The 144,179-nt window shown below is 37.2% G+C and overlaps 2 long non-coding RNA genes across 3 annotated transcripts; one reads left to right on the plus strand and one right to left on the minus strand.

The window, feature by feature from the left end:
* Nucleotides 1–3,912: 3,912 nt before the first annotated feature.
* Nucleotides 3,913–68,461, minus strand: LOC118354420 (uncharacterized). 2 transcript variants are annotated; one of them, XR_004814846.1, is made up of 3 exons: nucleotides 68,166–68,461; nucleotides 4,428–4,483; nucleotides 3,913–4,034 (listed from the first exon to the last, which is right to left on the minus strand). It is a non-coding gene; the product is annotated as an uncharacterized LOC118354420 (long non-coding RNA). The 2 variants fall into 2 exon arrangements; XR_007410371.1 differs by lacking the exon at nucleotides 68,166–68,461 and adding an exon at nucleotides 53,008–53,312.
* Nucleotides 10,459–30,913, plus strand: LOC112652799 (uncharacterized). The gene is made up of 3 exons (XR_003131728.3): nucleotides 10,459–11,514; nucleotides 21,227–21,283; nucleotides 30,770–30,913. It is a non-coding gene; the product is annotated as an uncharacterized LOC112652799 (long non-coding RNA).
* Nucleotides 68,462–144,179: the final 75,718 nt, after the last annotated feature.

Below are 144,179 nucleotides of genomic sequence, written 5' to 3' on the forward strand. Positions count from 1 at the left end.
AATATTGATTATGATTTATCCTCTTCCCTATGTCATCAGTTTTTCTTTCTAAGCTGGATCATTTCCTAAATTGGAAATATGCACTGATATATTCATCATAAAAACAAGCAAAGCCTCTTTTTAAAAAGATTTATTTATTTGAGAGAGAAGAGGGATCAGAGGGAGAGAAACTTTAAGTAGACTCACCACTGAGTGTAGGGCTCAATCCCATTACCCATAAGATCATAACCTGAGCTGAAACCAAGAGTTGGATGCTCAACTGACTGAGCCATCTCAATCACCTGAACAACCCAGGCACACCCAAATAGCCTTTTTTTTTTTTTTTTTTTTTAATCCTATCTGAGCTTTCAGCCATAGCTGTGTGTCTTGGATCTCCTTCACATAAAATTCTTCCTAAGACTTGTCTACACCTATTGTTTCCACTTGCTTACATCACATATTCTTCTCAATCCACTACTGTTGAGCAACAGTCCTCGCAATTTTATTAAACTGACTTTTTTCAGAGTCACCAATAACCCGAATCTTGTCAAAGCCAATGGCCATTTGTCTGTCCTCATCTTACTATGATTCTTCTCTCCACAATTGAGAGTTGGCCTTGTCTCCTTTTTTCAGCAATTTATTATTCAATTCTGTGACTGCAGTCTTATTTTTCTTCACACTTTACTTGAAACTTCACTCTGTCTGCCTGTCTCTCTCCTTCTCTCACTCCTTCTCTCCCTTCCTCTTTTTCTCCCTCTCTTTTTATCTGCCATTCCTAGCTTCTTCTCCCCCATATGATCTCTATGTTGATGTCTCAAAGCTGATGTCTATATCTTGAGCCTTCATCTTTCTATGGCATTAAAAATAGCTATATACTAAAGATTTCCACATTTATATGTTGATACTCAATCTCTTTTTTAAACTCTAGACTTGAATATATAACTGTTCAGTTCATATGTGCAATGGATATTCAATGAACATTGGCATAGCTTACTCTTTTATGATCTTTAGGTCTTTCTACAAACATTACCTCCCTGCCGAGGCCTCCCTAAAAATCCTAGGAAAAAACAAACCCACTTTAGGATTTCAATTTTCTTTGCAAAGTTAAATTCTTCTTCATAACACTTTTCACCATCTGTCACATATTATTTATTTATTGTGTCTCTCCCCCATGACCCAGGAAATCTAGCTTCATAAAGACAAAGATTAATTCTGTTGCCTTCACAGCTATATTTCCAGGGCTAAGTATAATCATAGACTGATAAAATGTATTCAATAAATATTTATTGAATTAATATTCCTTACAATACACCTCTCCCAATTCAGAAAATGGCACCACTGTATACCCATTTGCTCAAAACAAAAGCCTCCTGAATTTTTTTTTTATTTAAAAAAAATTTTTTTTTAATTTATTTATGATAGTCACAGAGAGAGAGAGAGAGAGGCAGAGACACAGGCAGAGGGAGAAGCAGGCTCCATGCACCGGGAGCCCGACGTGGGATTCGATCCCGGGTCTCCAGGATCGCGCCCTGGACCAAAGGCAGGCGCCAAACCGCTGCGCCACCCAGGGATCCCAAAAGCCTCCTGAATTATACATGATTCTTCTCCTTCTCTTACCCTCCACATCCCATCCTGTCAATCTAATTCAAAATGCATACCACATCCTAACATTCCTCACTGCCTTAATTATTACTTTCTTCCAGTCAAGGCACCATCCTATCTCACTGGGCTATTTCTGGAGCCTCCTAACCATTTTCTGTGTACCCTCAATTTTGCCTCCTGCTCTAAGATATCTTCCCACACACAGTACAGCTGACTGACCTTTCTAAATAGTAAATTTTATCCCACCACACCTGTCCTGAAAATTCTCTAATAGTTTCCCACTAAGTCTCTAAAATATTCCAAACTATTCAACACAATACATGAGATCCTTTACAATCCCCTCCTTGCTCATATCATCATTCTTATCTCTTCACCCTACACCTCATCATTTCCTTTGAACACACCATGAGCAGTTCCATCTCAGGTCCCTCTCTTTGGAACATTTTCTCAGTCTTTACCTAGTTGATTTCTGCTTTTAACTTGAGTCTTAAATGATACCTCTTCAGGCCTTCTGTACTCATCCTTTCCAAAGCAATTAGTTTTACCTGGCCTCCAAGCACAGATGTATTATCTTGGGTTTTCTACACATAAGTACTTTCTGAAATTCATTTCTAATATGTCTGTTTGTTTGCTTTTGTTTAATGTCTTTATCCATCTTTACCCAGAAGACTGTAAACTTGTGGGCAAGACCATCACCTTTGCTACTCTATGTCTAATACCTAGAACAGTATCTGACACATGGTAGATGCTCAAGAAATGTTTGTTTTCTGACTGACTACTTTTAAGTTGTGTCATCAGCCAGACCCCAAGACTGACCTTTAGTGTCCTGTTTATACTCACTAATTTGTCTTATATCCTTAAGCTCTTCTTTCCAGCTTAACTCATTTTTGTTAAATTCAATTTAATTAGCATAGTGTCTTACTAGTTTCAGAGGTAGAATTCAGTGATTCATCTGTTGCATATAACACCCAGTGCTCATTACATCAAGTGCCCTCCTTAATGCTCATCACCCATTTAGCCCATTCACTCACCAACCTCCCCTCCAGCAACCCTGTTTGTTTCTTAGAGTTAAGAGTCTCTTATGATTTGTCGCCCTGTTTTTGTCTTTTCTTTCCCTTACTTCTTAACTCAGATACATGAAACCTGAATCCACCCCCCTGATGATAGCAACTGCCTTGACCTTCCACTGGCCTAGACCATCCAGACCACCACTGGATGGTTTATTCTTTTTTTTTTTTTTAATTTTTATTTATTTATTTGTGATAGTGAGAGAGAGAAAGAGAGAGAGGCAGAGACATAGGCAGAGGGAGAAGCAGGCTCCATGCACTGGGAGCCCGACGTGTGACTCGATCCCTGGTCTCCAGGATCGCGCCCTGGGCCAAAGGCAGGCGCCAAACCGCTGCGCCACCCAGGGATCCCCCACTGGATGGTTTAGTTGAGATTAACCCCTGACTCATCTCGAGCCTGTGGAGATAGAACACGGAGTGACCCCTGAAATAACATGCAATTACCTTTAACTCATTTAATACTAAAATCTCTGCCCAAGGAGGAGCCTCAGTCTCATTTACATAACATACAATGTATGTATAGGCATATTTCCTTATGGCACATGCATAACCTTGTGCCCACCTCTATGCAGATTGACAAGGCTTCCCTATCTAAATATTCACTCTAACCCTAAACAAAAGTATCCATTCACCCTCTACTGGGGAGTCACAGCTTTGGAAGCTGTTGCCTCCCCCGACCATGATCTTTTTATTTGCTACAAATAAAGTTTTCTTTGTGTGATAATGCACCTGGTATACTTTCTGTGATTCACCAAGAAGCAAACTCAAGTTGGTTCAGTTATAGTTGGATAACATGGTTAAATCTCAGATTACACTGTTAACTCATTGTGTGGCTGAATAAAGAATTTAACATCACAAAATGTTAATTTCATAATATAACAATAATAGACCTATAAATTGAGGACTATAATAAATCTCAACTGAGATCACACAATGGAAAGTTCTAAGTAAACCATAAAATACTATAATTATACTCTAATCACCACCTATACAGATTGCCTATATTATTAAAATCCTGTAAAGATTAGTTGGAGTTTTATCCCAAGCATAGGTCAAAAAATAAGTGAAAATGACAATTTCTACTATAGAAATATAGCTTTTGTGTAATAATACTTGATCCTTGAAAGATTATGTTAATGTGTTACTCTTTATTTCGATGATAAGAAAATAATATCCAAGATTGGTTGTCATACAATTTATTGTAATTAAGGGGAAAACATCCATAGAGAACTTTGTTCAACATTTTAAGTTAAATTTTAATATCCTAGGCATGATACTTACAAAAAAATCTACCAGTATGCCTTACCAACCACCATGGACCTTCCTGATTCTGTCATTTTGCCGTCTGCTTGAACAAAACACCTCGTGTTCAGTGATGGGGAAACCCTTGAGACAAAAAAGGAAATAAAGGCTACACTTCAGTGAAATTGCAAATGTTAAATATAAATTGCAACTCCATCACACTACTAATAAGAGATAAAAGTGACTAACAATTAACCAATTAAAATGACAAGTATGTGAATCTGAAAATACACAGATTAAACTTTGACCAGAGTCAAAGATTTACTGGAAAGATCTACTGGAAAATTAGACCAGAATTATTCTGTTGAGTTGAAAATAGAGCAGTGATCTCAAAACAAAAAGTGAAAATTCTATTCCTGGATTAAGAATTTATTAACTCTGATGGAATCTTCCATTTCTCTGGGGATCAATTTCTTTTTCTGTAAAAAAAAAAAAAAAGGTGTAGGACATGACCTAGATGATCGCAAGGTCTTTTACCTGCAATTGGAATTCCAGGAGTATCTTCTGAGAGACCAGCTCCAGGATGGGAGAAGCTACAGAACAAAAAGAGGCAGTGACACAAAGCTGGAAGGAACTACCAAGGCCCAGACACGCACAGCATTTAGGTAAAAGGAAATCCAGGTGGGCCCAGATTCAATTGCTAGCTTTACTATAAACTCTCTGAATGACCGCTGGGAATTTTTGCTTTATTTTCGTCCCTGAACTCCAGAGTGTTTTGAAAATTATATGAGATAAGGGTGGGAAAGCACCTTTCTCTCTTAGGAAAATTCCAAAGAATAATTATAAAAGCCTTCTATAGCTCATAATCTCAGTGTTGCTCATGGGTATTTATTTAAATATTTGCCCAGACTCCTGCTATTATAGATGATATCAGAGATGACAGATTGCTTCTCTATTTATCAGGCTCTAAAAGGAATGTACACACTTTGACACAGCATGTTGGGAAAATCAGAACTCCCTAACTGAAAAGAAAACAACTCTGAACTTTGTGATATTAAAGATATATAGCTCTAACAAGACATGGATTTAAAGACATTTGTATTCAATAGATGTAGATTTTGCCAGGTTAGGTGAATTAAAATTGTATTGGAAAATTTCTCTGGAGATTTTGAACTTTTTTATTTTCCCACAAATTCACTTGAGTAACTTTGAGTAATTATGACTTTTTTTTACACTTTGTTTTTCCACAAATTCTCCTATCCCAAACTAAGCAATTTAATTAATTACATTTTTAGGTTCATTGGTAAACATAGGCAATCCAAAGTAAGTATAATTGTCAGTGAGAAAAATGTTTGAGTTCCAGGTTTAGTCTAGCCTTGCCATGTGGTATTGGCTAAAAAGTCCAATTAATCAAAAGGTTATGCTCTGAATCTGGAAGTTTGGTGGTCAGAATGTTCTAACCAAGAAAAAGGTCATATTCTATTTAAAAAGCATTAAAAAATTCAACCAAGGTTTTTTATTTAATTATCCTTTTTTTTCTCCACATATATACATATATGTACACAATTATTTTAATATGAACATATAATTTTGGATTATCATTTTCCTACTGATATGGAATGCATGTATTTTTCATAGGATTTAGATAATGATCAAGTTTCTAATTTATCTCATACTCATATTTTTAGTCAAACTCAAAATAGTTGAGATAAAAACTAACCTAAATATGAGACATCATGTGCAAAACAGAGGTAAAAAGTATAGTGCAGATTAAAGTGGACTACCTGGCCACCATGGATTCGAATTCACTTAAAAATATCATTAATTAAAAATAATGTAAAAATCCTCCAAAATGAGTGTTATGAACACATGTACCCATGGTACCGATAGCTTGCTTCTGTCTTCAACTTCCTGGAAACACAAGAGGGAAATGGGAGACACAGGCAAAAAGAAAAGATGGCAGAACGAATAAAATCAAGGGAGGAGGTTTGGGAAATCAGGAGGAGAAAAACGTGGAATAACTAAGGGAAGAAAAATGAGGCAGTAGGATGAGTGGCAATTAAGTGTCCTGCTGATTTTTCTTTCCATGCCTTCCTGCTTGATACCTTGTGTCTGGTTAAAAAAAAAAAAAAAAAAAAAAAGTTAGTGCTTTTGGATGATCCTGCCTCATAGGAACAGGGTTTCTTTTTCTACTCAATTCACAGTCAAGCAAGTGGTGGTGGAGATGAATTTTCATATTGTTGCCTCTTCCCCAAGTCTGGTAGATCTTTACAGAGAAGCATTGTGCCTCAACTACACACTCATGATCTTTTCTATAGGTTCTGAGACTTTGATATTATTACTCAGACTCATAGATCCAATGGTGAAATGAGCTTGGTAATCTTCGTATTAGCAAACACTATGATATATGCACTCTTCACATATTCTTGATGAAAACATACAGAGGAATGAACAGTGTAGGCATAACAAAATGATGAGACTATTTCATTTTTATTGTTAATATTTTAGTTTATTTGGCTTGATTTTTATTTTAAGGGCTGGGATTGGCTTGTGGAAAGCATGGTGGGATATGCACATATATATTTTATATGATATATATATGTATATAAACAAACTTGGGTACCAGGGTCGACTCAGCCCTTAACTAGCTTTGAGAATCTAGATATTCCTAGATATTCCTCAATGAACAGTTTGTTTTCAATAGATAAATTCAAATGTAGTATTCAAAATGTAGTATTTCCATACTGGTTCTTTGGAGATATATATATATATATATACCATAAAATGATTACAAAAAATGTTAGTTATTATTACTACTTTTTGTAGTAATGTTACCAAACCACATTGTGCTATAATAATCTATTTCCAATTAAACCTGTTTCTTCTGTACTGATTTGTCACATTTATGGCAGTGTTTTGGTATAATTGACTCCCTTAGGACTCATACTTCCTCATTTGTAATTTTTTTCTCTCATTGGCAATTGATCCTCAATTCCCTTTGTTATAATGCATTTAGCTTTTGGAATCTTTATCCACACATGTAGCTCTGCCTGCACAGGCCATGAACTGTTCTTCACATTTGGGGGGAACAAGAGAGTTAAACTAATCTATTTATAATAACCTTGTGTTGCTATGAGATGTGCCACAGCAAAACTGAAAATCATTATCTTTGTCTTGTGAGCAGAAGGTATAAATAAGGTGACCAGAGGAGTTTTATTGCTCTTAGCAACAGATACAGAAGAGCAAAACAGCTATTCCAATAATATTGCCCATATGCTGGTGTGAACAAAAGAAAGATCTAGTAGTCCCAGGCTAAGTGAATTAGTGCTCCTCAGTGATGCCATTGCCCAGGGCTGGGTTTTGTTCTTTTTCTATGATGTCTTTTCAGTGCCAAATATCTTGTCAGTTCCCATTAACAGAGTCAGGCTGCCTAGAGTCTGGTTAGACATATTCCAAGGATGGCAATTGCCTTATTCACAGGTTGTTAATGTGATATATCCTTAGGCCTTGGATGCCCTTTGGGGTTCAAACAGTGCAAAGAGGTTTTGTTTTGCTTTCCACTTTAGTTTTCAAAGCCACCACGTTTGTTCCTGCTACCATTTCTAGCTAGAATTTTGTCGCTTTCTCTTTATCATTTCTTCTTCTTCCCCAAAATATGAAATGTAAAAGACTGACCCTGTCCATGAGTGAACTAAGTAGCTACATTTAGCTGAAATCTGAGGGAAGAAGTTGCATTTTAACTCACAAACTTGTGATTGTAGGATTTGTACTTTTTTTCTAGCACAGCTGATGTGGTTGAGGAACAAATCTCCTTTTCAAACACAGCCTCACCCCACCCCCCACCGCTGTCCTGGGGTTTCCTGCTTATTATTCATTTAAGTATTAAGAATAGTCTTTAAATAAAATAGAAACCCTGGTCGGGTCAATGTGGAGTCACAAAGGAGGAGAAATATTTGCTCACTTTTGCCTTGGTATTAGTGATACAATATGGCTTGCCTACTGTCAGAATTTTTTTAAAAAACAGCTTTTTTTTACTCTGGTTTCTCCAATAACCTCAGCCTATTTTGTGGTGCTGCAGATAAGATTTTGATAGCCCACATTTACCCACTCATAAATCAAATACTAATTTGAGACTAACAGTATATGCAATATATTATAGTAAATACTGTGGGGAGTACAAAGATGAATTAATATAATTATCAAATGGATCAGAGTCTGATAGAAGAGAGTAACACTTACACATAAACAACTTTTATACACGCTTTATTCTCTTCCATGGAGAATGCAGTTACCATTGATTTAGGTCAAGTCAGAAATCTTTACATCATCCTTAACCTTCTCTTTTCCTTCATATCATACAACATTGGTTATAAGGTATGCATAATTTATTTTTTAAATGTTTGTGAATGTTTCACTTCTTTTCACTACCAGCGTATTAATTCATTAGCTTTCTCATTTGATTAGGTTAGTGAATTGTTTGATTTTTCTGGAGGCTGTACAGAGCTATTGAAAGATTCAGAACAAAGGAACTATGTAATTATGCCTACTTATTAAAAATATAGTATTGTTGATCATAAATAGTTTTACAAAGAGTGACAAAGACCACTTCAATCCCATTAACGAAGAAAAGGAAGAAAGAAGTTAAATCAGAAATCAATAGTACATGGATTACTAGAAACTTAGTTCATCCTCTTTATTAGGGCCATAGTAAGTGTGTGATAAAATATAATTCCTTAACAAATTAAAATATAGTTATAATTACAAATTAAAATATAATTCCTCAACACAATATCCATTAAATCCAGAACATTATACTACTTATGTGTGATGGACATAGAAATGTGCCATGTGGATTCCCTTTTAAGTACTGGGTGATAATTGCCACAGACATACTTGAGAGTTGAAAGAACTCCCACTTTCTGGCCTAGTTCTGTGAGGCAAGATGTAACATGGCAGGAAAAGCCAAGAGAAAGCCTAGAAAACTATCCCACCTACTCCTGACCTAGGTACCAAATTAAAAATTATCATTTCCAAGAAAAAGACTCATGGGCATTATCGTGATTTAGTCAGCTAGTCAAAGTTTTGGAAGATTGGAAGATCCAGGAAAAAGATAACTAGGATTGAGGTATGTGGCTAGGTCTAGCCTATCAGAGGAGGCTAAATATGAATATGTTTGTGTCATATGTTAACATGCACAAGAAATCAACTATTACTATAAAGATACCAAACCACCAAGTACAGAAGATGATTTGGCACACTAATGTTAGTCATTGTCATTGGCCACCACAATACTGGTATAATAGACACATGAAGAAAGTGGCCATAGTGGCAAAAATAGACCAAAGCTGATATAACTACTGCCCCCACTGAATGTTCAAACTGCCAAAAAGAATAGAGAACCAATAGTGTTCTCAAAAGAGAATAACACTGAATCCCAATATGGTGCCATTCCTGTAACCACTGTGGAAAACAGTATGGTGGTTTTAAAGATAGAACTACCATATGATCCAGTTATCTCACTATCCACTTTGGATATATATCCAAAGAATTGAGATATTGAGATCAGGATCTGAAAGAGATATTATCACTCCCATATCACAATAGCCAAGATGTGGAAACAACCTAAATGTTCATCAACAGATGAATGGATAAAGAAAATATGACACACGCACATACACACAGCACCCAATAGGATATTCTTCAGCCTTAAAAAAGGAAAGTCTGCAGTATGAGACAACAGGGTTGAAGCCTGAAGACATTATACTAAGTGAAATAAGCCAGACACAGAAAGACAAGTATTGCATTATTCAAAATATAGGAGATATCTAAAGTAGTCCAATTCATTAAACCAAAGACTGGTATGGTGGTTACCAGGTGTTGGGAGTGAGGGAAATGGGGAATTGTTTATCAACAGGCATAAAGTTTCAGTTAAGTAAGCTGCGTAAGTTCGAGAAATTTGCTATACAACATTCTACCTATAGTCAACCATAAGGTACTGTACACTTAACATTTGTTAAGAGGATATATTTTAAGTTTCTTATCACAATAAAATAAATTGGAAGGAAACACACACACAATATGGCATCATTTCTTAAAGAGACCAACTGGCCACATGATGCATCATTAATCACTAGTGCACAGGCTAGCTATCTGCTTTGATGGAAATAGATGCGTATTTCTTTCCTGCCTACAGAGTTGCAAACAGCATCACTATCCAAGGGCTTAAAAAATGTTTTATCTATTGATATAGAAACTCATGTACCAGGATGCCTGGGTGGCTCAGCAGTTGGGTCTGGGATTAAGTCCCACATTAGGCTCCTTACAGGGAGCCTGCTTCTCCCTCTGTCTATGTCTCTGCCTCTCTTTCTCTCCCTCTCTCTGTTTCTCATGAATAAATAAATAAATAAAATCTTTCAAAAAAGAAAAGAAAGAAGGAACTCATGTACCATCACAACAGACCAGGTAGCACACTTTACCATGAAAAATCTGGGAGTGGGAGTGGGCCTACACCATGGAATCTACTAATCATGTCACATAGCAACCACTCAGAAGCTTCTGGCTTCATGGATGCCGGAACAGCCTTCTGAAGGTATAGCTGAAGCATCAGCTCTGATATTCTTTCTGAGAATGGTGTCTACATACTCTAAAGTATAGTATGTACTTTGAATCAAATAACTTTATATAGTTCTGTGACCCCAAGAGGAAGAATATGAGTCTAAGAACCAAATGGTACAAGCAGGACCAGGGCTACCTATCCTCATTTCCAATAATCCACTTGACGAATTTGTTTTTCTCATACCCACAGCCCTAGGTTCAACAGCATTAAGAATTCATGGTCTCTAAAGAGAGGATACTTCTTTCAGAGAATTAAGAAAGAGCCCCGTTCATTTATAAATTATGGCTGCTCTCTGAGCACTTGGACAGGAACCAGCAGTAAGAAGTCAGCCTAGCACTGACCAGCACTGAACCCTGACTCCTGGGAGAAAGTAGGGCTACTATGACACAATAGAAGCAGAGAGGAATATATTCGATCTCAGACTAAGGAACACCTTGCTATTCCCCTGCCCTATTGTGATGTTAAATGGACAAGTGCAGCTATCACAGTCTGAGAAGCTGCGATGATCACAGTCTCAGACCCCCCTCAGGGATGTGATCTTGATACCTACACCTGAGAAACCAGTAAGGCCAGTAAAGGTATTGACTGAAGTGAGGAGAAATCTAGGAAGGATGGTGGAGGAGGTAGACTACGGCAATTTGTGACGCCCAAGTTAGCTACAATGGAACTATAGTTTGGCCAGTCATCTTCTCTTACATTTGTCTCAGGAAGAGAGATCCAACCAGATGCCTAGTGGACTTCTTCCTACACATAAGAAATGAATCCAGGCAGTGCTGACATGGATATACAACATTGGGATGGACATGGATATATAACATTGGGATGGACATGGATATATAACAACATTCACATGGCCTTCAAGAAAGGATGTGCTGCTCAGTTTCAAGAAGGTTGTCAGCAGACAGTCTTCAGGTATCAGCTACTTCAGGCACTGCTTCATCTGAAGAGAGTCAGCTTACTTATGGACATGTCCTTTCCGAGGGGGTCCATGTCCAATGACTGACAAAGGTGAGGGTGATCCATTCCTGTCAAGCACACCATGGGCCACTTTGACTTCAGAGCACCCTGGAGGATGCAGTTAGCAGGCTGTTAGTTACTCCAACTTGACTTTTCTTTGTGCTTCTATACTCTGCTTCTATACTCTGCTTCAGAGTAGGATCCCCAGGAAACCCAAAATTTAGGAATAGCTATACCGTGATAGGGTTTGTTAAATTGTCCTTTAAATGATTTGTAAAGTTCATGTAACAATACCAAGAAAAGGAAAACAAGTTACAAAGTCCTTCAGGGTGGGAGCATGTTTTACTCATCTGTATATTTTTATACCTGGTATGATAGCACATTAAACTGTACTTGGAAAATTATTTAAGGACTGATCTGTGAAGTCCTGGATGCTTGCAAATGAAGTCTGCCTCCAAATAAAATTGAAAATAAAATAAAATAAAATAAACTGAACTGGGATGCTGGAATAATATATAATATTCAGTAATGTCATCAATAATTTTCCCTTTTATAATTAGTCACCCTTACTTGTTTCTACTTACTAATTTGCTTTCAGAGAGCAAAGTGTGAGAAAATTATCCATGATGTCACTGAGGTACATCACTCCTCCTATTGAAGGAATTCTGTCCCCAATCCTCATATTTCCTTTTGGAAATATCCATTAAATCTACACTTACTGCCACTCTTTTCACCTCCTTCTTTGACTTATGAGGTTGGGCAAGTTGCATGTGTAGTGTAACCCCTTTTCTATTTTGGAACAATTGGCCAACAGCAAGCACACTTCTTTCAGCCTATTTTATAAGTGATCTGCCCCTGTTGTAAGGGCTGTGAGATATAGGTCTTTTTGGGCAATTATTCCAATTTGAGGGAATATGAAAAAAATTTAGGAAGTCTATCTGGCTTTTAATTCAAGTCATATTCTCTAAAACCACTCTACCAATCATAGCAGTGATATTTTAATGTACATCAGTTGAAATTTTATGGGCAAATATCTCATATGGGGAGAGGAGTGTGATTAAATCCCAAACTTGAGCTGATTCCCCAACTGGTGATAACTTCTTTTCCTGTTTATGAGAGCCCACTCTCCCTTTCCACTCATTTCATCCCCTGACCCCCTTCCTCAACTCATCCTCATAGCCCATAAGGCAAAGAGTCTGCTTGAGTGTTTGTCACTGGTGTATAGAAATTTAGGCCTGAGGTATATAGACAGATTCAGGAAGCCCTATCCTCCCTAATTCACTGTTCTTCCTTCTACCCATAAACTGGAGGGCAGGCAGCCAACCCTGCAGGCAACTCTTCCTCATTAAGGTGAAGAAAGCCTCTGTGAGGACAACCAGTCATTACCACCCACTTAACTGTCATTTTAAGATTTACATTGAGAATTGTTTATTCAGCATAAACAAGATTGTTAGCACAATAACTATAATGAAAAGCCTATTTTCTTACAATTTTATTCTTTTATTGGGGAGTGCAAAACTTGGCTTCATAATGCTTTGTCTTGTACAACAAAAATAATCTCTTTGAAAAATATTAAACAGGTATATTAAATTAATTCTCAGATCACAGTGTGCAGCTTCCCACAGACTGTGAATATCATGCAGAACGAAGAAGTAAATGGTAACTTCAAATTTAAAAACATATTTTTGAGTCTATAATGACAGTATGGTCCTGAAGTATTTTTTTTGAAATATAGAAGGATTTTTTTTCCATATTACAAAAGCTTTCCTTTACATTTTAAGAGTACATCTTAGATGTCTGAACTTAGAGGTTTACCATAGTTATTTATAGAAGATGGTGAATATTTGGTTTCATATTTGTTGTATTTGTTATTTATTTTAATAATAAAATAGGAAAAAGTCTTTGCTTTTATTTAACATTATAGCACATGTATTTTTAATGCATCATTATTAAAGGACTACGTGCCATTATATTGTGTGGGTTTATCTCCATTCCTTAACTGATAAAGAATCTGCCAATTTACAACTTTTTACCACTCTAACCAGTGCTGCAATAAACATCCTTTAACATTTAGCTTATGCATTAGGAACATTGTTTCTATGTATGTTTTTCATACAAAATTATCAGATGAAAGTGTATGCATATTTTACCATTTACTGCCAGTCATGCCATCATCCCCTTTTTCTTCAAGTTTTACAAATGTGAATCACATCTACTTTCAGCATGTAGGCACATAGCCAGTGAGACTTTTGAAACTCATTTAATATGCTTAGATTTTCATGGACATTTAGATGATAGGTTTGGCTGATATTACTGCAAGTACTGCTATAAGTACTGTGGTCTCAAGGGATGAAAATGATTAACAGACTAATATATAAAAAACTGTACCCATGTACTATTATTTTAATATTGCAACTTTTTTTCAAAAGTGTTTTCTAAAAGTTTCTTTGGGTTGCTTATTCCTTGCAGGATTATTCCATATGTTTCCTACTAAATCATCTAGACAGCTATCCCAATCCAACATTCAAGCTCAGTAGAACTGATCTAATCCCGCATTTTATATTGTGTACCCCATTATACTCATACCACTTCTCATGTATCTGGGACTGTTATATAAGGAAATACTGTAAAGTCATCTAGTCTATATGAAATAAACTCCCAAGGCACCTGGGTGGCTCAGTCAGTTGAGCATCTGCCTTTGGCTCAGGTCATGATCCCAGAGTCCTGGGATTGAGGTTCACATCGGGCTCCCTGCTCAACAGGGGGGTCTGCTTCTCCCTCTCTCTCTGCTTCCTCCCTTCTGCTCATGCTCTGTCTCTGTCTCTCTCTCTCTCAAATAAATAAACAAAATCTTAAAATAGATAGATAGATAGATAGATAGATAGATAGATAGATAGATAAATAAAATTCCATGTACCTAGGATGCACATAGTCAACAGTATGCCCGTAGCAGTAGTAATTTGCTGGTTTCTTGACTATATATTTGTTGACAAAGAACACATGTATGTGTGGAATGGGGACGCAATTGAGTTAAATCACAGTTTTTGAGTGTGTATATTTGTGGGCAAGGAAATCTAGATATGAGCCATTTTAACAACCAAATTTTATTTTATTTTATTTTTTTTAATTTTTTTTTAAATTTTTATTTATTTATGATAGGCACACAGTGAGAGAGAGAGAGGCAGAGACACAGGCAGAGGGAGAAGCAGGCTCCATGCACCGGGAGCCTGACGTGGGATTTGATCCTGGGTCTCCAGGATCGCGCCCTGGGCCAAAGGCAGGCGCTAAACTGCTGCGCCACACAGGGATCCCTTATTTTATTTTTTAAAGATTTTATTTATTTGTTCATGAGAGACACAGAGAGAGAGAGAGAGAGAGTCAGAGACACAGGCAGAGGAAAAAACAGGCTCCCCACAAGGAGCCCGATATGGGACTTGATCTGGAACCTCGGGATCACACCCTGAGCTTCGGCAGACACTCAACCACTGAGCCACCAAGGCATCCCAACAACAAAATTTTAAATGAAAGAAACTCAGTTTCAGAGAGGCAAAGGGGAGTGCTTCAGATCACCCAGTCAATTACTGATAGTATCAAGACTAAATGTCTTCTTAAATGGCAGCTCCAGCCTTTTTTCACTATGTCATACTTCATCCATCTGGTATTTAGAATTGACTCTGTGTGAATTCAGCTATCCCACCTCCTTCCCCAGTTTATTCACTTGGAAAAATAACAAGAACCTCTGCCTTTCTTCAACCTTGCTTTATTAATTATTTAAAAGAATATTTCATTCAAATTATAATAGCTAAATTTTGTAACACCATGAGCCTGATGTTATGGTTGTGATTTTTTAAATTTTATTTTATTTTTTATAATTTTTAAAGTGATAATGGTTTTTAAAAATTTTTAATTACCTGAAATTTACAACCTAAACCATATATTTAAAAGATTTATTTATTTTAGAGATAGAGGGAGATAGGAGGGGAAGAGGCAGAGGGAGAAAGAAACCCAAGCAGACTGTGCTCAGCATGGAGCTCGAGGTGGGGGCTCGATCTTATAACCCTGAGATCACAACCTGAGCTGAAACCAAGTCTGATGCTCAACCGACTGTGCCACCCAGGCACCCCCAATCTGTTAGGTGTATAGTTCAGTAGTGTTAAATACATTTACATGTGGTGCAACTGATCTCCAGAGCATTTTTTATCTTAAAAAATTAAAATTTCATATCCACTAAATAACTCCTCATTCCTCACTCCTTGTCAGCTCCTGGCAACTACCAGCCTACTTCTGTCTCTGTGATTTTGATTACTCTAGGTATCTAGAGTATTATAAGTATTATAATTATTATATTATATAAGTATTATAAGTATATAAGTATTATAAGTATTATAAGGAGAATTACTGTATCTTTTTGTGGCAAGATTATTTCACTTATCATAATGTCCTCAAAGTTAATCAATATTGCAATGTGTGCCAGAATTTTCTTTCTTTTTTTAGGCTCAGTGATATTCCTTTATAAATATATATACTGCATTTTGTTTGTTCATTCATCCACCAACGGGTAGTTTGGCTACTTATACTTTTTAGCTATTACAAATAATGTTTCTGTGAATATAGGTATATAAGTATCTCTTCTAGATCTTGACTTCAATTCTTTTGGGTATACACCCAGAAGTGAAATTGTTGGATCATAAGGCAATTTTATTTTCAATTTTTGAGGAACCACTAAAGGCTAAAATGTGAGCATTTTAATCTCTCTCTTTCTGTCTGACCTCAGTAGACATGAATAATTGTAGTAATAAATCTTTGGGCAAAAATCTCAAGAAAATATTTATATAAGCAGGGAGTTTATAAATAGAAAACTGATAGCAACAAAAATTTTGTGAAAGACTGTATATCAACTGTTTTGTCCCTTGGAGACTTTGTTGCCAATAAAATCACTTGCTGAATAGATTGAGTGGGATCCCCTGCTGCAAATGTAATCTTTTTAGGAAACAATGGGCAGATTAACAACTCTTTACCATACAGACACCAGTGTTGATAAATTTAATTTCAAAACATCTAGCTTTCCTATCTGTTATCTAAATAATTCAGGGAAACAAGACTTGTATATTGTTTCCTTTTGAGCATCTATATTGTGAAAACCTGAACAGAAATGATAAAATTTTAAGTTTTCTGGGGAGATATTCCCTGAAGTTAAGTCCCACCAGTTTTCAAGGGTCAAGTCTGTAGCCAGTAAGAACAGAAAGGGAATGGCTATGGTGGGTGAGGACAAAGCCAGTATATATATGTTTGTCTTCTTGTCTGTTCAGTACCAACAGTCTTAAGTGGACCACTGTCTAAGGCTGCAATGAATAATGTGGGAGCCGGGGAAATCTGGGTCTGGCTGGATCCCCTTAGTCCCATTTTTCTCACAAAGCTGTATTTAGTAATCTGGGGCCTTTATGCTTGGACAGAACTCTGTAAGTGGTTCTAATGTTTATTATCTGGATAACTTTGGGAAAATTAACTTCTTTCTGCCTCAGTTTCCTTTCCGAAAAATAAAGATGACCATACTGCAAATCTGATGATGGTTTTGTAAAGATTTTAAAAGGTAATACATGTAAAGCCACATACATGGAATTCAGTAGATGTTTACCTATTGTAAGAAGTAGTAGTAGTATATAGCTCATAGATTCTTCTGGAAAAAGAGAATCTAGACTTTTTAAACATTTGAACTTTGGCCAACAGCTAACCACTGTTAATGACATTATGACTTCCTATTTCTACTCTCAACTCCCCAAACTATCACCAGAAAAAAACTGATAATCAAATAGGCTTGAGTTAATCAGACTCAATTACAGATATAACAACTAGAGAAAATAATAACTGGATAGAGTCTGAACTGTGTCTTAGAATGGAAAAGTTTAAGGGAGAATATTTATAGGGTTTGAAGATTTGGGCTCCAGTGATATAAGGCAGATCTTTTAAGGTGAGGAATAAATTGGGATTTAGTAAATTTGTGGCTAAAAATCTCATGCTGAAAAATTAAGCTAAAAGATTTTGGATTATGTTAGTCCTTTCTCTTGTATATGTTCCATAATTACCATGATATTTGAATAATAATAACAAGCACATAATGATGAAAATTTAAAAACGTTTTCCTGTTCATTACCTGAGTAAGTCAGGGTAACAAACTTTGCCTGTTGTTTCCCCTTGAGTATGTATTTAATGAAAACTTGGACAGAAATAATAAAATTTTAAGTGTTTTTCACTTTGAATTAATAGAGGCTACTATGAAACAGAAGATACTGAGAAAATAAGTAGGGGGGCCAAATGAGAATTACGATTCCTAAGCTCATTGTTCTATTGCAACGTGCAATATAGGAAATATTTTTTTGTCATGTACCTGGTGATAGATTATAATAAGGGAATAAGAATTAAATGTGATTTTGGTAGTGACCCTTGCTTGGGTCCATTGTGAAGAAAAAGTGAATACATTGTTAAAATCCTCCAATGAAATGTGTTTTTTTTATTACAAAGATATTTTCATGTATAGTATAAAATATACAAGAAGGGACACCTGGGTGGCTCAGTCAGTTAAGCTTCTGATATTGACTCAGGTCATGATCCTGGGGTCCTGGGATCTAGCCCTGGGCTCACGCTTTTGCTCAGTGGGGAGTCCACTTCTCTGTCTCTCTCTGCCCCTCTCCTCCTGCTACACTCTCTACCAAATAAATATATAAAATCTTTAAAAAATACAAAAAAATATAATATATAAGAAATACAACAGTGAATTAAGAACAGAAAGCCTTAATCTTGTAAGAGTGTTCTGTACAGAACATAGAAGTTTAGACTTCCAACAGGAAATGCAGAAGATTAGATTGCGAAGCTATTTCTACTAATTTATTTTATCAGGCTTTATTTAGTTATACAATAGTATATAAACTAAATGTCCCTTAATTTTTTAGTAGTTACGCTCTTCTTCAGATATATTGTGACCTTTCTTGGGTTGCCTTGTTCTCATTCCATTCCACAGACTTGCACATTAGTCCTTGTTGAGAATATGTGTGCTTCTCTGATACCTGGATTATCTTCTTGGAACTAATTATAATTCAAATCTTATTAGAATTAATTTCTACAGCTGATCCTGTCATTGCTATTCACATAGTATGTCATTGCTCAATATTTTAATGTTTGTTATTGAAGTTTGAGATAACTATTTGAAGTGAAAATGTTATCTCTTTTATCAGAATCCTTCCCAAATATTTGATAATCATCACTAAAAAGTCTGGTAACCAAAAGAATGTATAACTTGAAACACACCAAAGACCTGACAGATGAAGATTCTTACCTTTAATTAGGGAAATGCTCAGTCAAGAAGGAAATGAAGGAGCTCTAAATTAAACCAGCTATAGCAAAGAATGGTCCATATAATTGTATTATAATAGCAAATATATATATATATATTTGGACAATTGCAAGCCAAAAATGTGCCAGGTGCTTTCATAAATGTTATCATTTTATCATTTTAAAATGCTAATAAATAGCCTTATGAAGGTGAAATAACTTGCCCAAGATTACACTGTTATCATATGATACAACAAGGCTTTAGTTATATTCTAATCCCTCAAAACCATTTTGTTCCCTATTATGTCACCCCATTGTTTCAAAACCCTATTCTACGACTTCTAAAACATGCTCTAAGGGCAAAGGATGTATCCCATGATGCAGATATAAGCCGTTCAGGTAAGACAGCCAGCTCGAGCTGATTTCAAGTCTGCGCAAAAGGGCTTCCTGGAGGAATGGAATCTCGGTAGGAAACAAACACGTAAACAAAAAAACTAAGGATCCTACTAAATGCAGAGATGCAGTTGCTCCGGACAAGGATGAACCTACAAGTAACAGATTCCCAGGAATGAGACTGAAGGTTAATGGTCTTCAAAGAATTCATGGAAACTTTCCAAAAGAGAAAATCAGTTTTAAACACATACCAAATGCAGAGAACACCAGCGCTAGATAACTTACAAAATATAAATAAGATTTTCCCCTCTGTGGCAGACAGAATCATATCCCCTTTCCCCCAGAGATGTTCCTATCCTGATCCCCCAAACCTGTGAAATGTTACCTTATGTGGCAAAAAGGACTTTGCTGATGGGATTACGTTAAGGATCTCGACATAGAAAGATTATGCTAGATTATCCAAGTGGACCCAGTACAATCACAAGGGTCCTTATACGAGGGAGGCAAGAGACTCAAAGGCAGAAGAAGGAGATGGGAACAAGGGAAGCAGAGGTTGGGATGCCACATTTTGAAGATGGAGGAGGAGCTGTGAGCCAGTGAATGGAGGTGACCACCGAAGCTGGAAATGACAAGGAAACACCTTCCCCTGAAGCCTCCAGAAGGAACAGAGCCCTGATGACACCTTGATTTTAGACTCTGTCCTCTAGAACTTCAAGAAAACAAATGTGTGAAATACTTGTTGTCTTAACTAACTTTGTAGTATTTTGTTACAGCAGCAGTAGGAAACCAGCATTACTTTCCCTGCCTTTCGTTCTTCAATTCTGAAGGGTCCAGTGGGGAAATTTAGAGGAGGAAGAGGAATGTAATTCTAGTTTGGGAATAAAGGCAGAACAACAGAGTTGAAGTAGTCTACGGCCCCTCTTCCAGCTGGGGTGTCCAACCCAAACAAGTGCTAGGCTCACCTGGATAGGTTAATTGCTGAACTGAGGACTGACTGAAGAGATGATATTTGTCCCCCACTTCATCCAAGGGTCAGGGATAGGCAAGATTACATGAGAAGTGGAGAAAAGACTTTTCTAATTATATCCTATGAGTCCCACCTTTCCAAAATTATAGCACCACATAGGAACAAGACTGACTTTGAATTATGTGACTCTCTGTTGCCCTTTCACTCTGTAAGTCTTAGACTTCCTCCAAACACTCTTGTTTCCCAGATTCCTGCTAAATGTCTTTGCCATTGTGTCCTTTCTCCATTACTCTGTTCTACTGAGGTTCTCAGTGCTGACATTCTCAGATTCCCCATATTCACATTCAGTCCTACCTACCTGATGTGTTATTAGCCTTTGGAAACTCCTCTTGTTCATAAAGATAATAATAGTCTTGTGGTGATTGTCGAAGCATAATTTTCAAAATCTTAAAAACATAACTGTCATACACATAGATAGTGAACATACACAAAATTTTTAACTCATTGATGAGGGAATCAGTAGAATGAAAAATAGAAATTTTTTATGGGCAGCAAGGAATGGTGCTGAGATCAGATCGCTGAATTCAATGCAGGTTAGATTATGTTCTATTGAACAATAAAACAGTGACTATGCAAATCATCAACTCTGACAGAAGAAAACCAAGTCCTTGTCCCTTATCAGTTTCCTACAACTTAAATTCTATATTTCAGAGCTATAAAATACCTGGGTACTAACCAATTTTGATCACCACAATGAAAGTTCCATTTTCCTAGGGAGTCAAGGTTCTTTGGATAATACTTTGGCATAATGTTAAAATGTTACACAGTCATCTTGCTTATTTATTTCCAAGTTGAGAACAATTCTCCTAATATCTTTAACAAATACTAAAGTATCTAAAAAGTCAAAATTCCTAAATAAATCTTGACCTGAAGGAGAACAAATTTTGCCACATAATGTGTCCTTCTAGTTTAAAACAAAGTTTTTATTTATTTAATCCCTGTGCTGGATTTAGGTACATCTGCTTGGGTAAGACAGCGTTTATATTTTCCTGAGTCTCCTTCCCTGTGTGGTTCTAGATGTGACTTGGAAGAGGAAAGCTAATTAGTGGCTGCAATTCACTGAAGGACGCTGGGGTAAGTATTGTGCTGTTTGAGTGCCCAGATGCCTGCCAGATCCCGGGTCGTCCCTCCTCCTCCCTGTTCTCTGAGCAGTTGCCTTCCCAACCCAGGGCTGGGCTGCACACCACTGTTCCAGGCCCACAGACAGACACTTGGCAATGGCCACACAGAGGCTGAGTGCTTCTTGTAGACATCTCCGTGGCATCCCCCTCTGCACCTATTGCATAGTCAGGGTATGCTTAGCTTCTATATTCACTCTCAAGCTCTGGCTTTTGCATTCTTGCCAGTGTTTTTGACAGATGACCTTAGCAACTCTGTGCCTCATTCTCACTCTCTGTTCCAGACCTTCACTTCGCCAACTCCTCCCACATTTCTGTAAGATCTATGTCTATAATAAATCTCTTATTTCCCAAGTGCTCAGAGTGGCTCTGGTTTCCTGACTTAACCCTGACAGATTCATCTATTGTTTTAGAGCCTTGATCTCTGATTTCAACGCTCTCAGATGAGATGTTTCCAAGCACATTCTGACATAGAATCTCTCCACTAAATTTATGATGATGATAATAATAACAACAATAATAATGGTAACATCTAACATTAATACTTGCAAGGGACTAACATTATTATCAATGATCTACTACTAAATGCTTCGATGTTTCTCATCCTCCTTAAGACTGCTTCCTGTGTCTTTGAAAAAATAGCCGTGTTTTAGAATGTGAAAAATATTCTTCCTATTGCTGAGGTCATATTGATATGAAGGGATCACAGGAAATCTAGGGGTGTAGTCAGAAGTATGGTGTGGGAAGCTAGGCTAGTCTGGAGCCTATTTTATTTATGTGGCAGAGAAGTTCTTAGTTAACTATCCTTACTGACTCTCTGAGATGTAAAGAGCCATTGCTAAGAAGACCCCAAAATGCTGTATCTTGCAGTAACAAAACTTGTTGTGAATTTGTCAGATATCATATACTTTGCAAAGCTGTTTACATATATTATCTCGTACAATCCTGCCTATGACTCCAAAAGGTAGGAACTATCAGCCTCTTTATATAACTGAGAAAACTGAGACTGGGAAAAGTAACTTGCCCAAAGTCACACATTAAATATGTAATTGAGACTTCCAATTGTCTTCCTATATCCATTCTCTCCTGCTACTAAACCCCAAGTTTTCGCTGAAGAGATACTCACAATGACTCCATTCCTATCTTCTCTTGCAACTAGGTACGTCCATTTGGCTATATTGTGACCACTGATGTAAAAGCAGAAGTGGTAGAAAGTTACCCTATAAGTAAAGTACAGTCTTTCTTGTCTTCTTTTCCAAGTGATGTAATGCAGGTGTAATGGTTGGATCTTCTGCTAAGACACACAGCTTGGCCCTCAAGGTGACATTGGGAATGGCAGCCAGACCCAATTTGCCATAAGAATCTTGAGTCCTTGATACCGGAACACCTTAGAACCTGCCTCTGAATTTTACTTGAATGAAAAAATACATTTCCATTCTATTTAAGCTATTTGGGTTTTCTATAACTTGCAATTGAACTTAATCTCCATTAATGTAATAATATAAACTTTCTATGTACACACACAGAAATAAAACTGAGTAAGCCCACTATTAGTACCACTGATACCACTATTCATTCTTACAATTCTTCTCCCCTTGTGATAGATGGAAAATTAGAAATATTCCTCTCTTGTTATAGATTTCCAGCGAGTCTGAGAACTTACATTTATCAGGAGTCCCTGAAAATGCCAATTTTATATCAACATGACCTCTCATCAGAGTGCTAATAATAGAGAGCTATTGCTAAACTGTAACTGTTTTTTTTTTCCTGTAATAGCACATTGGTGGGAAAATGCATTACTCAGGATCATGAAAATTAAAATGACTTCAATCCTAAGTGACATTCAATTGTAAAATTGGACTGGATTGCTTGTTGCAAACTTTAAAAGCACAGCCCTGATTCACTTCAAGTTATGACTGCCTGGGAGTTTTTTTCTGTTCCTTTATACCTATGAGAGATCTGAACTGGCTTGCCTTTAGCTTGCTAACAGGAGTATATAGGTTATATCATAAGAACATTTTTTCTTAGAGTAATGAAAATTAGACTTCAGTTGTAAGACAAGTACCAGGGATGTAAAGTACAGCATGATGACTAGAGTTAATATAGCTGTAGGATACACAGGAAGGCTAAGAGAATAGACCCTATGAGTTCTCATCACAGAGAGAAAATTCTTATTTCTACATTTTTCTTTTCATTATATCATAGCTGTATGAGCGGAGGGATGCTAGCTGAACCTATTGCGATAATCATTTCACAATTTATGTAAATCAAATCATCATGCCATTAGGTTTTAAACTTCTACAGTGATGCATGTTAATTATTTTTCAATAAAACTCAAAAAAATGGTTATGAAAGTCAAAGGAGAATGCTAGGAAAACAAAACCCTTGTAAATGTGACATATAAATGTGCAGACAGCAGGGCTAATACATGACCTACCCAAGCTCAGAATAGTTTTTGTAGTTCTTGTTGTTCTTGGGGCCAAAAACCAAGATCATTGACTTTTGTTGCCAAATGCAATTTGGAAGGCAGTGGGTCTTTAATTCACCAATTACACTGATTTCTGCAGGGCTTTAATAAGCCTTGCAAGTTTACACACATAACTTATGACTAAGCACTCAGATCTGGATGAGAGGAGATAAATAAACTCTGTAAAGGATCCATTTGGGTATTGTCCTGTGATGACCTTGTAGAAGGTATAGAAAACCACCTATGTTTGGTATTTTAAGGTTCAATGAGACAATTCCTCTATAAATTGGTTCTTCTTAGATTTCTAGGTGCCCACATTTCACCATTAGAGCATCATTTGGTTATACGATTAATATGTCTCTTAACTTTAAACATTCCTGAAGTACATCAATTTCTTTCTAGGTATGTACATTAAATGTAGACTGTCAAAGAATAAGGGGCATTAGACTAACACAGGGCCTCAGCACTCTTATAGGCAGGCATGTTTGGGTTCACTGGAAGCATTAGGGAAGTATTTTGTACCTTTGGATGGAGGTGAGGAAAAAACAAAACGGTGAGCTGACTGTGAAAAAGAGAAGGTGATAGGATCAGAGATTTGTTTCTCCTACTGACCTCCATGTTGCTTTCAGGTCACAAAGCTAGCACTTGGAATCAAATTAATTTACTTCTCAGTAATACTCTATCCATGTGAAGAAACACACTTTTGAACCGACTTGAAAACTGAAACATAAACTACTCCATAAACAGAATATCTAATTATATATCAAAATTGTTTTGGTAATATGTTTCCCTGAGTTTACCAAATTGAGCAACTTTTTTGGCATCACTGGAACTAAGCCAGAAAAAGAAGACATAAAGTTGATTGTGTATTTCTTTGGATGGGTAGAAGGAGCATGAAGGGTGAAGAAGACAATGGTCAACTGAGTAATTCATCCCAGAAGGAACCCTGTACCAGTTTTTTGTCCCCGTTACTACATAGCAACGCCTCATTTTCTTGTGGCAATCCCCGCTCCTTTTCTAGAAGAAACCAAGTTTTCCAAAATCTCAGAATTCATTTCCATTTCATCAGAGACAAATGAAAAGATACATTTCTACTGTGACTTTCCAGGACTCCTTTCAATGAGTTGAGTTTGCAATAGGGAAGAAAAACAATCCAATGCCCATTTTCCCACTTCTAATTTATAATACTGGGAGCTATTTGGAACTGAAAAATAGAGAGGAAGCATAAAAATAATCTTATTAGAACTTGATCAAACACTGGCCCCACTGAGAGTTCTCTAGCCAAATCCTGAATCCCTTCCCTGTACTGGAAGGATTCAGGAAAAGACCCAATGGAGCCAGAATTCTGTGTCCGTTAGGATCTAGGTTGTTCAAGTGGGAAGTAGGTTTGCTTGCTAGTAATACCCCTTTGGTTCTCACTATTTTTTTTTCATTCTTGGATAAAATAAAGATCAAATGGTTTGTTCTTTAGAGGTATAGGATCATTTCCTACAGCCCCTTCCCTGTGAAAGCAGATAACTTTGTTATTGCACATTTGACTTAATAGAGTTACTGCTTTTAATGTAGTAGTAATCCTTGCAAATGAAAATTGAGTTAAGGCAGACTGTCTGAAATGGAGACTGTAAAATAATGAAAAACAAATGCGTAATAGATAATAGGACCCAACAATCCAAGTAGTGTGCACTTGTCTTCATTTGGAAAATTCTGTTTCTGTTCACATATAACTGGGGAGCCCAACCAGGGCTACCACAAAAAATTAGCTGCCAGGAACTGTCTTCATGTTCATGAGCTTGAGATCACAGCTCAGCTTCCTGTGTCTTCATTAGTAGAGTGTAATATGGCCTATTACTCCATTTGGAAAATTCTGTTTCTGTTCACATGTAACTGGGGAGCCCAACCAGGGCTACCACAAAAAATTAGCTGCCAGGAACTGTCTTCACGTTCATGAGCTTGAGATCACAGCTCAGCTTCCTGTGTCTTCATTAGTAGAGTGTAATATGGCCTATTTTCCAGCAAACACATTTAAGATCATGAGAAAAGTTGCCCATATCGCAAAGGCTTTAAGCCAAATTACACTGAGGGATATAATATAAGAATTTCTGAGAGGTTATTTTATTTTATTTTATTTTATTTATTTTATTATGCATAGTAATTATCTTGTTTTAAAGTTTCTGCTATTACAGCAGGTGACAGTGTGCTGGATTCAGCTCTAACTTTTAAGAAAGAAAATTACTTTCTGACTTCAACTAGCATAAATTTATTCACAAAAAATGGTTTCACAAATATCTTTTAAGTTATGTTTGTAGGCTCAGCCATCACATTTTAGAAAACATATATTCCTGGTCACAGAGTAAAAAAAAAATATGTTCCTACATTCTCTTAACTTAAATTTGTGAAAAGTTTTCTCTGTTCTTTAATATGAAGAGATAAGGCATTTGGAAAAGACAGTTATTTGACCATAAGGTTGACAAGGGCTTTGGACTTTGGAAGACTGGCTCACCGAATAAATAATAAACAAGTACTTCTTGATAGAACTTCAAAAGTTTAACCATATTACCACGTTTAGACTTCATCTACTCATAATGGAAAAAACAATTTTCTCACAAGAACGTCATGCTCAAGAATGTCTTCCTGTTATAGATGATGCCATAAAATACAGCAACGAGGCTGTTCATGTTAGAGAATCAGCAACTTCAAAGACATGCTAGAGTTTTCATTTCTTTGGAAGACCAGAGTTCGGACAGACATCTGCTTTGTTGCTGCTGTTGTGGCTTTAGTTTTGTTGTGTCATCTGGACTTCCATAAGAATGCAAAGTGACTGTCCTCTCCATTTATCTCAAGTGAGGTTTCCATCCACACAGCCACAAAGCAAGATATCCTTGCTTTCACAGTCTGATACACTCAAAACCTTCACATTCATCTTTCTGATGAATACCTACTATTTACATCAAAGTAGATAGAACTGGAGGGTATTATGCTAAGTGAAATAAGTCAATTAGAGAAAGACAATTATCATATGATTTCACTCATATGTGGAATATAAGAAATGGTGCAGAGACCATAAGGGAAAGGCAGGACATTGAATGGGAAGAAATCAGAGAGGGGACAAAGCATGAGAGACTCTGAACTCTGGGAAATAAACTGAGGGTTGCTGGAGGGGAAGAGTTGGGGGGAATGTGGTAACTGGGTGATGGGAATTAAGGAGGGTACATGATCTGATGAGCACTGGGTGTTATAAGCAACTGATGAATTATTAAAAACTTCTGAAACTAATGATGTACTTATATGTTGGCTAATTGAATTGAAATTTAAAAACCCTTTTACATTATCATTTTGAGAAATTAATGAAGAGAGGAGGAAAGAGAATGGTGTGAGGAACACAATCAAGGAAATGGAGCAACAAACAACTGGCCCAAGTGCTATGACATTTCAGTGCCATTTGAAATATACAGAATTCCAGAGATTTGGGAGAGGTGGACACATCTCACAAAGTGTAGGCTTTTTGTGTGGATGTTAATAAAGAGAAATCCCACTGGGGGATTTATATACATTAGGTATCCTACTATGACTTCCCAAAGTGGCATGCTCTTAATATAAATGAATACACTCAGCATTTTAGAGAAAAAGGAAAGTCCATATATATTTGTTCCATTGTAGTTAAAATAGATGCTTTAGTACCACACTTCTGAAGATAATTTCTCAAGCCAAAGGAGCTTTTGCATATTTTATCAAACCAAAGACAAGAGGGCATTTTTGGAAAGGGAAGAGAAGGGTTTTATTGTCCTTCATATTACTCTACATTAAAAAAATCAATTTTATAAATTCAAAGCTGTTTTATAGCTAAAAAAAAGAAGAAGAAAGCCAAATCTATTTTTAGAGGAATTGTCCTAATGTACATAGGGGTGCTTTCCTCTTTATGACTTTTCAAGTTACCACTCAGGGATAGGGTATTTTCCATCTCTTTAAGTAGAATTGACCATTTCTTCTCTTGTACATGATACTGACATGGTTTCAGTTCATGGAGAAGGGGAGCAGGACAAGGTATATCAGACCAGCTAGCATAATGTCTTGCTGCTTAATCAGACAGCTCTCAGTGGCTTAACACAATCCACCAGACATCCATATGGGATACATTATAGTCCAATGGGTTGTTTACTGGGTCATCTCCTACTGGATGACTCAGAAACACAGGCTCCTTCCATCTTATGACTATGCTGCACCCAAAGCCTCTGAGACATATATATTTAATAATTTGGTATAAAATAATTTTTGTTGGGGCACCTGGGTGGCTCAGTCAATTAAACATCTGCCTTCCACTCAGGTCATGATCCCAGGATCACTGAGGCCTCCATCCCACTCAGCGGGGAGTCTGCTTCTCCCTCTCCCTTTCCCTCTGTGTGTGCTCACAGGCTCTCTCTCTCTCTCTCTCTCTCTCTCAAATAAATAAATAAATAAATAAATAAATAAATCTTAAAAAAATAATTTCAATTTCCAGAATCAAAGACAGGCTGTAGTCAAGTCCAAGAACTAAATGCTGTACCACCAACTACACTGTCACTGCTGCTGTTTTGAATGCTCCCCACCCCTGCTCACCTCTTTTAATGCTAATTGCACTCAGAATGTGAAATACGTATTTAATAAGAGGACATCTGGCTTGTTTTAATGTCTAAATTATAGAAATTTTATGTGTCCATGTCAGCCCCCGGTGTGTTTACTTTGAAACAGGTTCAACCAAAGTTCACATTGACAGGAAGCTGTGATGACTTTCTGTGTTAATTAGCCTGGTCTAATGGTCAGAGCATTAAGGGAAGTCAGCAGTCCTATTGCTTAGCGCCTTTTGGACACTATCTTGCTGTAAGTACTTTTGAAAAGTCAGGGTTCATTTTCTCTAGCTGTCTCACAGAGATGATCTTAGGGTAAAAGAGGTCATTAAAACACTCTGGGCTCTGAGGTATGACAAACTCCAATGCTGCCAAAGCTCCTGTGGTGACTCAAAAGGATAGCAGTGTGGGAGGCATAACATGTTGCCCTGGGACCTGGTGTTTCATAAGCCCAAGACTCATCCCTTAATTGGAGTGGCGTTCCAACCCTTGAATAATCCAATTTGGGAGACTTCCACATTTGAAATGCTTGATAGTCAATTGCAATGTCTCACCTCATCCACATTTGCTCCACAGCGGACTGGGTGCATGTACTGATACACATGGTCATCCACTAGATGGAAACCACAGAAGGAAGTTTGGGAACAACAATGTATATTTAATTGTTATGTGAAAAAAAAAAGAAAAGAAGAAAATCAAGCTCAGCTAATATTAATGTAAAGCATCTTGCTGTCAGCTTTGCTCAGACTTCTGTAACATAAGGGGGAGAATTATCTTGATGGAAAAATGGAAGTCCAAGAGCAATTAGGGAAGTCAGTTAAGTGGATTATACTGTGTGGTTTTAATTCACGTAATCCTTATTTTAAAAATGGGAAAAGTATATAAAATATCCTTCTCAGAAACTGGGAATTGAACATAATCTTGCACATATAAGCCCAAATGATCAATCCCCAAGTGGCAGAGCTGACTTCTCCTGTCTTTGTTAGCCACAATGGGAGGGAGAGGGTAAAGAGTAATGATCTCATGAGCTGATGTCATTGAGGTTGTATCCAGGAAAAAGAATTAAAAGATATTCTTTGATTTCTTTATTATAAAGAAGAAAATTTTTAAATGACTGAAGAAGTAACACTTTTCTAAAGAAATCTCTGCTGTGGAAAGAATATTTTGAAAACAGATGTTTGGAAAAGTTTTCATTATTATATGATTTTGATGCAGAAAGCAATTACGTACACAATGCATAAAAACTGGGGGAAAAATCACCTGGATATAAAATTTTCTGACTTATTTAAGATATTTTCAAATGAAGTGTTTCAGTGGATTTTGAATTCATTTATTAAAATTGTACAAAACCCAGTTGTTTTGTATGACTAACCAGTTGACCTTGAGGACTATATAAATTTACTAATGAAATTACCAAACAAACCTTGTATTTAATTAGTGACTGAGATTTAAAAATAGCATCTTGAGTTAGTAATCAGCAAATAATGCATTTGTTTTATTTCGGTTTGCATACATTTGCGGGGATGGTCTGCCACCATAATAGCCAGTGGTAGTAAATGTCACAAGGAATTACATAGAAATCAAGGGAAAAAATATGGGCATACATTTAATCACATTCCTAGCCTCTCCCGCCACCAAAAAAAAAAAAAAAAAAAAATTCAGTACACCAGCTTGTGCGGATTCAGTTTTGTTTCTGTTTGTATTTTTAATTTGGTAAAGGAGAAGGTGTGACCACAAATAGCTAAAATTAGAAATTAATTTTAAATCATTTCCTCATATTGTTTTTAGTTTCCATTTCATTTTTATTTAAATTTTACAGTGTATTGGGATAAAAATATGCAAATTACAAATTAATTAAATATTTATGTTGATTATAAGAACATGCTCAATAGGTACATTTTCAAGTATTTTTTACTGATTAAGGATCATCATAAAAATTTTAAAGATACAATATAAGGCTACAAAGAAGGATATACCGGCCTATTTATGAAATGAGCTTAGAGTCTAAATATCATTGGTCTCTGCATCTCACCTTTACTCCCTAAAAATCTTGCTTCAACTGGTTCTATCTTGTAAATTTATCCAGTATACCTTCCTTATAGAGATGATGAAATAGTATGCAAATGAAATTCCTGTAGTGTTCCCATCCAACCAATTGATTCTTTCAAAGAAACCCTAAACAAGTTCCATGATAATCAAATATGGTGCCTAATTACATCATTTACAAGTTTATACAAATATTTGTAACATAGTTATTGCAATCCTTTCAGTCCTCAAATTGTAGCCTCTGTCCACGGTGTGAAAACCAATTGCTGCATTATAAACGACAATAATAGTAATGAACATAATGATTGTATGTCATATCATTTCACAGATTAAAAGTAATCTGATTCTCTGAGAAGACTATCATTTCCAAGACATGAGCCCTGGATTTAGAATAAAAGGACCTGCTTTTTGTACTGATTCCACTTATTATTATCTAACTGTAAACAACTCATTTACCTTTTCTCTGCTTCAGTTTTTCCACATGCAAATTGAAGCTATCTGCTCTATCTCAAGGAGCTGGTAAAAGTATCAGATATCATTTACATGCTCTACATAAGCTATAATAATTTATATTTGATATAATTTGATAATAAGATTATGCTGTTATTTTATCTTATAATCTACATACTAAGTTCAGACATGAGGTCGTATAAATAGACACATAAAGAACAGGAATATTAAGATTAGAATGCCCATTCAAAAAAGAAAAGCATAGGTTGGAAAGACAGGAAGATGATTTTTGATGTTAAAATTAAGCCCAAATCAGGTACAAACCTATGAAATTTATATTCTGCAATTGTAGCACAATTATTATTTTTTCTACTTGAGTCCTAGATGAAGTTGATATTTGCAAGTAATCAGGTCATTTGTTATATAAACATTTACCTAGAAAATCAATCAGAATTCAAGGCAAATGTACTTTATGGGGCTGCTGTTTTTAAAATAGATTGCTGCCGTAGGCTATAATCATTATATCTAGCTGAGTTTATGAAAGAAGTTGCAAAGGTATTTCTCTGAATTATTTAGCGTCATAATGAGCAACGTATTTTCTCTGAATTTTGTATTTTTACAAACATTTGGCTCCCAGGATCTGGGTTCCAAGAATTTTGCAAAGTTCAGCTGAGGTCATATATCATATAACTCACTGCTGGTAGTAAAAAGCAATATAACTCATGATCAACTTATAAGTCCGATTCTATTGCTTAATTTCATATAATTCTGAAGGGTTTCTATTGAACCATTGTTTTGGAATAACAGAAGTTGGCCTAATGATGACTATAAAAGGAGAACTAGAGTAAATTTTTTTAGAGTTGGCTTTTTTCTATAAAGTATCAGATAGTAAATATTTCCAAATTTGTGTGTCGTTTACTCTTTGCTGAAACTACTAAAACTCTTATATTTTAATGTAAAAGAAGTTGTAGACAATATACGTATAAAAACGGCAAGGCTAGGGATCCCTGGGTGACTCAGCAGTTAAACACTGCCTTCAGGTCAGGGCGTGATCAGGATGGAGTCCCACATCAGGCTCCTTGTATGGAGCCTACTTCTCCCTCTACCTGTGTCTCTGTCTCTCTCTCTTTCTGTGTCTCTCATGAATAAATAAATAAAATCTTTAATTACTCAGCTATTAGAAATGACAAATACCTACCATTTGCTTCAACGTGGATGGAACTAGAGGGTATTATGCTGAGTGAAGTAAGTCAGTCAGAGAAGGACAAACATTATATGGTCTCATTCATTTGGGGAATATAAATAATAGTGAAAGGGAATATAAGGGAAGGGAGAAGAAATGTGTGGGAAATATCAGAAAGGGAGACAGAACGTAAAGACTGCTAACTCTGGGAAACGAACTAGGGGTGGTAGAAGGGGAGGAGGGCGGGGGGTGGGAGTGATTGGGTGACGGGCACTGGGGGTTATTCTGTATGTTGGTAAATTGAACACCAATAAAAAATAAATTAAAAAAAATAAAATCTTTAAAAACAAAACAACAAAAAAACACAAATGGCAAGGCTATATACTAATAAAACTTTATTTACAAAGAAATGCTGTGAGCCAGATCTGACCTGTAGGACAGTTTGCCAACCCTGATCTAAAGATTGCTTGAGGTCTACACCAGGCATTAAATTAATTAGTTTTATGGATTGTTTTATTTGGTTTATTCTAAAATAAAAATTAGCACCTTCCTATTCTGAAACTTACTTCTTCATATTTTAACTAGTGCTTCACACATATGGACTTCCTGTACTTATTAAATATTTTTTAAAAGGAGGTATGTAGTTTCTTCCTCACAATATTTAATCTTACTTGATTCAGCTTTCTGCCAGACTAATTGACTTTTACCTAAAAAGCATTGTGCTGAGTAGAGTAAAAAGTGATGATGCTTTTCTTCTTAGAGTTCAAACTCAGAAGAAAATAGCCCAGGCAGAAATAAAAGATATCAAAAAGAATGAAATCTTGCCCCTTGCAATGACATAGATGGAGCTAGAGTGAATTATGCTAAGTTAAATAAGTCAGTGAGAGAAAGACAAATACCATATGATCACAAACATACATGGAATTTAGGAAAGAAAACAGATGAGCATATGGGAAGGGAGAAAAGAAGAAAAGGAGAGAGAGAAACAAGCCATAAGTGACTTTTTAAAAAAGATTTTATTTATTTGAGACAGTGAGTGAGTGAGAGAGAGAGGGATAGAGAATCTGAAGCCGACTCTGCATTAAGCATAGAGAGCCTGATGCAGGGCTTAATCCCATAACTGCCAGATCATGACCTGAACCAAAACCAAAAGTCAGAGGCTTAACGCACTGAGCAACCCAAGCGCCCCTCAGCCATAAGTGACTCTTAATGACAGAAAACAAACTGAGAGTTGATGGAGGAAGGTGAGTGGGGGATGCACTGGATGGGTCATGGGTAAAGAGGGCACTTGTGATGAGCACTGGGTGTTGTATGCAATTGATGAATCACTGAATTCTACTCCAGAACCCAATATTGCACTATATGTTAACTATGAAAACTTAAATTTAAGTAAACAAAATAAAATAATTTTAAGAAAAGAGAAGAAACAAAAGATATGGACATTGCAGAGGGCTTGACTTATGAGAGATGTGGACCTGCCCACCAGATCATAAAAGTTTATATAGAGGCCTTAACTGGGCTTCACCATGTAATCAGTCCAGATGGTCACAACAACGCCATACTGTCTCAAGGCAGAGTCCTTGGAACAGCTCCCACTATGAGAACAGCGGCAAAATGTATATTCCAAGGACAGGGAGTAAGGGGGGAGGGTCCTCTGACTGCCCAGGTCTAGCTCACGGGTCAACTGGGGGTCATGACCATTTGATTACCTCCTCCAGTATAAAGGAACATATATAATACAGATAATATCTCTATTTTGTTTTTATTAATCTTTTTCATTTATCATATTTGGAAAACTTTTTATCAAAGAAGACATCTAGATCTTCACTATATTTTTTCTAAGTATTCTTTCTTATAAATATTGAAATAAATCAGACATTTAGCTTACATTAGCTTAGTGTGTTTTATATTGTATTCAATATAAAGATGATCAAATCTGCTTTTAATATAAAAATTAATTTTTAAAATTCATCTTATTTTTAATTTTTATAACATGTTACAGGGCGTAAACATCTTAACACACTGAAACTATTCAGTGTCTTAAACTATGAAACTATTCTTTAAAATAATATTTACCCATTGACGATCTTTTATAATTGCAAAAATAATGTTCTCTCATGGGAATAAGCCATCAGCCAGATCTCACACTTACCTCTTTGGCCTCCTCTCTCTAGATATTGAATAAAGCTTCAGTAATTGACAACATACTGATTTAGGCTTGGCATTCAGCTCAGAATTTACAAGGACAGAGCATAAAATAGGTACTGTCATCTTCTCACTAAATGCTTTTCTGAAGAATTCCTTTTTAACAATACAAATAATCATGATGAGCAGGCTTTGAATTTAAAGAAATGGATACATAAATGCACTTCCCCAGAACAAAAAAGTTTTGTGTTCCTTACATGAAGCCTTGAATTACCCATTTTTTATTTCTTTATAAACATCATAGTAATAAGACCTGACTTTTAAAGCTTTAGCTTGAGTAATGAAGTCTTGTCTTGTTTGTATTTTTCCAATTTGGTAGACTACTATATCCCTGGATGTGCATGACGGAGAAACTAACCTTTCCAGTGTACCACACACAGTCTTGGCTTATCGTAATAGTTTTTATTAAATAGTACTATTTAATAATATATTAAATAGTATTATACTCACACTTCTGCTTAAAGTTTGTTTCAAATTCTGATATACTGTTTTGTAGTGAACAAAGGCAAAACATCTACCCTTCTATTTTTCCAAGCCCTTCTAGGTTTCTGATGATTTGTATCTAGTACTTCTGTTTCATTAATCATAGAGCATTTATTCTTCTCATTTTCAATCTTTGTTTTCTTCAATGTTCTCTGTTAATCTTTACTATCATAGTTTCTTTTTCATTTCACAATCAACCTTGCTTCTGTTTCAAGGGCACTTCTACAGTTGCTCGGTGGTCTTTCCCATGATTCAGTTATCTGCATACTTCTTACACTTAACATTTTACCAAGTATATTAATGTGAAGAGACACATAACATTATTTGTTAAATAAGCACTTCAAAATCTGTACGATAACTAAAAACACTCTTATACATTGATGTTTGTTTAGTTTTAATTATTGGAGAACTTCAACAAATGCTGAGAATTATACAATTCTTTTAAACAGTTCCGCTTCTCACTTCTCAGTGTCAATATTTATAAAAGTAATGCATGTTTTCCATGTGATTGCAAGGTGGAGTGCTTGCTGGCTGGGTTGGTCAAGTGAAAACCATACCCAGTTGAACTTGAGGGAATTTTATGGCACACTCAAGATGAAGTAGATGACAACATTCTATATGCTGTACTTTTCAAATTATATTTTGAAGGACCTTTGCAATAAAATAGCATATCTCATAGTTTATAAAGCAGTGAAACCACTCTGAGGGAGTAAAACAATAAAAATATACTGCAAGCAGCACAGAAGCAGGACTGCTTTTGTCTCATGCCCTTCTTTGTTTTTACTGTGTGGCAGGGTGCCTAGAACCTGGCCATCCAGAAAGTATCTGTTTAATAAATATTGACTTTGTTACAAAACAAAAATTTCTGACAGCACAATGTTCAAAATATCCCTATTACTAAAGCACTATTCTAACCTTCTGAGAAACACAGAGCTGTTGAGAGAATTGGTGTGTGTGTGCTCTTGCATATGTGTTTTTTAGTGTGGTGTGTCCAATGTCAAGTGAATTATGATTCTTACCAGGTCATTCTAAAACCCCTTCTTTTCTGAATTTAGTTGTTGAACTATTTAGTCATATTAAGTAAATATTCGAGTATTTTATAAAGCATTCTTTCTGTCTCAGCCCCAACTATATATCAATTGTTTATAATTCTAAGTATTTATCTACTTCCAAAACCTTCAGTTTCATGGCAGACTAAGGAAAACTGTGACCAGAAGATCCTCCATATTTAAAAATAATGCCCTAAGATTCTACCTTTTTAAATAAAGCACAGACCAAATCAACCAAATCAAGAATAAAGAGGGAGGGGTACCTGGTGGCTTAGATGATTGAGTGTCTGCCTTTGGCTCAGATCATGATCTCCAGATCCTGGGATTGAAAGCCACATAAGGCTCCCTGCTTACCAGGTAGCCTTCCCTGCTCCCTCTCCCTTTGCCTCTCCCCCTGCTTGTGCTCTCTCTCTCTTAAATGAATAAATAAAATCTTTTTTAAAAAATAAGGAGTGAGATTAAATGTTAGTCCCTAGCAAAGGGTATGATTTGTCTCATTCCTGTGCCAACCATCATTAGGCTGGGAATGACAGGAACAGCCTGGCAGAAAGCAGAGAAATATCTTTGGGTAATGAGATGCCAAGCATGTGGGGCATTGTCAGGTGGCTAACTTACCTGGTCAGTCCTTGTTTTTGATTTATTCATCCCAGAGTCTTTCTCTGCCTCTTGAAGCAGGTTAGCTCTCCTGTCCTGTGTTCCCATAGCAATCTGTCCTTCACATTTCATTATATGCATCAGATATATCTTACTTGGTGCATGCATCAACGTCTACCTTGTCAGATTATAAATTCCACAAAGGCAAAGATCTTGCCTATCTTGTTCATTGCTGTTGGTCCAACACCTAGGACAGTACCTGGCCTTTTGTCAACATTCAGCAAATATTTGTTGAATGCATGAATTAGTTAAAATGCAAAACATCTGGGAGATTCAAATTATTGAAATTGATTGCCTTGCTACGGTGTTGCCTATATAATTCGAGTAGAGGAACCAGGAAGGTCTTAAATTTTAAAATCATTTCTTCTTCCTCCTCTCCAGGATGTTTAAAACTCTACCATTTAGGCATTGCCTCGACAAGGCACCATCTGATCAGATGAAATTTAAAAAGAAGGACTCTATTTTCAGTCTAGTAGCCTAAAATGATTTCTTATGGAAATGTCCATCCAAGGCAAACTACGCCAGAAGTTAGCAAAAAGAAGATTGTAGAGAGGACCAATGATAGGGGAGCAGGAAGAAGAAAAAAGAGAGTGAATGGCAGTCTTACTTGGAGCATGTGACACTGCCTATGGCTGACTCCTGATCAGAGTGCACCAAGTGGTCCTGTTACCTAGGGAAGGCCTGTGATGGCTGATGCTTCAACAGTTCTAGATGAGAGGCTTAAAAAATAGAAGTACAAAATGCTCAGGACAAAATGTGCCCTTTTGTTGCTTATTGTCTGTCTGTTCTTATTTATGTACATCATATCATGTGAGGAACAATCTTTCACACATCTTTCTCATTTTTCTCTGATACTACGAAGAAGAGTTGCTTTGTGTACTTAAAGTTATAAGAAAAACAGTCTAGAGGACAATTTGTTTTTAAAAATTAGTAGATAGTGCATTTACCTGGAAAGTATGCTAGTAGACAAAACCCAGTAATTTCTTTTGTCTGCTTTTATAAAGCACTAAGAGCTCAAAGTAAATGTAGCATTCTTTGACTAAGAAAAACAAATTGTTCCATTTCAAATCATCAACCACATAATAGAGTATGAAAAGAGACATCCTCGAGACTGGAATCATTTGATTTTGATGTGCCACTGAGCATATATTGAATGACACTTTTAAATGGGCTCTGCTAGTCATATTCTATTAAGGAATACTTTGATTTCTTAGAAGCCCAAAATGCATATTTTTCAAGTGATAACTGACAGATGAGTCTCATCATTAAATACAAGAATGTCTTTGGACAATGATGATATGTGTTTAAGTTCATTCCTTGAGAAACTAGACTTCAAAATGAGGAAAAAATACAAATCAAGAAGGAAACTCAAAAGCAATTAATAACTGGTGATTAGGGATAGAATCAAATTTTAAAAGTTATCTTATAACTAAAACAAAACCCTTCTGGGGCATTGTGTAACACCATTAATTTGATTCTTTACTTCTTGAAATAAGTAAAGTATATGTGTTCTTACTCTTGGAAAATTGTCACTAAGGGGCAAAAGTAGTAAGAGGTGAAGCGAGAGTTGAATTTAATTCTCTTAATATGCCCATATGCCTAAGAATGTTTCATGGTTGAAGTGAATTCATCCCCATGTTAATATCAGTGAGACATGAGAAGTGATTCTTTGCCATAATCATACCACTCAATTCAACCAAACACTTGAAGAAAGAATATCATTAACTGTGTGGGGAAACCAAATAAGGATATTAGTCAAATAAGTAATATAAATCATTTCCTTCTTAAAATTCAGCAAAAAATTAAGTACTTCTTTCCAAAATTCTTTTTTTTTTTTTTCTTTCCAAAATTCTTTGATATGATGATTTGGAAGCTGAAGTCCCATTGAAGACAGAAATTAGATGTCTTCTCTTTCTGATCACTGACCTAAGGGACAGTGCATTTTGTGGAGAAACTTCAATAGGACAGAGCTGTGGCATGCCTACCCTGCAGGCAGTAGGCTTGGCCGTAACTCCAGCTTAGCCAATCACTAATGGTGCAACCAGAGGTGACTTATGTAACTTAGTAAGTTTCAGCTTCCTTGTTTGTAAAATAAAGATAATCATAATCCATCTTGTGGAGTTATTGGGAAAATAAGAAGTAATGAGTGTTAGGTTAAGCACTGATCTTAAATTTATGTTGTTCATTATGAGTTTTATGGACATGTATTTTCCATTAACCTGTGACCACCGAAAGCCAAAACAGCTGCAAAATTTAAAACAGAAACATTTCTTTTCAGCCTCCCTTCTCTCCAACTAGGGCAGAGGAAGCTTTATAGAATGAGAATAAAGAGTGAAACAAATGGACTGTGATTTATGTTCAATCATCTTCCTTTAAGCAAATTGACTGAATAAGATGTCACATTCACAATATCCTAAGGAGGGATATAAAGTTGTTAGGGAAGAGTTAGGTGAACAGAGGAGAAACAGACAGAAAGGGGTAAGGGTTATCGGAATCTAGGGAATTTAGTCTGAAAAAAGGCGATTTGTAAACATGCATTCAATTCATCTATGTAGTGAGCTCCTTAGAGGAGATGTGTGCAGTATAAACTTCCAAAGCAAAAACTTTATTTTCCTATGATATCAGTTATACTTAAGAGTATTCAAAAGTCAACAAAAAATTTGCAAAATAAGAATAGTTTTATATAAACCTGGTTCATATTTTAGTATGGCAAAGTACTTCAAGGATCTCTCTCTCTCCATATATATATGTGTGTGTGTGTATGTGAAAAGAGAAGCTTAAATGTTATCTCCCCCAGCCTCATAATTTTGAAGAAAAAAGAAAAATCTAAGATTGTTTATCATTTCGTAACTCACAGAGCTAGTTAAAAATGAGTTCTGATTCCCAGATGGAAAAGACCACACATCAGCATGCATGCCTTAAATTTAGTCAGTTCTAGGAGAAGTTTGGTCCTACTCACTCCAAAACTGTTGATCCATGGCCATGGGGCAAAATCTCCTTTTCTCCTAATTCTACCCCTCCCCGATTTTAAAACCAGATGGTCCAAAATTTCCCTGCATATGCAGTTTCCTAAATTCTCTTCAAGATTCTTCAATAAAATAATTTGCTTAAAGTTTTCTATTTAATGAAGAAACTCCACTCCAACTTCTAACAACTAGAATCCAGCCAAGGAGTCATCAGGTGAAATTGAGAAGCAGGAGAGGAATTTAAGTCTTGAAGCCAGTATTTCCTGAGGGCAGAGGATCAGATGGCTTAGCTAGAAGAACAGTGCCACCTATTGGGGAAAGAGAGTATTGTCTCCTCAGACACTTCTAAAATGATGCTTAAAGGAATGTCCTTAAACTGAGAATACTCAAATTTAATCCACTCTTTTTCTTTTATTTTCATTTATTTTGCTGACATAAAGTACAGAGAATTAGATTTTGGATTAGTCATAATCCTAGTTGGTGACATAGTCATCACAGTTGCATTTAAGAAAAGGTCTGCTTTTAGTTAGTTAGCTTTGAATTAATAATTTTTAATGATGTAATAAGCTTGATGGACCCACCAGCCCCACTCAAAAGTAAAGGCCCTGGCAATAACCCCCATGCATGCAGCCCACCCCACCCCATCTCCTTGCCTGCCCCTACCCAGAATGACCTGGCTCACGCAGGCCTGTGCCAGATTTGAGACACGATTGTCACAGACAGCAATATTTCTGAAGTTTTTGTTATATTGAGCTAATGGTCATTTTTCTCAGTACCACCACTAACCAATACCATCATTTGCTAACAATTAAATTACATTAAAGATTTAAAAGTGGAGAAGCAAGAGAACAGTTTGGTTAAGGCCTTGAATTTGGAGTTAGACCATTTTGTGTTTAACTTCAAGAGCCACTACTTACTACCATCACTTGCTTTTACCCTGGCAAGCTGAATAACTTCTCTAAGTTTCAATTTCATCATAACGAAGGACAGCAGTAGCTAGTATTGTAAGAAAGTGACCATACAATCACGAAAACCAGCCTAGCATGTGGCACAGAGAAAATTCTCAATATATTACAAGCTAGTATTAGTTCTATCTACTATTCTCTGGGAAGTATTTTTTAAGTATTATGTTTAAAATGCATGGTAATAACATGTCCTAAAGCAAACTTCATGTCATTGTGGATCTTTAATTTCAAGGAGATGATCACTATTACTATATGTTATAATAAGAATATGCTACATTTTTTAAGCTACATGGTTTTTAGAATGTCTTTACCTCATCTGATACATAAAAGAGTTCTATGAAGTATGTTTGAGTCAGCAACGTTATTTCAAATTTATACAATTGAGATTCAGTGAAATTAAATAACTGGTAAAAATGCATGGCACCCATATGCCTCAAATAATATGACATTCAATAATTTTGTCTTTTATTCCTCCATTTTGCTCTGAAAATGTAGGCAGTGTTTTAGGGAGTCTGTCCTTTATGGTACCTGGTCACTTTTAGTTACTTACAAGATAGATACCTCTTTCCTAGCCAAGGAAATAGTTTCCTATCATGAACCACTTCCTTCAAAAATCATGCACCAAAACCTCTTCCTTAATTTAATTTTTACTATTACCATCTACTGCATCTTGTTTATTGCAGAACATTTTCATTTCCTTGGAACCTGACACATGTCATTTGCCATTTCTCTTGTATTAATCAACAAGTCTTCCAAAGCATTTGAACAGCATTCAGTTTCAGAAACAGCCTTGTAAACTTTCTTGAGCTGGAAGTGACTGGTTTAAAAAGGTCTATACTTCCTGACATATCTTAATTTCTAGGTTAATAAAGACTCTTGTCTACTCAGAGTTAAGAGCTTCATTATTTTATTTATATTATTTTATTTTCAAGTTAAATTAACATGAGAAACACCATTTTGTGAGCAAGCCAAACTTCCTTTATGTTGGCTAATATGAACAAACCTATACCAGGACTTCAAAAATATCTAATTTTATATTCAAGTGTTTAAGTCATTTCTATTATATTTTCCATATTACCATCAGGATTATATTTTATAATACACTATATCAATCATCTACTAAAAATGTTCTAATATCTTTCATTGTTCTTAGAATAAAATTCAAATTCCTTTCCATGGGCTTCAAGGTTTATATATTCTGGTTGTATTCTCCCCTCCAGCTTTCTCCCCTCCACCATCATCTCCTCCCTCACTACTCCACAGCCATTCTGATCTGTTTTCTACTCTTCCAACTCTTCAAAATCTTACTTTCTTTAGAGCCTGTGCATTGGAAGTTCAAGAGGGTGGGATGCTTCTTGCCATTTAATTCTCTGCTCTAATGTCACCTATGCATAAATCATGTCTAGTTTATCTAGAGCACCCAATCAAGATTTTCAACCTCCCAAATAACTCCCTCTGTTATTCTTTGCATATATTACCTAAAATCATCTTGTTATTTTTGGGTGTATGGTTTCATTTTCTGTCTACCCCCATTAGAATATAATCTCAGTAAGAATGGTGAATTTGCATATCATATTTTCCACCGGTCCCCTAGCCTCTCCAAGAGTTCCTAGAATATAAGAAGTAGTCAATCAATACTTAGTGAAAACATAAATGTTGGGATGAATTTCACATATCTATGGACAATAGCCTTAAATCTAAGTCCATCTCACTTTGAACTCACTCTCTCCCCACTTGTCTATGTTTTGGAAATTGTACAGTAAGTTGTGTCTCATTCCAGAGTATATAGTGGGTAGCCCTTCTTGTATTCCAGAGAACTAGATCTTCTTGTTTGCGAGTTATATAGTCACATTTCTTACCTGGCTTTCCCTAACAGGATAAATTGACAAAGAAATTGTGGGGGAAAATAAAATTAAATGAACAGTGGAAGAAAAGAGGTCTAGGAATGCTAAGAAATTATGGCCAATGATTAGGAAGAGATGTTTCAGGGAAGTCATATTTACATAAATTTACTATTTATATTTATATGGTTGAAGGTAAACTGCAAGAGTTAAATAACAAAATGAAATAACTAAAACAAAACTCCACCACATGGAAACTGAAAGAAAGAAAGAAAAAGTACAGGGGTGCCTGGGTGGCTCAGTTGGCCAAGCATCCAACTCTTGAGTATGGCTCAGGTCACGATTTCAGAGTCTTGAGATCGAACCCTACATTGGCTCCATGCTCAGGGAGGAGTAGGGCTGAGAGTCTCTCTATCCCTCTCTTTCTGCCCCTCTTCTCTCACTCTGTCTCTTTCTCAAATAAATAATTTTTTGAATACTTAAAAAAAGAAAGAAAAAGCACATAAAGAAAAAACTAAAGGAAAAGAACATAAAAAAATACTTAGTAATCCTTATGTAAAGGAGAGAGAAGGGGATCCCTGGGTGGCTCAGAGGTTTGGTGCCTGCCTTTGGCCCAGGGCGTGATCCTGGAGTCCCAGGATTGAGTCCCGTGCCAGGCTCCCTGTATGGAGCCTGCTTCTCCCTCTGTCTGTGTCTCTGCCTCTCCCTCTCTCTGTGTATCTCATGAATAAATTAAAAAGAAAAAAAAAGTAAAGGAGAGAGAAATAAAGCAAACCAGAAGATGCTTACAGATGAACAACAATGAAAAATTTCAGTTTTCATTTCAATTTCAAAATTTCTAGATTGCAGCTATGTGGTACTTTTACATAACAAATAGGTATAGTTATTCAGAAAACAAGAAAGACTGAAAACATATGGAGTTAAGAATTCAAATCAAAAACTGAGAAAAAGAGAGATGCCTGGGTGGCTCAGTTGGTTAGCATCTGCCTTCAGCTCAGGTCATGACCCCGGATCTTGGGATTGAGCCCCAAGCCAAAAACCCCGCAGCTCCATGTTTGACTCTCTGCTCAGTGGGGCATCTGTTTCTCCCTCTGCCCTCTCCCTTGTGCGTGTACGTTCTCTCTCTCTCTCTCTCTCAAGAGCTCTCTCTCTCTCACTCGCTCTAAATAACATATTTTAAAAAATAAGAAAAGGAGAACATTTTTCTCACTGAGAAAGAAAGAAATTCTAAAAGATAAGAATTAAACTGATTTTGTATTTTTTATGATTTTATTACTACAACTAGGCACTGACATATAATGAATGCTCAATAAATATTTGTTGAATGAATGAATGAAGATCAGTCAGTTGGCGATTTTAATAGGAATGGAAAGCAGGATGCTGACCCACATAATGTCAATGGTTTCCCACTATATGTTCTTATTGGACTAAAGCAGCAAAGAATTAAGAGCTTCTTCAAGAAAACAATGCCAAAATTAGGCTTATTAGAAAAAACTAGTAGGTCAGACAAATGGCATAAGAACTCTTACAGAACCCAGTGGAAGGGAAGAGTTTGACCTTTTCCTTTGAAAATCTGCAGCTGGTTGAACAGTAATACAAGAAAGCAACAAAGGCCTTACAACACATTTTAATTCAAATCCAAGCCTAACCCTCTGGATATCACAAAATAGATTAATATATCTAAGATGCATGATAGAGGGACCACAGTTCCTTTTTCCTCCTGACTCCACCCCCAGTTAAAGAGCCAATTTCTTAAAACTCCTTTTACGAATGAATAACTTAGAGATGTAGTGTAAATCTTGGGCTATTCAAATCAAAATAGAGATAGGGACTTTCCCAAGTCTAAACAAATATAAATTTCTAAACTGAGGCCAAGACTGCCCCCTTTTCTGAGGGCAAGTGAATGTTTCAGTTAGAATTCTGTATCAAAGAAAGAAAATCTAAAATAATAATGTTCTTTAAAAATTGGACATTGCTTTCTCTCTCACAAAATCATTAGGGATCCAGTTTCCTGTTAATTTGCCTTCTCAGCATGCGATTTTCTCTTCATAATCCATATACCTGCAGGAACTCCAGCCATTGTGTCTGCATTTTAGCAGATAGAAAAAAAAAGGGAATAAAAAAAGCACACCACTTCCCTTCTAGAATATTTCCATAAATTCATACAGAATACTTCTGCTTATATCGCATTAGCCAAATCTTAGTCATGAAACTATAAGCAAAATGTAGAAAATAAATATTTAATCCAGGCAGCCATGATTGCAGTTACAAATGCAAAGTTCTAGTGAAAATGAAGGAACAGAATATGGATATTTGGTCTGAACTAGGAGCTTCTGCTATATGAAACAAAACCACCTTCTGGGACTTTCTGTCCACAGTACTGAGTCTTGTACTCACCCCTTTTAGGAAACTTAAAAGGAAATTTGAGTTCAGAGTTCTACAGCATGCATTTTGGGATAAAGCTGCTATAATTTTTTCTGTATCCAGCTATTGTGCTCAATATTGGTTATTATGAATGTAGGCTTGGCACTAAAAGAACAAATACAACAACTTGAGGGCATAAGTTACTGTCACCAAACCAAAGGAGAATTTGCTGGATTCACAGCAAGTCAGTAAAGCGGACACTGAGCTTTTGCAGTTATGAAAAATAGGCTATTTATTGGTTTAGCACCACCCAGGAGAATGGGGAACTAATCTCTAAGTATCAAACTCCCTGATGGCTTGCACGTGAAGGTTTTTATGGGCAAAATTTGAGGCAGAAGTCTCCTGAGAAGGTGGACACCATTGATTGGGGGTCCATGAAGTCATGCTAGTAGGTGTTCTGGTGCTACTTCATCTGGTTCCCCAGGAGGTCTTCTCCATTCCCCAAAAACTTAGAATCTGAAGATTGTAAATATCAAATTTTTTAATTAAATAATTTAATACACATAATGACTTGTGATCAGAATAGCTGCTCAGCACAGGACAACTGGTAGGGCTACATTAAGTGGCAGTTATTGCTATAAAAAGGAAAGGAACAGTTTTATGCAGACGATGTGCCTTAATTGAGCCAAGGACATAATTGCTTTCAATTGAGCTTTATTTAAAATACAATAAGGTTTTCAGATTCCCTTGACACTCTAAAGGACTCAAGGATGTTTGGAGACCCCAGGTTGAGAATCCTATAGGTGGTGAAACCAGCCTAGAGGAGGTTCTTGCTTAATGTCATCAAGTAAGATTTAATAGTAAAGCCCAGATATTCAGGCTTTTTATAAATCTTTCCATTTATTGCCTTGCCTACTGCCTGAATGAATAAGAAATCAGGAAATAATGGATTACTCTCCTATTCCCTCACTAAATACATACCAGTAAGCAATATGGATTCTTCAGAGATTCGGGGCCTTCACAGAAAGATCAGGTTGGGTCTGAACCTTGGAAAACCAATCTCTTGGAAGGGATTTTTTTTAAAAGAAAGGGGAAAAAAATACATTATTTTAAAATGTTAAAGGATAGCTAATCTGTTTCAATACTTAACTTTCTAAACACAATAATCTAAAGTAGCCTTATTCATTCCAGAGTAAAATACTGTTGGAGTCTTGTGTGCTCTCCCGAGGAATTCAGGAGATTCTTTGGGATAGCTTCTCCTTGTCATCACATTTTCCCCTCTAAATTTACCCACTTGGCAAGAAAGGCATTCTTGTTACTGTGGTCTTCTTTCCCCATAAACATTGAAAATTCGCAGGATAATTTGTTCAAATTACCAGGAGTGATTCCAACTGTATCCTCCACATTCACTGGCAACTTTGGAAGTGTTTTGCTTCAAAACAGGATTAAACCTTGTATTTAGTTGGATTGGGAAAAGGCCACACAAATTCCTTGGCAAAGAAGTCTCAGAACCAAACTGTTTTATTTCTCATTTTAAATGTATTATAAAGTTGTTGTTGTTGTTCTTTTGTGGTTTGTTATTTCATTTAGAAATAACTTAAAGTGTCAGCAAGGTGACAATAAGCATTATTGAAGAATCTCATACTGTTTTAATTTATTAGGGATGCAAAGAGAAAATAGAAACCAACAAAAAAAAAGAGAGAGAGAGAGAGAGAGAGAGAGATTTCCTCCTTTAAATGATTCAGAAATTTTAATACTAAGAAACTCTAATGGTCACCTAATTCAACTTATAGAGAAGATATTCAGCTAATATGGTCAAGGACTTGGCCAAGTTGTGGAAGGAAGAACTCTGAAGAGAAAACAAGGAAAACTGGGTATTAGTAACTGTAATAAGTGAGCACTGCTTTTCTCATTCATAAAATGAGAGAGAAAGGAAGATCTTGGAGAACATCTCCATTTATTCAACTCCAAGACTCCATGACTTTGGTGAGATTCTAGGCCATTCTTAGACCCCAAGACTCCTGATCTGCAATGCAATGATATTTCTGCTAACTCATACCGTTACCTTCTCAGATTTGATCAAAGTAATCAAACTGGACTGACAACTGTTTCCGTAATCCATCTACATGTCTTCATTCATGATACCATGGTATAATTATTTACTACTTATAATTTTTAATAATTTACACACCTAGCACTTAAATTCACTTTATTCGTGAATTAAACATTAGACCGATTGTTTTCAAGTAACTACCAATGACCAGCACTATAAAAAATGCTAGGGAAAAATTCTTGATGATGACAAGATCTCTACCCTCAAGAAATATGTAATCTGTATGTGAATGGGTAAATATTATTCTCTCTCTCTGATAGATGAGGTAAGAGACACAAGGGGAGGTAAATGATTTGCCACGGTCACACAAAGAGAATGACGCAAGCTTTAAGCTAGCTGAGAGCTCCTGGCTGTTATTCACATGTTCTCATCACTAAATTCAAATAGACTTGCCTGATACATTTTTTTTCATAGCATCCCTCCACCCACTATCATATGTAATACAAAATAAAAACAATATTTAACTCTAACACAAAACTTTCACATAAACTGCAATTAAAACTGCTTCAAAACAATACAGTTCTGAGCTCAGACTAGAATAAAACTGGAACAAAAGACAGTGATATAAAAAAACCCACAGGTTCATAACTAAATTATTTAACTGCTATGAACATGCATTCTTAAGATTAAAAAAGAACAGTTTGGAGGCACCTGGGTGGTTCAGTCGATTGAACATCTGTCTGCCTTCAGCTAAAGTAATGATTTCAGGGTCCTGGGATCAAGCCCCACATCAGGCTTCCTGCTCAGCAGAGAGTCTGCTTCTCCCTCTGCTTCTGCCTCCCACCTCCCACTCGTGCTTTCTCATTCGCTCGCTCTCTCTCTCTCTCTCTCTCTGTCTCTCAAATAAACAAATAAAATCTCAAAGAAAAAAGGAGAGAAAAATTTTTGGTGCAATCCCACCACCTCATTACTTATTTGTCCTAAACCATTCCCAGGAAAAATGACTAAAACTCTGATGAATTTGGAGATTCTGCTTATTTGAATCTTTTCACTTACCTCTTCTATTTTTGATAGTTTTCTGAATCATTGTGTGAGCCCAGTGCTCCAGGAGTGTTTAACTGAATCTCAAGAGCTCCTGCAAACAAGCCCCTTATAACTGTGAAGAGCTGGTATCTATAGCAAACCCTGTAAATAAAAGATCTTATCCTTTGTGAATAGGAAATATAACTTTATACTTGAAGATTATCTCAACAATTATAAATATTGAAATAATCATCTGAAGATTTATATACTGTCTATATCCATCAAACTTCTAGATACTGAAAACTTCTACAGTTTTCTGGATTACCCTGTTCACTTTTCTCATAAAACTTTTGCATAAAATTATAGGTCTACCTAATGTTATACACCCAATGTCATGACCAGGGAATATTTATTACAACCATGAATTATGCTATAGCAGCAATGTGGGTTCTTTATGAACTTAAACACAAACAATTCAAAAACAAAATATGCAAAGAACACTTTTCATCATCATTAAATGTCATGAAATAATTTTTCCAGTTTGTTATAACTGCTTATGAAATTTAAAAAGGAACAAAAACGAAACAAAACAAAAAAACACCATTGAATTCTTTGGTGTGAGATATATTCTATAATACTCTCAAACTAGATTTTTTAAAAAACCATGCCTGAGGGGCAGCCTGGGTGGCTCAGTGGTTTAGCACTGCCTTCGGCCTAGGGAGTGATCCTGGACACCTGGGATCGAGTCCCACGTCGGGCTCCCTGCATGGAACCTGCTTCTCCCTCTGTCTGTGTCTCTGCTTCTCTCTCTCTGTGTCTCTCATGAATAAATAAATAAAATCTTAAAAAAAAAATGCCTGAACAGCAATAATTGGCTAAAAATATCCAATTATACTGATTTATTTCCTGTATATCAGACTATGTCACATATTCTTAACAACAGGTAAAGTATTTTTATTGCTTTTTAAAAATTACAGTATGTTTTAAAATTCTATTCAAAATGCAGATGTTCCTGGCATTAGAGAATTGAGGAAATACTAATTCAAAGACAAGAATTTTCCATTTAGTTCAAAGTTGCCCTTTAGCTTTTATCCTACAATTATTTTATCTGAGATTTTAAAAAATATAAGAAAAGAAGTACCAAAACAACAGTGTTCTTATGAGACATTTTTGCCTGGAATATTTCAATGTCCCATGGAAACACTGCTTCCTATAGATTTTATTTCAATGAAAATAATTTTTTCTGGATGCTTTTAGATTTGTGTGCTTTGAAGTCTGTGGAAGTAGAAATATTTCTATTTTTTCTATAGCCTTGGTAAAATGAAAAGTATGATATAGCTTTGAGGCACCATTCATATCAAAATCCAGTTCAGTTACTTGAAATGACAGTAAACTCTCCTTCATCTTTCCTGTTTTCCTCTTCTTCTTATATTTTGGTCTCTCTCAAAGGAAGCCCATATTATAACTTCATTTCAGCTAATCCAAAAATGCTGCATTATCAAAATGTTCCACTTCAGCTAAATATCCCACAAGCCTAGCTTTGAGCCTTCAAGAAAAACCAAGGTGGCATGTCCTCAGGTAAAAGGAGAAATAGCCATAAGATGTTCTTTTCAAACCATCCATTACCATTAAGTTTGGTTCTCAGAGAATGCTCAGGGGTAAATGGCAAACACTAGAAGAGATTCTACGAGTTAAACTGAACAAACTCTGTGTATACATTATATGCACACATATTTCTCCTATTTTAAGATGAACTTCCATTCTCCCCAAAATAAAAGATGCTATTATTTATCAAGCTGTGTAGTATGAATTCTGCGCAAATTACTCTGGAACTACACTCTGTGATTCTCAACCTTCACTTTTCACATTCATTTAGGAACTTTTAATTTTTAAAGAAAGAAATTTATTTAAGAGAGAGAGTGGGGGTTGGGTGCAGAGGGGGAGGAAGAGAGACACATGAGCAGACTCTGTGCCAAGTGCAAAGCCCCATTTTGGCTTGATCTCATGACCCTGATGTCATGACCCTGAGATCATGACCTGAGCCAAAATCAAGAGTCGGTGCTTAACTGACTGTGCCATCCAGACACTCCCATTTAGGAGCTTTTAAAATTAGCAGAAGTCTTGATTTCATCCAGAGATTCATTCTCATTGGTTTGGGGTACAATCTGAGTATGGTTATTTTTTTCAAAGTTCAGGGGATGTGTGTCATTTACAGCCAGGAGTAAGAACCAGTGACCCTGGGTAAAAATTACTTTGTTACATATTCACCCAACCCCAATATATATGTTGTGTATGTCACACTTAACCAAATATTTTCTACTGGAAAATTGATATCTCTAAAAAATATTAAAGCATTATTTGTTCAATTTTGTTTGAAAATTATGTCATGAAAACAATATTTCATAATAATTCTTCCATTATGTCAGTGGAAGATCATGACTTCCTTCTGAAACCAGAAATATGGTCCTTAGTGATAAGTAAGAACTGATTAAGTATGCACAAATATGCAAAGAATCACTGTATGTTAATTATAATTATGACATAGATCTCTGTATATTGATATTCATGAAATAATAGTAACTATAATACAGAGATTCAGATTACAGAATATTACATCACAATGCTAATAATTTTTTATGCAAATGATCTTTGGTTATATTTTTTGTTCCATGTTTGATGTTTAAAATTTATTAAAGTACTTTTAACAAAAGAAAAAGAAAGCAAGTAAGAAAACTCACAATTTGGGATAAAAGAGAAAGAACAAGAGAAACAAAAAGAAAAGTGAGCAAAAACTTGTGTGGATTACTTTGGGAGCATCAAGATTATAGCAGGTCTTGAAAGATGACTGTGTAAAAGCCTTGAGAAAAAATCAATTTCAATTTCCTCAGTGTGTTTGTAGCAAGCTGTACGATTTCCTCGTCAACAATAACACTGATAAAACCTTTTGAGAGTGTTAGAACTCTTAGAAGAAATGTGTATTATTGTTAGGTGTCTACAGTTTTTATAGTTTCATTATTTACAAAAGGAGATTCATAAATGATAGATTAGTTTACATAGTCTAGCCCTGCAAATGAAAAGTGCTGTAAAAATGTTTCTTGTTTAAGGATGTAAGAGCTTATCATATTGTAGGTTTTTTTAAACTAGACCATTCTTCCTAATATTTCTATGGCTTTCTTTCATCAATATAATGAGTATTTATTGAATATCAGCTAACTATCAATCTAAAAGTATGTTAAGTAACTAAAATAAAAATAAAAATAAATCAATAAAAACATATTGCAATTTGTATATCACCTCCCCACCCCCGCACACACAAAAAAACATTTTAACAAATATAATTTAATTTTCTAACACTTAGAGAAAGGAGTGGGCAAATATCTATTTATTTATATAAATCCTGTCTTGTTTTAATATTACATTTATTATGAAAAGAGGTGAAAGACATATATTATCTTGGGTGTACAACCCATATACCGCAGCTCCCTTGGAGACCTGTGTGCAGGTGGACACGGCTGTCCCTCCTTCTCTGCACACTGACTTTCCTGGAAATGAAGAGTAGGCCTTGGTCTTTATGGAATACAGATCCAAGAATCCTGTATCCACAGAAGAAAGGATGTCTCTTCTTTGCCAAGAAGATTAATCCTAATATAAAATAGCAAATTCATAGTTCTGATTTTAAAATTGTTACAGCTACTCAAAGATGATCTCTATGAAAGCAGAAATATTGCCCATCTTATTTACTATACTATCCACTATATCACATCTAGCGGTAAAGTCCTTTCAACAAATGTTTGTTGTTAAATAAGTGTATGAATAGAGTTTATAATTAGGAGATATATTGCATATCCCTACCAGATAAACTTTATCAATAATTGTTTAAAAGTGGTAAACATGTGTATCTATGTATTCTAACATAAGACTGTGTACTATAGTTAGAGGTGAGAAACAAGATGACATATGCCTTTAATAGGAGGTAATCATTAAATGTTAGTTTGTTTCCCCCTTTCTACTATATTACACTGCCTCTAATTTTATTTTATTTTATTTTATTTTAATTTATTTTTTATTGGTGTTCAATTTACCAACATACAGAATAACCCCCAGTGCCCGTCACCCATTCACTCCCACCCCCCGCCCTCCTCCCCTCTACCACCGCTAGTTCGTTTCCCAGAGTTAGCAGTCTTTACAATCTGTCTCCCTTTCTGATATTTCCCACACATTTCTTCTATTTATTGCATATTCCCTTATATTCCCTTATATTCCCTTTCACTATTATTTATATTCCCCAAATGAATGAGAACATATAATGTTTGTCCTTCTCTGATTGACTTACTTCACTCAGCTGCCTCTGATTTTAAAATCACTAAATATATTTACAACTCCCATTAAAATAAACTATCCTATATATTTTAGGTTTCATGAAGGTTGGGGCAATATCCATTTTGATCTTTTTGTTTTGTTTTATTTCTCCAAGTCTTACCATGATATGCAATAAATATTTGCCAAATAAATAAATAAATGTGAACAAATGAATGAACAAATATCCCCGAAGTTATTGGACAATGTTATTGGAGAGTAATAAATAAATAAATAGTAAAAAATAGAAGTTACCATGTATGCTTATATCATTATCCCATTTTATCCTGCAGAAATGAAAGAATACTTTGGAATCATTTTTCTTTCAAAGCTATTACATGCGATCCTCTAATCAAGTCATTTTTAAATCATATTTTAATTTCTATAGGGCTCTACCGAAAATACAAAGGGGATACAAAGCTGTGATGAGCAAGTCTCTGGAAGTTTGGAATGCATTATAACAAAGACAGCACACACACGCACACACACACACACACAATCTAAGGTAAAGAAGATATAACTTTATAATGGTACTGACAAAAAGAACTTTCCAATTAGGAGGAGTCTTTGAAGAGATTTGAACCAGATCGTGTAGATCTTGCCAATTTCAACAGTTAGAGATTGCACAGGGGAGGGAGAATATTCTCATAGCACGGCCATGCAAAGTAACGTAGGGTCTGATGAATAGACTAGTTGGACTGATGCAAAGAATTCACATAAGAGAGCTATGGAAGAAAAAGCTGGACAAGTTCAAATAAAATAACCAGTGGGGATCCTTGGTTACCCATTCAAGGAGACAAATTGTATTCACTGGAAGATGAGGAAACATGTTTGACAGGTTGAGGTTGGGCTGCCTCTACTGACCTGGCCATTTTGTACCTTCTCTGTCCTTATCTCCTATCAACCATCACCTGGTTTGCTCTACTCCAGCCATAATGACTTTCTTGCTCTTTGTCAAATACATCAAGACTTACCTGCCACAGGGCCTTTGTACTTGCTGCTTAGTGCATCATTACTGCCATGCTCTTCCTCCAGATCTTTGTGTAGCTGGGTCCCTCATTTCATTCTTGCACAGTTCAGCATATTCCTCAAACAGGGATTCTGTCATTCTATACTTTTGTACTCTGCTTTGGTGGTCTTCATAGCATTGCCTAACATCTCTTTCTTACCCAAGGACACATACTTTTTTTGTTGTTTTTATTTCTTGGTCATTTGTCTCCTGCATAAGAAGTTGAAAAATAAACAATGCAACATGGGTACTCCACCTCTGTCATGTTTATTCCAGAGCTTAGAACATGGGTAGAACAATAGGAATATTCAAGAAGTATTTATTAAATGAGTTAATAACATCTTAATAGATTAATTAACAAATAGCTAAAGAAGAATTTCAGGAAGATTGGCATACAGTATGGGAATCTATGACAACAATCCAAATAAGAGGTAATAGATTAGCTTGAAATGATTACCCATGGAGATTAAAAAAAAATGGAAAAGCTTGATTTGCCTCACTAGGCTCAGAGTCCTTATCTGTAAAACAAAGATTGTTTAACTAGAATTATGATTTCTCATTCCTTTCCAAAATGTGACTGCAAAATATGGAAGTAGCATCAGGAAACCTTGATATCAAAAATAGGGGATGGGAAAAGTTAAAGATGCCTCAAAATTCTACAATAGTGGATTGGAAAATGTTGACACTTGTCCACAGCTAGTGGTAGAAAGACTAAGAGGAGCCAGGGAGGGACATAATGAAGAAGGTTCATGGAGAAAGAGGCAGAAAAGCCACATTGTGGACCAGGTATAAGAAAAGGAGCCATTTCAAGAGAGAAAGGTGGTGGATAGAGTGACACCTGGGGAGGATGGGGCCTGGGATGGTGCCAGGGAAGATTCCCTTTAAGAGGTCCTGGATGCCTTTGGAAAGAGACATCCAACTGAAAAATACAGACCCACAATTCTTAATAATAGAAAGCATAGTTGGACACCTGGGAGTCTCAGTGGTTGAGCATTGGCCTTCAGCTCAGGTTGTGATCCTGGGATCCTGGGATTGATTCCTTCATCAGGCTTCCCGCAGGGAGCCTGCTTCTCCCTCTGCCTATGTCTCTGTCTCTCTCTGTGTGTCTCAAATAAATAAAATCTAAAAAAAAAAAAAACAAAAAACAAAAAAAAACAGTCGTCTTCAGTGAAATGAATCCCAAATAGTCCCAGCTTTGAATATCCACCTTATCCTGCACTCAGTCAGTTCACACAAAGCTTTCCTCCTTCTCAGCTCATTGTCCTACCTTAGAAGTTATCACCTAATAAAATCCCTCATTGGAATTATGAGTATTCTAACCATGCATGACTTCTATCTTGCCCATCTCCAATCCACTCTCTAGAAAACTGCCAGAGAGATCTTTTTACATTTTTCCTTGAATCATATCATATCACCTGTTCAGAAGCCAGCTGCGGTTTCTCACTCACCTGTAAAATAAGAGATTCCTTGATCTGACCATGTCCCTCTCTAGCATGTTTTGTTCCATTCTCCTATACTCCCATACCCCCTACTTCCCATCACCCCATTCCTACAGCTCTAGCAACACTACTCTGTTTTATTTGCTGCATAAAAGTTACCACAAATTTAGAGGCTTGCAACCACACACACATATTGTCTCAAAATTCCTGTGGGCCAGGACTATAATCGTTCCTTAAATGGGCCCCCTGACTTCAGGTCTCACCAGGCCACAGTCAAGGGGTCAGCCAGGCTACATTTTTATCTATAGCATCAACTGGGAAAGAAACAATTTCCAATCTCATTTGTGCTGTTGGCAAAATCTATTTCCTTGCATCTAGAGTAAGATCCCTATTTTCTTGCTGGTTTTGGTATGAGAAATATTCTCAATTCCTAGAGGCCACCTCCAATTCTGTGCCACAAAGGCTCTCTCCAGAGGCTTTCTCGCAACATGCTGGTTTGCTTCCTCAAAGACAGCAACACAGAGAGAATCTCTGTCCTAGAGAGTCCCCAGGCCCTCTGTTACGAGTTTTTATCTAATTAAGTCAAGCCCATTTCAGGATAATTTCACTTTGATTAACTCAAATTAACTGATTTGGGACTTCAACTGCATCTAGAAATCTCTTCACCTTTGTCATATTCTGTTGGCTGAAAGTAAGCCACAGGTCTCCCTCACACTCAGGGAGAGGAGACTGCACAGAGCAGAAATATCAGGGTGGGGACTCAGAGTTCTGAGTCACCAGAGCCTTCTTCAGTACAATCTTTCCTAAGGTAGGAATTGTCTACACTGTTGCCTCGGCCTATTAGATTCTTCCTTTCACTCTTCACCTTAATTCCTAAACAGTTTTCAGAACTCAGTTTGCATATTATTTCTTCATTTTCCTTCCTGGACTATCCTGTAAATACCATATGCTACTTATTTATTTATTTATTTTACCATGGTATATATTACAAAAGCTTCATTGAGATGAAATTCACACATTATACAGTTCACCTATTTAAAGTATGCAATGGCACAGATTTTAGTACATTAACAGAGTTGTGTGATCATCATCTAATTTTAGGGTATTTTCATTACCCCGAAGGGAAATTCTGTACCCATCAGCAGCCATTACCAACCCTTATCCCCACAAGCTTTAGCCAAACACAAATCCACTTTCTGTCTCTATACATTTGCCCACTCTGCACACTCCATACAAGTTGAATCATACAGTATGTGGTCTTCGTAAGTGCCTCCTTTTTTTTTTTTTCTAAAGATCTATTTATTTATTCATGAGAGGCACAGACTGCAGAGACATAGGCAGAGGGAGAAGCAGGCTCCTCGCAGGGAGCAGGATGTGGGACTCGATCCCGGATCACCGGATCATGACCTGAGCCAAAGGAAGGCACCCAACTGCTGAGCCACCCAGGCATCCCGATAATTGGCTTTTTTCACTTATCATAATGTTTTGAAGGTTCATTCATGTTGTAGCATGTTATCACTACATCATTCTCACCTACCACATTCAATTTAAGTAACTTTTAATCATATAGCTATACCACATTTTGTTTATTTATCCAGCAATTGTAGACTTTTGGGTTGTTTCCAACTTGAGGTTACTATGACTAATGCTGTTGTGAATGTTCATGCACAAGTTTTTGTCTGAACATATGTTTTTAATTCTCTTGGGATACATCCCTAGGAGTGGAATGACTGAGTCATAAAGCAATTCTATTTTGAGAAACTGTCAAACCATTTTTCAAAGTGGCTATACTATTCCGCTCTGCAACTAGCCATGTATGGAGGGTTTCAACTTCTCCACCTGCTTGTCAACACTCCTTACTGTTCTTTTCCTTGGCGGGGGTTGGGGAAGGGAGCAGTCTACAGGTGAATTTTACCAAATATTTAAAAATTTTAGAAAAAATCATTTGACATAAACTTTCAGAAAATTGAGGAAGGAATACTTAATATATTTATGGGGCCCAAATTACTGATACCTAAACCAACTACGTATTAGACAAAAAAAATTATAGAACAATATTTTTTATGAAAATGGATGCAAAACTAATAATAAAATATCAAATCAAATTCAACAATATATAAAGAATAGTGCATCATGACCAAATGGGGTTTACTGCAGAAATATACAGGTAGTTTAACATTTTGTGAAAACAAATGCAATTTGCTACATTAATAATTAAAATAGACAAATTATATCATTTCTAGAGACACAGGTAAAGACATTGTTAAAATTGAACCCCCATTCATGATAAAACTCTCAGCAAACTAAGAACAGAAGGAGACTTCTATCTGGTAAAGGACAGTATAAAATACAGTAATATTGTCCTTGAGCATGAGACACTGAACCCAATCCTGCTAAGATTGAGAACTAGACAAGAATATCCTTTCACTATTTTTATTCAACATTATACTGGAAGTTCTAGGCTCTAGGCTCATCCTTAGAAAAGAAAAGTATATATATATGGAAAGGAAGAAGGAAAATCATATTTACCCCCAGGCAACATGTCTGTATATTTCAAAGTTCCCACATCCCACCAACTACTAGGGCTAATAAAGTGAATTTAGCAAGATCACAATACACTGTCAGGAGATAATTCTTGCTGGGTCTCTCATGTTTCTGCCTGACTGTCACAGGGCATGTGGAGGGTGTCTGATTGATGACTCATACTCTGGGTTTTTGTGTTGGCCTCAGGAGGCTGGCTGGAACTTCTGTCTCTGTTTCTACTCATCTGTCTCCAGCGTAATATCCTTACGACCAGTGAAATCATCCTTGATCATCAGGGCTCAGACCTCTCTGCCACCTCCCCTTCTCACTAAGCTCGCCTTTCATCTTTTTTATAACAGCTCCCCTGGTGAGTGTAATGTGGCATCTCACTATAGCTTTGATTGGCATTTCCCTACTGACTAATGACACATCTTATCATGTACTTATCGGTCATTTGGTATATATTTTTGGGATAAGAGTCTATTCAAATTCTTTGCTTACCTTTTTTTTTTTTTTTAAGATTTTATTTATTTATTAGAGACAGAGAGAGAGAGAGGTAGAGACACGGGCAGAGAGAGAAGCAGGCCCCATGCAGGGAGCCTGATGTGGGACTAGATCCCAGGTCTCCAGGATCATGCCCTGGGCTGAAGGCGGTGCTAAACCACTGAGCCACCGGACTGCCCATTTGCTTACTTTTAAATTGGACTACATGCCCGTACATTATTGAGTTGTCAGAGTTTTTTTGTTTTTTTGGTTTTGTTTTGTTTTGTTTTGTTTTGTTTTTGCATATAGCCTGGCTACAAGTGTCTTATCAGACATGATTTATAAATGTCTCCTCCCATTCTATAGGCTGTCTGTCTCTTCATTTCTTGTGGGTATCATTTGTAGCACAAAAGTGTTTTATTTTGAAGAAGTCCACTTATCTATTTTTTCTTTCAGGTCTTGTGCTTTTGGTGTGTTATCAAAAAAAACCATTGCCTACCTGAAGGTCGCTAGGGCTTATTCCTGTTTTCTTCTAAGAGCTTTCTAGATTAGTTCTTACATTTAGGTCAATGATCCATTTTGAGCGCATTTTTGTAAATGGTGTGAGGAAGAGCTCCAATCTCACTCTTTTGCATGTGGACATTCCATTGTTCCCGCGAGTACCATGTGTTAAAAAGACTATTCTTTTGCCCTTTGAATTGTCTCAGCACTTTTGTTGAAAATAAATTTACCATGATATAAGAGTTTACTTCTGGACTCTAATTCTGTTCCATTAAGCTCTATGTCTATTCTAGTGCCATACCATCCTGATGGCTATAGCTTTGTAATAAGTTTTAAAGCCAGGAAGTATGAGTCCTTCAACTTTGTTCTTCTTTTTCAAGATCGTTTTTGCCATTCTCAGTCTATATCCATTACTTTAAGCCTTTGAGAACACACCCTCCCAGCTTATATGGTTCCAGACTGAAAGGTCTTTTTTTAGTCCTTCCTCAAATGCCAGACCATTCATCCCTTTGTTTAGAAACATGTTGCATGCCTCCCCAAATTATCACTGACAGTAATCAACAGTGAGCACAGAAAGCGGCTGGAAATCAGGGACAGGATGGAAAACAAGGGACTGTTAAGAGAAAATGACAGATTTAGGTCACCAGAAAGTCTTTGAATAGGATGTTGTGGGAACAAAGTGACTGTCACAGTGAAAAATTAGATCATAAATCTTAGAATAAATTCTTAAAACAGTTTCCTTGTGTTTTTCTTTTCCTCATGTGGACTGGGTAGATTGTGTTGACTAAGTTAGTTCATTTTCTCAGACTCCTGCAAAATGAAATAAATCTGTGCTGTTTCTCATGTTCTCTTTGCAGATCCTGCCTTTTGGCCTTTTGTTGCTAAATGTTCATGAGATTTTTCATACCAGTTGGAAATTAAACAGTCCATGCTTTAATCATGCTCAAAAGAAAAAAACAAGTTAGTTTGGAGACACACATATCTAGGAGTTGCAGTAAAGTTACCCACATATGAAGCTTTTGAGATCACATGTCTATGTGCCAACTCTTTACATAGTCATATCAGACCCTTTCAGACGACCAGAGAAAGTGACTGCTTTCATTTCACAGAAGCAGAAACTGAAGGTCCAAGAGATAAATGGACTTGCCTACATAAATGAGGATGATAGGGAAAGAGCCAGTATCAAAGTGCAGTTTGTCAGCCTCCCTTGGGTCACTGTTACAGGTTGAACTGTGTCTTCCAAAAATATATATTGAAGTCCTAACCACTGGTGCCTGTGAATACAAACCTATTTAGGAATAGGGTCTTTTTAAATATAGTCAAGTTGAGTTCATTAGAGTGGGATTTAATTAAATATGACATGTCATTATGCGAAGAAATGTGCCATGTGACAACAGAGACAAAGATTGTCTGCAAGCCAATGAATGCCAGCAGTTGATGGAAACCATCAGAAGCTGAAAGAGGTAAGGAAATACTCTCCCCTACACACTTCAGTGGGAGCATGGTCCAACACCTTGATTTTGAACTTCTAGCCACTAGAATTCTGAGATAATGAATTTCTGTTGTGTGATGTCACCTAGTTTGTGGTACTGCATTATATCACACCTAGGAAATGAATACAGACACTATGAATTTCTTAACACAAGACTTTATAACAGGAAATAAGCCATCTCAGAGCCCCAAATGCTGCCTCACAATATAAGAAGTCTTGCTATTCAAACTCAATTCCACTGAACTGGGACAAATTCAATCTTGGCCAGTGACCATGGTATAAAATATTCTGCGTGAATACTGTCAATACTGAAAAGCTTCCTACATCATGATTCAGAGAAACCCCCCTTTTGCCCAACTCTGTCAGTTCAAAATTTCTTCCTCAAATTAATTTGCCTTCCATTTACATCCATTCATTAATAAAAGTTCTGTTTTTTGAGGGTACTCAGGATTGTCTAATTTCCCTTTCATATCACGATACTTTATACATTTAAAATCAGAGAGACAGGAACACCTGGGTGGCTCAGCGGTTGAGTGCCTGCCTTCGGCTCAGAGTGTGATCCTGGAGTCCTGGGATCAAGTCCTGCATCAGGATCCCTGCATGGAGCCTGCTTCTTTCTCCGTCCATGTCTCTGCCTCTCTGTGTGTCTCGCATGGATAAATAAATAAAATCTTTAAAAATATCGAGAGATAACATCCACAGCCCATTTTGTTCTGAGAATCTCAGATGTTCCTCATAGATCATGCTCCAAAACCATTCACCCATTCACCCACCCCTACTGGACAAGTGAATCAGTGTCCCTCTAAGTGCAGTACCCAGAACTGAATGCCAAATTTTCAACATTAAATGCTTAGAAGAGATAAAAACAGAGCCAGCTGTTTGCTCTCTAGACACCTGTTCTGAAACAAAAAAACTATTACTATAATAGCCCCAATTGTCTCTCAATGAGGTAAATCTTGACAAATAGAAGAACGGCTTATTCTAACATGCTGTCTACGGCCATACCACTCTGAATGCGTCTGAGCTCATAGGTCATGATGGATCCTCATAGGATAGGATTAATGGTCTCATGAAAAAAAAGGAAATGGAGATCTCCTGGGTGGTGCAGTTGGCTAAGTGGCCAACTCTTTGTTTCAGCACAGTTCATGATCTTGGGGTCCTGAAATTGAGCCCTGAGTTGGGCTCTTTGCTCAGCGGTGAGTCTGTTTGAGATTCTCTCGCCCTTTCCCTCTGCCCTTCCTGCTCATGCTCTCTCTCTAAAATAAACAAATAAATCTTTGGAGGAAAAAAAAAGGAAAAGAGCCCTCATTCTCTCTCTCTGAATTCATGGGCTCTGCAAAAATCAGGAAAAAGTTAACTTGAGAAAAAGTGAAAGGAGCAATCATTTACTCATACAACCTTGACCAAGCTTTTGATCATCAATAAACCCTAACTCCCTCATCTCTAAATTGGAATTATTATATTATGATAGTTGGGAGAATACAATAAAGCATTTTATGTGAAGCAGAAAGCTTTCAAATGCATTCAAATAACATTATTTACCTCCTTAAGCATTGCATTTCACTGGCTATTACCACTAACCTTGAAGATCCACAATGTGATAAATTAAATAACAAATATGAAAAGGATTATTTATGGAATTATATTCCACTAAGAAAATTCTATATTGTAGGCTGTGGAGTGATATATTAAAAATTGTCTTTGTTACCTATTAACCAAATATTTCATTAAAAAAAAAAACCCCTCATTTAATAAGTCAAGTGCCATGTGGGTATACTTTAGTCATGCCTTAAATATTCATAGGCAAGATGTTGTCTACCCAAGGAAAACACAGTTAAGGAAGCCTTGGGGAACAATAAAATTAAAAACAAAAATAGAAAACACCCTGCTCTGTATCCAGCAAAAGCAGGAAATGGGATATATAAAGGAAATAACCAAAATGGGAGCATGGAAGACACTTAAAGTACTTATATCAGATTAGAACCCACTAATTCAATGTGATCTGGATCAAGATGTGTTTATAGAACATTATAAGCAGCCAAAATATTAAGGTATTTGTGTATATTATTGTTATTTAATCATAATCAAATAAATACAAGTAAAGATAAATGCAGAAAGGCTAGGAAAGAGTAAAAGGAATGATTAAAGTTTTGGAAGATGATAAGTAGGAGGTGAACTATGACACATAAAAGTTATATAATCTGGTCAAAAGGAAAAAACAGCTAAGCATTTATTAATACTTGCTTATAAATATATAAAGAGTTTCTAAAAGTATGCCTGCTCTTTTTTTTTTTTTTTAATGTCTGCTCTTCCTTTGCTTTTCCTAAGATGTGAATAAAGGGGCTTAACCAATAACAATGTTTTAAGTATGTTGGTTTTCAAGCACGTGAGATAAGATGTAGAATTAGATTTACATCAGTCTTAAAAGGAAGGAGAAACCATTTCATGTCTTAGTATTGATGTTTCTCTAGGTACAAATCACAAATTCGACTGATGACAATTACAAATACATAATATTCTAGAAACTAGAATCCTATGGAAAAAAATTAATCACTCTTTAGGAAAAAATTACATATGGCCTAATCAGTTATGCAAAGAAACAGATAAGCACCATTCTGTTGGCAGTCCCTATGAGAATTTCTTTGATGGAGGAAGATATTTTAAAAAGTCATTGATAATCTTGGCCATGGTGGAGAAGGGCAGATGGTAAGGCACCTAAGAGTGCATGTAGTGACAGGGGCAAGAGTGGTTTGTGTGTTGCTTCTGAGGGAAAGGAGAAAGATGGGTGAGGGTGGGGAGATTCACCAAGAAACTAAACTGCGTGAGCCTCCTCATAAGCACATTTTTAAAAACTTGACAGGGCAGCTGGGTGGCTCAGCGGTTTAGCACCGTCTTCAGTCCAGGATGAGATCCTGGAGACCTGGGATCGAATCCCATGTTGGGCTCCCTGCATGGAGCCTGCTTCTCCCTCTGCCTGTGTCTCTGCCTCTGTGTGTGTGTGTGTGTGTGTCTCTCATGAATAAATAAATACAATCTTAAAAAAAAAAAAAAACTTGACAGTGGGACATCAATACCTTCAAAAGAAGAAATCCTGTTATATGCAACAATGCAGATAAACCCAAAAGGCATTATGCTAAGTGAAATAAGCCAACAGAGAAAACATGGTATCACTTATATGTGGTATCTAGAAGAAAAAAAAAAAAAAAACCAAGTCAAGAGAAACAGAAGAAAAAAGCATTTGCCAGAGAGTGGAGGTGGGGGAGATAAGGAGATATTTGTAAAAGGATACAAACTTACAGCTATAAGATGAATAAGGTCTGAGGTCTAATGAAAAACATAGACTATAGCTGATAACACTGTTACCTTATAATTGAAATCTGCTAATGGAGTATAACTTAAAAGTTCTCAAAAAAGATAAATATGTAAGATGATGGATTTGTTATTAAACTTCATGGGGGGGGAACTCTTTCACAATGTTTACCTATATCAAACCATCACATTGTATACTTTAAATATCTCACAATTTTATTTGTCAATTATACTTCAATAAAGCTGGAAAAATTTTGCAAAATGCTTACTTAGATTAAACAGATTCTTATAAAAAACAGTTGAAGGAAGCTGAGATTTGAATCTACGGTGCTGTGGGAACTGATGTACCCAGTGAGTTGCTAAGTGCAGAGTGGTGGGTGCAATCATTAAAGAGATGAGGGATTTTCTGCAGAAGATTTAAAGGCATTAATAAACCAACTAAGTATTTGTCTGCTTTGATGAGCAATTTTAAACAACATAAAGGACACAATACTCATCCTTGAAAAAAAAACATTTTTTGTTGTTGGTCTAAGTTCTAAATCTAAACAACTCTCCTTAGTACTGTTGAAATTTAATAATACATGGATAAGCTACAAATTAGCATTTGTAAAAAAAAAATTAGCATTTGTCCAATACTTCTCTCTCTCTCTTTTTTTTTTAAGATTTTATTTATTTATTCATGAGAGACACAGAGAGAGAGAGACAGGCAGAGACACAGGCAGAGGGAGAAACAGGCTCCATGTAGAGAGCCAGACAGGGGACTCGATCCTGGGACTCCAGGATCACACCCTGGGAGGAAGGTGGCACTAAACTGCTGAGCCACCCTGCGATGCCCAATACTTCTCTTTTAATAAACATTGTGTTCTACATGAGAGTTAATTTGGAGAAATCCCGGTTAAACCTGCAGCCCTCAACACACACAGACTTGGGGTCATGAGGTGGTCGCAAGACTAAGAATTCAATTTCTATTTCTTTAATTTGATAATCTCTGAGGTACCATTATTTATTTCAAACTGACTGTTCAAAAGTAGAAATACTTTTGAAGAAATATCAGAAGTGATCTCAAGTGTTCCCAAGCAATATAATGAAATTATAATTTTTGTGAATATATCATTTGAATGTGGCTAGAATTGGTCTTTGCAAACAGACATGATAGTTTTGCGATTTCCTGAAGGTATTATGAAGTGAGATTTTTTTGGATCTCTTCACCATTCTTATGTTCATATTTTTTTCCTAATAGGAAGAGGATATTGGGTAAAAAACTAATGAAATTTGAATAAAGAACAGGCTTTAGTTAAAAATAATGCATATATCAGTCCATTACTTGTAAAGTGTATCATTCTAATGCAAGATGTTATTAGGGAAACTGGGTTTGGATATAAGGGAACTTTTTGTGCTATATTAATAATTTTCCTGTAAATCTAATATAGTTCTGAAAAGTAAAGTTTTAATAAGTCTTAATTCTCTAAAAATTTATATGATTGTTGCTGCATGTGCAGGAAATATTTTTAAATTAAACCTAACAAAAATTGCTTTTTTGACCAATTATGAGCAAATATCAATGAAAATTTAACTATACCATCTATGAACATGAATACACAAAGAAAAATAATATCTATGAAGTCATTTCAATTTTCCAGAAATTAGGGATTGAAAGCAGATATTGTAATATTATTCATTATTGTGACAGGCCAAAATGTGGTTATAAGTTTTTCTTTCTTACTTCAAAAAGTGAATCTGTGTTATTAAAAATATTAGACCATTATTTTCCCTTTCTGTGCTGTTATATATATTTATTTTTCATCTATTTTTACTGGTAAAATAAAATATATTTAATATATATACAAAGTACAATAACCAAAAATTTCCATTATCTTTCTGGTCACTAGTATTGTTTACTGAGCTTCATGATTAGTACTGAAAATATTTTGTCTTGTAGAAGGAATTTTATTAAAAAATCATTGACTTCAAATTTTACCAGGGGACAGATCCAAACAGCCTCAAGATAGAATAAATTCTGATAATTAATAAAAATCTCATAAAGCGTCATACTGATCCTAGGACCAGGAGAATTCAACCGTTACCTTGGTTTCATACTCAAAGCAACAACAATAAAAAAAAAGAAGGGAGGAAAGAAAGAAAGAAAGGAAGAAAGAAAGAAAGAAAGAAAGAAAGAAAGAAAGAAAGAGCAAGCAAAAGAAAGAACTTGGGATTGGGTTAGGATGTGGGTACGTGTATAGAAACTAGGTATTTTATGAAGATACCTGAGTGACTAAAATTTTATATCCAGAAAAGGAAAATTTTCCAACCAGTTTGTTTCCAGCAACTATTCGCAAATACATTCTCTCTCCAAATAAGCCACTAGTTGTCAGAATTTCTTTTTCCCATCCCAACACACAGGATTATTACTGCTTTAATGTACACGCAAGGGAGGAGGACAGAAAAATCAAAACACAACTCTAAGTGTATATTTGAATTTCTGAAGTTCCATATATGGTGTAAAAATGATCCCCCAAATAATTCATGATTCTAAATAATCTACCCCCCCGATCTCCCACTGGGATATGAACCTACCTTCTTACAATCCCAATTAAGAATCCTTGATATGAAGGATCTTTCATTTGCTGGAAATTTAATGGATATTGACCATACATTGTATGATGGCTGGGTTCCTCTATTTCATTCTTACCATTAGCTCATCACATCACTAGTATCATAGTCTATCTCTGAGGTAGGTTGATTTGGCCATGCTGGGTGCCATGCTGGGTGCCATGCTCTTGCCATCTCAGTTCACAAACTTTATTAACAGCATTCATGATCCCCAAGTTCCAGAACATCACTAACTTGTAGCACACACTACCTGGCTTCACTTTTGGGATCTGGCCTCATCTTTTCACCTCTTGGTGACTTATAAAATTGGAAAAGGAATAGGAGGAAGAAGAGAGTGAGGTTTATTCCCAAAAAGCTTTAAAGGAGAATCTGTAGTTGTTCATTATTTAAAGCTTTTGTTTTTCATAACCAGATTTGGTTTCATTCTTAGCTTTTAGACCAGTGATCTCACACTCTCATTTCCCAAGCTTAGAAAATAAATTCAAAGGTGTCTCATAAATTTCATACTCATATGGTTCTCCGATTTTCAAGGATAGTAAAAAATCATTTTCTATTTTGTCCTTTAAGAATATTCATGTTCAGCTGATTATGTGTCCTCATTTTTTGTACAAAATGTTTAATCTGTGTATCTACTTATAAAACATTCTTTCAAATTCAACAAGAATAGTCTGAAGTTCCTTTATAGCATAATATACTTAATAAGAGAAAATATTTAAGTTCTTCCTCATGAAGCCAGTTTTCCAGCTTCTATTATTTTTATAACTGCCCTTGTGAGTGAATATTATAATTGCAACAATAATACAGTCAGCTAAGAGATCAAATTAGAGAAAAAAAATAACTCATCACTAAAATCAGTCAAAGCATTCAAGAGCTCTCTTGGATCAACAAATGGGTCCTGTACTTATTTCAACATTTGGAGCAAAAAAGTGACTCTGAGCTCTGCCAAACATGGACACAGTATGTTCTCCTCCAAAACCTATATGTTTCTTTCCCACTTAGTTTCTTCCCAACTTTAATAAACTATGTTCCAAAAGTCCATTAATTGAGTCTATTTGGATTTGTAATGCTTTTTCCCAGAGAAATGTGATGAGCATGTTTCCAGGCCTGCCCACAAACTCTATTTATTCATAGAATGTTAGAGCTAGAGGGACTTAAAAAATCATTTAATATAACCATTTTAAAACCTTAATGTTACTGAAATTATAATACTAGTTGCTCCCAGGGAGCCTCCAGAGACCTTCATGAGTTTGTTGAGGCTCCTCTGTGTCCTGAAAAGGCCAGTTTATTTACGGTTATAGAAGACAACATCCAGGAAGCTGTATCAATAACTGGGTTTATCCTGAGAAAATCTTTGTGAAAGCTAGAACATTCTCTAGTTTTGGAGATTCATCATGAAAGGGGCACTAGCAGCAAAGCACAGTGAAATCATTCCCTGGATAGGAGTGTCTCACTAGAAAGCAGGAGCTCTCAATCTAGAATCTCTTTACATAAACCAGCTTTATCTACTTTGTCAATACTTTTCCTTGACTGAGTTGACTTCACACAATAGTTCTGTGAAGGACATGATAAAAAGAAGCATCACCTCACTTGGCACCAAAACACTATACACACTCAGGGAATTTGGAGTGGCAGCAATGTCACACACACAGCTTGTACAACCTCACATTTATTTCTCAAATGTCTAGATTCAGGATTATTTAGCCCTATAAACTCCATACAATATCAGGGAGAAATCAAACTTCATCCTTAGATGGAAGAATCCCAATGGAGCAAAATGACATTTGTAAATAATAATTTCTTAGCAAGAAAGATCACAGAACAAGCTTGTTCCACCTTCTTGTAAAAGCCATGTCACTTTTATTTAATTATCTAAAAAGAAACTCATCTTCTTCACCTCCATTAATTACCTAAAGAAAAATCTCATCTCCTTCAATTAATTTTCCCTAACATAACATGGACCATCATAGAGAATTACTGTCCTGGGACCAATTTAGTTTTTATTTGTTTTTGTTTGTTTTTGTGTTTTGTTTTGTTTGCATAAAAAAAAATAAAAACTCATAATATTATATTTGGTTGTCTGTGAAGTATTATGATATTATGATCATATAAATAGAGACCTTTTATTTCTTGCTAGTGAAAAGTGTCCCAGCTAATTATTCAGATATTTAACACAAACTCTGGAGTTCAGACTGAAAATTTGGTTCCACTAATCTAATACTTATAAATTTGGGAAAGTTACCAGATCATACCAAGCCTTAGTTTTTACCACCAGTAAAATGGTAATAATAATAATATCATTAAATCCACAAAGCAATTTTAAGAATTAAGGGTAGAAATGCCCAGTGAAGATGGCAGAGTAGAAAATACTAAACCGACTTTGTCCCACAGATGCAACTAGTTAACATCAACATGAGTGTAAATAAATCAGAAAACGAACCCAGACTGGCAAAACAGACTCTCCACAGCCAAATGTAGAGGAAGAGGCCATGTTACAGAGGGTAGGAAGGGTAGAGACACAGTCAGGAGCTAAATGGACTCACTGGACTGTCCACAGGAGGGAGAAACACAACAGATATGGAGGGGGAGGGTCAGACCTCAGGCATCAGGCACCCAGGCATGAGGGACCCATACAGGGAAGACTAATCCCTGTAACATTTGGCCTAGATTTATGAGTTCTTACAATCAGAGGAGCTTAGCAACTGGAACTTTCAAAGCAGCAGTTCGAAAAACACCTGGGGTATACAGGAAAGAGATTAATTTACTAACCTCAGAGCACATCCTGGGTGGGCAGAGATCTTTGGGAGACTTCTCCAAGAAGAAAAAGCTGGCAGGTGTCATTTCCCTCCCCTGCCCTTCCCCTGCTTAGATACTTGAACATCTGCAGGAACCAGCTCAGTGGCAAAACTTTCACACTTCTGCAGATCTCTCTCCAACAATCTGACCAGCCTTGAATGGAATTTTCCCAAGCAGCTGAAGGCACCTTCCTGAGGTAGACCAGCATAGACCTTGAACACACTGTGCAATCCACCTCCAAGTTTCCTGTGGACACACCCACTCCAAACTGGTAGGCCTTGGAAGGAATTTCCCCAGGCAGCTGCAGGTCTCCTGTAGCAGACCAGCATGGACCTTGTTGGCACTATGCCTTCCACTCCTGTGTTCTCCTGCAGATCTGCCCCCATCCAATATGCCATTGATTAGAGCCTATCTAAAACTGTACCACAAATCTGGCAGTGTGCAAGCAGATGGACAAGAGCCAGCACCATTCCAAAGTGACTTTTGTCCCACAGAGAAAGGAAGTTAACCACACACACCAGCTCCCCTGCAGCCCCAGCTGTGTGCTAAGGGCAGACATCTGGTTAGACTACAGACTGATTAGACCCACCAACAAAGGCTTCTCAGGAGATAACACAGGGAAATTGCCCTGCAGTTTTGTGCTACTGCTTCCTGGCAAATGCCTAGTCTGACTCAACTCAAGCCCAAGGCAGCCCTCGTCTGGCCTACCAACAACACAGAGACCGAACTCATCCCACAGCAGGAAAAGAGAGCCTTTGCGGATAACTGGATTGAAGGCAAACAGAGCTTAGTCATGACAGTAAGGTCCACACAACACTCATAAGAGACACCATCGAAGTGCTAGGTTCTGATGAACAGGAGACATTGCACTGCAAAGCACCACAGGCCATCTTCTTCATAAGGCCACAACTTTCAAGACCAGAGAGTATAGCTGAATTTCCTAACACAGAGAAACAGACACAGAGAGTTAGACAAAAAGAGGAGACAGAGGAACATGTCCCAAATGAAAGATTAGGACAAAATCAGAGCAAGTAAGGTATATTAAATGGAGATAGGTAATATGCCTGATAGACAATTTAAAGTAATGGTCATAAAAATACTCACTGGAGGGTACTTGAGTGGCTCAGCAGTTGAGTTTCAGCCTTTGGCTTAGGGCGTGAGCCCGGGTCTAGGGATTGAGTCCTGCATTGGGCTCCTTGAGAGGAGCTTGCTTCTCCCTCTGCCTATGTCTCTGACTCTCTCTCTCTGTCAAATAAATAAATAAATAAATAAATAAATAAAATCTTTAAGAAAATACTCACTGGACTTGAAAAGAGAGTGGAGAATGTTACTGAGACCCTTAACAATGAGATAGAAAACATAAAAAAGAACCAATCAGAGATGAAGAGACCAATAACTGTAATTAAAAATACACCAGCTAAGGTGTAAGGGATACCTGGATTGCTCAGTGGTTGAGCATCTGCCTTTGACTCATGGTGTGATCCTGGGGTCCAGGATTAATTCCTGCATGGGGCTCCTGCAGGGAGCCTGCTTCTCTCCTCTGCCTATGTCTCTGCCTTTCTCTGTGTCTCTCATGAATAAATAAATAAAATCTTTCAAAAAAAATACACTAGATGGAATAAATAGTATCCTAGAGAAAGCAGAAGAATGGATCAGTAACTTGGAAGACAAAGTTATAGAAAGCAATCAAGTCGAGTAGGAGATAAAAAATAATGAAAAGAAATAAAAATAGACTTAGGGAACTCAGTGACACCATCAAGCATAATAACATTTGTATTATAAAGGTCCCAGAAGGAGAAGAGAGAAAAAAGGGGGCAGAAAATGTATTTGAAGAAATAGTAGCTGAAAACTTCCCAAATCTAAGAAAAAAAACAGAAATCCAGATCCAGAAAGCACAGGGAACCCTCAACAAAATCAATTCATGGAGGTCCACATCAAGACATATAGTAATTACAATGGCAGTAAGTTGTGATAAATAGACAATTTTAAAGGCAGCAAGAAAGAAGAAAACAGTTACATACAAGGGAAACCCTATAAGGCTATCAGCTGATTCTTCAGCAAAAACTTGGCAAGCGAGAAGAAAGTGGCATGATATATTCAAAGTGCTGAAAGGAAAAAAAGAAAAAAAAATTCAACAAAGAATCTATCCAGCAAGGCTATCATTCAGAATAGAAGAAGAGATAAAGTTTCCCAGACAACCAAAAGTTAAAGGAATTCACCACCATTAAACCAGCCCCTCAAGGAATATTAAAGGGGGGACTTTCTGAATGGAAAGAAAACACTATACACAGGAGTGAGAAAAGTATGAAGCACAAAAGCAGTAAAATTAGGTGTATCTATAAAAATCAATCAAAGTATTCACAAAATAAAAATATGTAAAGTATGACAACATATAGCTGAAATGTGGTGGGGGGAGAGGGGGAGGAGTAAAGAATGAGTTCGAACTTAAGTGACTACCAACTTAATATAGATTGCTATATGCAAAGATGTTATATATAAACTTAATGGTAACCACAAATCAGAAACTGGTAATAGATATGTAAAAACTAAATAAAAAGGAATCCAAGAATATCATTAAAGAAACCAGCAAGTCATGAGAGAAGAGAGCAAGAGAAAAAAGGAACAGAGCAGAACTACAAAAACAACCATAAAACAAGCAACAAAATGGAAATAAGTATCTATCTATCTACCTGTCTATCTATCTATCTATCTATCTATCTATCTATCTATCTATCTATCTACCTATCTATCCTATCTATCTATCTCTATATATCTATCTCTCTATCTATATCAAAAAATTACTTTGAGTGTAAATGGACTAGATGCTCCAACCAAAAGGTATAGGGTGATGGAATGCATAAAAAAAACAAGACCCATCTCTATGCTACCTATAAGAGACTCATTTCAGACCTGAGGACACAGCAGATTGAAAGTGAAAGGATGCAATAGCATCTATCAGGCAAATGGAAGTGAAAAGAAAGACAATGTAGCAATACCTCCATTGGGCAAAATAAACTTTCAATCAAAAGCTGTAACAAGAAGGACATTTTATAATTATAATGGGAACAACTCAACAATAAGATATAACAATTGTAAATAATTATGCACCGAACATGGGAGTACCCAAATACATAATAACAAACATAAATAAAATAAACGAATAACGAACATAAATAAAATAAATAAAGCTAATAACAAGCATAAAGGAAATAATTGATAGGAATACAATAATAGTAGGGAATCTTAACACTCCACTTTTTTAAAGAAAAGATTTTATTTATTTTTTCATGAGAGAGGCAGAGACACAGACAGAGGGAGAAGCAGGCTCCTCACAGGGAGCCCAATGTGAGACTCAATCTTGTGACCGGGATCATGCCCTGAGCCAAAAGCAGATGCTCAACTGCTGAGCCACCCAGGCATCCCCTTACCACTCCACTTAAATCAATGGATAGATCATCCAAACAGAAAATCAGCAAGGAAACAATGCCTCTGAGTAACACTTTGGACCAGATGGATCTAGTAGATATATTCAGAACATTCCATCCTAAAACAGCAAAATACACATTCTTTTCAAGTGCATATGGAACTTGCACTTGAAAAGATCACATATTAGGCCACAAAACAAGTCTTAGAAAAATTCAAAAAGACTGAAGTCATACCATGCATCTTTTCTGACCACAATGCTATGAGTATGAATCAACCACAAGAAAAAATCTGGAAAGAACACAAATACATAGAGATTAAATAACATGCTACTAAACAATGAATGAGTCAACTGAGAAATCAAAGAAGAAATTTTTAAAAAGTACATGGAGGTAATGAAAATGAAAACAGAATGGTTTGAAATCCATGGAATGCAGCAAAAGCTGTTCTAAAAGGGAAATGTATAGCAATACAGGCCTACTTCAAGAAGCAAGAAAAATCTCAAATAAATAACCTAACCTTACACCTAAAGGAACCAGAAAGGGAAGAACAAACAAAATCCCAAACCAATAGAAAGAAGGAAATAATAAAAATTAGAGGAAAAATAAATGAAATTGAAAGTAAAGAACAATAGAACAGATCAATGAAACCAGGAGCTAGAACTTTGAAAAAATCTAAAAATTGACAAAACTTTAGCTAGACTCAACAAAGGCAGAGGGCAGGTGGAAAGAAAGGACACAAAATTAGAAATAAAAGAGGAGAAATAACAACCAACACTGTATAAATACAACGGATTAAGAGAATATTAAAAATATATATATATGTCAACAAATTGGACAACCTAGAAGAAATTAATAAATTCCTAGAAACATATAACCTCCCAAAACTGAACCAGGAAGAAATAGAAAGTTGAACAGACTGATTACCATTATAAAATTGAATCAATAATCAATAAACTCCTAACAAAAGTCCAAGACCCGACAGCTTCACAGGTGAATTCTACCAAACAATTAAAGAAGAGTTAATATCTATTCTTCTCAAACTATTTCAAAAAAAAAAAAAATGGAAGGGAAACAAAAAGCTTCCAAACTCATTCTATGAGGCCAGCATTATCTTGATACCAAAACCATGTAAAGACACTTCAAAAAGATAGAGAAAGTGAGAAAGAGAGAGAGAGAGAACTATAGGCCAATATCTTTAATGAGTGTGGATGCAAGAATCCCCAACAAATTATTAGCAAACTGATTCCAACAATATATTTTTAAAAATAATTTACCACAATCAAGTGGAACTTATTTTTGAGATGCAAGTGTGGTTCAATATTCACAAATCAATCAATGTGATACATCATACCTACAAAAGAAAGGATAGAAACTATATGATCATTTCAATAGATACAGAAAAAGCATTCGACAAGGTACAGCACCCACTCATGATAAAAAGCCCTCAAAAAAGTGAGTTTAGAGGGAATAGCTCAACATAATAAAGGCCATATGTGAAAAATCCACAGCTAACATTATACTCAATGGTGAAAAGGTGGGAGCTTTTCCCCTAAAATCAGAGACAAGACAAGGATGTCCACTTTCACTGCTTTTCTTCACACTAGTACTGGAAGTCCTAGCCACAGCAATCAGGCAACAACAATAAAAAATAAATAAAGGAATCCAAATCGGTAAGGAAGAAGTAAAACTTTCAGTATTTTCAGATGACACGACACTATATATATAGAAAACCTTAAAGTCTCTACCAAAAACAATGGCCAGATTATGAATGCAACCAAAGTGTTCATTGAAAGATGAATGGATAGGGATCCCTGGGTGGCTCAGCAGTTTAGCGCCTGTCTTCGGCCCAGGGCATGATCCTGGAGTCCTGGGACCCAGTCCCACATCAGACTCCCTGCATGGAGCCTGCTTCTCCCTCTTCCTGTGTCTCTGCCTCTCTCTCTGTATGTGTCTCTCATGAATAAATAAATAAAATCTTTTTTTTAAAAAAAAGAAAGATGAATGGATAAAGGAGATGATAGAGAGAGAGATAGATGATAGATAGATAGATAATGAATATTACTCAGCCATAAGAATCTATGAGATCTTGCCATTTGCCACAACATAGATGGATCTAGAGGGTAATGACAAGTGAAATAAGTCAGCCAGAGAAAGACAAATACTAGAGGATTTCACTCACATATGGAATTTAAGAAACAAAACAGACAAACAAAGGTAGGAGGGAAGAGAGGAAAACCAAGAAATAGACTCTTAACTATAGAGAACAACCTGATGGTTACCAGAGGGGAGGGAGGTGGGGGATGGGTGAAATGTGTAAAAGGGATTAAGAACACATATAATGAGCACTGAGTCATATATAGAATTGTCGAATCACTATTTTGTACAACTGAAACTAATAATATTGTATTAACTATACTGGAATTTTTTTTAAATGGGTAACTTTTGAAAGAAGCATTTGTTATTAGTCATCACTTGCTAAAAAAAAAGAATTAGAAGAGCAATGTATATAAATGGCCTCGTACAGTAACTGGCACCTGAGCAAATATTCAGGGAGGATAATTTTTTTTTATATTAGGGAATGCATAGTTTTTACAGTTGTTACTATTGTTATTTTTGTCATTAGTTTTATTTTAAATCTAACCTAATTTTTTAGATTATTTGGCTTCTACACAATTTGCCATAGCCAAGTAAATTTTAGTCATACTTACATAAAACAATCTTTCCTAATTTACAGGTACCATTTATTTTAAAATAAATTTGCTTTCCTTTAAATGCTATTTTGGCATTATTCACTCACATCCAATTTGTTTTAATAATTCTAAAGGCAGGGACCCTCTTCTTCCTCTCCCTATTTTCTACTCAGTGTGATATTGTTATGAACACAGGCTATGTCACGATCGACAACAAATACACAAATGTTTAATATCAATTCCTAGAACATTGCACTACCCAACAAACTCATGAAGGGCAAGGACCATACTTTATTGCTAATTTTTTTCTTTTCTTTTCCATTTCTCCACCCATGAAATGCAAGTAAACTTTTCACCTAATAGACAATTACTTAATGCATTGGACAAAGAAATTTAGAATGTTTTACCATTAACTACTCATCATCAATATAATTATCCACTTACTATTGTAGTCTATTACCCTTTTCCTCTCCCTAACTGATGAAGATGTTAAGGATATTGAATTTGAAGTTAAGATACAGAGTACCTCAAGTCATGGGATTGAGCCCTGCGTTGGGCTCCGCACTGGGCATAGAGCCTGCTTGAGATTCTCTTTCCTCCCTCTGACCTCTACTCTCACTCACATGCATTCTCTCTCTCTCTCTCTGTCTCTCTCAAATAAATATCTTTAAAAAAGATGTATTACTTCTGTCACTTCGGATTTGTCACTACATTGCAGTTATTTTCCCTTCAAGTCAAATATCACAGAACTTCAGGACACACGCACACTAGCCTGGAATTTAATTTTCTGAGGCTGTTTATGGACACTGGGCTGTGAATGTCATCCAAATAGGACATTTTGTACCGTCCGCTGGAACATAGTGAGACTGAAATTTAAAAGGCTGAACAATCTCACTCAATATGCTACTGTTTTAAATAATTGGTGTTATCTTTCCTAGCATGCCCAACCCCCAATGACTGTAAAAGATATGGCAAGGCACATCAAGTGGCAATCACACAGTGTTTCTTGATTTTGTTAAGTAAACTGAAAACAATGTCTGGTGGAAAGATTTTAACAAGATTTACAGGAAGCAGGGATCTTAGATCCTTTCCAGACTTCTGATTTGTCCATAATTTTTATGACTTTTCCTATTTTTCACTATCAAATACACATTTTTAATAATAACAAGGCAGTACAACTAATTGACTTCCATTTCTAGAACATTGGAACATTACTCATCAGTTAAGAATAAAGATGAATAACATATTCCTGATATTAAAGTTTGTACACTTTTTAAATTTATGGCTTTAGTTCCCTTGAGGAAATTTTGTGTTTGCCAATTCAGAGAGCAACATTGCTGTAACTTTTCCTATTTATATTTGCTTTGTCAAAAATATACTTTGACAAAATACTTTGTCAAAAATATACAAAAATACTGTTTTTAGCATTTCTTTTATGAAAGTCTGATAGGGAAATCACTTTCTGGAATATCTAGTACTCATTTTTATTTAAAAAAAAAGCTATATTGTTATCATCTGTTTATCTATTTGCTTGTTCTCTAGTATCGTCATGCTTCCTGACCTTCATTGACTTTGGGCTTGATCATTTGATGTGTTTTTGGCATATGAGCAAATATGTCATTTGCCACTGTTGAAGAGAACAAAGCTAGATACTAGTTAAAGTGGGGAAGATAAGACTATTCAGTAATGAACTCTTGCAATAGGGAAAAGGGTCCAGTGTGAACTGAACTCAACTTCACTTTGTACAGAGATGGCTGTGCATTTTAATGGGAGAACGTGGGAACAGTCAGGCATGTGGAAACTTACAAAATGTGGGAAGGAGAGTTAGTTAATGCAACTAGACCTGTGGGTTTGTTCATTGGTGCTTAATTAGAGAAGAAACAAATTTCTGTACCTTTATGACAGGAGGGAGCAGAGACTGGGAGCTAGAGTTATCTCCCTAAATGTTTGCATTAGACAGAGACAGCTCTCAGATCCTTGAGGAGATGATTCTGGTTGGTGGAAGACTTATATCTCAAAAGGCAGAGGAAGGATTTATAATTGCAAGCTTTCTCAAGAAACTGCTCTAAGAGGAGATCCAGTTGCTTATCACCAGGGTTGGGCAGAAACAAACTGTAAATTTTCCCTGGCAAGACTGAGTTTTCTCAGGCAGGTATTTTAGAAGGAGCTGAGGTCATCCTAAGGTGAGAACTTAGCTATTAGAAATTATACTTGTGTTTGTTCAGGTTTCGGGGGTGGTGGTACAAAATCATTTGTGCTGAGAAGCTGATATTTTTATAAAATAAGATTGAGGCCAAGTCGTTAAAGGGCTCGGGGATCCTGACTGGAGCTTGATCAAGGAAAGAGTTTTTGTCAACACATTGACTAGAAAAAGCTTTAAAATGCCACAGAATGATTTGTATGCTGCCTCTTGCTCTGGCTTTCTGTTTTGACAATGGTATATTCCCAAAAGTAGCTACCAAAAGATATATGAAGCTAAATCAAACCCAGCAGAACCCAACAGAGCTCAGAAAAGCATCCAACAGAGTTCTAAAAGTCATCAAGAAGCCAAAGCAGAACCCAGTGGAGACTAAAAAGTGGTAGATAATCACAGCAAGAAATAATGCTGTTTTGCATCAGCCACCAGCATTGACGTTGTTGACTGCTGTGGCAAAGATGACTGATACACCATGGAATCATGCTCTGGGAAGATGCTTATTCATCTCAACTTTCCTCCTCTTCATTCAGCCAGTGGAGGTTAACTACATCTATCTTTTCATTCTCAAATGAATGGTTCATAAAACAAAGAAGATAGAACCATAATTAGGTAAGGTCTACTTGCTCCCTAACTGCCTTGAGTAATGCATAAAGTACAAAAATAAAGGGGATGGAGTACCTTATCTGTGTTGTGGAGAATGATCTCTTTTACAAAAAATAAAGCTTGTGATTCCTAAGTTTAGAAAACTGTCATTAGCAACAGTTGTTAACTAGAATATATCCAAACTCCTTGTCATAACATGTAAGACTCTTCAAATCTGGCTCAAACCTCTATTTCTTTCTGCTCCACCAGCACAAGACTACCCACCTTTCCCTAAATGTTATTCTTGTCTATTAACTTGGCACATACTGTTCTCTCCACCAAGCACACCTGCCATTACACTCCTCTTGTAGAGAATCCCCATTTCTCTGAGTTCCAGGTCAAATGTATCCTCCTTTATGAAACTTTTCTCAATGTAGTCATTCCACAGTGTCCCAGTCAGTCCCCCATAATCATCAGATTTTACCTCAAGCTCAAGATCTAGTATCATTTCAAGTGTCTCCAATGGCCGTGTGTTTGTTCAAGTTTCTAGTGGGGCAAACACTCATCCGACAGCCTAGTTTTATACTTCTTTGACTTGCCGAATGTCAATGGTCTTCACATCTATTTCACTTCACCTAACCACATCAAAGGCATCAACAGAAATGGTTTCACCTCTGAAATCTTATGTTCTGATATCCTTTTGCTGATTACAACTCTAACTCTTACCCAGTGTGACAGGTTTTTGGTCTTATCCAGTATCGACCTGTTTTCATTCCATCAGCACTGTCCTGGTTGGTATCATGCCCCTACCCAGCTTCAACCTTAAGGTACAGCTCATCAGGGAAACACATGCTTAAACCTTCAACAGCTTTTACTCAGACACATTTATCCTATAAAACTTCAACTAGTAATTCTGTAATTTGCCTCATTTTATATTGATCTAATGTTCTGAGGATTTTGACAGAAAAAACACAAACTTTCTTTCTTTCTTTCTTTCTTCTTTCTTTCTTTCTTTCTTTCTTTCTTTCTTTCTTTCTTTCTTCTTTCTCTTTCTTTCTTTCCTTCCTTTTTTTTTTAAACTCGGGATACTCGTAGGTATAAGTAACAGAAAAATTAAATGAAAATCCTTTAAAAAATAAGGGTGTTTATTGTCTCATGTGCAAGAAATCCAAAGGAATTGAGCTTCTAATTGTTGATTCATTAGATTCTTATCCTGACTTGGTCTTTGGGCTCATGCCTCCAAGAATGCAAAATGGCTGCTACAGTTCCATGCATCACACATAGAACAATATTCAGACCATGAAGACCAGAGCTTATTACTATCCATTTGTTAGAATAAGATGAAAGCCTCTCTGAAAATCCTGTGTTTCCCCTGAGCATTTGTCAAATTTGGGCAACAAACCATTGACATAAAAGCAAAAGAAAAGTGAGGATCTGGAATTTTAGTAGGAGTCTTTATTTTTTTTATCATGGATTTAGGTAACAATCAGAGATTTCTAGCCATTAATACCGTTGCTTATAAATGCATAGTCTCCATTTCAGTTGGTCCTTCAGTATTGCTTGACAATATGCCTCCTTGTCCTAATGCTTCTCAAACTTTAATGACCACACAAATTACCTGGGGATATTTAGAAATGCAGATTTGATTCAATAGAGTGTCTTGAAACCTGTATCTCTATCAAGCTACTAAAGGATGCCCAAAGTCACCTGATTGGTTGCTCACTTGGAGTTACAAGACTCTACTCCCTTCTTCCTTCCAAATATTTGTCATCACTCTCCACTAACCTAGCACCATCCCTATCACTCTCAAGAAATCATCTCATTCTTTATTTTACAGAAAAAAATGGGCCCCATAAGGTAATAAACTCTTAAGAGGTGGTATTGTTTGAACATCAAAAGAATGGCTTTTACCATTAAACAGCTGATTTCCAATGGTAGTTATACTACTTCCTCCCCTATAATACTTTTCTTTAACCTTTCTGAGCCCCAAATTCTTAATACATAAAAATGGAAACATTAATGCCAAACTCTTGGTGATTTTGAGGACGGGGGTCATGTAGATACATCTTATTTCAGTTCCTTGATTATAAACAACCACGAAAAAATAATTTAACTTAGGAAAAGAATTGAAAGGATATAAAGTAGTGTATTGGTTGATATTAGCTTTGAGTGTAAGAGAAAAAATATCAAAACAACACGACTTAAGCAATAGCAACTCATATTCAAGGCTCTGGAGTTATCCTGTCCTGGTTGATATGGCACTCCACAGTGACAGAAACTGGAGCTGAGATACATCTAGTTGCTGAGAATATATATTTCAAGCACACACTTGGAAAAGGAGATGGACTACTCATGATACTACTGGGCACCCTGTGAGATGCAATCAGATTAAAACTACATTCATCAGCTCATTATGCAAGGCTCCACTCTTCCTGATTGGTTGGGTGCTTGAGGTCTCAGGAACCAGCTCTGACTCATAGTCTGGGCTCAAAGAAACCTGAAAGGTCTGTTTATTTTCTTTTGCCCAGTGCACATTTACTCTGATAAATGAATATAGGTATATTAGAGAAGAGTAAGAAGAAAATTTACAGAAAGTGCTTATGAAGTGATTGATTTACCCTGCCTCAAAGTTACCCAACTTTTTTTTTTTTTTTTTTTGATTCAAGGAATGCTAGATCTGAATTCTAGGTGAGACATGTTGATTTTATATCATGATGTCTCAAATCAGGCCTCTCATGGCCAGACCTCACATCCTTTCAGTTATACAAGTGAAATGTAATACTAGTGGGTGACACATATATTTTTGTCTTTTGTTCATATCCTTCTAATTATTATTACACATTCTCTGTCTGCTTTGATAGCATAACCCATGTGCTGTCTGGAAGTTCTGGGAGTTTAGAAGTGCCATTGATTTCTGCCAACCTGAGATTCTCTCATTTCTATTGAAATGAGATTTCAACTGATTTCAGTAGCACTGCCTCTGCCAGAGCTTATTAACAACAGAAAATTGCCAATAAAATGCTTTTCAAAGCTGCAAATGTTCCACTGACCCATATCACTATCACAAGCACAGACAGACACATACACACACAAACACAACCATGTAAATAAAGGAGAGGTATATATGAGGCAAATATATCAAATTAAAATAACTTGGAAAATAAAATAGTCCTTCACAATAGTTCGAGAAATACTACTAGTGCACCTATATATCTCCTAAGATCCATGAAATCCAGGTTATAAAACTTTGCGAAGAAACTCAAACACTAACAAACATGATTTAAGTATGTGTATATTTCTTTATTTGAAATGTAGTGTTCTCTCACAATTTATGTATTTAACATTCCATATTTCAGCTATGTTTAAGCAACCCAGAAGTTTCTTGGCATCCAGTATGTGTTTTGTCATTTTGCAGAGGCAACCTTTGGAATTTTGCTATGAGGCTGGTATACCTAACTGAGTCACTAGCTAATAAGTAAGCTTTGTCTCACCCAACATCTATTATAGCAATTGCATTCCTTGGTATTTACTCAAATGAGTTGAACAGTTATACCCACACACAAGACTTACATATGAATTTTTATGGAAACTTTATTCACTATTGCCAAAAGTTGGAAGGAACCAAAATATATTTTAATAGGTGAAAGGATAAATAAGCTGTGGCGCATCCAGACAATGGAATGTTATTCAGCCCTAAAGAGAAATGAGTCATGAGGCTACGAAAAGACATAGAAGAAAATTAAATGAATATTACTAATTGGAAAAAGCCATTCTGAGGAAGCTACATCTTGTATGATACCAATAGTGGAAGAAAGAGGGGTGAATTGGCAAAGCAGAGGATTTTTTTAGGGCAGTGAAACTAATCTGTATCATACTATGATGGTAAATAGATGTCATACATCCGTCAAAACCCATAGGATGCAACACTGAGAGTGAGCTCTAATGTAAACTATGGAGTGTGGATGATAATGATATGACGATATAGGTGCATAGACTATAAGAAATGTACCACTCTTCTGTGGGACGGTGATAGTGATGGAGGTTGCACCTGTGTGGGGATAAGGAGTATATAGGAACTCTGAATGTGCTGCTTAAATTTGTTATGAACTTGAAAAATAAAGCCAATTAAAAGAAAAAGACATACACACATAATTTATTCATAATCAATTTACAAGCACATCAATCAATAATTTCATAGTTTAGAATAATAATTACAAAGAAACCTTAAAATGGCAATGTACTTAGAGTGAGGTCATGGGAATAGATGCATCATCCATTGTTTTGTAAAAAGCATGCTTCTTTAACCAATTAATTGGCAACACATTCTAGAAATGGGTCTGATCAATTCAACATGGAACATTTATCCAGTAATGGGTTCCCTTGCAAAGTCATATGTTTACCAAAGATTAAAGACTATATTACAATGCCAAAGGTTTTGTTTTAATTAAAATGTTTTAATGCTAGTAATTCCATAACTCGTTCAGAAAACAGACAATTGGGGGAAAATATGTTTATTAAGAACAGGTGTTGCCTTTACTGGAAGGAAGATAACTGAAATGTTAATGCTTTAAATATTTTAGAATTAACATGTAAATTTTGATGTAAATATATTTTAGCCCTTTGCTTGTTTTCTGATTATGTCATTTGTCTTACCTTCTCATCATTTAATATCTGACAGAGCTGAGTGGGTGTTATTTTGTTCTTTCTCATATTCCATATATGAATTAAAATAACCTCCTCTCATATAAGATAATTATACAATATAAACATTCTGGCAGAGAATAAATTAGTGTATCGGAACTTGGTAGCCATTTTCCTGCAGCAATTAAATTATATTCTTCAATTTTTCACTTTTTTTTCCAACTGTAAAGAAAATTTTAAAGCACCTATAATTCGATTCAATAAATCAAATCATTATCATATTTTGTCATTGGTAACTTGAGTTTAGTGTATAGAGAAAACATGAGAAATATATATGATAAAGGTATCATCTTAATTATATTTGAAAATTCTTAACTTTAAAATCATTTATATTGAAATTTTCAATAATTCGGGTAATTATTTGGAAAAAACACAATCAAATTCTTACTTGATGTTGTTAAAAAAAAAGATAAAATAAGTGTTTGCAAGTATGGTAGGCTGAATAACAGCCATAAAGATATCCAGGTCCTAATCTTTTAGAACCTGTGAATGTTACCTATTGAATGTTACCTATCAATGTTATATGACAAAATGTTACCTTATCTGCAAAATATTATTTTGCAGATGTGATTAAGTTAAGGATCTTGAGTTAGAAAGATTATCCTGGAATATCTGGACTACACTCAGTGTAATCACTCATGTGCTTCTTCTTTTTTTTTTTTATTTATTTTTTATTGGTGTTCAATTTACTAACATACAGAATAACCCCCAGTGCCCGTCACCCATTCACTCCCACCCCCCGCCCTCCTCCCCTTCCACCACCCCTAGTTCGTTTCCCAGAGTTAGCAGTCTTTACGTTCTGTCTCCCTTTCTGATATTTCCCACACATTTCTTCCCCCTTCCCTTATATTCCCTTTCACTATTATTTATATTCCCCAAATGAATAAGCCAGTCGGAGAAGCACTCATGTGCTTCTAAGAAAGGCGAAGGCAAAGAAATCTGACTACAGAAGAGAAACAACAGTGGAAGAAAGAAGTTGGAGTGGTATGAGAAAGGGACCACAAGCCAAGAACACAGTCTAGAAGCTACAAAATTATGGAAGTGGATTCTCCCCAGAGCCTCCAGAAGGAAGTAGCCTTGCCGCCACTTTGAGCCCAGTGAAACTGATTTCTCACTTTTGGCCTCCAGAACTGGAAGAGAATAAATATGCTCTTGTAAACCACCCAGTTTGTGGTAATTTGTTTCAGCAGCCATAGGAAACAAAAACCATATGTAAGAGTAGAAAGACAAAATATATATCAAATACATATGGTGGACATACTGGAATATTTGGGACAAGTCATTTATGTCTGCAGATTACTTTGAAATGCATAAAATAGGGATCCCTGGGTGGCGCAGCGGTTTGGCGCCTGCCTTTGGCCCAGGGCGTGATCCTGGAGACCCGGGATCGAATCCCACATCAGGCTCCCGGTGCATGGAGCCTGCTTCTCCCTCTGCCTTTGTCTCTGGCGCTCTCTCTCTCTCTCTGTCTCTCAGTCTTTCATGAATAAATAAAAATAATAAAAAGAAATGCATAAAATAGATTGACATGATGGATAAAGTTATGGAAAGATGGAGAGATATATTTAAAAAGTAAGTAAGGTGCAATGTTAATGGTAGAACCTAGATGGTAAGAATATACGTTTTTACTGTAAAATTCCTTTAAGGTTTTCTAAGTTTGAGATATTTCATAATAAAATATTGGAGGAGAATCAGATGAAAATATAGGTTATCATGATCTGGGAATTAACTATGACACTAAGGGGAAAAGCTAGACATGAAAAAATTGTTGGATTTTCATGAATCAAAATGAAAAGCTTTGAGGCAGAAAGTTTTTAAAATGAACTAAGTTAAAAAGAAAAATAATGAGCTGGGAGATATTTGCAACCTGTGTGTTACAAGGTATGGAACCATAACGTGAAAATGGAATATTGTCAATAGAGGTGTTTAATAGTCTCCTAATAATGCTCAAACATAAAACTATTTTATTTAGTATTTAGGTTAATATTCTGAAGCTGTAGTTAAACTTGTGTGGGAAATATCAGACAGGGAGACAGAACATAAAGACTCCTAACTCTGGGAAACGAACTAGGGGAGGTGGAAGGGGAGGAGGGGGGGCTGGGGGTGAATGGGTGACAGGCACTGAGGGGGGCACTTGACGGGATGAGCACTGGGTGTTATTCTGTATGTTGGCAAATTGAACACCAGTAAAAAAATAAATTTATTTTAAAAAATTATTTTCCTTTCTCAACTTATATCATTATTTTTGTTATTATTTGGAGAAAGCTATATGCAAAGGGTAGGGAAGAAAAAACTCAATTAAAGGCAATGAGAAAGCTGTTCTTTATTTGTAAGATGATGCTCATTAGTAATATAGATGATATCCTGGATCTTCCTCCTGCACGCCATGTACACTCAATGTTAACTCAGAGGTAGATGTGCATCTGAAATTACATAGTCAAGCTCTTTCATTGATTTCTCTTCCAAGGCATAAGGCTTTTTCTTAAGAAACTAGCACAACATTATCCTCATTTTACAAATGTTATCATAGGATTAGAGAAGTTAAGTAATTTACCCAAGAGGATACAGCTATGAAGAGATAGAGCCAGAATTCAATATTCAATTTCAGGATTTCTAACTTCTCTTTCTATATACAATTTCTATATATATCTAAACATGTATGTGTGTATATATATATATTTATAAGTTATATATATTACATATATCTATGTTTATATATGTAGTTTTCAATGGATATATATATATATCAGATGTACATATGTCATATATATATATATAAAATGTAAATTACCATCAGTAGAACATATGTTTTGAGCTACTTTCTCAGTTTGTAAATGAATTTAGGTTATACCTCTACTGGATTCTTTTTTGTTCATTGAAATATATATACTCAATATTCAAAAAATATATATATGTATGTGTGTTGTATGTGTTATATATACACATATGTGGTCTACTATAAATCATATATACGTGTTCTATATATGCTCATATATATAAAACATATATGCTTATACATATATATCACACATAATGTGAATAAAAAAGGTATGACCTAAATTCATTTGCAAACTAGGAAAATAATTCAAAACAGGTATTCTACTAATGGTGATCAATAGCTTAAATTTTACAGAAGGTGCCAACTCATGAGTTGTACACAATCTCTTGGTTGTAAAGCACAAATGTTTTATTTGTTTTTTGGTCCTCAAAGAATAGGATGAATGATGCAATAGCTTTAAGAGACAGTCTGGGTTCATAGCAGATATATGTATGGTTGGTGTTAATCCCTGTTTAGAACTGGGCAAAATCCAGACACATCTGAGTCCTCTCCAGACATTCCTTCGATGTTATCTTTGGAAAATCAAGTTGCTCTATATTAACCACGCAAATGAAAATCTTAACGCTTTAGCCAAGTGAATGGATTTGTTAGACCTTATTTATTTAACCTGTTTCTTCTTCCTGTTCATTTCAGAATATTTTCTTCTTTAACTGTACTTTATGTGTTTGCTCATTATCTATCTTGATTATTAGCCAGAATATTTTTTAAAGCCAACTAGAATCTGTTTTCAATTTTTGTTTTAGAATGGTAAAACCACAGCGTTCCCAGCATTTGGCCTGAAGTTTTCAATTAGGTTGCAATGACTTTTTAACTTGAAAATATTGTTGTTCTTTCTGGCTGTATACTTAACAAGGAAGGAAAAACAACTTTCTCCTTACTTTGATAGTCTTCCACCAAATAATAAAACCTGACCTAAAACACTCAAGTAGATCAATTCATCGAATCTGGTGGTAAGTAAGACAATGAAAATGGAGTGGCACTAAAAATCTTGACAATAAATTAATTTTGCATGTTTTTAAAAGAAATCTATTATGATTGAAACAAACTCTGAGTTGTGGTATCTAAAAATAGCATTTTTTTCTATCTTTACAGTTTGATTACTATAAAGATATTTTTGACTTTGACTTTTGTAGTGTTTTCATTATAAAGGACTCCAATTTCAGTCTAGTTTTCAATTCTATTTAAAGAAGGTTTAACAAAGGCATGAGAAGAGTTGATTGCAAAGTTTAACTCCAGGTACAAAGTATTAAACTAACTCCTACATGCAATAGTTTTATGTATTTATATATTTCTCCCAGAGAACATAGGCAGCCTGTGGCACAGGGATTGTCATTTTACCTAAGGTTTATTTGTCACTTAATAAAAGACCTTGTCTAAAAAAAACAAAAAACAAAAAACCTCGTCTTCATCAATTTCCAGAGCTACCATTGCCAGTTGTCAATGATGTTGTGGCAGGAAGCTGCTGCATACCAGGGTCAACAAATAGGCCTCTGTCCCACAGATAAAAGAACACCATGTTTCATGAGAAGAAAACTATTTTCTATGGGGTAAATCTTAATAAAGGAAGACATAGATTCATGGGATTCCCATTTGACTACTTCTAATGCTGAAGCTGTCGAGGTCTATTCTCAATTTCGCATCCTATTATTTAAATCTGGGGGATATTGGAATATATTTGTTAGGGGAGATTTGATCAAATAGTACTCAAGCATTATTACTACGACCAAATGTTTTTCAAAGAAGCCCTGATGTATTTATTGAATACTTAAGGTTTTATTCAGACTCTGGTAGAAAACTAACACTTCATTAAGGAAAATATATTTGCCAACATACTTAGAAGTATGTTGTATTCAGTACAATAATAAAGATATAAGATAAAAATATTAATGCATATGTTGTAGGTATAACTAGTAACTATAAACAAACATCACGCCCCAACCATTTATTTCTATGTATTGGCACTTTTTCCTCATGATTCTCTAATGAAGAGATTACCAATCCATCTAATCAGAGATAAATTTCTATTATTTTGTTCCATCTTATATATTATTATATATCATAAATATATGGCATATTTTAATACATCATTAATAAATACAATAACAACAATCATTCATTGTTGACTATGCCATGTACTCAGCTCAATGCTTTATGCATATATTTTCCCATTTAATCTTCTTAACGACCTTAAGAAATAAGCATTGTGTTTATCTCCATTGATAAGTGAAGAATTTAAGGTTAAGTGAGTTTTTGTAACTTGTCTAAGGTCATACTATTAATAAGCATCTGTTGGTTTTCTTGTGTAATTCATGCTATCACTTCTGACTCAATACCCCTGAGCAGACACATCTCTCACCTTAGCAGGAAAAATAGAGATGACTTCCTTTCAGCCTTATTACTGGATATTGAAGAATGGCTAAAATTGCAGCCACCTGTTCCCTGGAAGAAAAACCAAATGATGAGCATTAGAAGTCAAGCCACTGGAATCACAGACCAATCACAAATAGAATTGTGCTAAGGTTATTAAAAATAAAATTATGAATTTTGACAAGGACTTACCTTTTATAATCCAAACAGAATTGATTTTACTATCCAAAATATACCACGTCTGCTATTAGAATCACACAAAAGATGAAGCAACGTGTCCAGCTATTAAAAAAATAAAAACTAATATGCATTATTGTTGAACAGCCAAATGGATTTATTAACTGAGAGCAAATGAACGTGAACATCATCTTTGTCAAGCAGATATATTATCAACAACTACCTTGTCCCTGCCCTATGTAAAGACTTTGTGATCAACACCTCGTCTAAGAGCATTAAAAGTCTTGCTGGAAAATGTTGTCTCCTTTTCTAAATAAGTTCCCTGGCCCCACTTCAGCATAGAATCTTGTAAAAAGTGGAGCCAAAGTCAATGGCTCTGGTGTGTCATACCCTGAAGATGATTCTCAGCAGTAAAAATCAGTCCTCCTCAAATACAGGCAGTATGCTTATTTTTCCCCTCATTCTTATTTTCCATCAACGACAAACCTTGCACAACCCTTTTTAGTGGTATTGTAAAAATAACAATATGTTAATTTCTCCAAAGCTCATGGGCTTACCTCTAAAAGGCATCCCTGGGGCCTACAACTCTGAGTCTTTGTGAAAAGAATAAACTAGAAATATATATATCAAAATGAAAAGTGAGAAGTGAGAATACCTGTAGCAAGGTTGTTAGTTGTTCAATAAATCTTTGCCCAGGAAAGTGAAGACCACAAAACCATTAAATATTATTTTCTTCAAGATATTAATGCATTATTATCTGAGACAATAGTTTAATTACTTAGGCATAGAATGTCTTATCAAATAATAGTTTATCCATCAAAGCTTCCCTTAAGACACTCATCTAACTCTGCCCACCAAACCTAAATACATTTTATCCTGTTACAAATTTTGCCCAATTCCAGCATCTCTCCACCTTGAAACATTTGCCCAGACCCCAACACCCTATAACCATCCATTCAGACTTCCTTCTTGTGACATATTGTTGAGCTCTGTCAAAGCAGTGTTCTAACTCACTGCAGTGACTTCTAATCTATTTGGTTTTGCTTTATTAAATGATTGTTTTGTAATATTTTAGAGAATTCAACAAAAGAATGTCAATATAGTACAAAGATCTGAAATCTTCCAAGTCTAATCATCAAGAAAAGCTGTTTTTAGTTTAATCCATTTTACAAGCATCTTTGTTATTCAAGACTTCAGGGAACAGGGTAAGGTGGTCCATCACAACCAACAATTCTGAAAATTTCATGGAGATAATATCAAAATTATTTAACATAGTCTCATAGATTGTGAGTGTAGATCAAAACCACTTTTTAGTAGTGAGTTTCAATGTGTCAGCAGTTTTTTAAAGTGCAAAAAGAGTGCAGAAGACAGAATTTCATTGTTATTTTTTTATTTGTGTGTGCACTTCTCACAAATTAAATCCAGATTTTGTTTCCTAGAGCAACATTTGGAAAATATTTTTTAAATAGACCAATGGCTAATTATTTGCCCACTTAAACAAATAAGTAGTTTAAAGAAGGTAATTCCTTTTATCTTGTTATTTTAAAAATCAATTACAAACCTTAAAAAAAGGAAAAACAATTGACTTAAATTCATGAAAGTAAAAAAGCTTAAGAGAATTAAGCTCTGGGGTTCTAAATAAACATTTGTTAAAAACCTCAATTTCAATGATCTCCATTTTCATGAAGTATTGTCAACTGTATTATTTAAGAAGAAATCTTTGAGCTAGCTGTAATATGTAACAGTGGCATTAATAATTGTCTGTTTGGTTACATGGTATAAATACCCTTCCACTGCGAATGCATTAATATCTATGAACACTATACATATCATCTATGTGAACTGATGATATACTGACTTATTAGGTGATTAAACACCTTTCCATATTGGCCCCTTTTCCACTCTTAGTAAAAAGTGTTAATGCAAGGGATCTAAGTTGAGTTCATGGACACATAATATTTAACCCTTTACTAAAGGCAAGAAGACTACTGACATGAAGACATCTCTGCTCTTCCTTGGCAAAATCCCTAAGATACAACATTACAAAACCTACCTCATTAGACATGATGGGAAGTGGGACAAAGAAATTAAAGAAAAATAATATGCACAAATAAGGTCTCAATGACTTAGTCTGTCTTAGAGCCACCTTGTGGAACACTGGAAGGTAACAGAGAACTTCTCTTCAGCTATTCACTTTTTAGACAGCAGAGGAAACACAAAGGCCGATTAAAAATAAAAAGCTTAATACATGCAAGGAAATTTTAGCCTTAAGATAAAGTTTTGTGCCAGCAAAAACACTTGCTTTATCATCAGGCTATGAAAATATCAAATGAAATATATTGATACGCTAATTAGAAAGAATAGCCCTCCCCCCCCAAAAAAGAAAGAAAAAATAAAAGAATAGCCAATGATATTTTCTCAGAGGTATGAAGTAATTCATAATCATGCTGTGGAGGTTACTAGAAGTAGTGATTTCAATGTTGCTATTTATTTTTCATTGTTTAGACATATGAGGAAGAATAGCAATGTAGATCATTCAAAGTTATGGTTAATTTATATTAATTTACATTTGGTTTAATGAAAGCCTTTAAAAGTTATATTTCAATATGTAATTTTTGGTGTAATGGCTACTATTGCTGCATAGTTGTAAAGCAATAATGAAAGATGGGAGACTAGGGAGCATGGAAGCCTCTGGAAGCAAGACTGTGAGTCTTAGTCTTCATGCTCCACTCAGTATCTGACACTTAGTAGGTACTCATTTTTTAATCTATGAAGGAGTGTTCTTGAGGACCTGAGTTAAAGGACCTGAGTATGTCCAATTATGGATGTCAATTCTACACAATTGTTTTACGTAGTAACTTATCTTAGGAATGTGACTGGGAACATACACGCAGGTCTACCATCATTTCTTCAGCAGCAGAGCTAGAATGGTTACAGATTCAGGTGTTCTGAGCTCAAATTCCATCTTCAATGCTCCCTCACTGTATGACTTCTCGCTGGTTCTGTACCTTCCTTGAGGTAGTTCTCCTTGCTAGGAGACAGAAAGAAGAGGAACAGCTGCCTCAGGAGATTGTTGGGGTGAGGACTAATGAGGTGATCCATGCACAGTGATGAGTCTGGTTGCCTGGTCCACAGAGGGCATTCAATATATACCAGTTATCACTATTATTCATACCCTAAAATGAAATCAGAAAGTCTTGATAACTAAGTATATTAATGTCCTGTGGCTGCTATAACAAAGTACAACAAATTTAGTGGCTTAAAACAACAGAAATTCATTCTCTCAGAGTTCTGGAGGCCAGAAGTCCAAAATCAGTTATCATTGGGCCAACATCAAAATCACTATTGGCGCGATCCCTGGGTGGCGCAGCGGTTTGGCGCCTGCCTTTGGCCCAGGGCGCGATCCTGGAGACCCGGGATCAAGTCCCACATCGGGCTCCCGGTGCATGGAGCCTGCTTCTCCCTCTGCCTCTCTCTCTCTCTCTCTCTCTCTGACTATCATAAATAAATAAAAATTAAAAAAATTATTTAAAAAAATCACTACTGGCTGGCCCATAGTCCCTCAGAGGCCCTGGTAGAGAGTCCCATCTGTTTCTTGCCTTTTCCGCTTCTGGAGGCTGCAGGTGTTCCTTGGCTCTGGTGCATGTGTCCCACGTCTTGCCTCTGTCATCTCCTTGTCTCCTGTTCTTCTGTGTGTTTCTGGAAATCTCTCCCTGCCTCCCTCTTGTAAGGATACACATAATCGGGTTGAGGGCCCTCTCTGATAATCTCTTTGTTTTCAAGATTCATAACCATAATCATATCTGCAATCCTTTTTTTTTTTTTTTTTTTGGCTTGCAATGAAACCTTTACAGGTTCTAGAGATTAAGACTTGGGTATCTTTTGGGGAACTATTACATAGCCTACCAAATTAACATTTAATGCTCCAAAAATTAAAGGATTTGCTTCTCCAGCTACATACTATGGGAGTAATTCTCTCTCTCTCTCTCTATCTATCTATCTATCTATCTCTCTCCTCTCCCTCCTATCCTCCCTCACCGTCCCCCTCCCTCTCTTCCTTTCTCCCCTTCCTCCAAACCTTGTCCCATTTACTTAACTATATATAAGTCAAGTAGCTTGATCAAATAGAGTTCCTTTTTTTTCTTACCTACTTGGAAGACTGGTGTAGGCAGCTCCAGCTTACTGGGGGGCTCACCCAAGACAGGATCTGCATCTTTAAGAAGTCCTGTGATTCTTTTGATTTTTTTTTAGCATGATTATTCCTCACAGACACAAAAGCACTGACCCAGACCAAGGCATTTGAGATAAGAGGAAGAGAGAATGTTTACAGCAGCTTCTGTCTATCAATAAACCAAAACTTGCCCTGAAAACTGTCAGGAGAATTTCCTTTATGTTCTATTGGCTAGAAGTGTATCCTCCATCACAAGATACAGGGGAGGCTGGGAATAGAAAAATATAGCTTTTCTAGAGTGGGTAGTAGAAGAAGGTATCCAGATAGGAGATCAGGGATGATTTCTATGAGCCAGCCAATAGGGATTATAAGATACCCAGTCTATAGAAATGGTGTATTGGGTGTGCTGGGCAGAAGAGGAAAAAGAAGTGGAGTGGTGGGACTATCACTGAGTGCCTGCCACAAGTAGGCAGTGAGCCTGAGAGTTCCTCACACTTTTTCATTTCATCTTCGCAATAGTTCTTTGGAGCAAGTCCTAGTATTCCCATTTTGCAGAGGAGACTGAGGCTCAGAAAAATTTAAAAACACACTCTAGTGTTATCTAATACAGAGTTAATAAATGGGGAGGACTGGAATGAAATTTAACTCTGTCTAAGTCCAGACACTGTGCTCTTTCTAGTATTTTTTAATGAATTATCAGACCCGTTAGATCATCTGTAGCTGACTTTTTCCCGAGCAGCCACTCTTCTTCAGATACTATTTTATCTTAACAGTGTGGACCAAAATTCAGAGTGCTTCACCAGAATCATAAATCACTCTAGGGCTGTGGTTATGGGGGCAGCTCCAATTCCATCACAAACATGCCATGAGAAGCAGGGCCTGGCCAACACATTGCAGTATGCAGTTGAAATGCAAATGTGGCCCAATGAGCCTGAGACCTTGTCCTCACCACAGAGAGTGGGCTTCCCACGCTTCCTGTGGCATATGTGATACTTTTCGCCAAGAATAATTGGTTAAATGGCATTTGTTGGTGACAGGAACTAATAGGAATGCAGCTCAAGTATTGTGGCTGACATTTGGAGTGAGGTCAGCCTTGTGTCTTCAAATCTGCCCTTACAGACACGAGTTTCCAAATATATTCCTGAGAGATTATTACACAGAAGAAATTCCATTGGTGGAGGAATTGGCTTATTCTCGAAAGAAGACAAATATTTTGTTAGAATTCTCTACAAACATAGGAAAATTTGGTCAAGAAGAAAAAATATAATTCAAAAATCTGTCCCAGAACTAGAACAACCATTTTTAATGATCTGAAATGAATCTCCTTCTACTTCATCTCCTTCCCCTTGAACTAATCTAGTGCTTTCTGTCCCTGTTGGAAGTGTATAATTCAAACTCATCAGTTTATGTTTTATGAAAGCAATAAAGAAAAATTTCAGCCCCCCTCAACAAAATACTGTATAAGCCAAAACACGTTTAAATTTATTTTGTTCTAAAAAAAAAAAATAAATAAATAAATAAATAAATAAATTTATTTTGTTCTGATAAAGTGTTAATGATTGTAGTAACACAAATTACCTGAAATCAAGAGGATCTCAGATTATAAATATGAATTAATTCCCTTACAGTTAAAGAATATTCAAAACAGTGAAGACACAAGATAGGATTTCATAATTTGCATATTTTTGGGGTGGATCAGCATTACTGACTTGATTCATCCATGAAAATAAGTACTGGTCCTTCTACCTATGGCTCTCAAGGAACAGGTAAGCATGATGAGACAGGAGTGGGGATACCAACCCCTGGCAGAGATCCAACCCCTTCAAAGTGAGGAGATCTGAAGAAAAAAGAAAGAGAGTGATCTCTTTTCATTTTATTGGGAATACAGATTGGGTTTGGACCAATTTTGTTTCTCTATCACCCAAGTGAGCCTTACTCACTAGACTCCTATGCCCACACATGACCACTTGCATTGATTCCTGGCTAGTAAGAGTAGCCTTGGAAACTGCCAAATGCCCACAGAATCACCACTGTAGACCTCATGAATGACATTAATGTAAGCCAGCCTTATTGGACTTGTTGAGGCTCTGGTCCCCTAAGGTTGCGTGGCTAGGCCAGGTAATGCAACCTGGAAGTGCAAGGGAGTTATTCCCATGAGGGGTGAACTCAGACTAACATAAAACAGGTGATGAGGAAAAGCCAGCAGATACATTACTCACCCCTCTTCCTCTATGGGCACTTCTGATACAGAGCAGGTCTATACAATCTTTCTATAGATGTTCTGCTTTATTTTGTTTTGGTTTGTTCTGTTTTTACAAAGCTATGGCCAGCTCAATAATGTACCCATTGTCCCTCACTCTAGTTTTCCTGGGACTGAACCCCCAATAAAGCATTAGTTTGTAAGTTTTTGCCTTCGGTGTCATTTTCTGAGGAGTCCATATTAAGACAGAGTGAGAATAGTCATATCTGCTCTCAGAAGTACTTTATTAGGCAGAGGTAACAGGGTTTTAGTGCTAGGCATTTATAGTTTGAACTGTGTAGAAATGGACTTGGTAGGATCTAGAGATGGCCACAGGTCTAAGTCACAGCCAGTATGAAATAGAGAAACCAGTCCCTCCTATGGAAATATAAGTGGAAATAGGAATCATGTTTTCATGCCCAAATAATATGGGAGTCAGAGAGAGAAAAGACAAGGTTCTGTGGGGTTGTACTCCTCTGAACTTCTCAAATCACTCTGAGGTTCCCTGAACAGGGGCATTTCATTATAAATAAGAACAGACTAGATTTTCAGTATAAATCAGTAGAAGGCAAGAGGCTGATAGAACAAATGTGAAAAATAATTTCTGACAGTGAGTCCACCCCAATGTTTCAGGAAGAGTCTGGCCTTCAGCAGACCTGAAAGTTTAGGAGAATCTACCCGAAAATAAGGAAATGTCCCCGAGAGCTCAGCCTCACTCACTATAGCATTACTTTACCAGACTTTATTCAGCACAAATTCAACAATAAAGTGCATTACAAAGCGCACGTGAGTGGTCATTCCAAAGTTATGATTTCAAAGTTAGGTCAGCTTCCTAATAGTTCTGTGAAGTTCATCACTTCATTTCAGCATTTTGCATCTCCAGTATCTTCTGGGACTCCAGATAACACCTGCCTCACAAGATCTTTAGCAGAATCAATGAGACAATGTGAGAGATCTTTTTAAATTGCTGCCTTAAACTGCTTTTTACTTCAAGGTACAAAATATCTAACTAAATGTGGCTATTATGAGGGTATTTATCTTTCATGACCAGAGGCTCAGAAGTAATTGCCAGCATTAGTGAACTCTGAGCTAAACAATATTATTGTTCTGCTTCCGCTTTTTCCAGCTCCATTAGATTTTCCATGAGTTTGGGACAGCTACAAGCATCATGTCCTCACACAATTGTATTGAAAAGTAGGAGAGGGTGGGAGTGAATGGGTGACGGGCACTGGGTATTATTCTGTATGTTAGTAAATTGAACACCAATAAAAAAAAAAAAAAAAAAAAAAAAAGAAAAGTAGGAGAGGGGAAGGGCCTCTTCTCCTGTGTTTCCTTCTTTACACTAAGAAGAAAACTCTCCCTAAAAGTCCAAAAGACAGTATCTCATTGTCAGAACTGGCTCATGCCCCACTACAAGCCAATCGTTAGGAGGTAGAAGTACCCAAATTGGTTTAAACCAATCACTACTCATTCCTTGAGCTGGGATAAGATCTCCCCACCCTTCCTAGAGTTCTTGCTACAGGTAGGTGAGCAGAATTAGGTTTTTGTTGGCACAAAAGTGGGAAATGGTTGTTAGCTAGGAAAGCAAAAGTGACTGCCACAATTTTAAAGTGTTAAACAGATAGCATTTTAAAAATACATCTTATGGCAAAGAGTACATCTATTTTGATGAGCACTGAGTAATAGATGGAATTTTTGAATCATTATACTGTATATCTGAAACTAATATAACACTGTATGGTAACTACACTGGAATTTAAATGAATAAATGAATGAATAAATAAGTAAGTTAATAAACTGAAGAAAAAAGAACAAGTTCCGATCCTTAGGATGCTAAAATCGAACCTAAAGAAAACCTTTATTGAAAGAAGGAGGATTTATTCTGAAAATCTGTTTTTCCTGTGAGTTTGGATTCCCACTATTTTCAGAAAAATTATCAGGATAACAGATGTATCAAGTGTTTACCACCTAATCAGTCACTTCTGCAAAAATATAAACAGGAGTAAAAGTGCAAAATAGGAGGCTTCCCTATTAAAAATAAATTCTGATTTGTAAAACTAAGAGTTAAAATAGCACCCTGATTGTTACAGATTTAAAAAAAAATGAGTCCATGTCTTCGTTTTCTCTGTAACTGGGTTCTGCTGTGCATGAAAGTTTGTGTTGTACAGCTCCAATGGGGGCCCCATCATCTGCCATCGCCTGCCAGTCCTCCAAACATGTCTGCTTGGGGGATGGGATACCTAACCTAGGGAATAATTTCATTTTTTATCTGATGGGACTGTTGACAGAAACGGTACAAGGTTTCAAAGGGATGTGTTTAGGAATTGATAAGCAAACCATTTAACTGTGCTGAAAAATACAGAGAAGAGTCCTGGACAATATCCCCCTATTTCTTCTTGTCTTTATTCCACTTTCCATTGCCTCTGTGTTTGAAAATTCTGTCTTGCTATGAGTTTGTTTTTTTAAGATTTTATTTATTTACTCATGAGAGACAGAGAGAGAGAGGCAGAGACACAGGCAGAGGGAGAAGCAGGCTCCATGCAGGGAGCCCGACATGGGATTCGATCCCAGGTCTCCAGGATCATGCCCTGGGCTGAAGGTGGCGCAAAACTGCTGAGCCACCCCGGCTGCCCTTGCTATGAGTTTTTAATGAAACCAGTATGTTTATCATATTCAATGGCAGACTCGGTCATTTGCAACTCAAGGTTATATTATTTTTTTCCTCAAATTCAACACAAACTACCTGGCAGCTTCTGTAGATTCCTTTGCACAAAAAGTGACACCAAAGTTCTAGTAGCAAGAAGCAAGCTCTGCAATTCTGTCATCAAGATCAAGCATTGCCAACTGATCTTTCTTTTCCTTAAGGAAAAAAAAACAGAAAGAAAAAAAAAAGAACAGAAAGGATAGAATAAAAAAATGTGGACAAGGAAACATGCTAACATATTGTAACAGAGCGATGGGCTTCAGAGATTTCTGTGATTCTAAATGCTTGGTTAATGCTACAGCAGACTCTGCAAAGCTATCACTTGCCACAATGTCAGAAGATCTTGGGTGCTGGGAACAGACTTGATTAGCATGACTAACTAACTTTCAGAGTCTCAAAGCTTCAGACATCAGCAACAGAGAGGAGCCAAGCAGACACTGGATAAATAATAAATAATGAGAAACATGTTGCAACGTTCACTTTCAAATTATATTTTCAATTTTTTCTTACATCCACAAATTTCTAGTAAAATGAAGTTATGCTGTTTCATTAAATTATCTAGATGTCATTTAAGAAAAAAAAAAAAAAGCAACCTTAGTATAATTCCAAATGTCTCCTTCATGTCAGACACAGCCATGCTGAAGTATATCTCGTATAAAAATTTCCACTTGTTCCCACTGTCCTGTCAACCTATGCAACCATTTCTTTCCTTCCATTTGTGGTCAAACTTCTCAAAAGAGATTGTATACTTTTTCATACTATGTCCACTCCTCTCTCAAAATAATCTTTCTACCCCATATCAGTCTGTTTTAACTGTGTCTCAAAGTCCATTGGCCTTTTTTTAAACAATCTCCTCAAACTTTTTGAAATATGTTACTCTTGTTCCATTTATCTTTGTTGATCCGAAGACATCACATTCACCTGGAAATCCCACTAAACTTCGTGTCATCAGTTCCTTCTAAATACAAGCATTCTCCAGAAGGTTCCTTTGACCTCAGCCTTTTTCTCTGTCAGACTGTCTCATCCACTCCTGTGGCTGCAAATACCCACCATTTCTGTGTCTATCTCTTAAATTTTACCTCTCATCTAAGCAGCAAACCCACTTATCACCTGCTAAGTTGAATCAGCGTCATGGAACTTCAACAAACTCCTTTTTAATCCAAATTTGTTTCTTCTCCTTCTAGTTAGCTTCCCCCTCAACCAGGATTAAAACACAAGAGTTATCTTTGCCTCTTCTTTTGAATTTCTAACATCCAATCAATCATTCACTCAGTTCTCTCACCTCTATGTCTGCCGTGATCCCTCATCTAAGGTTTTCACTACCATGGTTTTCACTACCATGCTCAAGGCCAAGTTCCCATTACCTCTTTTCTAGACTACTGAAACAGACATTCACCCTACCTTTCCACATCCTTCTGCTCATCCTTTCCCTGTCAGTTATTTCCTCAATGCACAATTCTGACCATGTCACTCCTGACTCAAAAGCTGTCTACGCTTACTCTGTTTTCAACACAATAGAGTCAATGTCTAGTTTGGTATCTGCAGTCCTGCTGTTAGCAGGCTTTATAACCTTACAAATTCTTGTGTAGAATGTGTTGTTTTAGAAACTTAAAGGGACTCAATGCAGATAAGGGAAAAAAAGGCAAAAATAAAGTAAAACAGAAATAGAAAAGATATTGTTTTTATCGGTCTTTTTTTTTTTTTTTCAGCTGGATAGTGAAACAATTTTTTAACAATGATTGTATTGCCATCTGCTGGAATTATCAGAGCACACTTGAAGCAATTTTTTTTTTTTTTCGAATGTGAAAGCCTTGTCTTCAGTTTTCAAACATTATCTCTATAGTTTTTTAATGTCTAATTTAACAGCAGATGTTTGAGCTTCATATAAAAAATTAGTTTTGTTTTTGTTTTTGTTTTTAGAGTGTGGGACTAGGAAGGGAAGAGGGAGAGAATGATAAGCCAGTTCCATGCCCAGCACGGAGCCAGATGTAGGCCTCGATCTCACAACCCTTAGATCATGACCTGAGCCAAAATCAAGAGTTGGGCACTAAATCAACTGAGCCACCCAGGCACCCCAAGAATTAGCCTTGACTTAAAGCACACAAAATTATAATTAACAAATTAACATGACCTTTGCTTCTATCAGGCTATGAGCATTTACCCTTTATTACTGAGAGTATCCTAGTGAGCCCAAGAATGAAATGATCATCTTGATGGAGAAATGAGGTATCTTGTCTAAAATCAGGTGACTTCCAGAAAATCATATTTTCTAATGCTACTCAAGAATTCACATTTATCCCTATCTTTGAGACTCAGAATAAGAATTACCTTTTCGAAAGGTAATTACTCATATCCTCTCTGATTTTTTATATCTTATTATTGGCAAATAGCTTTTATTTGGGAGACTAAAACATATTTCATTGTATTGGCATGAAACATTGCCTGAGTTTGTCTCTCCATACTCAGTAGTTGTTAAGAATATAGTCTCTAAAGTCAAAAGGCATGCTTTAAAACATGAATCTGACACTTACTAGTAACCAATTAATAGTTTTGTAATCAGCTTCCTTCTCTGTCAAGTAGAGACGACAATATTTCCTTCACATGGTTGTTAGGAAGATTAAATTAGCAAAAACTTTAAAATCACTCAAAAAATCACTTCAAAAATCACTTACTACCATGTAATAAGTATATGATGATTTTTAGCTAGTGTCAAGCAGATTGTTAGAGATATGAATTATTGTCACACAATAACCCCAACAGGTAGCAGTGAGTCTGACTACAGCAGGTTTACAATGAACATTATCTAACGACAGATTTTTATTAGCTACTTAAAAGTGATTTAGATTTCTTGAACTACAATTTATACACAGTAAAATTCATCAATTCTGACGGGATAATCTGATGAGTTTTGACAACTGTTTGGGGTTCACTCAGCTTCTTAAATCTGTAGGTTTATATTCTATTGGGGAAGTTGTCATTATTTTTCAAGTTTTTCCAGAATGATATTCTTTTCCTTCCCTTCTGTACCTCCAATTACATGACCACGAGTCCATCAGGTAGTGAAGTTGTTCCCTGAGGCTCTTTTTTTCTCTTTTTTAAAACTTTTTTCTCTCTGTTGTTGAGGTTGGATAATTTCTATTTTTCTACATTCAAGTTATGGCTCTTCTGACATCTCTATCTTACTGTTGAGTCTACTCAGCTGTCCGTTTAATTTTGGATACTGTATCTTACATCTAAAATTTCCATTTGGTTCTTCTTTATGTTTTCTATTTCTTTCTTGATATTTTGAGTTTTAACATTCATTGTGGTGATCCCTGGGTGGCTCAGCGGTTTAGCGCCTGCCTTCAGTCCAGGGCCTGATCCTAGAGTCCCGGGATCGAGTCCCACATCGGGCTCCCTGCATGGAACCTACTTCTCCCTCTGCCTGTGTCTCTGTTTCTTTTTCTGTGTATCTCTCATGAATAAATAAATAAAATCTTAAAAAAAAATAACATTCATTGTAAGAATGTTCACGATTGCTCAATTAAGCATTTCTATAATAGATACTTTAAAGTCTTTGTCAGATAATTCCAAGCAGGGGAAGCAAAGAAGCTTGAACTCAGAATGGAATTCAGAAGTTTGATTCTTCCATGGGGCTAATATTTTAATGACTGAAACTATTCTGGTAAAAAAAAAAAAGTGACTGGAGAATGTTATGTGAGAATGACTAATATGAAATTTATCTTAGATTTTATATAGAGCTAGGGATGTTTACCTATGCACCCTATAGATTTCTGGTAATTTTACATATTAATTAACTACACATGATTCATTACTTATCTCTCTCTTTGGTATATTTTATCCTTCCTCAACTTAAAATCAATACCCTGATCCAATTTTTGTTGAAATTTCTATAGTAACTCTTCCAAAGAGAATACAGGGACAATTTACTTGGTAAGGTCTTGTGTTTCTAAAAATACTGCACACCTCAGCCCCACCTCAATTCATAAACACTATCTTGAAAACAAGATTCTATGATTACAGCACTTTTCACTCCAAAGTCCATAATGTTGTTTCACTGTCTTCTTACTGTGTTGCAAATGAGAAGACCAATAGTGTTATCAATCCCTTTGTAACCCTGTTTCTCTGACTGAAAGCTTCATAAGGAGTGCTCCTAATCCCACAGGTTTATTAATTGCCCCAGGACATGGCCAAGCATTTTATTTCCCAATAAAATCTTCTAGCACTCAGATGGGCTTTGTCATCCAAAAACTTAAGTCTTCATCCAACTCATGGGGAGTTCTTCCATTAACCCTTTAGTTTCTGTTATTCCTCTTTTCCTTTCTCTCTTCCTGAAAGTCTTATCATTGGGAATAATTTATTTCATTGGTTTATCCTACGTGTCTCTTTTTGTTCCTGATTTCCATTTCTTTTCTTTTTCTATATTCTGAGATACTTCTTTAAGCTAGCATTTTGGGGGCAGCCCCTGTGGTGCAGCAGTTTAGCACCGCCTGCAGCCTGGGGTGTGATCCTGGAGACCTGGAATCGAGTCCCATGTCAGGTTTGCTGCATGGAGCCTGCTTCTTCCTCTGCCTGTGTCTCTGCCTCTGTGTGTGTGTGTGTGTGTGTGTGTGTGTGTGTGTCTATGAATAAATAAATAAAATCTTTTTTAAAAAAAGCTAGCATTTTGGGTCATTGCCAACTCAATAACCAATAGTGTTTATGCCAGTTTTCACAATCTTTTTAAAAAATTATAAACACTTTTATACTTCAAATTTATTTTATTTATTTTATTTTTAAGTTGTCCCCATTTATACCATTGAGTCCAGAATCCAGCTTGATGAAGCTCACCTATCTTAATATTTTAGAAAGATGCCTCTCTGTCCATTTATCAACACTTATTAAAAGTCCAGTATTCCATCAACACTGATGAAAGATGAAATAAGCTATGTGAACAGTTAGAATCAGAAGAAAATGAATATTTTACTAAAATGCAGTCAAAAGAAGAAACAATTGAAGAGGAAAAAGAAAAAAAAAACAGAATGAGAGGAAAACCAGATTACTGAAGGAGAACTCGAAAGAAAAATAGAGATAGAATTTTGTGGCTGAAAAGCTGGAAAGAAATTGAGGAAGCACAGGGGAGGAGCTTCAATGTGAGCACTCTGTGTCCCTCACAAGAGGTGAGGAGCAGAAGGCACAGACCAAGTTTAGTGAGGAGCTGAAGAGATAGAGATTGTGGAGAACTCTGGGAGGCAGACCCATGGGCCAAGGAGAAGTGAGATGCTCAAGAAGCAAGAATATAGAAATTGCTGGAGGAGAACACACCCCAGAGACTGGAAACCCAGGTCACCAACATCAAGGTACAAAGGCAGGCAGTGCAGTAGCTGAGGGAAGAGGAAGTGTACCTTGTGGCAAATGAATATACAAGGTCAACCTTGAGAATAAACAGAATAAACTAAAGAACCAGTAGATGAAGAAGGAAATTAGGACACTTTTGCAAAAAGCCCTCCAAGAGAAGGTAAAACATATTCAGCAGGAATACAAAACAGAGCAGGACTTGAACATGAAGTTCATGCAAAGAACCCTTCAAGGCTTACAGGAAGAGGATGTAAAAAAAAAAGAAGAAGAAGAAGAAGAAGAAGAAGAAGAAGAAGAAGAAGAAGAAGAAGAAGAAGAAGAAAAAGCACAAAGAGAAGATTTGAGAAGAAAACAAACTATCTCATGAATAGTAGCACAACAACATAAAAAAGAGGAAACCCAGGAGGAAAAAAAAATGGACTAGATGGTAGGGGTAGAGAAGAAAAGAAGTTGGCTGAGAAGGACTGGGAACTGAGAACTGAACAGAAAGCAAAGGAACACCTTGTTAAATGAGGTTATGTGTACAAGAAGAGTTCAAGGTTAAGAAAGGTTGCAAAGAAAAGGAAAACAACAGGAAGCATATGCTATGCCTTAAGATCCTATAAATGAAGGTCTTAAAGAGTTCAACAGTGAACAGGAGAACTTTGCAAGATGCTGAGGTTTTGCCCAGGAGGAGTACAGCAGGCTACTGCAGATGCACATATCCTGCCAGCAGCTGGCCCAGGAAGAGGAGGAAAGAGAATGCCAAAAATTTGAAGCAGAGGTAGCAGTACCCTCCCCTTCCTGACTCTACTGTTGGCTAACATTTCCCTTCCTCCCTGGGCCCCAGACTTATACAAACCAACTCAAGGGTCCAGTGAAGACGTTGAGAGGAGAGGAAGGTCAGGCATCTGTACTGAGCCTACATGTTCTCAGAATCCTTGGAAAACTGTTTATAGAAGCCCATCCCCTCTTATCCAGAGTTTCATTTTCCCATTTCAGTTACTTGCAGTCTACTGTGGTCTGGAAACATGATTCTCCTTCTGACGTATTGTCAAAAAGTAATTAGTAGCCTAACTGTGTCAGGATACCTACGTCATTCCCCTCACTGCACCTTATCACGTAGGCATTTAATCATTCACATCTTCACAGGAAGGATGAGTACAGGACGATAAGATGTGTGAGAGAGACAACATTCACAGAACTTTTATTACAGTATTTTGTTGCAATTGTTCTATATTATTATTAGTTATTAAGTTAATCTTTTACTTTGCCTAATTTAAACATTAAATTTTATCATGGATGTGTACCTATAGAAAAGAAAAAGAAAAACATAGCACGTATAGGGTTTGGTACTACTTGCAGCTTCAGGCATCCACTGAGGGTCTCGCATGTACCCCCTGCTGAGAAAGGAGTTCTACTATATTGGACTTTTGCTATGACTGTTAAGTAGTTTTCCTTCCTTCTCATTCATTGTAAGTTCTTTGAGAATAGAAACTTTCTCTTTTCATTCTTTCTTATCTTCACTCTATTTATCATGGTGATCAGTTTGAATTTGAAGTGCCAGTAAATAGGTAAAAAACTTCTCCCAGAATTTGTGTTAGACCACCTTTGTGGACGATTCCAAATCCTACCACTAGATGGGGAACGTGATATATTTCTTCTGCCTGAGAAAAGCAAGGGAGGATTCCATCAAGTGACTCTGAGACTTTCCTATCTGAATTTTGATTGCTTTTCGAATTTGGGAAGGAGCTACCTCATTTGAAAGAGGTGGGCAAAAAAGCTCACTTAAACCTTAAGAAATTATTTCAATGAGTGAGGGGAAAATTGAGTAACTTCCCAGCCCTACACCTCACAGCATTAGCAAAGCAAAATGTTTATTTCAGAAAGTGAAAAGAACAGATGTCAAGGGGGGGAAATGTGCTAAAAAAAAAACCCCAGAGTTCTTCTGCCAAGAGTTATCGTCTGGAGTTCTGATTAAAAATTCCACTCAGATGCTATTTGTTAGATGCCATATTAAAAAAAAAAAAAGTCACCCCCAATTCCGCCTCCAGGACAGGCTGGAAAACTTACTTGTGATGCTTCATTGACCTTGGCTGTCCATCTTGTTCCACTGAAATGAGAGGGTTATTTTCTCTAAAAGTAAATGCCTAAAACTCTATTGTAGATGTTAATAAATAAGATGAAACTGCTTTGTGTGATCACTATTCAAGGTTAAAGGTCAAAGTTCACATTTTCTTCATTAAAGTATAATCTAGTACCTTGCTCAGTTCAGCATGATGTTGGTTCATCTTTAATACTGCCCTTTAAGGAAGGTAGAAGAATGAATCCAAGGGGGATTCTTTTAGATTAGTTTAAAAAATTGCCTTAATCTAACACTGAAGAGAACTTAAAGGCATCTTTCATTTTGGAGAAAAAGATATAATGACTCAGGTCAATGAAAGAATGCTTTGGGTTAGCTAACCAAATAAATAACATTTGATTTTGTAAAAGAAGCAATTTATGAGATACACTGACCTATAGGCAGGAATGATCCCCTCCTGGTGTCCATCTGATTAACCAGCTTTCACCGGTACAAAGTTTGGCTTATCGACCTCTCTAAGGGTCTGCGTCCTGGACTTACTCAGAACATGTGATCACATTCACTTGTAACAATAATCATTAGGAACCCACAGTAATATGACTGGTTTAAATGAGCATTTTTGTCTGGTAGGGCTAGGAATTGCCGCTTCCAGAACTCCCACTGTGGTTGTCCATTGTTGTACCTTTTCTTGGGACGCAGAGGATGGATTGGTGGCTCTATCTAAGGTCTGGATCATAGGAGGTGCTGGCACCTGCCAGAACTGTGTTTCACTCACTCTTTCCAAAGAAGATACTTCAAACAACCTCAGAAGGAGTTTAAAAGGCAAGAAAAACCATTTTTAAGGTAAAATTTTTAAGGCTCAGCCAACAAAATATGGCATGGAATTTAGGAAAAGGCTGACGTTGCAACTGTCTATGTCCCCAAATCAGTAGTATCATACACTGACAACTTGATTGAAGCCTTCGGAGGAATCTGGGAGACAAAGATATCTTCTTGGGTGATAAGCAAAGATGGTATTCTTCCTTTGTGGACAGCTAATGTGTACACAAGAGTGAAAAATAACACAGATGCCAAGCAATGTCCTGACAATGGCCTGATTATGCTCTGGGTATAACTTTGGCCAATCCCTGAAGATGAACATACTTTTTCCTTAAGCCAATAGACAAAATAATATACTATGTATTGAGAACGTACCTGTAACAGTCACTTGACACAGATTATCTAAATCTTTACTGTGATCCTATGGAGTGTGAATATAACTACCTTCACTTTACAGATGAGAGAAATGAGCCCAGGGAAGAGAACTTTCCAAGGTTTCACAGGTAATAAGAGGTAGAATTGGGATTTTAACTCAGGTAGTTCGCTCCAAGGCCTTTGGCTCTATCCACTATAATCAACTATTTCTCAAAGCAAAATCCCCCATTTGTATCAATAGGTACCTAATGGAAGTCTTATCCTCATTATCTCAGACAGAAAAAAAAAGGTACATGTTATAGAAGTAAAGGTGTACACACACCTTGCACAGGGAGCAAGGTGATTGATCCTGGGTTTAGGTGCCGTATCAAGATGATATCTGCAAGAGATTAAGAAAATGAATGAGACGTTTGTCAGGCAAATAAGGATTGGGAAGGGAAGTGTGGGCAGAAGAGCATGACATGTTTGTGCAGCAGGAAGCAGATTGGTTTAGCTGGAGTGTAAGCTACAGGTGAGAAAATGAAGCTGGCCAGGTAGATAAGAATCAAGTGTGATCAAGTGTGATCGGTAGAATGTGTTCCCCAAGCTGTAGAGGTTCAGATGTTTTATCTTACGGATGATGTCGAGTCACAAGATTCTAGTCATTCAATGTGTCTGTGACAATGATGGTGACATAATTAAATTGTCATAGCAAGGGTCGGACACTGAAAATAGTTTCTACTATATTATTTTCCACAGCAGGGTCACTCCACTTAATTTTGCCATTGAACTTTTATGGCCATCTCGGAGGCACCCTTTAATTTTAGGGAGAATTCAAAGGAATGAAGAACTTGCAGCTCAAAACCTCACACATTCCCCTCCAAGGTACTGAACATAGAGTTGGATGCTTTGTTCCTACTCTCCTGCTGCTACCTTGGCTCCTCCATCTGATTTCCAGTAATTTAGAATACCTCAATTGTCTCTTTTATTCAGACTGCTTGTTTGCGGTGCATGAAACTGTATTTCTCAGTATTTATATATGCAATTCAAGGTTTCATTTGAGAGTTGGCTTTTCTGATGCAAGTGGGTTGACAACCTTGGAAAACTTTGGACTGATTCTAAATGGGAAACTGAAGTTTTTTTACCATTAACGAGTTAATCGTGTTTGTTTCACACTGTACATATCTATGTATGTAGAGAGATCTCTATGTATCAGTGTATACGTATATACATACGCAGACATACACACATATATTCATTTCATTGTTAAACTTTATTCTTGTAAGTTAAAGGAAAATATTCTTCTAGTATTATGAATTTTGTATTCACAGGGTTAGCAAAGCTGGCAGACTTGTCATAAGGCTTAAATGACATGACATGATATGCCTAACACAATCTGACCCAAAGCAGAAACTTGCTCATAGTTCTACCTTTCTCACCTCTAGCAGATTAGAAATGGACCTAAGGAATCTCATACTGTAATTTTCTGGATAGTGTCAGACAAAGGATAGAAATCTACTTCAAACTATATTCAATGAAAGGGATTTTTTTTCTTTTGGCTTTTGTAATAAGCAATTTCAGAAATGACCGGATCCCAGGGCCTCAGTTGCATCAGGTGTGGTAGAGCTCCCTTCCTTCCTCCTTCCCCTATCCCTCCTTTTTTTTTTTTCTTTCTTCCTTCTCCCCTCTTCCTTGCTTGATGTTAGCCAGATTCTCAGGAGGCTTTTCCCCAGAAATGACGAGAACAGTTGCCAGCATCCCTAGACTTAAACTTTACCAGCTGAGCAGTCTCAAAAAGAAAGAACACTTCTTTCCAATTCCTTCAACAAGAATGTCCCAAAAGGTTAGCATGACCTAAAAGCCATGCAAGTCCTGAGAATCATTAGAAAATTATTATCACAACCTCTTTGTTCAAATTGGTGCATCATGCCTGGAATCCTGCATGGAATTCAGCTAAATTCAAATAAGGAAAAAAAAAAAATAAGCTGGCAAGTGTTCAGACAAAGGCAACTACTTTGACCAGAGGTGTAGAGAGGACTCCACATCAGGTCATAAAATAAAGATTAGATTCCAGCCTAGAAAAATGAGGGCTTTAAGTTTACACATAATAAATTTGAATATTTTAGGAGACTAAAGTAGAAAAGACCAATGACTAGTGCCCTTCTGGTGATAGAGACACACACAGAGGGAAGAAACTCATGTGTAGATGAAGGCAGAGATTGGAGGGACTCAGCTACAAACCAAGGAACTCCAGGAACTGCTGGCAGCCGCAGCTAGGAGAGATGTGAGCCTCCCTCTGAGCCTCCAGAATAGTGAGAGAAAAAAGTTCTGTTGTTTAAGCAGTCCAGTTTGTGGGAATGTGTTACAACAGCCCTAGAAAACTAATAGACAAAGCAATATGGTGCAGTGGAATGTAAATTAAAATTCTGAGTAAAAGACTTTGGTTCAGTCTACTCTTTTACAACCTATGCCGAAGCCCAGTTTATCATGCTGAGAGTTTTATTTGTCTTATCTGTAAAATGGAAAACTGGAAGATGGAAAAATAAGATTTCTCCTGCCAACCTTGAGGATTATATGAAAATTGAATCACTTTTTTTGAAACTATACTGAGTATTTCAAAATGTGTTCAGTGGAACTTGAGGGTCTGTAAGGATGGGTTCTATGGTGTAACAAGTTGGGAAAATCCTATATATATGACTTTTCTCCACAAGACTATTATATAAAAGACAAAAGGAAAATGTGTCACTTGGAATCTGTTTAGTCTTATTTAACTGTCTTCCAAATTTACCTGACCATGCAATATTGCCTTTGATGAACTCCTGTTAATATCTTGCCGATGCTTGCCTTCCTTTGGGAGCACAGTCTGGGAAATACTGCACTAGGCCACTGTAAGATACTTCATCTTTTGGGGGTATGCACTTAGGAATTGTTGACATGGGTTGAAATGGAGAACTCTTGGGAACTCTGCAGAAATCATCTGTGCTTGTGGTGGTGCTGCTGCATTTGCTTGTCCTCCACATGGCTACTTTGATGGGAGATGGAAGAGTTGTGTAACCGGAGTTACAGGTTTTAAAAAATGCATACCACCCCCCTTCCTCCCTAGTCCAGGCGCAACAGAAGTTCCTCTGCTTTCAGAAAGATGGCAGGAAGGAAACAAACATTTGCTAAGACTCCTCCGCCTTCTGGGCCCTATGACAGGCAGCTTCATTTCACTAAATCTTTGTGGTCTTAATGTTTGCATCCTGAAACCTACATATGAGAAAGATATTTGGGTATGAACACATATTTCCTTTAATTAAAAAAAGACTTTAAAAATCACAGTATTTGGGACACCTGGGTGGCTCAGCAGTTGGGCAGCTGCCTTTGGCTCAGGTCGTGATCCTGGGATCCGGGATCAAATCCCACACTGGGTTCCTTCATAGAGCCTGCTTCTCTCTGCCTGTGTCTCTGTCTCTGTCTCTGTCTCTGTCTCTCTCTGTGTCTCTCATGAACAAATAAATAAATAAATCTTTTTTAAAAAGCACATTATTTATTAGCACTTTTATTGGCAATAGAACATAAAATGAGTATGTACTTAACAGTCTAATCCAGAATTACACATCGACTTTTATATTAGAAAGAACCTATCAGGACTTTCATCTCACTGGACCATCAACTGTTAACTGTCCTAACAGCTCTGAGCTACAAGCGAATTCATTCATGTTTTGGTGGTGAGAATACAGCAGTGAATGTGACAAGCATAGTCACTGGCCTCCTGGAACTTGTATGTAGAGGAAAGAGAGCAAGCACAAGGAAAGAAATAAGTGTACATTTGTGTAAGGTGATGACAACACCATGGGGAAAAATGAAGCCAAGAGGTGGAATTGTGAGGTGAGTCCATACTAGTTTCATATGCTCTGTCAGGAAGGGCCTTCATGGGCAAGGGACTTTGAACAGAACTGGCCAGGACACCTGGGGCGGGAGAAGAGAGAGCTGGGTAGAGGAAACAGCAAATCCAAATAGTCTGCCTGAGATATTCCAGCAAGGAACAGCAAAGGAACAGTGTGGCCAAAGCAGAGTAATTAAGGGGTGGAGAAATAAGACATGTGGTCAGAGGAGGGGGAGTGGGAGTGAGAACGCAGATCGTGTGGGGACTCACAGGAGTGAGTTTGACTTCTACATGAAGTGAGTTGAGAAGTAATTTAGGGCTTTCAGCAGAGGAGTGGTATGATTTGACTGATGCTTACGAATGTCTTCTATGTGGAGGTTGTAACTATGGTGTGGGGAAGGAGAAAACTGGGCAAGGAGGAAGGCCAGTCAGCGGCTGGGGATCCAAATTATTCTAAGTACTAACAGTGACTCAGACCAGGGCTACAGCGGTAGGGGTGGGGAGGAGTGTGAATGTGTTTTGGAGACGGAGCTGATAACTGTCGGACAGATAGCACGGGAGGTATGAGGGAAAGAGAGGAGTCGAGGATAAATGTGCGCTTTAGACCGAAGCATCTAAAAGGATGAAGGTCTGTGAGATGAGATGGAATGACTGGGCAGGAGCAAGGATTTTTTCTGCCCTCTCTCTCTCTCTCTCTCTCTGTACATGTGTCTTTCTCTGTGTCTCTGTGTCTGTCCCTGTCTCTGTCTATGTTTTGGGGGGAGGTGGAGAAGGGAGGATCAAGAGTATGGTTTGAGGCAAATTCAGTCTAAGATGCCTTTTAACATCCAAATGGAGATGGTAAGTTGGCAGGTGGATATACGAATGCGGTGTTCAGGGTAGACTCTGGGCTCAGTGTCTTCTGCTTATTCATGATATTTAAAGCTGTGGAACTAGGGAAGATCACTCAAGAATTGAGTAGAGACAGAGAAAAATGAAGGGCAGGAGACTGAGTCTTGGGGTTTACTAATGTTTAAAAGACCTTTTTTTTTTTTTTTTATACATGAGGTTCAGAGTGGCCTCATACCCTGGCTCAGGAAGCATGGCTGGAAAGTGAGCAAATCAGGGTATTTTATCACAGCCCGTGAAGTTCCTCATTATTTAGCATGTTTATATCCTATCATGAGAGAGACTGCTCAGCAGGGGATCTGAAAACACTGCTGGTGCCTCCTGAGGATGGGGTACATACAAGAGGACTCCATGAAGCTAGTGAATTGGCAAGAACCAATATTTTAATCACAATGATTTCACTAGGCATATAAAGGCAAACACTCTTGATTTCTTGGGTCACAGATACAAAGCTATAGTTTCAAGATCAAAAACCCTACATATCACATTCTGTCTAATATATACAATCAGGCACTTTGATAATCATTTCTGTGCTGGATACTTCCCATGTCCACTGCATCCTGCCCCCCACCTCCACTGTGGCTCAGAGATACTGATCATTATGGGTCATATCCAGCAGCTCCCTTATCCACTGTTCCATATAGCTGTCCGTCTGGATTCCATTCCTTACCCTGACTTTCTGGTCTTGGAGGGGTGGGTTGGATGAGGGGTGTGGTCTTTGGCTAGCCTAAGGATACAGTACTAGCCATTATGCCACTTTCCCTGTGGCTTACCTACCACCTTATATTTCATCCCTTTCTTAAACTCTTTCCAAATTACCCCCATTTGATTGTGTCATCTCTTTCCTTTGAGAACCCCGAGTAATACAGTGTTAGAATGTTGTCTCATCAGCCTTTCCCCCTGCACCATGTCAGTATGATGTAGTTATAATCCTCATTTTACAAATAAAAAAAAAGAGAAGTCATTTGTCCAAATGCACACTGAAAGGAGTAAGCAGGACTTAAACCCAGGTTTGTCTGACTCCAAAGCCTGTATCAACTTACTAAATTGCAACACAAAAGCAATTCTAATCAACGGTAATTACGAAATCACAAGCAGCTATGAAATTATAAATAAATCAATTCGCAATGTATTTAAAATAATTTAAAAATAATTGCATATTACATGATGGCATTTCACAAGCATTAGCTCATTTGATGCTTTCTCTAACCCCGCTATTGTTACTATTTTAGAGATTTTTAAAAGTTAGGCTTATCCTCTGATAAATATTCCACCACCACCACCCCCAACCCCCAAAAAAGAACTTTCACAGATAAGCCTCAGTGAGCAATTTGGCTTTTATAAAAGATATGAGGGTGACACACAGGGAGACAGATGCTGACATATCTCATGGCAAATGAATTCAAAACTCCTTAGTAATTTTTGTCTTTGAAATTCCTTCTGATTCACTCTACCCATGAGGGTTTAGCTCTATTCCTCCATCTATGGCGTGCTCCACTGTGATCATCCAGCTGTCCTCCCTCCCAGGTCTCCTTCCTGCCCCAACATTTCTATGCTTCTCCCATTTTTACAAATATCACTGTTTTATTCCAAGTCTATACCCCCAATGGTACACTTAAACCCACCCAAATTTGGGTTGTAGGTGAGTCTTTCCTTTGGCATAATCTAACTTCTTAAGAGAGTAGTTAAAATTACCTACCCAACTATCTATCCTCTCTCATCTGTCATCCTCTATCTGGATATGATGTGTGTATATCTACAGATGTGTTTTGCATTACATCAGAGGTTAGTCTCTAGAATAGTATACAGTGTGAGATTTAAGCTCCATGCTATCTAGTCATCCTACAACAATTTTATGGTTACGGTCAGAGGACAGGAGAAAAGAAAGAACTGAGACAAGACAATCAGAATTTAAAAAAAAAAAAAAAGAAAAAGAAAATCAGAATTCAAATAATTCTTCAATGCCACAACCAATAAATGGCAGATCTGGGATGTGAATGCTCCAAGGTGTATATTAAGTTTTATGTTTTATTGCAGTGAGAATGCTGTAGGCACACAAATGTTTGGGGCTTTTTTTTTTTTTTTCCTCATTGACAAGGAAGGAAAACTTAGTCAAATTAATATACAAGTTAGGTTTAAGCATTTTCCACAGATTATTCTTCTTTGTCAGGAATGCAATGAAACTGACAACTCTTCAAATATTTGTGTACAATGCACTCCGATTTGCTTTTGTGGTCGCTGTCAGCAATAAGTAGAAGCAGACCAAGTTTTAGCCATCAGCCTCTTGAATGCATTTGACAATCCCTGTGATTTGCTAACAACTAACCAACAAACCAAGATTTTCTGAGAACCTATCCTGTGTGTCCAGTGCTGAGCCAGAAAACTTTGCATGGGGTTTTAAAATTTTAACACATTTTTGTTAAACAGACGTATAAAACAATCATTCACTGTGTAAGGTAATACACGCTTCAGTGTCAAATTGCATGTGTGAACTACGGATATCAAAGAAGGAAAAAGGGTCAGAGTGGTCCAGAGGTGTTCATGGATGACGTAACTTTTGTAGTTAGAGTTTTGGTTACTCCCTTTCTGGCTTCAGGACACTAATTAGTAGATGTTAATCATTAGATATCTATCCTTTAGTTCAACATTCTTTTGAAACAAGTTTTAAGCAAAAATGGCAACAATTTATTATTCAAGGTAATAACTGTTTTCAACATTTTCAGTTGATACAGAGGGTACTTGATATTCCTGATGTCAGGAGTAGGTCCTGAGAGTGTTTTTCACAGCTGGTGTATAGCATTCCTACAGTCAAGCTCCTAGAATCTCAGCCCTCTTTAGACTCTCAATAATCAAGGACCCCAGGCTACAAGGAAAGCACACCAGATGCCCCTACAGGCTTTCTCCTTGGCCCCCTGCTCAGCTCCAGGTATAGTCCCTCCCAGGGATAAAGTGCAGGCAATGCAAAATAATCAGTCCAAAATTTTTGTGGGTCCATGACTTTCAGACTCTAATCATGACTAGTGCATGGCCTGTCAAGATTATGCTAGCATGTCTTATTCACTACTGCGGGGTCCTTGGAGTCCTGTATTGCAAATACAAACACTTATGGGGTCACCAGTAAGGAAATATTGTGGAGGAGAAAGAGATTATGTTCGTTCAGCATTGCTTCTGAATCTTTCCCCTCTCCTCTTTATAAATCCTTCTGTTCACCCAAACAGAAGTTAGCGTCATCCTGCAAATCATTCCCCAAGGAGTCAACATTGGACTCTCTCCACATGCCTGAGTGAGAGATCTGAATATGTGTGAGAATCTTAAAACACCCTCTAGGCTAGGGGGTGGGACAGTGAAAGAGTAAGAGTCATTCCTCTATATTGGCCAGATGACCTCGATATCACAGTGTTAGTACATTTATAGGAAAAAAACAGTGTGAGAAGGGTAAAGGGAAATGTTGGCTCTCCTTTGGAAAACTCAAAGCAATAACGGTGGTTGGCAATCAAAGTTCAAAAGGCCTGAAGCATGATTAGTCTATTAAAGTCTCAGTGGTTCCTAGGGTTTAGGGATTTAAGGAACGGCATTAAAATGCCATCAACATCATAATCCACAGAATAAAGTTTTTAGAGCTATTGGGTTTTGTTTTTGTTTTCTGTTTTGTTTTGTTTTTGTTTTTTTTTAAAGAAAAGAGGCCTTTTGCTTTTATGAGTTTCTTCATAGGGATCTCATTTCAGAAGCTCAGATTTTAGAGAAATAAATAAACTGAATTCCAAGGCACATTGAGGTCTCTCCAAGAGGTGGCATTTAGAAGCTGATCATGCCAGAAGGAAGCAGGGAATCAGGGCTGGGGCCATTAGAGTCACTAGTTTTCATATAGAGTTGGCTTCTGAAGTGCTTTGGGGTACACATTCCTTGGTAAAATCAACCCTCTATGCTTTGCTCCCATTTCAAAAGTCACTTCATCTTTTAAAGTAGAGATTTTTTTTCCAACTGTGTTTCTTAAAGCGTTTGGGTCTGTGGAAGGAACCAAATGGGCAGCCTCTGGGATCCCGCTCTCTGGGACCCCACTCTGGCTTTATCCTCATTTACTCATTGTGAATTTGTTTGAAACATTTGCCAACAAATGGATTGAAATATTTATTTTGTAAAAGGGGCTTTGCTAAAAAGTAAGAACAACAAAAAAAACAGCAAAGCATCCACAAATTTAAAAAACTGAGTCCAAGTAGTATTTTGAAATGCCTCCATGCAGTATGGAGCAACAGTGCAATAGCAGTACATTCACAACTTGCTTGACAAAGACCAGGGCTCTCAGGATGGAAGTCCCAAATCTCCAATATGAGGAGTTAAGGGATGGGGAGGACTGGGCCATGTTGAATGTCAAAAGGGGTGAGGAGAATGAACAAAAGCTGAGCCCCAGGAAGGTGACGTATTTTACCAAGCGTGCAATATAAGAACATGGAAATTTCCACAGAAGATACTAGAAGAAGCAGAGAACGTTGAAAGGAGTTGATACATAATAGTAATGGAAGATTCAACTAAAATGCCAAATAAGCAATGTCAAATATCTAGTGGAGAGACCTTCAATCAAGACATAGTCAATCAAGATGTAGTCTTCCAAGTAAATCCCTAGGAACCAGTTACATATTTCGGGCCTGCCACCCACTTCAAGGATATAGAGATTCCCCAGATGGTAAACTGAAAGGAAGCTGGAGGAGAATCACTTGAGATAGAGAGGGACTGTGAGTTCCACCCTCCCACACCGGGGGGTAGGCAGGGCTGAGATGTGGTTTCTCACTAGCTACCGGGGTTTCAAAGGAGAGGACATAGAGGATCTGCTTTTGTTGCCTGAGTTTGGGAAGTTTCTCTGACACATGTCAGAGCAAGACACCCTCTGGTGTTCCATGGGAGCAGAGGGAGCTGCAGCTAGGGCTAACTTTATTCCCTCCAACTGCAAGCCAAGATATATAATGCCAAGGGCCAGGTGGAGGAATGCCAGCCTGGGGCCTTTTTATATGGGATCCTAAAAAGAGCCCTAAAAGAATTTCTGCCTGGGGACAAGGGGATCCTTACTGAGAGGATCTGTATAAAACGAAGCAGTAGAAATCTGAAGGCGAGGGGGATGAACAATAGGCCAAAGGTGAAGAGAGCTGTTGTCTGATACTTTCTGAGGGGCCAAGCAGGTTGGGAGTCCTAGCAGAATATCTGAGAGGCTCTGAGAACAAGAAGCCATGTACAGGCATGGTGGTTAAGTAAGTTTTTCTGGTCCCCTTTATCTGTCTTTTCTGTTCTTTAGCCCCAGAGTCAGAAAGAACAGCAATGGAGTGGCAGGAAAGGTTGCCAAGGAAGCTAGAAGCCCATGACACCTCTTTCATCAGACAGACTTGTCCAGTGCCAGCTCTGGCAAATGGATGATGAGTCATATTTTTGAATGCAAATTGCAGTGTTAATTAATGTAGTATGGCTAAAGATCTTACTTTCTGAAATAAGACCATGTTTTGTAACTTAAGGAATTTGCAATCTCTTTTTATAAAATAAGAATGGCCAGAAATGTCAAGGTGCTTCCTAGTTTTCTTCCAAAGGCAGGAAAAAAAAAAAACAACAACAACAACAATGAACATTACCCAGTGAATTGATCTTAAAGTAGCAGTGGGGTAAAATGTCCTTTAATTATAGGCCTGACAACTAGGCTTGTTTATTGCACCAGTCAAAGGTGCTTGTAAGGTAGTTGATACCACTCCCACTGTGCTGTCTGGGTCAGGTCTTGACACTAAGCTTAAAAGTAAAATCCCCATACACTGTGATCTGGGGAACAGTAATAAATAGAAAAAACTTTGGAGGATTTAGGAGGCTGATTGGTTGCTTGTTTGGTGTCTTCTAGTTTTTCCTTGAAAAATATTCTTGCAGGTATGTTCAGCCTAGAAAGTGTTTTGATCTCACTATGCCAGCATTCTCTATACCCCACACTGCAGCAGAAAGAAGACTATTATACACATGCACACACACACACACACACACACACACACACATATCATATAGAGATATATTCTTATCTATCTGTATATCTATTTATCTATGTTTGGGTTTTTTAGTTTTTATTTTCTTAAAGTGGACTCATGAGAAAGGGAAAGGGGAAGTGCTTGGTTTATAGGGTGATAGGATGTAATGGTTTATTTACCCAAATCCTAAAATTTCTTCTGTTTTCTTTTCTTTATTTGTTTTTGTTTTTTGAGGTGAAGGGAAGTAGTTTAGGTCTCCCGTCAAAATAAAAACGGTCTATCTGAGTCTGTCTTTGTTTGCTTCTCTCAGCAAGATCATTTGCCACTTCACACTGAAGGGAAACACAGTCACAGAACAAGAAAATGATTTCTAAGGAGAAAATGAAGTTTGCATTCATAAGACCAAAAGAACAGGCATGATGTAACAGACTGTAAGATTAACAACACATTGTCTATTAGACTCAGCAGGAAATGGACTGGAATTAATGGCTCAGGAATGACGGGAAAAAGAGCTTTGTTTCCTTGGGGTTTTAGGAATCATTTCTAATGAGCTGTTTTATTCATAAAATATTTCTGAATATTCTATCAGAAAAGCAAATAATCTTCTGAAAACACATCCAGTTCTGTTCTTTAACTCACAGACAAGGATAAAGCTTGTGTATCATGATAGCTGGGGGAAGGACTGTGCACTTCTGGGTCCAATAAAACCAGAGTGGCATTGATTACTATCATCTCAGATTTTCACCTTCTCACAGGTGACATCAAGGTGCATTTCCTCATCCACCCAATAAATGCCTGGAGTTAAAGTCCCATGATAGTTTAGGGCACCAGTCAGGCTCCTTCCCATTGCTAGCTGACTGATGGTGACAAGGTCACTTAATCTCCTCAGGCCTCAGTTTTTTTACTCTCAAAGAGGAATGATAGCAGTCTTGACCTCATAGCATTTTTGTGAAGATTTGATAAACTAATGTTGACATAATGTCTATGAGAAAGAATTGCTCAGATTTCACATTTTGGGAGCATAACTGATGAACAAGCCCAGTTACTATTCTTTTGGATGTACTGCCATATTCCCACAGGGCTGATCTCAGTCAATGACCAACCATGGTGAGGGTACCAATGTAGGTCATTTCTATGAGATGGGGGACTCTCGAAAAGATGAAGACTTTGGCTTGAAGACTCTCATTGGCTTGGCAGGACATTTCTGGGAATTATACTGCAGCATGAGACCAATCCTCCTTCCTCCTTCTCTTCCTCCACAGTGTCAGACCATCATTGTGGTAGGAAGGCTCCTGCCGCTTTCTGCTCCTCCCTCCCCTTTTATCTTTCACAGGCTTTTCACTCACAATTAACCTTTCATTTCATCTAATCCTAATGTATCCAAACTAACACAGTTGGTTAAAGACCAGCGTCAAATCTATAAAGTATGTGCTCAATAAACATCATAAACATCACTTCTTCTTATTAAAGAGAGTGCTGGGTAGCATAAACATGGAATGCTTGTTGCAATTCAGAGGGAGGAAGGAAAAAATCACTTCAAAGCAAGACATTCAGAAAAATTTCACATATGAGATAGATTTTGAGCTAGCTGGAAGAATCTTTAAGATGAGGTTTGCAAAGACTGTGGAAAGATAGTTTGAGCTAGGAGAGTAATACAGGCAGAAACAAGGAGACTGAGAAGTGGAGATGCTCCTAGACTGGCCGTAATGTAGGGTGCATGTGCAGTTGTGATACCATGAACCCAGGCAAGGAGATTGGGGCTAACTGGTGGGAGGGATTTATATTGGTTAATTTTGGTTGTTGTAGCAACCAACCCCAAATTTCAGTGGCTTAAGACAGACATTTGTTTCTCATTTGCATCACACATTGGTGATCGCGGATCAGCTGCTACGGTTCTATTGCACGTGTCTTAGCTTATTCTGAGTCCACGGCTGAAGGGGCGCATTCTACTGGGGAAGCATGGTTTCTCAAGGAAAACGACTGGCAGAAACATACAATGGCTTTTGAAGCTTCTGCCAAAGGCAAGATATATGTCACATCTGCTCACATTCCAGTGGCTGAAACAAGTCATATGGCCAAATCCGCCATCAATAAGACAAAGAACACACTTCTAATGCAGGGAGCATTAAAAGTCACATTGCATTGGATGTGAATGAGTGATCTCACAGCAAGGGGGGCTAAGTAGTGGGTACCGATAAATCAATGTACCACAGGAAAGAAATTATTCAGTTGATCAAATTTAAATACTGTTTTTTTAGTTGGCCAGCGATATCACCAGGGTTGTCTTTGCATATGGAGGTGCAGGTGGAACGGGAGTGCAGAGAGAAGAGTACCACACTGGACCAGGCGGGAGAAGATGACAGGCTCCAGGAGTGACAGCTGGAATTGATCCTCTGCTCCAGGACCCAGCTCCCTAGTCTTTATTTGGAGACCTACACAAACAGACAAAGAACAAAAGCACTTATTAAGATGAACAACCAAATCTCTTTATAAGTATCTGGATATCAGAGAAGGCAAAGCCAATTCTCAGATTAAGCCTCAGAAAACTAGGAGAGAGAAGTTGAATTTCTCTTCAGAGCCCACTCTCCTCCCTGTACCTCTTTACTCTTAAAATTCTACGTCTTCCATCCCCATCAAGCAAGCTCCACCCACAGTGCTCTCATTTTTACTCCCAAGAGGGCCAAGTCTCCCAGCCTGTGACTCTGAACAGGCCCTCCCCTCTCCCGGCTAACACCCACTGCCTCTGGCCTGACCCCTCTGCTTCAACCCATCTTCCTCAAAGAACCACCTTGCAATCACAACTGTGACTTACTTACTTACTTAGACTTACTTACTTACTTAGTAGACTTACTTACTTACTTAGACTTACTTACAATACTTAGATTGTAAACATATGCCTTAGATAGAGAATACCTTGACCTCCGAAAAACAGTCTGTCATATTAGCCAGTGGGAAGAGATGATCTTCAACAAGGGCCACTTAGGAGCAGATCTTAAACCAGACCAATAAGCAAGTGCTCAGTGTTTGTGGCCCAGCTCAGCTGCTCCCCAGCAGGGTTTATGGAGCGTGTCCCACATTGTGTCCTGGTCCGCACAGGGTGACTATATAGACCGACATAGCATTCTACAATCCTACACGTGCATTTTAATGTGAATAGGAGATTCAGAGCCAGAGACCAAAGTCTGAACATCCAAGTGCCTGCAATGACCATTTACACCCTACAGAAATTCTCAGCAGTGTCAATTCACTTGCTCTGGTTCTTCCAGAGCAGAAACAAACTGTTTCTAAGTCACAGTTTTTCATGGTAACCAAAAAGGAAAGTCATGTCAGAAAAAGAGAGTGACCCCAAACCAACATTGATTTGGGACGTGTGTCTGGCCTCATCTTGAGGTGCAAGACATGTTTCACCAATTGCCTTCACCAGAGCCATCAGTACTCTGGTGTAAGCAATTCTAGTTCTTTCTGCTTTTTTGTTTGCTTGTTTGTTTCCTTCTGACTCAATTGTAACATCTGACTGGTGAATAAATAATCTCCCATCTCCTTACCAGTGACACCAGGTCGCATAATAATCATCACACCATCTACCTCAGGCACAGAGAGGCAAAGGCAGCTAACCACAGCTTCCAGATTTTCTTTTCCAAATAAGTAGTGCATCTAGTTAGACCTGAAAAGACATTGCCTGGGGTCAACTGCTCCTAAGCCACTTCTGAAGTCCTGGGAAGCTATCAAGGGAGGGTGAAGGAGGAAATCACCTGGAGACCTGGTTAGTGTGCCTTTGAAGTCCCACCACCACATTGGTGTCCCAGTGCCTGGGACTCCGGTGGGACTTTGGGCGTAGGATCCCTTCCACGATGGGGAGAGAAAGAAAGAGAAAGAGAGAGAGAGAGAGAGAGAGAGAGAGAGAGCCACTGCTCCTACCGCAGGTAAGTTAAAAAGCATCTGTTTATGAAGAGATTTTGCAAAGTTTGCGTGGAGTCAGGCAACAGAGCAGGGCAAGAGAAATCCATGCCGTGAGCAACTGGGACCCTTGGACTGACTTGGCAGGTGACAGGTTTTGTTACAGATTTTTAAAATAATGTTGCTTTAAGAACAGAGGGAAAACCAAGCCAAGAAACATCAACAGTAAGTTTTCCTTCTTTTCCCCCCTAAGATATGCTGAAGCCAGGTTTAATTTTATGTCAGGAAAGAATTCCCTCCTGAGACTTTCCTGGCCACGGTTCAGTTGAGGATAATGTTTTCCAGCCACATTTCCAGAGTCCCTCAAAAGCTGAAAGGAAAATGGCAAACAATGGTGAAGCCTTGACTTTGAAGCAGCAGGGGGAGCTGTTATGATAAAGAAATGGGTGGCTCCTCCTCTACCAAGGTGCTCTCAGACGTCCAGTCAGCATTCTCTGCAGATCTTTTTCCAGACCAGGGAATACCTACAGGATGAAAGATTTACAGATGCCAGCAGCCTTTGTACTTCTGATTTTAATGCAAAGCCTTATATGTGATATTTTAAATCAAAAGGAAGAAAAAAGAGTCTTAGATATTTGTTGAAGTTGCCAGCAACCTGCAAAGCATAACAGCATTCCACAATTACTTTCATCACCACGTAATGAAGCATATCCCCGACGGTATATTGCAATCCCAGAGTCTCCAGCGGAGATAGATGTTTAAAATAGAACTTCCGGAGTATAAAAAAGAGCCATTATAACAACCTCACCAAAATTTACCTACTCCTACCATAAAAGGTATTTCAATGTGCCCGGAATACTTATTTGTTCAGTAATTCTGGTTTTCAAATTACTTGAACCCATTTGAAAATTGAGGGGGAGGAAGGTAAGGAAGCCAACCTCACTGCTTATCATTAGAAACAGTCTCTGTTCTCCTTTGTGTTGGATTGTTTGAAGTCCTACATGAAAACACGCAATGCTAAGAATTAAATGACTACTGATATTTTAGGCAATCTTTATGCTCACCTACCTCTGATTACTTGGTTCCTTCTAGTGTTGGCGGAACTCTAACGTGCAGAACCTGCTGGAACTATATTTGACAATGATTTGTGTCTCTCACAGACATCTCTATGACAATTGCTTCTACATTATTGTCAGGGATGCCCCCCAAGAGTAGTAAATGTTGGCTTCAGGGGAGAGTCAGCTAAAGGGGATGCTGAAGTTCAGGAAACTAGAGTCCAGGAGAAGAGGGAGGTAATGGGGAATTGGCTGGAGTGTAGGAAATTCAAGAGAAGAGGCATCTTTCCAGTAGAGAGTTGAAAATCAAAGATCTCTCTGACCAAGTATATAGGCAATGCGATCACCTTAAAGGTGATGTTATATGTATATATGGCCCAAGGATTTCCATTGCAGTGGAGTGCCTTGGGTTTTCAGATAGATTATGGAAAATGATCTGAGAAAGCAAGATGTCGTTCAGAAAATAGACTGAAATTAATACAGATCTGGCAGGAACAGAGTTGGCAGACAAGCAACATAGTGTGGAATATATAGGTATGCAGCACAAGTGGAAGATTTGAGAATACAGAATGAGAATCAGACACAAGTTCAAGAATGGCCTCATCTTCCCTCAGAATAATTTTGGGAGAAATTACTGTTAGTATCCTATAACATAATAAAATATCTTACATTTCTGCCCTTGAGAGAAGATGAACACACATATCAGCTATTTCCAAACACGGCTGGCTTATAGTAATATCCCTCCTGATACACTGATCAACAGGGTAGTCAGTGGTTCCAGCAAGTTCCCGATCATTCAGCAACTGGTTAGGTACTAACTCTAAACTTTGATCTGAGTAGAAGCTGTCATCTATCTTTGCTTCATCCCTATACTATGAGTCAGAATCACACTTTGGATGAGAATAAGATTGTGCATTTCTATGTGTCTTTCCTGGGGACTTCTGACTGTGCTTTGATTTCCAGAGGGTTCACTAGAGATATAGCAATGGCTTTATTCCTTGGAATCAAGAATAAAACAGTAATGGAAAATTTGCTTTGATAGTGATTTGGGATTAAAATTTGTTCTTTCCTTGCAGAGTTTCTGCCCATTTAACTGGGTTTACATAAGTACCTAGTTTACTAAGCAGTGTTAACTCAATAAGAAATATGAAGTTGTTATGTTTCTAAATCATTCTTCCCAGTTGTTCTATACTGAGTATTAATTCTCTTCAGAGCATCTGAGGCAGCCCCATCATTTTCTGGCTGCTTTCAGATATGAAGTCTCAGTCCAGTTAGTCATCAGGCATGAGTTTATCTTCACCTCTGCCCTCCTCCACTTTACTCAGTACAAGTATAAATTGGCATCCTTCCTGCTTGGGAGCCTATCTCAAGAACACCACTACCTTATATTCCCAGTCTAGGTTTACTTACTTCCAGGGTTTGAGCAGAAAGGTAGGGCCGGAAAAGGGAAGAGGGTCCTGCTAACAGGCCCTGCCATAACCTCTCTGTAAGGGCAGTAGAAGCAGTGAGAGAATGTGCACCTGGAGAAGTCAGGTAGACTTCAAAGAGAAGATGGTATTTGAGCCAGCTATTGGAAAACAAATGGCACAATGAGGCAGGCAAAAAACAGAGGTGGGGGATGAATTTTAAGCAAAGATAAAAATGGCATGCACAGGGACAAATGATATAAAGATTGTGGTGACTAGTGCATATGCCATTGGGATAGGGGGTAGGGAGAGTGCGTGGAAAGACAGCCGGCAGAGCCATTGGGGCTAAACTGTAAATGGCTTTGTAGTATCTGTTCAGGAGCTTGAGATTTTCCTAGATATGAAATGGAGGATTATTGGATTCTTGAAGAAAGAAGATGATATACAGAATGTCTGACTTTGAGTACGAGAGAGATAAGGAACTAGGGTGTTAGGAGATCACAGCTGTGATCATCTGGAGAGCTGTGAGTGCATGAATTTAGTGTATGACAATGGGGAAGGGTGAGAAGGGGCAGATAGGAGGAGAAATCTTTACAGTAGAATTAAATTGAGGATGAGTCAGTGATTTTAAGCTTACTGCTGGGTGTATAAAAATACTGTCATTGAGATGGGAACACAGGAAGAGCTGGCTGAGAAGATACTGGGTGTGGTTTGGGACATGTTAAGTTTGAGGTGATGGGGGGACTTCTAAGGGGAGCTTCCCAGGGGATGACTGGGTAGGAGTTCAGGAGAGAAGTCTAAGTGGAATGTGGGAAAAATCAATGTGTAGATGAGGCTTGAAGCTAGGCAGGTGGGTTGAGAATGTCCGTTTAGAACATATAGAAAGAAAGCAGGATGCTAAGGCTAGAGCATTTAAAGGCCTGAGCCAGGTGAGAGAGAGGCTAGTGAAGAAGGGTCAGAAAAAGTCATTAAGAGAAGAAATAAGGATGGAACCAATATCTTAAAAAATAAGACAGTGGAAACATCACACCAGTCAGTAGGGTCAAGTGTTAAATACTAAAGAAAGGTTATGTGGGATAAAAACTGAAGAAAAAGTTAAAAAGAAATCAGGAAGTACTTGGATGATACTGGCTTTAGCCAGACCATGTTTCTCTTGGGTTTTAGGTATTTGAAATGAATGTCTTAAAATAGCTGTTTTAGAGAATGTTAGCTGTCTATTGGATCAGAAATCTCTGAAGATGCTGATTTTTTTTTTTTTTTACAGTACATGAAATGTGCTTATATCCTTACATTTTTCTTTAGGATAAACAATTTTTGAGCAAATAAGCAAAAAGGAAGAGACATTCATCTTTTTTTTTTTCTAAAGCATATACTATACATGAAAAAAGCCATTACTGAGGGGTTGGAAGTGATAACAGCAATTTTTCTCCGTAGGAAAGGAAATAACTTAGATTCAGGAAAAGTAGCTTGCTGACAAGGCAGTCAGTCACATGGCTCCCCAAAGGAAGTTAAAAGATTGTTTTTTTTAAGGTCATAGTTCTATGGAAAGTGAAGTTGATGTTCACTTGAATAAAGCTTTCTTTAGTTCTACTGAGTGGGCTGTCAAAATAACCAGCAGAAACACAGAAGGATGGGGTGGCAATGTCTTCCTTTATGCTCCAAGCTTCTAAATGTCAAGTTAGATTATTTGCTGAAAGAGCAAACATATTGAAATGTGACGAAAACATTTGTATAGGATATTTCCCTATTCAATATCCTTGTCCCATTCTATGCGAGTAAATACATATTTTCTTGAACAAAACACAAGAATCAAAGTTTTTCAAAAGTATGGCATTCTCCTTTTGTGGAGAACTGGATTAATGATTTACCATACAAATTTGCAGAATTTTTTCTTGTCTTCATAGATGACACATTTTCAAATAAAATTGATTCTTTTATTTGTTATTTATACTCAAGAAATAACAGAACTCAGAAATTACAGAATCTAAGAAAATCTCAGAATATATGTGGACTCAAAGAGAATGGAGGACAAGGGAGATAAAATTAAGCACCTACTTCAGGTGCATACTGAGAACTATGGTAATACTGATGATACAGTCTGAGTGTTGTGTCCAGTGCTTGAAACACGAAGTATCCTCAACATTTGAAGAGGTCTCCCAATGCTCCCCAAGCCCACTCAATGGTTATCTCATCATAAGATGGTTGCCAGTGAACTTGGACTTTTTCTTATTCTGGATCAAGGATAATTTGGATCTAAAAATAAATGGGGATGAACAAAGTGAAAGATATCTCAGGCACCTCACTATGGATGGCTTCTGTTTTTCAGTGTTCCATTTCATGGCTCTCATTTGGAAAGCGACCCTGGTAAACTATAATAAAAGCATAGGGTGCTACTTAAATAACTAGCATTTTCCTAGAATTGTATCTTCTTCTATAACCTTGGAGATTTATCTATTCCTATATCCCTCCTGCACAGTGAGGCATCCAAGTCAAATATCTGGACTTGATCATCACACAGACTCAAGTTTCAGTACCAACACTGCCACTTACAAGCTGTATCCTGAGACAAGCTGCTTGACCACTTCGAGTAAAGTGGGGATCTGATGCTATTTGGTACACTTGGTATAGTGCTCAGAGCTTAAATGGTACTTGGGAGAAAAAAATTTTTGCCCTGGATATTTTCTCTTACCTGGAACTCATTATTTTAAATAACAGTCTTTCCAATTTTTAAGACCTCGAAAGATTATAATGTTTCCTTTCATTAGGCCAAAAATCTATTTTATTCTTAATTTTGCCCACTAATAATTATTCTGTTCTCTGGAATACCACAGAATCAATCCAGTTTTTCAAACATTTCCATCCTGTTCAATAGCAAACTATCCATTGCTAAGAAATAAAGATGAAAAAGGCATAATTTCAGGCTGAAGGAATCTCAGGTAATAGAGGAGAGAAGCTATGTACACAGAAATATTCCTGCATTTGTCACATTTTTGAAGTGTTTAGGTCCTAGAGGTATATGTTGTACATTCAATTACCATACAAGCAATACGAGCAGTTTAAAGTACAAGAACAGACAATTACTGAAACACAAAGAAGTGAGGTGTATGATTGGAAAGAATTTATGGAGGAGTTGCACCATGCCCTACGGGATGTGGAAGACAAAATCTCAGATGAAATAGCATCTGAGTGTGTGTAAGCACCTGGGCATATTCAGAAGGCAAGAGGTTGGTTGTGCAGTTTTGCTAAAGCAGGTTTTCCAAACTGTGGGCTGTACGCATGAATCTTTGGGGTTTCAAAGGAGACATCAGTCTAAATATGCACCAAACAGAGCAGCAATAACAGCAACAACCAATGTCTCTCACATAACTGTACTTTTTCTTAAATATAACTTTGCTATTAAAATTAATAATATAGTTATAATTCTATTTTCTTCATCTGTGAGTTATAATTATATAATTAATACTTATATTCATTATATAATAATATAGTTATGATTATAATTAATTACATGATAATGATATAGTTATCATTCTATTTTCTTCATCTGTGAGTACTCAGAGCAAGCGCAATGGCTAACATAGAAAGTCCTTGAAAATTGTTAACATTAAAAAGAGAGCCATACATGAAAAGTTTGGGCACTACCAGGTCGGGGTACAGTAATGAGTAGTAACAGGCCATTCTTTCCACTTGACATAACTTCTTTCCCCTCCAGCCTATTCAAGGACATCACTCTGGCCATTCACCTCTATTTTAACTTTTTCCTTACTGCTCCAGCTCTCATTATCGTACTAATATGCTGTGATTTCCCCCAGTCTGGAAAACAATTCATCTTAACACTGCTTCGACCTCCAGCCGGCTACTTTTACATAAAAAAATAAAATAAAATAAAATAAAATAAAAAAAACTAGAAAAAAGAGTTTTGTGTATGAAGTTTCCGGTTCCTATTCCAGTATTCTCTCTGTGGGCTTAGCCTTCAAAATGCACCTGCTATCTGACATGTACCATTACCACCCCGGCCCAAGCAACTACCATCTGTCTCTTGGATTCCAGGCACCTCTGAGCTGGTCTTGCTGCTTTATCTGCACCTCCGCACACTTTATTCCCAACACAGATGTATCCTGGATGTATCCTGTGGAATTATAAGTCAGATCGTATCATTCCTTTGCTCAAACCTCCCAACGTTTTCCCATCTCATTCCTGGTGGATCTGAGTCCACACAATACTCTCCCAGGATCCATGCTCTCTACCTCCCAGTTCCCTCCTCCATGTCATCCCCAGTCGTGCTGCTTCTTTGTCATTCATCGAGTTTACCAGGAGATGTGGCCAATCTCAAATGATTGTGTGATGTATGCCTAATTCACTATGAGCAAGTTTTCTCTTTTCAGTATTATTTCCATTGCTTATAATAGGTTAGCCTACAGTGAAGAATTAGCTTTGTCTGTGATTCAAGAACATTGTCAAGAAACTCCATTAGTAAAACACTTTGATTTATTTTTCTTTTTAATGTATGCCCAGTGATTTACTATATATTTTTCCCACGTGACTCCTTTTCAGCATTCATCCTCCTAAATTCTATTATTGCATGTGATTGACAGCTCCCTTCTACTGGAAATTCTCTCTGCATTGTCTTCAGAGACCCTGTGGCTCTGCAGGTCTGCCACCTCCGTGAGTACTCCCAAGGCTCCTTTGCAGGCTCTCCTTCCTGGGTTCCCAGCTCTTAGGTAATTTACAGACCTCTCTTTAGCCCCTGGCTCCTCCTACATATTCAAGGTAGGAAATCTCATCCACTGATTAAAATCTCCATCAATACGTTGTGCATAATTTAGCCCAGACTTTGCTCCTGAGCTCTGTTCTCCATCACCTACTAGTCAGTTCTGCTGATATGTTGCAATGTCACTTCAACTTTAACATGTCCCAAAGTGGAAAAACAAAAAACAAAAAATGTCCCAAAGTGGAATCATTAAATTCGTTTGGAGTCAGTTTTTTAAGCAAATAATGCCCTCTGTGAATGCACCACCACCCATGGAGACACCGTCTTAGAAATCTCCAAGTCCTTACCTGTCTGCCACATTAATTTCCTTGCAGAGATTTTTAGGAGATGGCATCTTTTCCCAGAGCACAGTTTGCATCTTTGAATACAGGAATTTGTGTGGCTTAATGCAAACATGTCCTTAAAATTGGAAACCATATCCTATATCACAGAACAATCTTTGGACACCCTAAAGTGATAGATGTGAATTCTGAATATCAAAACACCTGGGTTTATATCAGGGCTCTGCCTTTTGCAGGCTTAGGAAAGTCAGTGGGCCTTCTCAAATCTCAGTTTTCTCATCTACCAAGTGGAGATAATAATTATTACCTCATACTTTCTTTGGAAAGATGAACTGAAATAAATTGTATGCTAGCTCCTAGTGACATACCAATACTTTCAAGAAACACTCAAAACATTTAATTTCCCACAATCTTTCCTATCACATAAGGCAATCATACTTGCTTGAAAATTCCTCTGCTCAAGTATGATTGAAATGTATCCCCTCCCCTTAAGAACAGGCTGTAAAAGTAATCCTCCTATGTGATTTAATATTGATAAAGCCCAGGGACATAGCTAAAGGGTATAACTCAACTGATTTACAAGCTGCCTGACTTACTATCTGGAATGTACAAGTGATCTTCTCAGTGTGATCTTATTACAAGATGGTACATTATCTTTGTCTTGTTCTGTGGAGTAATGGGGCACTCCCATACTCAGCTCATTAGGGCTCTGCTCCAGAATTAGTCAATAGAATTAAAGTTGCAGATTGACAGCAATTCATTCCTGGACTCCTAGTGTAACTGCTGGAGTCCAAATCCCTTCTATAGCTGTGTGACCCAGGACCAATTATTTCATTTCTCTATGCCTCAGTGATAATGTAGGGTTGCTGTGAGGATTGAATAACATAATAAATGTAAAGGACATAAGAAGGAGTATTTAACATATCACTGAAGAGCCACTGAAATCTTCAGGGAATGAGCATCATCTGGAGGTTTCTATCTATAAGAAGAGAGTAGGATGACCCTATGGAAGGAAAATACCAGAATTATATTAAGCAGAAATTGTGACAATTGAAAAACATCTAAGTTTTTAAATATTGGTTTTAAATATTGTTCTAGGGTTGCCTGGGTGGTTCAGTGGTTGAGCGTCTGCCTTGGCTCAGGGCGTGATCCCAGGGTCCCGGGATCAAGTCCCACATCAGACTCCCTGCAGGGAGCGTGCTTCTCCCTCTGTCTATGTCTCCGCCTCTCCCTCTGTGTCTCTTATGAATAAATAAAATCTAAAATAAATAAATAAATAAATAAATAAAAAATAAATAAATAAATATTGTACCTCATTCTTTAGGTTCTGGAGTAAAGTCATGTTTCTTTCTTAGTGCATAGTTTAGAACACTAAATACAGGGTGTGTGTGTGTATGTGTGTGTGTGTGTGTTTAAAGAGAAAGGCCTTCTGTTAAAAGCCCAAGTGCTATTCTTACTATATATTCCTATTTCTCCTCATTATTCACAAACAGGGATGACTTTGTCCTTGAACTCAGACTTCCATTGACAGACATTACCCACTTCATGTAGCTGTCATTAAAATGTGTATGATCCTAAAAAGAAATATGGAACGCATATTGGATTTGCACTTTCAAACATATGAAATTATGGCACACATCACAAGCAAGTAGGAAGACTACCTGTGTGTTTCAAGAATGATTTCAACTGGATAATGACAACCAACTACACTGGCATCAGTGTGATCCCTTAACCATGGGCTTAATATAAACCCCTTCATTGTTCCCTCTCCTAAACTTCCCTTCTCACAACACACCTTCCTCCTGACTCCCTGAATATCTCACTACTAGATTCCCTGGTGGATACTGCATAGTCACTGAAACAAAAGATTCGTGCCTCTCTGTAGTACCCGCATGCTATCTACGTTAAAGCCGTGATGTTCTTGATTAAAGTTGAGGAATGGAATTTTGCATCAAATAAATATCCTTTTACCTGACTTCACCAAGCATTTTGGGGACTCCAGAAATCATATTTACTAACTTTGGAAGATCAAACCTCTCCACTAGCCAAGCAGTCCTTGTCGCCACATATAAATATTCTTATCTTTCTATCACTATAGTTTTATTATGAAGTGGTGACTAAAATAGTTGGAAATAGAGTCCAGTTGTTTTTGTTTTTGTTTTTCCTGGCTACCTTGGGTGAATCTGGGCTACCTGGAGCAAACTGCTTATTAGTTTTGTGTCTCACTTCCTCGTCTGAAAACAGATATTATAACAATGGTACCCATATCATAGGATTATTGTGAAGATGAATCAAGGTAGTTTATATAAAACAAGTGGACCTGTGCCTTGTATACATTAAGTGCCTAATAAATATAAACTATTATTAGCATTGTTATTATCTTCATTTTGCTCAATTCCTAAAGAGACAATAAGCTAAGACAGGGTACACTATGGAATGTCAAAATGTATGAAAACCTCTCATATTTCAAGTGACAGTCCAGACTACTCCACTAAAGAAAGCCAAAGTCCTTGCAAGCAGCATCCATATACATTCTTTTTTTTTTTTAAGTTTTTATTTATTTATGATAGTCACAGAGAGAGAGAGAGAGAGAGAGGCAGAGACACAGGCAGAGGGAGAAGCAGGCTCCATGCACCGGCAGCCCGATGTGGGACTAGATCCCGGATCTCCAGGATCGCGCCCTGTGCCAAAGGCAGGCGCCAAACCGCTGCACCACCAAGGGATCCCCCAGATACACTCAAAGTCTAGATGGAGTGAATACAGGGCAGGAAAGGCAACAAATAAGTTAATTGAAATAGAAGCACAATTTCAAACCTTGCCTTAAAAAGCAAAAGTAGTATTTTCACATTGGTGAGTTTTTTATTTAAAGTCTGGGAATCTTTCAGGTAAAACGGTTTGACTTTTTAGTCTCAGGTATGAAGAAGAGCCAACTGACACCAAAAATGTTCACCTAAATTTTACGCATTTCATTTCCAAACTACTCTTTCAGGACAAATAGAGTTCACATTTGTGCAACTATTCTGACTTTATCTCTCCCTATTATAATGCTGAGTAATAGAGTCCATGAGATTAGCACTGTTAGGACAAGAACTCATTTTAATCAGAAGGAAGGAAATCACCACTTCATCTGAGAGAGTCAGTGTAATTACACGACTAAGAAAGGCATTCATTTATTTTAAAAATGACAACAGCCTTCGCCCTTTGTATGTATCTGACAATACTGTTTACTGCATATCATGTGAAGAAGCTACTTCAACATTTTCCTCCAGATATAAGAGATTTAAATGGTAGGATTGTAAAGGCAAGAAACAACAAAGCATTCATTGATTATCAGATAGCTCCAACAGAAATCAAGCTAGTATGCAAATAGCGGGTAATATAATAGGCAACACAGAGTGTCTGCAAACCTGAGTACTCTAAAGTAATTTATTATAAAAACCTTACCTAGAATTTCAAATAAACCGTCAGGTAATATTTTAAAAAACAGCACAAAATTACAACTGACTGGCCAGGAACAAGAAGAATAAGAAGATATTTCTCCATTTAACCTGAATGTAAACTGTGTTTTATATAGAAATGCCCATCCCTTTAGCAGTGAACTATTTAGGGCAGGGGGAAAAGAGAAATAGAAAGAGAGAGAGAGTCAAAGTCTCCCTTGACCCAGCAAAAAAATATGAATGAATAAAAATGAAGTTTAAGGAATAAATAGCCAGAAAGGAAATTGAGTGTTATAATTGAAAAAAAGAGAAAGATTAGACAACATAACTAACAATTTCTTTCAGATGATTTGGGAGAGAAAAAGAGTTTTAGATGACTAGTGACATATGTTTAGGAGTGATGAAAGACTGAGGAGAAAACAGAGTCTGGAAGGAAATAGGAAAATATGATTTAAAAAAAAAAGAAAAATATGATTCAGTACAAGAAAGGGAGAAATAAGCTTTGACATTGAGGCAGAGACAAGAGACAGAGAAAGACAGGGGGAAAAAATGCCTTACATTTTATTGCACAATACCCTTTCTAGAGCCTTTGGCAAAAGCTATCTTTCTTCATTCTTTCTTCCAAAACTAGGCCTTCCAACTAGCCTGACTTCTTTCCTCAGTGGAAAATGCCTTGAATCTAGATACAGATACAAGGATCCCACTGAACTCAGGTCAGGCATCCAGGAGAGGGTTGCTGAGAAACAGAGCAGGGAAGGATCATAAGGAGGATCCTCCCTTCCAGTAGAGGAGAGTAACACAGATGCTAAATCTGGGACATGTAAGTGGGGAAAGTATGTAAGCAAAGAAAAATCTGTAAGGATCCAGTGCCCTGGGAGCATCCCTGGAAGTGGAGTTCAATCTTGACCTTCAGAGAAGGGAGCAACTCCAGGAGGAGTCAGGTATTCCATGATGAAGAAACAACATAAACAAACACAGAGGTGGAAACAGTCCAGTGTGTTTACAGGACAATGAACAGGGAAAACACATTCAATAGAATTGGCCGGGTCCTGTGAAGGTTGCACTCATCACAGGAGGTAGGACTTCCTACTGTCCTAACATGTGAACTGACTGGAGGATTTTGAATGCAGGAAAAGCGTGATTAAAGAACCATTTTAGAAAATTTGTTTTGATGGTAGTGTGCAGGAGGGCAGGAAGAAATAAAAAAAAACAGAGAGCAGGACCAACCCTATTTCAATGGCCCACATATCGGATGATGAATTTAAATATGGTGGTAATCTAAATTGTTGCATTAAGAATTAAGCAGTGGATCAAGAGACCGTATAAAGAAAAATTATTTGTTTGGGGGTTTGGGGGAGGATAATGAGACTCCACATGATCCTATGTGATGGCTAGTCCTTCTCTTATTATTATTTGTTTATTTGAAAGACCTTTGGCACTTAATCATAATTGCTGAATGATACATTAATTCATAGGAATGCTTATCTTCCCTGACTTAATGATCTTATCTCTCATACCTGCCCACCAATCTTATCAAAAAACACTGATGTTTTAACAATTTCTGGGCAACTTTTCAATTTCTCACATGAGATTCTTCTATGCTATACTTCAATGGAAGAAATACCTGCAACATATATGCCACTGAATTCTTTGAGATTTCTAGCAAACAATCAAACCTCCAGAGGGTATCTTCATCATAAAAAGAGACCTCTGAAGTCATTCTCAATATGAACAAAAAATGAGAAATATAAATACCATAAGTAAAAGACCACAGATAATCTGAAAAACATCATTTTTATAGCTCTGATTTGAATCAACACAGGTAACAAGGCTTTTGTTTGAATTCTTTCTTAAGAAGTGTTGAAGAGTACTATCACACAGTTTTCTGTTAACAAAATGGGAGCAAAATATTTGAGCTTCAAATTGTCCCTCCATCCCTGAGATAAAGTGGAAAGTGGAAGGGTGATAGATCAAAGGAGCTCTTGAACACCAAGAAATATCATTGACCTGTCCCTAGGGGACACGTCATAGACTCTCTGATCTTTATTCGGTTATAACTGATAGTATTTGTGTGTCTACAGTCATCCCAACAAACTTCACCAGTCCAAAAGGAACTCATGTTCATAGTCAATCTCCCAACCACCACAGACATGGAGCTCCACCAAGGACGCCTCTCACAGTGCAGCCAGTCACAGGAGTTAGATTCTCAACGGTTTTTCTCCAAATCTTCCTTGTCCTAACTAGCATATCAAATCCATGGAATTCAAGTCAGGTTCCCAATGACTATTAAGCCTACTCTAGAACATGTTTTGAAATCATCTATGCCTCCATTCTCCTGCAAAGCACCATTACCTCTCATCATTCTGAGGCAATGGAGTCTTTATTTTCTCCACATCTAATTTTACCTTCTGTGATGCATTCCACACAGAATCCAAAAGACTCCTTCCTTTAAAAAAAATTTTTTTTTATTATATCACCATCCTCACTAACATTATTCAGTGGTTTCCCATTGCACTTAGAATAAAGCCAATTCTTACAAAGACTCAGACATTGCTCTCACCAAACTTGTCTCCCCTATTCACCTGGCTCCAGTGACTCCTGCCTTTTCTCTATTCCTAGAGGATACTCTTCATATACTGTTCTCTCCATATTACCTGTAATTGGCCCATCTTTAGAGAGACCAATCCACAGCTCACCAAACCTCATTAGTTCTCCTGATTAATTTCTCCCTTTTAGAATTCATCCTGCTGCATAGTACAAATGATCACCTAGTCTGTAACTTTATGTATATTTCTTTGCTTAATATCTTCTTCCCTGTAAGGCTATAAAGACTATGAGAATAGAAACCTTTCTCACTATATCCCTGAGGGAAAGCATTAGTCTACTACCCAGGATGAGCCTAATAAACTCTTGATAAATAAATAAATCTAAAATGTAAGATCCAGTAGGGCAGGGATCAAACTGGCAAACTGGTTTCCTGTTATGTCCCTACTATTTAGGGATCTCTATCTTAGGAATATTGGTAGATGTCCCCAAAATATTGGTTCAATAAGTAAACAGAGGAGAGAGCTCACTGTTTTTCCCACTAAAAGCTAATTCCGTTGAGGGACAAGCTTAATTATAGAAAACTTCTCAAAGTGAATTGGATTCTCTCAGTTGATCACTTTACAGTTCCACCTTTGATCAAAGCCTAACTACAAAGAATAAGATTAATAAGAAGTGTTGAAGAGTAACTATCACACAGTTTTCTGTTAACAAAATGAGAGAAAAATATTTGATTTTCAAATTCTCCCTCCATCTCTGAGATAAAGGGGAAAGTGGAAGGGATATAGGTCAAAGGAGCTCTCTTGAACACCAAGAAATATCAACCTGTCCCAAGGGGACACGTCATGGACTCTCAGCAGCATGAAGCTGGAACATACTGTGTCCCTCCTATGTCTTCCCTCAACCAATCTTCAAGTGAATGACATGACTTTCAGATGCTTCCTCATTCTGCTTTTTGTTCCCTGCATATACTATAGTTTTATAACTTTTCCTTTTGAAATGCATTTTCTCCAACTGTATCTGTGACATATATGAAAATATTCCACATTTCTTTACTGTATATTTTTATTAGCATTGCCCGATTATATACCTTGGCAGTCAGACTCTAGAATTAATTTATATTGACCTTTCAGCATACTATTAAATCCCAGGAATGTGATTAAATCAGGTCATCTATTTCCAGTATTTGTGCTTTTGATTTTTTAAACCTAAGTAAGGATTTTACATTTATCCCTAGTAAGTAACCCTAAGACAACTCTGATTTCCACACTTGAGAAATCTTAAAGTCCTGATTTCCTTGTACAGTGCACTAACTCATTGTCTCAGTTTTATGCCATCTAAGACCCCCAAATGCTGACCATACCTTCATTCTTAAAACTCTGGTACCTCATCTTCTAGGAAATCACTTGCTTCTAGTTCGTGGTCATCTTTCTGATTGCTCCTTCTCAGTCACCTGTGGAGCTTTCTTCTTTTTAGTTACACATTCATCTGGTAAGGCATGAAAGAAATGTTTGGCAATCTTCTCTGTACCAGGGACTGGGCTAGTGTCTGGACTGAAAGTACAAAGATGAATAAGTCATGGCCTTTGTCCTCAAGTCTGTTTCCCAAAAGCCCCATGGCTTTCACTTATTACCAGGCAATTTTACCCCTAAGCATTGTTAAAAATGAATACTCTACTAAATCCTAAACCAATGTATCCAGCCTTATAAGCTCTCTTGAACTGTAGATGCTTATTTTCAATGGTTCACTGGGCTTCACTTAATAATCCCACAAAAAAACTTGAAATTCAACATGGCCAAAACATAACTCATTGTTTATTACTATCACTAACCACCTCCAGGACACTACTTTTAATACTGATCCTGATTGATGGTACCATCATTTGCCCAGTCATCTAAACTAGCAAACTGGAAGTTATCCCAGATTCCCTATTATTTATCTTTCACCTAAAATGGCTCACAAGGTCCTGTCAATTCAATCTAGTAAATATCTCAGATACCTCTCTTCCTCCACATTCCTACTGCTATGTTTAGTTATCATCTGTCAAATGTATTATTCTTATACTGTTCTAACTGGCTGCCATACTAATCCCATTCTTCACAAATCCATCCTTCAAACTGCTGTCAGGATGCCAGAAAGAGAGCAGGAGGTTTATAAAACATGGATTCTATATAGTAATAGGATTTCAATGAGCAAAAGAAGTAATAAAACATGAGACAGAGAAAAAATAATCTAGGAAAGTAATTTGAAGCCAGGGATACTATCTAACAATTTTTTGTTCTCACTGGAACCCTGATGCTCTGAATGCTTGGCATGGATTATCCAACAATCACAAATACCTCTATGAGGATTGATAAAGAAACTGAAAGGTTAACACATCCAAGGGACCTTGGCTAGTTAACTAGTAGATCTGAACCCAAATTGTCTGTCTCCAGAGCTCATGCTCTTAATCACTCACTATGCTGCCTCCTAAGAATGAAATAGAAGTACAAAAGTTATGCCATGAAATTTTATATACTTGCTATAGGCAGCCAACAGATTTAACTCTTGACTGCCATGCAGCCAACATGAAAGAAAACAATTCTGAGATTCACAATGTCAGAAAGTAAAATCAAACTAGTTGCCCATGGAAAACACTGCACTGCTTACTGCTAAAACCAATATATATAAAAAAAAAATGAGGGGAAACTGACATAAGTCCATTCGGCTGCTCAAAACTGTCAAGTTTTTCATAGCCTCTGAAGGTCACAGGTACAGAAGAGCCATAAGCTCTCCACACCTCCCCCCTACAACAGCCACACCATGCCATGTTTATGCTGTGATGAAAGTAGTTCTCAATCCACATTCTGACATTCTTTTCAACATTTCATAACAACCAGGCAGAAAAGCCACAGTCAGGAGACCTTATAGATTTGGTAAAGTCTCAGCTTCTGCCTCAAGTGCTCCGGCAAGGATCTTGCAAGAATGGTTTATTCAACCTGAAACCAATATAATGTGTGTCAGCTATACTTCAATAAGAAAAAAATAGAGAGAAAGAAAGAAAGAAAGAAAGAAAGAAAGAAAGAAAGAAAGAAAGAAAGAAAAAGAAAGAAAGGTCCCCTCAAGGCAGACATAGCCATATTCAAGCAGCCACATCGGCTGGCCCTGCAGTCCAGTCCCACCAGGTTACAGATTCCACTGTCAAGTGGCAGGATGTCTTCACCCTTGTTAGGCCATGATTCATTCTTGTGAGCACAATGGTACCTTTAAAATATTTCCAGCAAATCTACTAACCTTGAATACCAGTCAAACACCTGTGAAAACGTATTTCTATTGTACTTTGCCAGGTGTCCTTAAACTTTGTTTGCCATTGATCCATTGGGCAGTCTGACTAGCCTGGGGACTGCTTCTTGAAATAATGTTTTGAAATACATTAAAACTATGGTAACTCAAAGAAAGCCAATTATATTGGGAAGCAGTTATCACAAATAGTGTAATAAAAACCTGTGCTTCTCTTTTGAATCATTAGACAACAAGGTCTGAAAACCACTGTAGCTCTGAAATAATGAATCCAAATTTTACTGTGGGATTCTGCAATAACTGTAATGCTACATGAAAATTGACCAGATTGTCGGTGAACCTCAAGTCAAGTTAAAGGATGCTTTCTAAGGGATGGCAATATTTCATGGAATCAGGTGATAATGGCTTAATGTATCTACCTCAAATCAGACATATTGCTGACAGACAGACTAGAAAGAGAACAAGTCCACAGACGTGGGCAAAGATTTTTCAAGCCAGAAATAAGAACAGCCAGCAGTTTTGTTGTAGCCTTGAAAGACAGTATTAACATATGAAAAGAACCTAGCAACTAATGGGTAGACAATATCTATAGGAAACAGAAAGAAAAGTAGAAAGAGTTAGCCTTTCTCTTCCAGCACCCTCTAGGGAAAGGGATGCAGAATCCTGATTTTAGGAAACGTTTAGTTGTAAAGGTATTTTTGACTATGGAATAGGTACGGCTATTCTTACTTTCCACATCAGAAGCATCTAACTGGAGCCCTAGACTGACTGCTAAGACTGTTTGTTTGTTTGTTTGTTTGTTTGTTTGTTTGTTTGTTTTTAAAGATTTTTACATTTATTTTAGACATTGAGAAAGAGAGATGAAGTGGCAAAGAGAGAGAGAGAGGAAGAGAAGTGTGGAGAGGGGCTGCGGCAGAGAGAGAGAATCTTTAGCAGACCACACTGAGCACAGAGCCCAACATGGGGCTCGATCTCACAACCCTGAGATCACGACCTGAGCCAAAACCAGGAGTCAGACACTTAACCAACTGAGCCACCCAGGAGCCCACTGACTGCTAAGACTTCTGTAGAGGGACATCAAGGAGTTTCTGATCCTCCTGAACATGGGCATAAGCTTTAGTGTAATCAAGTAATCATAGTTCACACCAGATTCTCAAAAGGGACCTTGATCCACCAAAAGATAAGAAGCATTTTTCTATATTATTTTTTGCCCTCCCATGACATACCTGTTGGACTCCATGGCAATAGTTTTCTTAGTCATCTAGGTATACTTTCTTTTCCTCACAAATTTCAATTCAAAACTTTATTGATTTGGTCAAGAAATCTCCTGCTCAAACTTTTTACCTCTTTCCTTGTGAAAGGCACTAAATATCTCTCCAGAAAAGCCCTCCCTGTGTGTGAGCACCAGTTTTGTAAAGTACATCTCCTTGGCCCTACCACCTAGCAGATTTTAGGGTGGACATTAAGGGACAGGAAATGCATAAGATGAAAAAAAACCTTCCCCTTCCCAGGTTTTCCTCTTTCTATGCCGAGCTTCATGCTTGGGATCTCAAGAATCTGCGTGGAGAAAGAGCAAAGGCCACCACCATATTGTTCTAAGTATAGAGCTATCTGGAAGCGCATAAAGAACTGTGAAGAAGTCCATGTAACTAGAAGCAAGCTGCAAATGCTTAGAAGGGGATATGTCACCAGGCACAAATTGTAGATCAGTCTCTATTGTCCTGGTGGCTCCAAGCGGGGAACTTGTCTATCTCCTTGTTGACATAGGGCGGTCCTAGAACAAAGAAAGTTGATGACATAAACATATCCTTTTTCCCAGCACTTGAGTGTGTGTGATTTAACCTTTAACTCTTGCTTGTTGATGTAGGTGAGATGTCAAATATTTTCTACTGAACTGTTTGGCAACTGTTTAAAGTGTTATCATCACTCATCCAGTAAGGTGAAGCCAGGCTCAGTTTAGCCAGCACCGTAAGAGTCGCCTCCCCCACTCTCTGTCCTCTCTGCCACTTCCCCCAGACTGAAACAGGAAAGCAGCGACAAAGAGCAGGGATCAGCCTGGTAGTCACTGGAAATCTGCAATTACTTAAAGTGTTGCTTCCTGTTTTTTTGAAAGAATACTCTCCTAGCACGGAATAGAGACTGAGGTCTTGTGACCAACTATGAACAAATAATTTGAATTCTGACACAAACAATAAGGAGTCCAGCATCAGATACTGTAATCCCATTTTCATTCTTCTTTAATTCTTTAGACTCAGACAAAAAGCCTCTTACTTCCTCTAGATCAAACCTCTGCCATGAAAAAAACAAAACAGAGCCCTCTGCCCACTTCATGCTTGGAGGAAACCCATTTCAACTTTTCCTGAGGCTGAACTCATCTGTCTACTCATTCAAGGCAAAAATTTTAAATGGATATATTTCTGTTTCATATTTAAGCCAAAGGTATAAAGTTCTTGTTAATTTCATCTTTGAATACAAAGATCCTCCCACCATCAAAAGGAAAAAGAACCTACAAAGAGTCTCAGCAGTGTAATTTCAATGTATTTTTTTTCTTAGCAACCATTCTTATTCCCTTAGATATAGACGACGCTGCTGAAAAACATGGACTGTTAAGTTACAGGCAAAAAAAAACAGCACATATGTAACGCACACCTGGAGAAATCAGTTTGGGCGAGCCAGACACCACCCATTAGCATTTTCATCTTTTCAGTCTGGAGCTTACACTCATTTCTTGGAAAGGAAATCTCTGTCTCATTAAAGAAAACTGGTTGTGCCAAATGCGTAAAAGTAACAGGGGAGGCGACAGGGTGGGGGTAGGGTGGAGGAAGGTCACTGCATGAGTCAGAGAAGCTTGGCTTCTATAATTAATATTTTTAAGCCATCTTACTTCATGTTTAAAATAGAATTATACGGTCAGAGGGAAAAAACTAACACATAGCTAAAGCAGGGTTTCTAAATTATATACATGCACACAGTATCACACAGCTAAAGTATGTTGTGTGAAAGCTGTACACACACACTTACATACATACATATAACCACACAGAGCTAAAGTAGGGTGTGTCTTTTACGTGTTTATTGGATTTAAATTTTTAAATCATCCATGCCACATATAATTTTATATTATGTGTGGCACCTCAGCTGAACTGTCTACTGAGCAACTCATTAAAAATCTTTCTACAAGAGTGTTTAAGTAGCCATAGACTCAATTCCTATCCCATTGGCCATTTAGAGCAGTCACATCCATGGTTGCACCTTGAGAGGAAGACGTGTAAAATCAGCCCCCACCTATGCATCATTCCACATGCTAAGCAATTCAGAGACCCAAGAGCTTCAAAGAGTTCACATAAGGGTCAGAATGGCCTGAAGGATTGCCACCTAAAGATATCCTTTGACATAAAATCTTCTAGCTGATAGGTAAATGGAAAATCAATCAATCAATCAATCTTAGGGAATTGATAAAGTATGGTGCACACTTGTTAAACATCAGCTTCAAATTAATATTTAAGGCCTATCAAATTTCTGAACCACCAGTTAGAGAATATGAAAGTTGACACGGTCCAATCTGGCACAATCGTGACTCTTTGGGGAGCTAAACTTTGTGGGGTTCATATTTTAACTCACAGGTAGAAAGGGAAAGGGCAGAGGTAAATAAAGCTGCGCACAATTCCAAAGCAACTCATTCCAGGGGCACAATTTATTTAAAAGCCAACTTTTACTTGACTGAACTTAACAGGTTCTTAAAGAGAAAACTTCATCAAATTATTTTTGATAGACACACGAAGACTGTAACTCTTCAAACCATGTCTTGTTTTTAAGTATTTCATTAAAGTTGTGTGGCAAAATGTATCTTTTGTGTGTACAATCTATGAGCATCAGTGTGTTAAAATGGCAGCACCATACCTAAAAAAAAGAAATAAAAGAAAAGAAAGGGAATCAAAATGGGGCATGGGTAAAGCACCTCATGGAGAGGACCACCATTATGAACTTGAGTGTCAAAGAAGCAGCAATTGCAAAATGATCTGTTTGGTCACAGAGAATTTTTTTTTAAAGATCTTATTTATTTAATCACAGAGAGAGGCAGAGACACTGGCAGAGGGAGAAGCAGGCTCCATGCAGGGAGCCTGACATGGGACTCGATCCCGGGTCTCCAGGATCATACCCTGGGCTGAAAGCGGCGCTAAACCTCTGAGCCACCCGGGCTGCCCCCTGGTCACAGAGAATTTAAATCTGCTTCATATCAAGGTGTTCACCACTGCAGATTTTCACCAGGCATATACCCTGACTCCTTCCTCTGCTTTTCCACTCCTCCCCAATTCTTCCAGGGAATCTCCTTTCCTATCCTATTTGTTTCTCTTACATGGCTCCATTTTGTTCTTTTTTTCTCTTCTGGTCTCCACGCTGTTGAGAAAACCGATGGTTCATTAGACAATTATCAACAATGTTGTATCATTGAAATTATATGCCCACAAATCCAAAGGCATACAGACAGCACACACACACATGTACAACTTGTCCACTGTTGTAAATAAAATAAAGAATTCGGGGGCTCTTTATAATAACATACTTAACAGATGAGTAAGTGAATGATGACCTAACGTGTCACTTGGTGCATCATAAAGTAAGGAACACAGCACACCCAACTCCTTAAGAGACATTTTAGGAAATAGGGGAGGAGTCTGAGGATGGTTTGCTCCTTTCCCCGTGGCCTGTGTGGCTCTGCAGAGTTTGCCTCTGTGCACTTCTCTGGACCTCTCACTTTCTGAGTTGCCCCTTCCAGCCCACCAGCCAGCCTTCTGTCATTGACAACTTCTTGCCATGTATCTTCACATTAGTTTACATTAGCCTATACTACCTCAACTTTTACGTCCTCACTGTTACGAGTCCCACTGATATTGTTCACAATTCCTTGATGGTGCAGGTATGTGCTAAGGTTCATTTGGGATGAAATGTCCCTAAGACAAAGCACACAGTAGTCGTACTTGTCTTGTAATATGTCAATATATCAATATCAAGACAATTCCACTGCAGTGAAGAATCAATTTACTCTAGTGGAGTGAAAGAACTCAACTGTTTTGACCTCCTGCCTCCAAAACAAGGAATTGACTGATACCTTTTCTTCCTCCACCTCCAGCATTTCAGTTCGTTTTCATAGTTCTGAACCTAGGGTTTCTTTAAGGGTCTTTTTCCCTAGGCATGAAAAAGGCATACAAAAAGGGGAAAGGCAATTGAGAACATGCTGATTTTTAAAGATAACCAAAACTGCTTTCATCTTTAAGTAAGAGGAAACCAAGCAACACACACACACACACACACACACACACACACACACATACACACACACATGAATACAACATTAACTCTAAAATTAGTTTTAGTGTACTAAATTTGCTTTCATTTAATGTGCTTAAATGATAATATGGAATGTTGGTAATGGTGCTATAAAATGGCATTCTTATTGGAGCAATTATACATCAGCACATTCTTTTTGGAAAAATAACTCCTGCAGTGCTGGCAAATTTTAAACCTAGGTTGGCAGTTTATTTAAAGTTTTCAGGTGCAAAAAAATAAAATAAAATAGTTTTCAGGCACTTGACCAGCAATTCTACTACTACAAATGTAGGCTATAAATGAAAATCTAAAACAAATACCAAGATTTATGTAGAAGGCTATTATACCTTTTATCAGTGTTAAAAATAGCAAAAGACTGGTGGTAACCTAAATTCTGATGGTAGGTGTGTATTTAAAGTACACTCGATCTATAGGATTTAATATTTGATAGACACTGGAAATCGGATTTGCAGAAAATACTACATAAAAGTATTATAAAAGTGTTTATAATATTCCAGAAAAAAAGTCAGGATATTAAATTATATTATATTAAATTATATTAAATAATTATATATATTATATATATAATATATATATTATATATATAATAAATTATATTAAATATTATATTGAATTATATTAAATTATATCTAGGGCAACCCCTGTGGCACAGCAGTTTAGTGCCACCTGCAGCCCAGGGTGTGATCCTGGAAACACAGGATCAAGTCCCATGTCAGGGTCCCTGTATGGAGCCTGCCTCTACCTCTGCCTGTGTCTCTGCCTCTCTCTCTCTCTCTCTCTCTTTCTGTGTCTCTCATGAATAAATAAATAAAATCTTTAAAATAAATAAATAAATTATATCTATAGCAGTTCTCAATGGCTAAATACATGTAAATAGATACATATGAATAAAATACAAATATGGATAGACAGTAGATAGATAGATAGATAGATAGATAGATAGATAGATAGAAAGAAAGAAATTGGAATGAAATATACCAAAATAGTGGCTCTATTTGGATAGTAGGATTATAGGTGATTTGATATTATTTTTCTACTTTTCTGTGTTCTCCAGATTTTCATAATTCACGTGTGTTAAAACTTATTTAAATCCAAGCAACATTTTGTCGTCTACCTCTGTAATCCTCATCAACTTTATTAAATTATTTTAAGTAACGTGACTAGCACTAATGTTTCCTTCTTTCTTACATTCTTACCTTTTTTTTTTTTTTTTTTTTCCCTTGGATACTGTTGCTGACTCACGGTTCCTCAACTTCCATTTTTGCCTTGCTGTAGAAACTCTGTTAGGGGCCCTCCTGATGCTTTAGACATCTGCGTATTAGCTCTTTGAAACTTCATGATTCAGATAATCGTAGTCAATAATTGGTGCATCCTGGGTAGGAGGTCCTGAAAACAGCCTAAGAAAGGGCTTCAGATATATGTGTTTTGAGGTAGAGATCTTTAGGAAAAACCAGAAAGGAAGTAGAGTAAGCTGGTCAGTGAAGGAGAAAGAGCCAAGGAAGGATGGGGACTCAGGTAAAGTGTAACCTTGACTGGTACACGAGAGACTGGAGCATAAATCACACCACAGACGTGTCTCACCTTGCTACGTGGCCAGGCTTTTGTATCCCTAATGTTGGCAGTCATCGGCCACTCAGGAGGGTAGGGGGGATGGTGAGGCTTTCACCTCCCTAGCAGGTGGCTCTCATCAACTAATGGCGATTCTCCAGGAAGAACTCAGAACACTGTATGGGGATTCATTGGCTGGCAAAGGAAATCTGGGTGAGACACCAAAAGTATCGACTACCCATGGTGATTTTGAAAAAGAGAAAAAGGAAATGGTGGTTGTGGTGTGGGGGGCAGTTTTAAATGAATCAGGTATGTTCAAAAGGACACACTTTTAAAATGATGCTCCCATCCCAACTTGGAAGAATGGAGATGCAGGACATTATTATAGTAGACCACAGCAGATTGGATCATATGAAGGCATTTTAAAATCTCAAAAATGTTTTAACATAGGAGCCTAAAGAGATTCCTGCTTAATAAGCCCCTCTGTTTACTCCGAGATCCTGAGAAAGTTTGAACAGCAGGTATATTTAATTTCCTCTAACACTAACACTTTTTCCATACAACCACAAGACTTAAAAACAGGTGCTAGATTTCCCCTAGAGATGGCTTAATTTTGGAATTGGATGAAAGGGCTCCTTGGTCCAGTGGTGCGAATTACTGAGACACTGGGATAAGGGGATCTATAAACCCTGCTATAAAAACTTCCACCGTTCCTAGCTTTGATGTCTTGGTGTTACCAACAAATACGATATACTTTCCAAATGTTCCTCTTCATTCACTCATGCTCTGTGGGTTGAGCTGAGGGGATAGCTGAGATAGATAGCCCTCTATAGGAGAGCAATTTAGGTCTTGTGAGGATTACCTCCAATCTTCTCAGGGCTAGGTCTACAGGTTCAAAATCTGCTGTCGCCTGAATGAAGAAGTTAGTCAAATCTATTACCAGCTGTTAGATAGGTCCAAAAACCCCTTTCTTTTCAACACCCTAAAGTCATATTGTGCAGATTCCAAAAAAG

The sequence above is a fragment of the Canis lupus genome, chromosome 4 (assembly GCF_003254725.2).
Source record: "Canis lupus dingo isolate Sandy chromosome 4, ASM325472v2, whole genome shotgun sequence".
Lineage (NCBI taxonomy): Eukaryota > Metazoa > Chordata > Mammalia > Carnivora > Canidae > Canis > Canis lupus.